Here is a 144,179-nt window from a genome sequence, read left to right on the forward strand (position 1 = left end):
CGTGGGGTAAAGCGGCGCTTACCTGGCGGCGACGGCAGCGGGGCCGGTACTGGGGGGCGGGGCTGGAGCTCGGGGGGCGGAGCTGGGGCTGGGGGGGGGGGGGGGGGGGGGGGAGGCGGGGCTGGGCCGGAGCTCGGGGGGCGGAGCTTGAGCTGGGGGGGGGGGGGGGGGGGGGGGAGGCGGGGCTGGGCCGGAGCTCGGGGGGCGGAGCTTGAGCTGGGGGGGGGGGGGGGGGGGGAGGCGGGGCTGGGCCGGAGCTCGGGGGGCGGAGCTGGGGCTAACGGGGCGGGGCTGGGTTGGTGGAGCGGGAGCGGGTGCCGGGGGAGCGGCGGCAGATGCCGGGAGCGGGGGGGGCGGGGCTGGAGCTGGGGGGCGGGGCTGGGGAGCGGCGGCAGATGCCGGGAGCGGGGGGGGCGGGGCTGGAGCTGGGGGGCGGGGCTGGGGAGCGGCGGCAGATGCCGGGAGCGGGGGGGGCGGGGCTGGAGCTGGGGGGCGGGGCTGGGGAGCGGCGGCAGATGCCGGGAGCGGGGGGGCGGGGCCAGGGCGGAGACGCGGAGCCGGGCGGGCGGGAGTGGACATATGTGTGTGTGTGCATGTATATAAATATGTGGGTGTATATACATATGTGTATATTTCTATGTGTGTGTGGGGTGTGTGTGGGGTGGGGGGTGTGTGTGGGGTGTGGGTGGGTGGGGGGTGTGGGGTGTGTGTGGGGTGGGGGGTGTGGGGTGTGTGTGGGGTGTGGGTGGGTGGGGTGTGTGTGTGTGGGGTGTGGGTGGGTGGGGTGTGTGTGTGTGGGGTGTGGGTGGGTGGGGTGTGTGTGTGGGGTGTGTGTGTGTGGGGTGTGTGTGTGTGGGGTGTGGGGTGTGTGTGTGTGGGGTGTGTGTGTGTGGGGTGTGTGTGTGGTGGGGTGTGGGGTGGGTGTGTGTGGGGTGTGGGGTGGGTGTGTGTGGGGTGTGTGTGTGTGGGGTGTGTGTGTGTGGGGTGTGTGTGTGGTGGGGTGTGGGTGGGTGTGTGTGTGTGGGGTGTGTGTGTGTGGGGTGTGGGGTGTGTGTGTGTGGGGTGTGTGTGTGGTGGGGTGTGGGTGTAGGGTGTGTGTGTGTGTGTGTGGGGTGTGCGTGTGTGTGGGGTGTGTGTGTGTGTGGGGTGTGTGTGAGTATGTGGAGTGTGAGTATGGGGTGTGTGTGAATGGGGTGTGTGTGAATGGGGTGTGTGAATGTGGGGTGAGTGTGGGGTGTGGGTGTAGGGTGTGTGTGTGTGTGGGGTGTGCGTGTGTGTGGGGTGGGGTGTGTGTGGGTGGGTGTGGGGTGTGGGTGGGTGTAGGGTGTGTGTGTGTGTGGGGTGTGGGTGTGGGGTGGGTGGGTGTGGGGTGTGTGTGTGTGGGATGGGGGGTGTGTGGGGTGTGGGTGTAGGGTGTGTGTGTGTGTGGGGTGTGTGTGTGTGTGTGGGGTGTGGGTGGGTGTGTGTGGGGTGTGTGTGAGTATGTGGAGGGTGAGTATGGGGTGTGTGTGAATGGGGTGTGTGTGAATGGGGTGTGTGAATGTGGGGTGAGTGTGGGGTGTGTGTGAGAGTGAGCGTGTGTGTGAGTGTATGTGTGTGAGTGTGTGTGTGTTTTTAGGGACAGAATATTCTGGTCTGGAGAGCGATCTCTCTTCATGTCCAAAGATGACCGAGTGCTGAACTTTTAAATGAATAGAACCCATCAAATCCATGAGTAAACACTGAGCTAATGATGGACAATATTTCATTTGGAAATGATTAACTTTAGTCTGTGATGAACGTAATAATGAAATCTACGCTTTGAATTTCTCCAGCGGGAACACAACAATATTTTCAAGAGAGAGTTAGATTGTAATTTTTAATTTCACTACACAATTATGTGTATGTGACAAATAAACGACTATTGGTTTATTTTATTTATTATTTATTATTAAATAAAATAAACCAATAGTCGTTTATTTGTCACATAGCTCTTGGGCTCTTGAGGCGATCCAGGATGGACCAGATCCCACCCATGGCTCCATGCACCACACCACCCATGGTCCAGATTCAAGCCCTGGTCTCGACACCAACAGCAATGCAGATCAGGCCAGCCACCCGACACCATCGTGATGCAGGTTCACATCTGGGCTTGCTCCAAGCTCCCGATAGTGTAGCACGTAATGTGAGAGTGTGGGTGGGTGGTGCAGTGTTGCTGCTCACAGTGCCTGCACTTCACTTTATCTCCACTTTCTCTGGAACTGTAACAGGATATTGGTGTAACACTATCCCCTCTGGTATTTCTGTCCCCGCACTACCTGTTGCACTTGACCGGCCTGATTGTACTCGTGTACGGCACGATGTGAATGGATAACATGCAAACAAAGCTTTCAACTTTATCTCGATACACGTGACAATAATAAACCGATAGCAGTAATTTATCCAGCGAAGGGCGGCTATATGAGGATGCTGTTCATTGATTTTTGTTCAGCTTTCAATACAATAGTCACCACCAGACTGGCTGAGAAGCTGCTGAAACTGGGGCTTAACACTCCCCTGTGTGCCTGGGTCCTGGACTTTCTCATATCACCAGGGACTAATTTACTGTATTAATTTATTTTTTGTGTTGTGTCTTTTAAAAATATATATATTTCGTTTCTGTTTTGTAGTTTAGCACAATCCGCAGGCGTTGCCACTTTCATTTCACTGCATATCTTGTATATGTATGTGACAAATAAACTTGACTTGACTTGGTCATTCAGCATGAAAACATTTCAGCTATTTGTCCAACCACCTGCCTGTCTCCAAGATCAGATGTCTCTCTATTTCCTCATTGGCTGCGTCAGTAACTCTCTTTCTTCATCTATTTAAACTCTCCACAACTAACACATGGAATCCGCTCACTGGGGGTTAAACACGAAATGTGTAGGAAGGAACTGCAGACGTTGGTTTAACGTGAAGATAGACACAAAAAGCTGGAGTACCTCAGTGGGACAGGAAACATCTCTGGATAGAATGAAAGAGTCTCGACCCTAAAAGTCACCCATTCCTTCTCTCCACAGATGCTGCCTGACCCGCTGAGTTACTCCAGCACTCTATGAAACGTCACCTATCCATGTTCTCTACAGATTCTGCCTGACCCGCTGAGTTACTCCAGCACTCTGTGAAACGTCACCTATCCATGTTCTCCAGAGATGCTGCCTGACCCACTGAGTTAGTCCAGCACTCTGTGAAACGTCACCTATCCATGTTCTCCACAGATGCTGCCTGTCCCACTGAGTTACTCCAGCACTCTGTGAAACGTCACCTATCCATGTTCTCCACAGATGCTGCCTGTCCCACTGAGTTACTCCAGCACTCTGTGAAACGTCACCTATCCATGTTCTCCACAGATGCTGCCTGACCCACTGAGTTACTGTAACTTGGCATCATTTTCCACATTGGCCACAGTGGGCCAAGACTCCTGTTTCTGGGCAGTGCTGTTCTATGTTCTATGTTCCCCCAAATTAACTGTATAATCTCATATTAATAAGAACAGCTTCACCAGCTCCAAGAACACCTTCTTGCCAGCAATTATCAGACTCTTGAATACACCACAACACAAACCTCAGCAACTGTGATCTTGTGTCGACTGTGTCTATGGTTGCACTACGCACTATTCTGACGGCATACTAGCAGGGTTATTCATTGTTGTATTTTGATTTTATCTGAGTGCTGGTACATGTCAAGTTTCCATCGTTGGCACAAATATGACAACTAAACGCTCCTGACTCTTGAAAACAACACATGCTTTGAGGGCCATGATTTTGAACTTTAAGGACTTGATCCTTTTTGGCACAGTTCAGATATCTGCAGTGGAATGTACATAAAGGCTGGGAACTGTGATTGTTTTTCAGAAAAAATAATAGTTGAAATGCTATGAAGTTAAACCAGCTGTGCAAATATTTGTAGGGTACCTCGACATGGAGTTTCAAGCACAACTTGACAAGCAGTCATTCCAAGACTCACACGCCCAGTTTCTTTTTACATCCTGCCCTGTTTAAGGAGAAAGTCAGCAAATGTAGATGTACCTGGGAGCCTGCGGCCTGCAACTAAATGACAACTAAGTGCTGGAGTAACTCAGCGGGTCAGGCAGCATCTGTGGAGAACATGGATAGGTGACGTTTCACAGAATGCTGGAGTAACTCAGCGGGTCAGGCAGCATCTGTGGGGAACATGGATAGGTGACGTTTCACGGAGTGCTGGAGTAACTCAGCGGGTCAAGCAGCATCTGTGGGGAACGTGGATAGGTGGCGTTTTGAGTTGGGATCCCTCAAATTCCTTTGTTATGATAATAACAATCATATAAATCCAGAACAGAGGACTCTTTTGTACATTTCTATATCTGAACATTCAGTTTAATTTCTCAGCAGGAAGTATTTATCTTTAACTAGCTCAGATAAAACTCACAGAGATAAGTTCTAAGTGCTGATTCAGAGATTTATTTTCTTGCTGTGTGCTATTTACTAAGGATTCAATTCTGCTTTTAAACTATTTAATATCTTGAAACAAGCAATGGAATATTTACAAATGAACTAGAACATGCCTTTCTGTTCAGGCCCACACGTCTTTGGGATGTGGGAGGAAACCGGAGCATCCGGAGGAAACCCACGCGCTCACAGGGAGAATGTGCAAACTCCACACAGACAGTACCCGAGGTCAGGATGGAACCCGGGTCTCCGGCGCTGTGAGGCAGCAGCTCTACCCGCTGCACCACCGTGCCACCCAATGTTATGACAAATATTCCAAAATGAGATGGGAGGCTTCAGAAAGTAAACATAGAACAAAATTATTTAAACAAAGTAATTTATTCATAATTTTTTATCCCATTTAGAGACCTTTACAGAAGAGATGAAGCAACAGTCAATACAGATCCATGATATCACTGCACTGCCCAAACCAGACATGGTATGTACACAGAACTCCAATAGAAACACAGGGCCATGACTTGTATGTGATTCACACCAGCTCATACATAGACAATACAACGAGGTTCACAAATAGCAGCCGACAGTGTAAGCAGAAACGTCTCGGCACCATGACATGACAACTCTGTAACCCCTTTAGTGGAGGCATTAACATTAACTAATAATAAGTAGGTAAACACATGCAAAAACAGCAGGAGAGGGAACATCATATGAACTGATTATTGACAATAATATTTAACTGTATCCAGCAAAATCCCCCAGACTGAAGGGATGTTTCTACAGGTGAGGTGGGGAGTGAGTGCTGGCATTACACTACACTCTGACTACAACAACCCTGCCATCAAGGCTTTCTGAAAGTCAGTGGGGCCGTTAGGACAGCAAGTAAGTGCCCAGTCAGTATGAAATATACACAACTTAGGACAGGTGAGTGGTGGAGGTTGGAGAGTAAAACTCCACTTGTGTCAGTGTGGCAAGATCGTTTCACTGGATCCAAACAGTCAGAAAGTTTGCAATCTGAGTTTTATGTAAGACTTGTATAACTATTAAACATGTACAAAATGCATCACATTCTCTTCAGTTGTCACCTGTAACCACATTTCTCAATAATTTATTAAATAATTCAAAATAGTACTGAACTCATATACTATTTGAATGTTATTTACTGTACAGCAATACTTTGATAATTTTTATAAAAGAGATAAATAATCGTGTCATTGAATTACATTTAAAATGTCACAGTATAACTCACAAAAACTCACAATGGATTCCATGAATGGGAATATGATCTAATCCGTGACGTTGAAATAAATTGCTCAGAATCTGTAACTGCCCGTTCATTGTGAAGATACTAATACAATGTGTGTCATTCAACTTTCTTGCCATGCAAAAACAAAAATAACAACAGAGTTTTCTGCATTTCCCAGGCAGTTTTACTTTCTCTATAAGATTATGTAGAATTTGAATTCAAAGGGCTATCATCTGTGTTTTTGAACATAAGTATAGAATTATAAATCTTCAAAGCTGGGCCAAGTTTAATGCTCATAATCTTCACAATATCTACTTGCGTTAACAGAAGAAAGGCCTCCCCATCGATCGACTGTGAAGAGAAAGTGCAGCATTTTAAGACAGGCCGGGGCATGAGAATTAAAAAGTCAGGTTACAAGCCTCAACAAAACACAGAGCACTGGAGGAACTCTGCGGGTCAGGCAGCATCTGCGGAGGGAATGAACAGGCTTATTCCTTAAAGTGTCATGAAGAATAAGTTTGAACAATGATCCATGTTCAGGGTGATTAAGAAGACAAATATTTTGACGTAGGTCGTTAATAGAAAAATTGTTTACAAAAGGCCATTAAATAGCATGAAGAGGAACTTCAGCTAAATATGTGGGAAGGAACTGCAGACGCTGGTTTAAACCGAAGATGGACACAAAATGCTGGAGTAACTCAGCGGGACAGGCAGCATCTCTGGAGAGAAGGAATGGGTGAGGTTTCGGGTCGAGACCCTTCAGCTAAATATACAGTGTGTCCAGAGTGCGGTGCAGTGTCCGTTAGAACTTGAATGAATGGCACCAGAGTGCAGGCTGCCTGGAATGTGTGTGCAACGGGTGCAGCTAATGCCTCTGCTCACTCCCACCCCCAACGCTGCTGTCTATGTGGAGTTTGCAGGTTCTCCTTGTGGCAGCGTGGGGTGCTACGGTTTCCTCTCACATCCCAAAGTGGTACAGCTTGGTTGATTGTGTAGGAACAAAAGCTGCAGATGCTGGTTTAAAATCGAAGGTGGACACAAAATGCTAGAGTAAGTTAGCAGGTCAGGCTCTGGAATTCCTTCTCTCCAGATGCTGCCCGACCCGCTGAGTTACTCCAGCACTCTGAAACGTCACCTATCCATGTTCTCCACAGATGCTGCCTGACCCGCTGAGTTACTCCAGCACTCTGAAACGTCACCTATCCATGTTCTCCACAGATGCTGCCTGACCCGCTGAGTTACTCCAGCATTTCCTGTCTGGATTGGTTGATTGTTTTGCAATTGTAAAATACTAGTTGTGAGTGGGCGAACCTGAGGGGAGTTGATGGGAATGGGGGGGGGGACAGGTTTCACGGAAATAACTGGGGAAATTTAGATTGTCCTGCTCACCAGCAGGGACTCAATGGGCTGAAATTGCTTCCATCAATTGATTCATAGGTGCATACAGCACAAATAGACTATTCGGCCCATTGATCCATGCTAACCATCACAGTAAGGCTGACCCCACTTTTATCCCCCACACATTCCCGTCAACTCCCCAAGACTCTATCGCACGTCTTCATACAAAGGCCATAGAGGGTAGCCAATTAACTCACCAATCTACATGTCTTTGGGAAATGGGATCCCCCCCTCAGTCACAGGGAGAACGTGCAAACTCCACACAGAGAGCAGCTGAGGTCAGCATTGAAGCGGGTCACGAACGCTGGCCTTACCTCCTCTTTGAAGTGCTTTGCCTGCTGTTCACAACCAGTAAGTTTCTGAACAAAGTTTCCCACCTGGAACACACAAACAAAATCATACATCCATCCTGCAGATAATTTGTGCAGTGAATCACCAAAACAAATCTGTCTTTAAATAGCTACGAGTGAATAAACACACTGAGGTAAGTGCTTACAGTTACAGTTAAATATTTTAAATCACTCTGAACAAAGTTAATTAGAAGTGAACCATCAGGTCATAAGGAATAGGAGCAGAATTAGGCCATTTGGCCCATCAAGTCTACTCTGCCATTCAATCATGGCTGGTCTATCTCTCCCTCCTAACCCCATTCTCCTGCCTTCTCCCCATTACCCCTGACACCCGTACTAATCACGAAACAACAAACAGTGCCAACAAGAGAACTGTCGGAGGCACAAGGAACTGCAGATGCTGGAATCTGGAGCATACGCAAAGTGCTGGAGGAACTCAGCGGGTCAGGCAGTGTCTGTGAAGGAATGGACAGCAACGTTTTGGGTCGAGGCCCCTCCTCTGGACTCATGACCCTTCCAGACACATTTCAGAGAATTATGAATTTAAACAGAGACAACCTACAGAGGCCCAGGTGTGGAACTGTTAGCAATTGTCCAATCAGGCAGCTTTAGTTCAGAACATTGATCAGGTCAATTCCTGGAGTGTAACAAGGTCATACCTTTAGAATGGAGATGAGGGATACATTTCTTTAGTCAGAGGGTGGTGAATCTGTGGAATTCTTTGCCACAGTCGGCGGTGGAGGACAAGTCATTTTTAAAGCAGAAATAGACAGGTTTTTGATTAGAATGGGCGTCAAAGGTTGTGGGGAGAAAGCAGAAGAATGGGGTTGAGGGGGAGGGAGAGATAGATCAGCCGTGATTGAATGGCGGAGTTGACTCAATGGGCCGATTGGCCTAATTCTGCTCCTAGAACTTATGAGCTTTTAATTTAAACGGTGACATCCTCGCTGGTTTTCTTACCTCCTCGATAGTCCACTTGGCCACCTTGGTGGCGCTGATCCCAGCGACCCCTGGAAGCAGCTTGCAGTGTTGTTCCCAACACAAGGACAGCGAATGAGCTGGATGTGGGCAACAGGGCAGACACAAAGACTGATTAGAGTCAGAGAGTCACAGAGTGAGACAGTGTGGAAACAGGTCCTTCAGCCCAACTTGCCCACACCAGCTAACATGTCCCAGCTACACTAGTCCCACCTGCCCGCGTTTGGTCCATATCCCTCCAAACCTGTCCCATCCATGTACTTGTCTAACTGTTTCTTAAACGTTGGGATAGTCCCAGTCTCCACTACCTCCTCTGGAAACTTGTTCCATACACCCACCACCCTTTGTGTGAAAAAGTTACCCCCCAGATTCCTATTAAATCTTTTCCCCTTCACCGTGAACCATTGATGATTGATGTAAGATGTGTGGCATCCCACCTTATGGAATGTCCAATAACATCGCATCAGGAAACACCAAGATGGCCATGGTCATTCGGCTCATGCTAAACATCCTAAACATTTGGTCCCTTCTAATTATCGTAAACATTTATTTTATTTTCTGGACTTAGGTCGAAAGGCTTTTTTTTAGATAGGAAGAAGTTCCAACTGTATTTGAAACATATAGGAAAAATCTGCAGATACTGGTTTAAACCGTAGACACAAAAGAACTGGAACAACTCGGTGGGTCAGACAGCATCTCTGGAGAAAAGAAATAGGTGACGTTTCGGGTCTGAAGAAGGGTCCCTACCCAAAATGTCACCTACTCCTTTTCACCAGACATGCTGCCTGACCCGCTGAATTACTCCGTTTTTTTGTGTTTACCTTGTATTTGAAACATGATAAATTGTTGATAATTTAGTATAAACTAAATGAACAAGTTTAATTGTATCTGAAGGGAAGAGGAGAAATCAAATCCAAACAAAAGGAGCTCAAGGAATAAGGTTGGAATGTTTTGTCAGGTCTTGTGTACGTTTATTCACGGGACACTTCAATTAAGAAAACTGGACGACATCTACTTTTCATCCATGACTTCCACAAAAGGCACAAACTTCTGGAAGTACCTGTAAGGTGAAACTGGAAATGGCAAACTCTGTAAGTGTATGTTCACGCTCACTGGCCACACTTTCAATGGGTGAATATTCTCTGTATGAACTGACAGAAAACAGACTGACTGCTTGTGACGTTTGTTGACTGAAATTTATACCCTTATGAATAGATGTGGTGAAACCTGACACAAGCTAGTGCAGCTCAGTCAAATAATAAATAGATGAAATAACACATCCTGCACGGATCCTTGTGTTTCTACTCACTCTGAAAGCTGACTTTCAACTCATCCTGTTGAAGCTTGTGGTACTTGGGAGGCCGTCCAATTCTGTTCAAAAGACAAACAGCAGAAGGTTTAAGGAAGGCAGATTAAAATCGCCCAAAGCTGGAGTTTCTTTGTAAGCCAGTGGGCTGTGTCTCATTGACTTCTGCCATGACTTCCTCTCAGATCCCAGCATGATCAGCTTTTGATGTTGATTTGAATATTGGACTTCCAGGTAGCCAGGGTTCTGCACATGTGCTGTTGAGCGGATATTTGTTTACAAACCCGTGGTGCTGCTGCAAGTAATGTCTGAGGTAAGAACACCTCTGCTCAGTCCGCCTAGGCCTACCTGATCTCCCGGTTAACGCCCCCTCCCATTCCCACACTGATATTGTCCACGTGCACTTTGGCAAGGCTTTTGGCAAGGTCCTGCATGGTCGGACGGTTCTGAACTTGAGATCACATGGGAACTAAAGGACGTTCTTCAGAATTAAAGGACGTTCCTTTAGGAAGAAGATGAGGAGAAATTTCTTTAGTCAGAGGGTGGTGAATCTGTGGGATTCTTTGCCACAGAAGGTTGTGGAGGCCAAGTCAGCGGATATTTTGAAGGCAGCTTCAAAGCTGGGATGCGGATTTGCTAGTTCCTTTTGTCTCCTAAATTAATTTCCACCAATTTTGACAAATTTCAAAGGAACTGACCCGAAACATCGCCTGTCCATTATTCCCTCCACAGATGCTGCCTGACCCTGCTGAGTTCCTCCAACACTCAGTGCTTTGCTGAAGCAATCTGATTCAGTGCCTGTGTGTAAATATATTAAAAGCAGTGCATGTAATCCGTGTGGCGATAGGAACAAGTAGTGACCATCCTGTTGACCAGTGGAAGCCGGGCGAGCTGCATGGGTCACGATGATGCATGGGCGTGTGAAGACCAGAGACCCAGCTAACGATGACAGAGAGCGCTCTGTCCCCCCTGACCCCGAGCTTAGCTGTTCCTCTCGCCAGTGAAGACCTTCCGTTGCTGTGTTGATCACCAAATCGCAAATTTGTGCACTATTTTTTAGTTGGATGGTTTTTCATGTTAATTTTGTATCCGGCACTGTCTGCACAAGAAGCCGATGGGATATTGGTGAGTCAACTGGTTACTGTTTCTCTCAATCACTTTATTGTCCTGACATGTTTTAATGTTTATTTCATTTTCTTTTGGTGTGTTTGTCTAAAAGCTCATGCAGAACAAGTTTATTTTTCTTTTTATATAAATAAATGCATCAACGTATGATAATGCATGGGTGTACATAATGTGTGTGTTGGCGATACACAGAGGGCCAGCAAACAGTGGAACAGGAGAGGAACTTGAGCAGACGGAGGGAGGCAAGGGTCAAGTTAACATAACACTTGCAACGTTGTGGAAGATGTTGGTCAAAGCAAGGGTCGACTGGGCTTGTATTCACTGGAATTTACAAGGATGGGAGTGGATCCTCTAGAAACATATAACATTCTTAAGGGATTGGACAGGGTAGATGCAGGAAAAATTGTTCCCGATGTTGAGGGAGTCCAGAACCAAGGGCCACAGTTTAAGAATAAGGGGTAGGCCATTTAGGACTGAGATGAGGAAAAACTTTTTCACCCAGAGAGTTGTAAATCTGTGGAATTCTCTGCCACAGAAGGCAATGGAGGCCAATTCACTGGATGTTTTCAAGAAAGAGTTAGATATAGCTCTTAGGACTAATGGAATTAAGGGATATGGGGAGAAAGCAGGAACAGGGTACTGATTTTGGATGATCAGCCATGACCATATTGAATGGCGGTGCTGGCTCGAAGGGCCGAATGGACCAATCCTGCACCTATTTTCTATGTGTTCACTTTATGTTACTAGTCTAAAATACATCTGTACTCCCAAATATCAAGAAATTAAAGAACTAAGTGCATTTAGATAGAAACTTTAGATAGATTTTTTGTTGTTGTCACATGTACCATGAAGGTACAGTGAAATTATTTGGTATTTGCATACACAGTATACAAAAGAGTTGCCACACAGGTGCCGACTAAGTTGCAAGTGTGTGTGTACAAGTGTGTGTGTGTACAAGTGTGTGTGTGTACAAGTGTGTATGTGTGTACAAGTGTGTGTGTGTGTACAAGTGTGTGTGTGTGTGTGTGTACAAGTGTGTGTGTGTGCAAGTGTGTGTGTGTGTGTGTGTGTACAAGTGTGTGTGTGTGTGTGTGTACAAGTGTGTGTGTGTGTGTGTGTGTACAAGTACAAGTCTGCATTTATTGAGACTTTTAAAAGACATTTGGACAGATATAAGGATGGGGTTTAGATGGCTATGGGCCAAATGCAGGCAAATAGAACAAGCCTAGTATGGCTGGCATGGACAAGGTGGGCTGAAGGGCCAGTTTCCGTGTTGTACAGCTCTACCACTCTCTGGTACTAAGGTAAATACAGCTTTGTACTAATTGTTGCTTTTTGATGAATAAAATATCAATGACCTTGGGATTCACCTGTTAAAATGACAAATTACACTCCCCTTGTCTGTGGAGCTCATTGCAACAGAAGGCTGTGGAGGCCACAAGTCAGTGGATATTTTTAAGGCAGAGATAGATAGATTCTTGATTAGTGCGGGTGTCAGGGGTTATGGGGAGAAGGCAGGGGAATGGGGTTAGGAATGAGAGATAGATCAGCCATGATTGAATGGCGGCCTAGACTTGATGGGCTGAATGGCCTAATTCTGCTCCTATCACTTATGACCAAATGGGGCTGAAGGGAAACATCCATCAAACATGCATGAACTCCTGAGCTGTGCCTTGCAGGTAGTCCCCAATGTCCACTGGCATTCATCACTATTACCTCCCGTGATGTCTTGATTTCTTTCTTCGTCCAAATGACAAAAAACTTCTTTTTCGCGATGACCCCTCAGCGTTTGGCAGATCCAACTTCATCTTGGCTTGATTCTTCTCAGCCAGTGGGCAGCCTGACAACCGATGGTGGGCAATGAATTTCCCAGTGACGTGGCCTGAACCATCACAGCCTGGGGTGGGGCACTTCCTGCAGTGAGAGAGAGCAAGACAAGTCAGCCAAACCCATGCTGAACAGTGAACAGAGCCCCCCCTGCTGATCCTGCCCCACCCTGGGGAACTGTTACACACTGCCCCACCCCGGGGGACCCTTACACACTGCCCCAACCCTGAGGACCGTTACACTTTGACGCACACTGGGGGACTGTTACACACTGCCCCAACCCTGGGGGACCCTTACACCTTGCCACAACGTTGATGGAACGTTTGACGCTGCCACAATGCTGGGGCAGTGCGGGCGGTGGTGCAGCGGGTAGAGCTGCTGCCTCACAGCACCAGGGACCCGGGTTCGATCCTGACTACAGGTACTGTCTGTGTGGAGTTTGCATGTTCTCCCTGTGACCACGTAAGATTTCTCCGGGTGCTCTGGTTTCCTCCCACCCTCCAAAGACGTGCAGGTTAATTGGCTTTGCTAATGATTATAAATTGTCGCAAGTGTGTGTAGGACAGTCAGTGTAGGAGGTGATCGCTGGTGAGCGCGGACTTGACGGGCCGAAGGGCCGGTTTCCTCGCTGTATCGCTAAACAAAAAACTAAACACTGATGGAACGTTAGACCCTGCCATAACCTTGATGGAAAGGCAAATCCGAAACTCACAAGGAATCTTGGATTTGCCCAGCTGCCCAGCTGTTGGCAGTGTCATTAGGCTGGAACAGGTGCTGAGTGGAGATATGAGCATATTACTGGGAGTGGGGAGATATATACAACATAGAATATTAATGTTGTTACTTAAACCTCAACTACCTCCTCTGGGAGCTCAGTCCATATACTCACCACTCTGTGTGTCAAAGATTTGCCACTCTAGTTCCCGTTACTGTAAACCCATGCCCTCTAGATCTTGATTCCCCAACCCTGGGAAAGTTATTTGTTTCCTTCAACTACCCCTAACCCTGGCAACTACCCCTAACCCTGGCAACTACCCCTAACCCTGGCAACTACCCCTAACCCTGGCAACTACCCCTAACCCTGACAACTACCCCTAACCCTGACAACTACCCCTAACCCTGACAACTACCCCTAACCCTGGCAACTACCCCTAACCCTGGCAACTACCCCTAACCCTGGCAACTACCCCTAACCCTGACAACTACCCCTAACCCTGGCAACTACCCCTAACCCTGGCAACTACCCCTAACCCTGGCAACTACCCCTAACCCTGGCAACTACCCCTAACCCTGGCAACTACCCCTAACCCTGGCAACTACCCCTAACCCTGGCAACTACCCCTAACCCTGGCAACTTGAGCATTCAAACAACAGAAAGACAATTTGAAGTCTGACTCAAACCAAGACGTAATTTGTAAATAAAATAATTACTAAGCTCACACATGGTTCAGTGGTGTGCTTATACATAACAGAATCATCGAGTTACAGACCCGCTCCGGAACAAGTCTTTCACCACTGAGTTTGTGCCAACGTAATGTAAAAAAATCCAGTCTGCTCCAATCTACCATTCCTTGCCCATGTCTTCCAAAACCTTGTCTGTCAAATATTTACCCAGTTGCCAGTTTTAGGCTGTAGTTGAGTCTGCACATGGTACATCGTACAAAACCTTTCCTCATATCATTTGTCTGGTGGTAATCAGTTTATATTCTGTCTCTACTGGTTCTTGATCCCTCTGCAAATGGGACGGTTTCTCTCTACCTCTCCCCACGATATAATCCTTGGTGATTTCCTGCCTAGTGCGAGCCTGCTGGGACAAATCCCTCTCCTGCCTTTCACCAAACCTCACAAAGAAGCACAAATCTAGCCGGCTTGGAATAAAGTCCCGTCAGATGCAAATGTAACCATGTACTCTTTAGTTAAACTGCGACCCGTGAACAGACTCTCCAATCGGCTCCACAGTAACACTGACTGCACCTTCCTTTCACCGACTGGCGAGGGAGAGGGAAGCATCTCTCTGTTCACTGGTGGGCTGCTGTGACAGACCGCTCCCGGCAGGCCGTGCAGCCGGCGAGGCCGGAGCTCCCATGGGACGGACCCCGCGGCCGGGGTCAGTGGGGCCCACGTGGGTCGGAGCCGCGGCTGGGACCAGGGCCGGGGCCACCGAGGGCCCGGCAACGATGGTGGAGAGGTCGGTGCGGCGGTCGATGATGGCGCTGACCGACGGACGAGGATGGACACGTGGAAGTGAGGACGCCGCTGCCGGAAGAAGGAACAAAGGTGGAGCCGTGAAGGGGGGAGAACAATGGACATGGGGGACCCGCCGTGGGGGGGTGGGGGAGAGGACGGGAACAACAAAGGGGGACTGGGCACGGACACAGTGTATATTTTGTAACTTTGTTGGCGCCCTTTACGTGGCGACTATTTGCATACCTTGTGTATGGAAGGAAAGAATCTCATTGTGGCTTGTCACATGTGACAATAAAGTATTCACTCACTCATTCACTCACTCACTCACTCACTCACTCACTCACTCACTCACTCACTCACTCATTCACTCACTCACTCACTCACTCACTCCCTCACTCACTCACTCCCTCACTCCCTCACTCACTCACTCACTCACTCACTCACTCCCTCACTCACTCACTCCCTCACTCACTCCCTCACTCACTCACTCACTCCCTCACTCACTCACTCCCTCACTCACTCACTCACTCCCTCACTCACTCACTCCCTCACTCATTCACTCACTCACTCACTCACTCATTCATTCACTCCCTCACTCACTCACTCCCTCACTCACTCACTCACTCACTCACTCACTCATTCATTCACTCCCTCACTCACTCACTCACTCACTCACTCACTCACTCACTCCCTCACTCACTCACTCACTCATTCACTCACTCACTCACTCACTCACTCACTCACTCACTCACTCCCTCACTCACTCACTCCCTCACTCACTCACTCACTCCCTCACTCCCTCACTCATTCACTCACTCACTCACTCATTCATTCACTCCCTCACTCACTCACTCCCTCACTCACTCATTCACTCATTCACTCACTCACTCACTCACTCACTCCCTCACTCACTCATTCACTCACTCACTCACTCACTCACTCACTCACTCACTCACTCACTCACTCCCTCACTCCCTCACTCACTCACTCACTCACTCCCTCACTCACTCACTCACTCACTCCCTCACTCACTCACTCACTCACTCACTCACTCACTCACTCCCTCACTCACTCACTCCCTCACTCACTCATTCACTCATTCACTCACTCACTCACTCACTCACTCACTCACTCACTCATTCACTCACTCATTCACTCACTCACTCACTCACTCCCTCACTCACTCCCTCACTCACTCACTCATTCACTCCCTCACTCACTCACTCACTCACTCATTCATTCACTCACTCACTCACTCACTCACTCACTCATTCACTCACTCACTCACTCACTCACTCACTCATTCACTCATTCACTCACTCACTCACTCACTCACTCCCTCATTCACTCACTCACTCCCTCACTCACTCATTCACTCACTCACTCATTCACTCACTCACTCACTCCCTCACTCATTCACTCACTCACTCACTCACTCCCTCACTCACTCCCTCACTCACTCATTCACTCACTCACTCATTCACTCACTCACTCCCTCACTCACTCACTCACTCACTCACTCACTCACTCACTCACTCACTCACTCACTCACTCACTCACTCCCTCACTCACTCACTCCCTCACTCACTCCCTCACTCACTCACTCCCTCACTCACTCACTCACTCATTCACTCACTCACTCACTCCCTCATTCACTCACTCACTCCCTCACTCCCTCACTCACTCATTCACTCACTCACTCATTCACTCACTCACTCATTCATTCACTCACTCACCCACTCACTGAGCTACACTGTTGTGTAGGGTGTTGAGGACTGGGTACAGCTAGCCTGACCCACAGAGCTGTGGCCGAGTGCCCGGAACGTACCGGTGATGCGTGGTGTACTTTGACGCTTTGCCATGACCGATACTCTTCCACACCGGCGCTGGGCAGCGCTTCAGCCCGACATCGGCTACGGAATCTGCAGATTCTGCAACAGAAAGCTGCTGGTTAAACCCCTGTCACCGTTAATACCTTTCCCAGCACCACTGTTACTTTCAGCTGATCAATATCGCCCCCATTGAGTCAGTCTGGATTGGATTAGAGGTGAAACACTGACAAATATTCAACATTCTCACTCCGTGCTCTTTTGATTTTTAATGGAGACTCTGATTGTTCATCAAATGAGTCTGAAGAAGAGTCCCGACCCGAAACGTCACCTATCCATGTTCTCCACAGATGCTGCCTGACCCGCTGAGTTACTCCAGCACTCTGTGAAACGTCACCTATCCATGTTCTCCAGATGCTGCCTGACCCGCTGAGTTACTCCAGCACTCTGTGAAACGTCACCTATCCATGTTCTCCACAGATGCTGCCTGACCCGCTGAGTTACTCCAGCACTCTGTGAAACGTCACCTATCCATGTACTCCACAGATGCTGCCTGACCCGCTGAGTTACTCCAGCACTCTGTGAAACGTCACCTATCCATGTACTCCAGAGTTTGGCCCATATCCCTCTAAACCTTTTCTATTCATTAAATCAGAAGCACATATCCTCATGGGAATATTTTATTGGACGACCTAAAGGCCAAAATCGTTTGTATAAAAAGACACAAAGTGCTGGAGTAACTCAGTGGGTCAGGCAGCATCTGTGGAGAACATGGATAGGTGACGTTTCACAGAGTGCTGGAGTAACTCAGAGAGTCAGGCAGCATCTCTGGAAAGAAGGAATGGGTGACGTTTTGGTTTGAGATCCTTCTTCAGACTGAGGAAGGGTCTTGACCTGAAACATCACCCATTCCTTCTCTCCAGAGATGCTGCCAGTCCCGCTGAGTTACTCCAGCACTTTGTGTCTATCTTCGGGGTAAACCAGCATCTGCAGTTCCTTCCTACACATTATTAATTTACGCATCCCGAATTGAACATTGAGTAAGTTGATAAGGCGAGGGGAGGGGGAGTGGAGGAGAGAGGAGGGGAGTGGAGGAGATGGGAGGGGAGTGGAGGAGATGGGAGGGGAGTGGAGGAGATGGGAGGGGAGGGGGGAGGAGAGAGGAGGAGATGGGAGGGGAGTGGAGGAGATGGGAGGGGAGTGGAGGAGATGGGAGGGGAGGGGGAGTGGACGAGAAGGGGGAGGGGAGGGCACCAGACTCACTGGCTGGGTGGTGGAGTGTGTGTCCTGTGCGGTGACACCAGCCGGCTGGGTGTAGGTCTGCATCATCAGTGTCCACCCAGTAGCTGTACGCATGGTTGCATCCGTCAAAGCAGATCTGTGATGAGAGTCGAGAGTGTTAATTGTCATATCTGCTCACAACGGAACACTTCCATTCTTCCCTGCAGCAGCAGAACAGGTCACAAACACAGCACTCGTAGAAACACCAATGGACAAAAACAAGTTTTAAATTACCACCTCTGACCTGCCTGCACATAGTTTTGTACAATTGGCTGCTTCCATTATCTAATAAATACACTTTACCCCCAACGTTGCAGAAGTGACCATCGTCCAAAAAAATGTTATTTGCTGTGAAATGTTTTACATGAAATACAGCACAGAAACAGGCCCTTCGGCCCACCTTGTTCACACTGACCAACATGCCCCATCTACGCCAGTCAAAGAACCATTGACAATGACAACCCATAGCCACTGTACAGAGTTTAATACAGAGAAGTGTGAGGTGGTCCATCTTGGAAAGTAAAACCAGGGCCTTCACAGTGACAGGGCTCTGTGGAGTGTTGTAGAGCAGAGGGGTCTAGGAGCGCAGGTACACAGTTCCCAGGTAGACAGGGAGTGTTGTAGAGCAGAGGGGTCTAGGAGCGCAGGTACACAGTTCCCTGGAATGAGCGTCACAGGTAGACAGGGAGTGTTGTAGAGCAGAGGGATCTTAGAGCGCAGGTACACAGTTCCCTGAAGTGGGCGTCACAGGTAGACGGGGAGTGTTGTAGAGCAGAGGGATTTAGCAGGTACACAGTTCCCTGAAATTGTCGACTTAGGGTGGCCAAGATGGTTTTCGGCACATTGGCCATTATCAGTCAGAGTATCGAGTATAGAAGTTGGGAGGGGGGCAGTTGTACAAGACATTTGTGAGGCCACATTTACAGTATAGGAAAAATGTTGGTAAGCTGGAAAGGGTGCAGAAAAGATTTACGAGGATGCTGCCAGGACTCGAGAGCCTGAGCTACAGGGAGAGGTTGAGCAGGCTAGGACTATCCCTTGGAGTGCAGGAGGATGAGGGGTGAAGATTATTTCTTATGATGTTATGGTCATAGAGGTGTACAAGATAATGAGAGGAATAGATCGGGTCAATGCACAGTGTCTCTTGCCCAGAGAAGGGAAATCGAGGACCAGAGGATAGATAAAGGTAAGGAGGGAAAGATTTAATAGGAACCTGAGGGGCAACTTTTGTTTAACACAAAGTGTGGTGGGTGAATGGAACGAGCTGCCGGAGGAGGTAGTTGAGGCAGGGACTATCACAATGTTTAAGAAACATGTAGACAGGTGCATGGATAGGATATGTTTAGAGGGATATGAGCCAAACGCGGGCAGGTGGGACTAGTGTAGATGGAGCATTTTGGTCGGTGTGGGCAGGTGGGACTAGTGTAGATGGGGCATGTTGGTCGGTGTGGGCAGGTGGGACTAGTGTAGATGGGGCATGTTGGTCGGTGTGGGCAGGTGGGACTAGTGTAGATGGGGCATGTTGGTCAGTGTGGGCAGGTGGGACTAGTGTAGATGGGGCATGTTGGTCGGTGTGGGCAGGTGGGACTAGTGTAGATGGGGCATGTTGGTGGGTGTGGGCAGGTGGGACTAGTGTAGATGGGGCATGTTGGTCAGTGTGGGCAGGTGGGACTAGTGTAGATGGGGCATGTTGGTCAGTGTGGGCAGGTGGGACTAGTGTAGATGGGGCATGTTGGTCGGTGTGGGCAGGTGGGACTAGTGTAGATGGGGCATGTTGGTGGGTGTGGGCAGGTGGGACTAGTGTAGATGGGGCATGTTGGTCGGTGTGGGCAGGTGGGACTAGTGTAGATGGGGCATGTTGGTCGGTGTGGGCAGGTGGGACTAGTGTAGATGGGGCATGTTGGTCGGTGTGGGCAGGTGGGACTAGTGTAGATGGGGCATGTTGGCCGGTGTGGGTAGGTGGGACTAGTGTAGATGGGGCATGTTGGTCGGTGTGGGCAGGTGGGACTAGTGTAGATGGGGCATGTTGGTCGGTGTGGGCAGGTGGGACTAGTGTAGATGGGGCATGTTGGTCGGTGTGGGCAAGTTGGGACTAGTGTAGATGGGGCATGTTGGTCAGTGTGGGTAAGTTGGGACTAGTGTAGATGGGGCATGTTGGTCGGTGTGGGCAAGTTGGGCCGGTGGGGCTGTTTCCGTGCTGGGTGACACTGAGACTCAATATACTTTGCAACAGTTAAAGGTGCAGACTATTGCGGTGGAGAAATATCATGGTTCACCTTTAACCGGTGGTCGTCAACATCTATAACGGTAGCCACACGGACCAGCCGAGGATTACGCCGATCCACAGCCTCCAGCTTCATGTTGACCTGGAAGGTGTGCGGTGACCGCTGGAACAGAAGGAGACTTCATTTCACCAAAAGAAACCACAAATTAAATATTGCAAACATTGCGGAGAAACTACTTTAAATGTAAAAACCATGTTACTCACTGTTTTAAACGCACGAGCAGGGACAGCAGAGGACCCAGTCTCTTCCAGGTACCTGTCCCAGGAGAACTGCTCAGGCTGGACGTAACCTGGAGGGTCAGAGCCTCCGTTAGTCCCTGTAGGACTTTACCCGTACCCTACACCAGACTTTACCCGTACCCTACACCAGACTTTACCCGTACCCTACACCAGACTTTACTCAGATGGAAACATAGAAAATAGGTGCAGGAGTAGGCCATTCAATATGATCATGGCTGATCATCCAAAATCAATACCCCGTTCCTGCTTTCTCTCCATATCCCTCGATTCCTTTAGCAGTAAGAGCCGAGCTATCTCTCCCTCCTAACCCCATTCTCCTGCCTGCTTCCCCTAACACCCGTACTAATCAAGAATCTATCTATCTCTGCCTTAAATATATCCACTGACTTGGCCTCCACAGCCTTATGTGGCAAAGAATTCCACAGATTCACTACGCTCTGACTAAAGAAATTCCACCTCATCTCCTTCTTAAAAGAACGTCCTTTAATTCTAAGTCTATAACCTCTAGTCCTAGACTCTCCCACTAGTGGAAACATCCTCTCCACATCCACTCTATCCAAGCCTTTCACTATTTGGTACATTTCGAAGAGGTCCCCCTCATCTTTCTAAACTCCAGTGAGTACAGGCCCAGTGCTGACAAACGCTCATCATAGGTTAACGCTCATTCCTGGAATCATTCTTGTAAACCACCTCTGAACTCTCTCCAGAGCCAGCACATCCTTCCTCAGATATGGGGCCCAGAATTGCTCACAATATTCCACATGTGGCCTGACCAGCACCTTATAGAGGCTCAGCATCACACACACCCCTGTGCCCAGCGCCTTGTACAGCCCCAGCATCACACACACCCCTGTGCCTAGCGCCTTGTACAGCCCCAGCATCACACCCCTGTGCCCAGCGCCTTGTACAGCCCCAGCATCACACACACCCCTGTGCCCAGCGCCTTGTACAGCCCCAGCATCACACCCCTGTGCCCAGCGCCTTGTACAGCCCCAGCATCACACACACCCCTGTGCCCAGCGCCTTGTACAGCCCCAGCATCACACACACCCCTGTGCCCAGCGCCTTGTACAGCCCCAGCATCACACCCCTGTGACCAGCGCCTTGTACAGCCTCAGCATTACATCCCTGTGACCAGCGCCTTATACAGCCCCAGCATCACACCCCTGCTTGGGTACACAAGCCCTCTTGAAATAAATGCTGGCATTGAGGTTACTTTCTTTAGAGCCCTGTTCTCCTCTTACCTTGCGGAGGTGTCAAGGGTTTTCCATGTTGTTGGCACCAGCCCACAGGATGGATGTAGGGACTGCTGGCATCACACCTGGCACAGAAATACCGTGTTACAGGTGGCTGGCCCAACCATCCCCTCTCTCAGGATGGCACACAGCCCTGAGAAAAGCACCAAGATACCAACAACATTCTCAAAGGGAGAACGTGCAAACTCCACACAAACAGCACCCGAGGTCTCAGCTGAATCTGGATCTCTAGCGCTGTGGGGTAGCGGTTTTATTAGCTGAGCCACTGTGCAGTCCTTTCTAGGATGGGTTGACAGAAGAGTTGCTTTAGTTTAGTTTAGTTTAGAGACACAGCGCGAAAACAGGCCCTTCGGCCCACCGAGTCTGCACCGACCAGCGATCCCAGCACATTAACACTATCCGAACACAACCCCCCTACACATACACACACAAACCCCCTACACACGCACACACAACCCCCCTACACACACACACACACCCCTACACACACACACTACCCCCCTACACACACACACTACCCCCCTACACACACACCCCCCTACACACACACAACCCCGCTACACACAACCCCCTTACACACACACACAACCCCCCTACACACACACACACCCCTACATACCTGTACACTCCAAAGACGTACAGGTATGTAGGTTAATTGGCTTGGTGTATGTGGAAATTGTCCCTGGTGTGTGTAGGTTAGTGCTAATGTGTGGGGATCGCTGGTCGGCGCGGACTCGGTGGGCCGAAGGGCTTGTTACGGTGGTGCATCTCTAAACTAAACTAAACTAAACTATTGCTGCACTGTCATGAGATTTAGAGCCCATAATCTGGGGACATAGAATGAATGGGGTTGAGAGGGAATGATAGCTCAGCCATGATGGAATGGCGGACTGGACTCAATGGGCCGAATGGCCTAATTCTGCTCCTAGAACTTCGGAACTAAACTGTGACGGTTTGTGATGTGAGTTATCAAGCACCTGCATCTAACTTCATACTTCTGGCATGTTTGGAGATGAGAGCTGGGATAAGCTGGTTGTTAGATTCATGGAGAGGCCAGACAACAGCAAGTACATTCTCAAGGCTGCCCCAGCACTGCTGGCTTGTTTCAGCTACTCCCCCTCACATGCAGAGGCAGACCCCTATACACACAACCCTTCACACACACACACCCCCCTACACACACACACACCCCTACACACACACACACCCCCTACACACACACACACCCCTTCACACACACACCCCCCCTACACACACACCCCCCTACACACACACACCCCCCTACACACACACACACCCCTTCACACACACACCCCCCCCTACACACACACACCCCCACACACACACACAACCCCACACACACACACCCCCCTACACACACACCCCCCTTACACACACACAACCCCCCTACACACAACCCCCCTTACATACACACAACCCCTATACACACAACCCTTCACACACACACACCCTACACACACACCCTACACACACACCCCTACACACACACTCCTGCTACACAACCCCCTACACACACACACCCCCCTACACACCCAACCCCCTACACACCCCCCCTACACACACACAACCCCCCTACACACACCACCGCCCTACACACACAACCCCCGTACACACACACAACCCCCTACACACACAACCCCCTACACACACACAACCCCCCTACACACACCCCTCCTTACATACACACAACCCCTATACACACAACCCTTCACACACACCCCTACACATACAACCCCCTACACACACCCCCCCCTACACACACACACCCCCACACACACAACCCTGCTCTTTAGACAAAACATTCATCGTTCTAATCTCATAAAACACATTGATTTAGAAAACTAAAACCATATGATGCTGTGATAATAGAATTAATTAAAAAAGTCACAAGTTGATGGAATACGCCATTCATTAAGTCTGAAGAAGAGTCTCGACCTGAAACTTCACGCATTCCTTCTCTCCACAGATGCTGCCTGACCCGCTGAGTTACTCCAGCACTCTGTGAAACGTCACCTATCCATGTTCTCCACAGATGCTGCCTGTCCCGCTGAGTTACTCCAGCATTTTGAGTCTACACACGCCATTCATTAAGATCTTCTTAATTAGTACGGGTGTCAGGGGTTACGGGGAGAAGGCAGGAGAATGGGGTTAGGAGGGAGAGATAGATCAGCCATGATTGAATGGTGGAGTTGACTTGATGGGCTGAATGGTCTAATTTCACTCCTATCCCTTATGAATCAGGAGTGAACCACTCTGGGGGCATTCGCTTCCCTGAATCTTCAAATGCCTCAACACAGCTGCCAACAACCGCAGAACTGCCTGAGCACAGGAGGAAAGAAAAAACACACAGGCTCATTCTGCAGAAAAAAAATAATATTAATCCACGTCAGAATTGTTTAAATGCTTTGTCAGTCTTTTTGTTGCAGGAATTTTCCTCTTCAATCTAAGCTTAAATTAGTAGAAACAAGGAACTGCTCATGCTGGTTTACATAAAAGGACCCAAAGTGCTGGAGTAACTCAGCGGGTCAGGCAGCATCCGTGGAGAACATGGATAGGTGACGTTTCACAGGGTGCTGGAGTAACTCAGCGGGTCAGGCAGCATCTGTGGAGAACATGGATAGGTGACGTTTCACAGAGTGCTGGAGTAACTCAGCGGGTCAGGCAGCATCTGTGGAGAACATGGATAGGTGACGTTTCACAGAGTGCTGGAGTAACTCAGCGGATCAGGCAGCATCTGTGGAGAACATGGATAGGTGACGTTTCGGGTCAGGACCTTCTTCAGACCTAGTTAGTTAGTCTAAATGAGTTGTGTTTTCTCTTTGTATCTCATTATTTCATTTTATCCTCTGCTGCCTCTTTCCTCAAGGCTTTTCCTGCTCCCATTTATTTGTCCACCTTCCAGATTCGGCGACCAATCGAGAAGCCTACCAGTAATCATACGTGTCGTCCCAGTTGTCGAAGTGCACCAGGAACCTGCTGTCCACGATGTCGGTCACCGTGGCCACACAGATCAGCGATGGGTTCATGCGGTCCACGGCCTCCAGCTTCATCCCAACACGGAACTCCAAGGGGGTACCCACCTGACAAACAACATCATTACCACTGGCCCGCCAACCACGTCGCCAAGTGACACACCTGAACTCTGTGCAGAAAATGGCCGCCTCTCCAAGATCAGGAGACAATGTCATAAGACAAACGGAGAATGTCACCGTTTTAAATAAAGATTCACGTGACAGAAGAATTAGACCATTCGGCCCATCAAGTCTACTCCACCATTCAATCATGGCTGATCTATCTCTCCCTCCCAGCCCCATTCTCCTGCCTTCTCCCCATAACCCCTGACACCCGTACTAATCAAGAAGTCCCTGCATACTCGTGCAAAGGTCAGCAGGCTGGTTCATGCCGCTTTCCCCGTTGGGAGAAGGCCTGCTAGTTTGGAGAAGGCCTGCTAGTCTGGAGGAGGCCTGCTAGTTTAGAGCGGGCCTGCCAGTTTGGAGAGGGCCTGCTAGTCTGGAGAAGGCCTGCTTGTCTGGAGAAGGCCTGCTGGTTTGGAGAGGGCCTGCTAGTGTGGAGAAGGCCTGCTGGTTTGGAGAAGGGCTGCTGGTTTGCAGAAGGCCTGCTAGTCTGGAGAAGGCCTGCTGGTTTGGAGAAGGCCTGCTAGTTTGGAGAAGACCTGCTAGTTTGGAGAGAGCCTGCTAGTCTGGAGAAGGCCTGCTAGTTTGGGGAAGGCCTGCTCGTCTGGAGAAGGCCTGCTAGACAATAGACAATAGGTGCAGGAGTAGGCCATTCAGCCCTTCGAGCCAGCACCGCCATTCAATGCGATCATGGCTGATCACTCTCAATCAGTACCCCGTTCCTGCCTTCTCCCCATACCCCCTCACTCCGCTATCCTTAAGAGCTCTATCCAGCTCTCTCTTGAAAGCATCCAACGAACTGGCCTCCACTGCCTTCTGAGGCAGAGAATTCCACACCTTCACCACCCTCTGACTGAAAAAGTTCTTCCTCATCTCCGTTCTAAATGGCCTACCCCTTATTCTTAAACTGTGGCCCCTTGTTCTGGACTCCCCCAACATTGGGAACATGTTTCCTGCCTCTAATGTGTCCAATCCCCTAATTATCTTATATGTTTCAATAAGATCCCCCCTCATCCTTCTAAATTCCAGTGTATACAAGCCTAATTGCTCCAGCCTTTCAACATACGACAGTCCCGCCATTCCGGGAATCAACCTAGTGAACCTACGCTGCACGCCCTCAATAGCAAGAAGATCCTTCCTCAAATTTGGAGACCAAAACTGCACACAGTACTCCAGGTGCGGTCTCACCAGGACCTCTTTGCTCCTATACTCAACTCCTCTTGTTACGAAGGCCAACATTCCATTGGCTTTCTTCACTGCCTGCTGTACCTGCATGCTTCCTTTCAGTGGCTGGTGCACTAGGACACCCAGATCTCGTTGAACATCCCCTCTTCCTAACTTGACACCATTCAGATAATAATCTGCCTTTCTATTCTTACTTCCAAAGTGAATAACCTCACACTTATCTACATTAAACTGCATCTGCCATGTATCCGCCCACTCACACAACCTGTCTAGTTTGGAGAAGGCCTGCTAGTTTGGAGAAGGCCTGCTAGTTTGCAGAAGGCCTGCTAGTTTGGAGAGGGCCTGCTAGTTTGCAGAAGGTCTGCTAGTTTGGAGAGGACCTGCTAGTTTGCAGAAGCTCTGCTAGTTTGGAGAAGGCCTGCTAGTTTGGAGAAGGCCTGCTAGTTTAGAGTAGGCCTGTTAGTTTAGAGTAGGCCTGCTAGTTTAGAGTAGGCCTGCTAGTTTAGAGTAGGCCTGCTAGTTTAGAGTAGGCCTGCTAGTTTAGAGTAGGCCTGCTAGTTTAGAGTAGGCCTGCTAGTTTGCAGAAGGCCTGCTAGTTTGGGAGAGCCCAGTGTGAGAGAGAGCGTAAGGATGGAGGTACGCACTGCGCTTTGACTGATGAAGAGATGTTTGCCGGCAGCCTGGGACTTGGTGACCCGCAGGTAACTTGGCCAACTGAATTCCTCGTCCTTGTAGCCTGTAACGGGAACACAGTGGTGTTACTGTCTCAACCAAAACAATCCTCGGCTGCATAATGTCGCCCCACTTCACCCCTTGTGTTGATGTGATGCTGAAGTGCTGCTGCTTTGATGGTTATAGTGTTGGGCTGATGCTGAAGTGCAGCTCCTTTGATGGTTATAGTGTTGGACTGATGCTAATGCAGCTGCTTTGATGGTTATCGTGTTGGGCTGATGCTAATGCAGCTCCTTTGATGGTTATCGTGTTGGGCTGATGCTGAAGTGCTGCTGCTTTGATGGTTATAGTGTTGGGCTGATGCTGAAGTGCAGCTCCTTTGATGGTTATAGTGTTGGGCTGATGCTAATGCAGCTGCTTTGATGGTTATCGTGTTGGGCTGATGCTAATGCAGCTCCTTTGATGGTTATAGTGTTGCGCTGCTGCTAATGCAGCTCCTTTGATGGTTATAGTGTTGGGCTGATGCTAATGCAGCTTCTTTGATGGTTATCGTGTTGGGCTGATGCTAATGCAGCTCCTTTGATGGTTATCGTGTTGGGCTGATGCTAATGCAGCTGCTTTGATGGTTATCGTGTTGGGCTGATGCTAATGCAGCTCCTTTGATGGTTATCGTGTTGGGCTGATGCTAATGCAGCTGCTTTGATGGTTATCGTGGTGCGCTGCTGCCATCTGCTGGAAGCACCGATTCTTGTTTCATTAGTGTTGGCCCTCAATTGCTGCCAAACTGCAAGAAAATAATCCTGGACATTTTCTAAAGCTTTAGAATATTAATTATAAAACACAGCAAAATATTCATTATAGAGAACAGAACAGCAAACACAATTATCAGGGAAAATCTGATGAAATTATTGGTGCGATTATTTAATGCAGATGGGGCAGCACGGTGGCGCAGCGGTAGAGTTGCTACTTTACAACGCCAGAGACCCGGGTTCAACCATGACTACAGGTGCTTGTCTGTACAAAGTTCGTACGTTCTCCCCGTGACCCGCGTGTAGGATAGTGTTAGTGTGCGGGGATCGCTGGTCGGCGCGGACATGGTGGCCACAGGGCCTGTATCTCTAAACTAAACTAATGCAATCTTAAGCTGCATAAATCTTGTTAAAGATGGTATAAAGTTCTGCCACATGTGCAATTCTGAATGGCAGATTTGACAATACATCACATGTTGTGTGGAGGGCTGGCCTGTTTAATGTATCTCCACACTGGGCTAGTTGGACAATTGTACCTGTCTGAGAGCAGGAGGACCAAGGTGTTCCTCACCTCTGGGCAGATACAAGTGGTGACCTGTCCTCTCACACCAGCCTGCAGGATGGATGTCTGGACAATCAGCATTCACCCAGAAATCGTGACCTTCAGAGTAGCCATCGAAATGGAGCCGCACACGGTAACCACACACCTTCCGGGAAGAAGAAACAGTACACACGTTCAGAAGTGATAGGAGCAGAATTAGGCCTTTCAACACATCATGTCCACTCCACCATTCAATCAGGAATACCCTACTCTACACACCTTCCCTTGTCAATATCCCGCTCCACACTATCCCCATGTCAATACCCCACTCTACACTATCCCCATGTCCATACCCCACTCTACACTATCCCCATGTCAATACCCCACTCTACACTATCCCCATGTCAATACCCCACTCTACACTATCCCCATGTCAATACCCCACTCTACACTATCCCCGTGTCAATATCCCACTGCACTATCCCCATATCAATACCCCACTCTACACTATCCCCATGTCAATACCCCACTCTACACTATCCCCATGTCAATACCCCACTCTACACTATCCCCATGTCAATACCCCACTCTACACTATCCCCATATCAATACCCCACTCTACACTATCCCCATGTCAATACCCCACTCTACACTATCCCCATGTCAATACCCCACTCTACACTATCCCCATGTCAATACCCCACTCTACACTATCCCCATGTCAATACCCCACTCTACACTATCCCCATGTCAATACCCCACTCTACACTATCCCCATGTCAATACCCCACTCTACACTATCCCCGTGTCCATACCCAACCCTCTGTTTATTGGAAGATAGATACAAAATGCTGGTAACTCAGCGGGACAGGCAGCATCATCTCTGGAGAGAATGGGTGACAATAGACAATAGGTGCAGGAGGAGGCCATTCGGCCCTTCGAGCCAGTACCGCCATTCAATGTGATCATGGCTGATCGTTCTCAATCAGTACCCTGTTCTTGCCTTCTCCCCATACCCCCTGGCGTTTCGGGTCGAGACCCTTCTTCATGTCAGGGGAGTGGGCGGGACAGCGATAGAATGTAGTCGGATAGTAAGACTGGTGGGAGAACTGGGAAGGGGAGGGGATGTAGAGAGAGGGAAAGCAAGGGCTATTTGAAGTTAGATAGACCTCTGTTTATTGGTCTGTTCCTGTCACACAATAGCTCTCTGTAAGACATTTATTTGCATCTGTCGCAAAGAATGCAACGTTCAAATATCAATGAGGTAGATGTGATTGGCAATACAGGCCGGATGTACAGTATTATGTTTGTTGCAGACAAATACCCCAGTCTGTCATTGCTTACAATTCCAGCGGGTCACAGCGGCTCATTGGCAGGATGCTGACGTACTGAACAAATGCAAACACTTCAAAGCTCAAAACAATTTACATATTTAAATATATATTTGTCCTGCATGGAATCTTTTTAGGAGATGATTATTTTTTTCTGCATTTTTGTTTCTTCACTTATTATAAGTTGAACATTTTATCAATGTTCCAGCTGCTTATCTCTGCCGGGGCATTAAATATAATGTAAGCTTCGCGTACCTCAAACACGATGAGCTCAAAGTACATGGACATTAAATGTAACATAAGCTTCGCGTACCTCAAACACGGTGAGCACAAAGTACATGGATGGGTGAGTGGGATCGATGCCCTCCAGCTTCATGCCGACTTTGAACACATTCTTATTCCGCGGGCACGACTGGAACTGTCCAAGGGAAGAAAACTGCGATCACATTATAACATAATGCAACTCATCACCATGACTGCAATTAATTGAAATATCCATAACCATCTTCATTAACCTATTCTCTGCTCTCAGCCTTTGTATATTTAACGATTATTCAGGGACATCATGAGCTGAAGTGCCACCCTGTGTGCTATAAACTTCAGCAGTACAGAATTGATTTTACACAAAGAACAAAACCACAATGATTGCAACTCATATTTGTCAAAATAACACTGGGATGTCAGAGATTCAGGGGCAGTCTATTTTGTTTTTAAAGCCATTTTTGTTCATTTTAAAAAAAAGTTATTACCCTAAGAATTCCTCAAAATGGAACTGCTGACAACATTGACAGTTTTTGTTCATGACTGATAAGGTAATAATGAACCCAGAAACATATGGTGTCCATTATAAATTGTTATACGCCATGGCATCAGTGGATAACAGCCACTGTTATCTGACCACAGCCTCGGTCTCTGGCACTACTGCAGTGTAATCACAGATATGCACTAGCAGCCAAAGATTTATATTTACACCTGAAATTTAGTCGCCTTTACACACCTCAGAAAATAATGAAATACAAACTGTGTCTAAAAAGAACATTAGTTATATTTAACATAGAACAGCACAGCACAGGGACAGGCCCATTGGCCTGCAATGTCTGCCAAACATGATGCTAAGTTAAACTGATTTCATCTGCCTGTACATGATTCAAATCCCTCTTGTAAAAGGCTCTGATTCACCACTATCATATCTGCCTTCACCACCGCCCCTGGCAGCACGTTCCAGGCACCCAGCGCCCTCTGTGTAAAACACTTGCCCACACATCTCCATTAAACTTTCCCCCTTTCACCTTATGCCCTCTAGTGCTGGATATTTCCAACTTGTGATAAAGGTTTAAACCAGCATCTGCAGTTCCTTCCTACATAAGGTTCCAACTGCCTAGGCTCTCTATTTCTTGTTGTTATGTAGTCAGTTGCTTGGGTTGATAATTATTCTTATTGCTGAGGTAAAGTAATCTCTATATCTAACCCCAAAATGAAAACATCATTGGCATGACACCCTCAAACCACTTTCATGCCTCCATCATTGGCACCAATGCAGTCTGAAGAAGGGTCTCGACCCGACTCGTCACCTATTCCTTCTCTCCACAGATGCTGCCTGTCCCGCTGAGTTACACCAGCATTCTGTGCCAACCTTCAGTTACCCACCAGATGAGTATATAATCTTCCTTGAGTAAAACTGTGGTTTCTACACGTGGAAACAAGGAACTGCAGATGCAGTTGCCACATAACAGGACAAATGTTGTGTTGGTTTTCACCATTCCTTCGTACCTGAACCAATGTCATTGGAAGGATCGGGCCATGGAACAGGTATTACCTGGACCTCCAGTGAGCAGAGGAGTATAACTGAATGTCAACAAGTGCTCATGACAAGGGCAAGGAAAGACCCCATTAGTACAAAGGACATAACAAACAACAGAGGGAGAAATAAAAGACCAAATGGTACACAATTAGACCCTCATCAAGAACTGACCCAAAATTCCTGCCAGTAAGACCGGGTGAATCAGAGTAACAGGCACCCAACTTAGACAAGTTCTAACCATGATCACTTGTACCAAGCCCAGCCACTGGAGATGCAGTCTAGTAGGACGTTGCCCTCACTCACAAGGTGTGGACAAACACGGAAGGTGCACTCATCTAGTTTTTCCAAATAGCACGGAACGAAATAGCTGTATTCTCACCCGAAACGTCACCTATCCATGCTCTCCACAGATGCTGCCTGACCCGCTGAGTTACTCCAGCACTCTGTGAAACGTCACCTATCCATGCTCTCCACAGATGCTGCCTGACCCGCTGAGTTACTCCAGCACTCTGTGAAACGTCACCTATCCATGCTCTCAACAGATGCTGCCTGACCCGCTGAGTTACTCCAGCACTCTGTGAAACGTCACCTATCCATGTTCTCCAGAGATGCTGCCTGACCCACTGAGTTACTCCAGCACTCTGTGAAACATCACCTATCCATGTTCTCCAGAGATGCTGCCTGACCAGCTGAGTTACTCCAGCATTTGGAGACATTTCTCTCAGATTTAGTATTTCAGAAAAGATAATAAAAGAAAACTGATGATTATTACCTCTCGGAAAAGTTTGATGGGAGCAGCAAGAGATTGTTCCTCTTCGAGGTATAAAGCCCACGCCGAGAGTTTATTCTTTCCAACCACAGAAGCAGCTGCAATAAAATAGATTATAATTATAATATTTTTAAAGTATGTAAATACTGCATATTCTTGCAGAATACCGAACTCACAACTAATCAGGGTGCTGAATTACATAGAAAACAGGTGCAGGAGGATGCCATTTGGCCCTTCGAGCCAGCACCGCTGAATTGGACATCTTTTGTTTAGCACCCTTTCTGTGCGGAGATCGGTTTTAACGTTAACTTTGTTTCAGCTAAAGAGCAAACTCGCTTTCTGCCACCAGGAACTAAGATTCTCTGATCTACCCTCCAAAACAGCCTGGAAAATGCCATTTAATACTATCAAGCATTACTCAAACAATGCACCTATTGCACAGAATCATTCAACAGAATAGTTTAAAAAACTACCAGGAAGAATATGCTAGCATAATAGCATAAAATACCACAAGGAATCGAGATTCAACGCCACTTTTCACCACATCTTCATAAGTGATAGTAGAATTAGGCTATTCGGCCCATCAAGTTTACTCCGCCATTCAATCATGTCTGATCTATCTCTCCCTCCTAACCCCATTCTCCTGCCTTCTCCTCATAACCTCTGACACCCGCACTAATCAAGGATCTATCCACTGACTTGGCCTCCAGGCTTCTTATGAGAATAGCTGGGACAATGCAGCGGGATAATTATGCTGCCATTTGCTCCTCAGCAGAAATGCTACAAAACCGTATCATCAGCAGGTCATGTTGCATCAAATCCCTGCTACAACCGGCGGGGCATGTGAGTGATTTCTCTCAAGCTTCATTAAAGAGTGTGCCTTCATGGTATTGCTGCCCCATGTGCACCTGTCCTCATTTGCAACGCCAGTAATGTACATCCAGAATACTTCTGACTCAGACACAAGGTACAGCCAAAGAGGATTGGGTTAACAAGGAATAATAATAGATCTCTTCACAAGCATGCTACATTAGTTATGTTGCCAATTTTAAATCTCATCACATTGGGAACTTGAGTGTGAGGTTCTGTTTCCACAGCCACTGTGACTTAGCAACTTGGTGTATCAATACTGTAGCACCAGCCCATAAAAGCCCTGCCTCTCCTGTGATCGTTGCAAGTTTCAAATCCCCCTCTTCTCAAAGTTCCATGACTTCATTGACCATCATCCAAGTCTTGAGCAAAAAAGGTTTGTCAATTATTGAGTGGAAGCAACCTGGGTTCTTACAGAGAAGGTTTAGAAAGTTGTAATGAAGTAAAAAGCAATTACTGCACTTCAAAGTACATCCCTAGTTGTCAGAAACTCAGCTATGTGCTAGATACTTTAGAAGTACAAATTTCTATTTTTTCTCTATAGCTCAAAATAATTTAACAAATTTGTAAACTAGCATAAACATCTAATATGCATGGGTAGACATGTATATGATCATGTATAATCAACATGATCTGCTAATGATATGGTTTTGGTGGCATTTCTGCAGCTCAGCAAATGACAGGACAATTATCACGTTGCTGTATTGTTACAGTTATCCTCATAAGACGTAGTGTAAGAAAATAACTGCAGATGCTGGTACGAATCAAAGGTATTTATTCAGAAAATGCTGGAGTAACTCAGCAGGTCAGGCAGCATCTCAGAAGAGAAGGAATGGGTGGCTTTTCGGTTCGAGACCCTTCTTCAGACTCATAAGATGTAGTATACTGAATGTGCTTAAAGTAAGTACGTTATTTACCCCTTTGTGTATGAGGGTAAATAAAGCTGTATTTACCCCCCAGCTCATAATAGAGATTTGTCTTTGTTCCACCACGTGTCAATCTCTGACCTCTCAGCTTAGAGTGGAAATGTTGGTGAGAGGAACATCCATCAGACTGAGGACAATGCGAGAGACCGAAGCACTGTATTAAACGGAGACTTATATACCCTGCAAATGATCAGCTGAAATACTTCACAGGACTTCTGCAGGCACAAACATGTCCTCAACTCAAAATATGAACTTGGTTTCTCTCTCTACAACTTTTTACACCCATTGTGTGGTTAGAACCGTGAACGTACTGCCAGAAGGGAAGGGCTGGTGGAGACCCCACTCCCAGATCATCCACAAAGTAACCGGACAAGAACCTGACTTGCCACAGCACGGGATGCAACAGGGGGAGAGCTGGGAGATGGGAGATGTGTGCCAGGGCCCGATGGTCAGTGTGAGTCACAGGACCTCTGATCCATGCTCTACCACTCATTGGGACGGTTCCATAAGCGATAGGAGCAGAACCAGGCCATTCGGCCCATCAAGTCGAATCCGACATTCAACCATGGCTGATCTATCTCTCCCTCCTAACCCCATTCCCCTGCTTTCTCCCCATAACCCCTGGAACCCGCACCGATGTAAAAGCCACTGCAGTAACATCACTGGGTAATGACTAAACCCAGGGGATAAATATTCCTGGGCGCTGTCTGGAAAGAACAGACAAGCTGGAGAAGGGAGTGGAGTGCCACTTTCTCTGCTATAACATGTGTGTCCACACTGAGAATTGGATATAACGTGATTGATGAGGAACAGAACACTATTGGTATTAGGTGGTCACATTGGTTATTATGGAATTTTGAATGGGGAGCTAGAAAGCCATTCAAAAGTAACTTCAGAAATTGACAAGCACGAAAAAATCCTGCCACGCCAAAAAAAACATTCCAGGGACAATCAAACAGTTTCCATGTTACCTTCCCACAGTAATCAGACTTTGGGATCAGTAACATGATTCTATACGTTTCAAGGTTATTGTGAAATAAGACAGGGCAGACCATGTCTTAAATGGGGGCAATGCCAAGTTGATGTCATTAGATCGTAAATTGCAAAGGTTGTTTGGAAAGGGCAGTAGGCAGAGAGGGTTTAGAAAATAAGATCCCAATGGTTGAGGCCAGCGTGTCCGTGGGAAGGTTGAGAGGGATGTGTCAATCACCAGGGATGCAGTGATACAGGAGCGCCGCTCCGACACCTCTGTAAACATAAAAACAAAATAAACAGTGGGGAGTTTAACAGTGGCCGCTCCAACACCAGTGACAGCTCTGGCACCTAAAAAATGAGCACTGCAACACTGCCAAACACACACCAATAGGACTAAATACACACAAAATGCTGATGTAACTCAACGGGACAGGCAGCAACTTTGGAAAGAAGGAATGGGATTGAGTCTGAAGAAGGGTCTCGCCCCGAAACGCCACCCATTCCTTCTCTCCAGAGATGCTGCCTGTCCCGCTGAGTTACTCCAGCATTTTGTGTCTATCTGCGGTGTAAACCAGCGTCTGCAGTTCCTTCCTACACAAATGGGACTAGCTTGGATAGGCAACTTGGGCAAGATGGTAAGTTGGACCGGTTTCCCTGCTGTATAGCTCTATAAATCTCAGAAAATTTATGGTAGAAAGAATCGGGGAACAAACAATCTTTGATGTCCTGTGTAACGAGGCAGGATTAATAAGTAAGCTCATTGTGTGGAGAAACGTCATCAAAATATGTTAGAATCAGAATAGCAGAGCAGAGGAAGGGCTGTACTGCCCACAATGTATACTAGTTACTTACATATTTATTGTACAATGTATTTACTTGGCTAGAGCTGTATATTTAGTTTGACAGAGGCGCAATGCAGTTGGAAAATGAAGCCAAATAAACCCATTGTCAACTACTTAACAGCCAAGTCATCTGTGGCAGAATGGGAAAATAAACAGAAGCTGATGGTCAATGGACAATAGGTGCAGGAGTAGGCCATTCAGCCCTACGAGCCAGCACCGCCATTCAATGCGATCATGGCTGATCACTCTCAATCAGTACCCTGTTCCTGCCTTCTCCCCATACCCCCTCACTCCGCTATCCTTAAGAGCTCTATCCAGCTCTCTCTTGAAAGCATCCAACAAACTGGCCTCCACTGCCTTCTGAGGCAGAGAATTCCACACCTTCACCACTCTCTGACTGAAAAAGTTCTTCCTCATCTCCGTTCTAAATGGCCTACCCCTTATTCTTAAACTGTGGCCCCTTGTTCTGTACTCCCCCAACATTGGGAACATGTTTCCTGCCTCTAATGTGTCCAATCCCCTAATTATCTTATATGTTTCAATAAGATCCCCCCTCATCCTTCTAAATTCCAGTGTATACAAGCCCAATCGCTCCAGCCTTTCAACATACGACAGTCCCGCCATTCCGGGAATTAACCTAGTGAACCTACGCTGCACGCCCTCCATAGCAAGAATATCCTTCCTCAAATTTGGAGACCAAAACTGCACACAGTACTCCAGGTGCGGTATCACCAGGGCCCGGTACAACTGTAGAAGGACCTCTTTGCTCCTATACTCAACTCCTCTTGTTATGAAGGCCAACATTCCATTGGCTTTCTTCACTGCCTGCTGTACCTGCATGCTTCCTTTCATTGACTGATGCACTAGGACACCCAGATCTCGTTGAACTCCCCCTCCTCCTAACTTGACACCATTCAGATAATAATCTGCCTTTCTATTCTTACTTCCAAAGTGAATAACCTCACACTTATCTACATTAAACTGCATCTGCCATGTATCCGCCCACTCACACAACCTGTCCAAGTCACCCTGCAGCCTTATTGCATCTTCCTCACAATTCACACTACCCCCCAGCTTAGTATCATCTGCAAATTTGCTAATGGTACTTTTAATCCCTTCGTCTAAGTCCTCTGTCCTCTGTCCGCTGAGTGTAGTCATCCTTCCCCATCCGCACACCACTTCCCCAGACACTCTGTGACAAGACCAACTCAAGGTCAACTTTCCTTCATGGGCACAGAGTGCTGGAGTAACTCAGCGGGTCAGGCAGCATCTGTGGAGAACATGGATAGGTGACGTTTCACAGAGTGCTGGAGTAACTCAGCGGGTCAGGTAGCATCTGTGGAGAACATGGATAGGTGGCATTTCACAGAGTGCTGGAGTAACTCAGCGGGTCAGGCAGCATCTGTGGAGAACATGGATAGGTGACATTTCACAGAGTGCTGGAATAACTCAGCGGGTTAGGCAGCATCTCTGGAGAACATGGACAGGTGACGTTTTGGATTGAGACCCTTCTGAAGAAGAGTCCCAACCTGAAATGTCACCTATCCATGTTCTCCACAGATGCTGCCTGACCCGCTGAGTTACTCCAGCACTTTGTGTCCATTTGTGTAAATCAGCATATGCAGTTCCTTGTTTCTAAACTTTCTTTCATGTTTCTTTGATTATTTTCTGTTATAAAATCACAGATGGAGAGGCTGGGACGTACTCTGTCCAGGGAAAGTGAGGTTGTGTTCATCCGCGTGATTCTGCCTGAAGTCAGTGTAACTGTTGTCATCCATCAAATGTTCCCGCACACTTGCAGAGTCTTTGTTTCTCTCCTCCTACAAAAGATTGTGATGAACCAGGAACAGACAGCGTTAGCAGTGTATTTAAGGCAGGCATCAATTACCAATGCGCTATACAAAAAGGGCCAGAGCAGATTTTATCTGCTAAGGAGACTCAGGTCGTTTGGAGTGCAGGGGCCACTCCTAAGGACCTTCTACAACACGGTGGTTGCATCGGCCATTTTCTATGGAGTGGTCTGCTGGAGCAGCAGCATCTCAGCAGCGGAGGGGAAGAGACTCGACAAGCTGGTCAGGAAGGCCAGCTCTGTCCTGGGTTGCCCCCTCGACTCAGTGCAGGTGGTGGGAGAGAGGAGGATGATGGCAAAGCTAACATCGCTGCTGGACAACGACTCCCACCCCATGCAGGACACTGTCACTACACTGAGTAGCTCCTTCAGTGACAGACTCCTTCACCCCAAGTGCGTGAAGGAGAGATATAGGAGGTCCTTCCTTCCCACTGCTGTGAGACTGCACAACCAGCACAGCACCCAGGAGATGAGTCAACAATAACAGTTAAGGAATACACAGTAAACTGATGACAATTTATCCTTGTCTTTACTTTTATTTATAATGATCTCTTGCTATCCACTTTGCTGCTGTAACTGTAAATTTCCCTGGTGTGGAACGAATAAAGGAACACATATTATATATTATTAGTCAATATTTGGTATTATTTCCCATTTTATTTAAGAGTTCAGGAATAGGTTTGGGCTCATTCTCACGTGTACTGAGGTACAGTAAAAAGCTTTGTCCAAACAGATCAGTAGAACGCTGGACTGTTTCAGACCGTGCCGGTGAGGTTTTGCAAACTGTAAACGTACCGCCTGCTCCAGTTCGGTCGATTCGTAACCGTATTCCTCATTGGATTCTGAGCTGGGGCTCAGGCAGACTTTCCTCTTCCTTTTCTTCACCCGTTTCAGTATGGCCCCCGCACTCCACTTCACTGCTGCACTCCCCATCCGCAGGGACCTGTTTGTCAGCAGAAAGATCATTGCATTTCATTACATTTTAGAACTGAATATTTGATGCAAGTGTGCCTCAACCACAGATGGGTGTACAAATCAGGAAATTGGACGTGGAGGACAGATTGCCTTTCGAATTTTATATCCACCGAAATGAATGGACAAACAATGGATAAATACATTTCACCAGTAAAAAAAAGAGATACAGCACAAAGTGTAACAAAGAGTATAAAATGTCTTCATTTTCCTTAATAAAACTGATTGATTTCTGGAACACCGAACAGATTCATGCACATAAGTTCGAGTTTCACTCAGCACTGCACAGCATCAAGGTGGTGTTTCCTGGAAATCTAACCCCCACAAAATAATCCCACAAATATCAGTCAGACGGTCAATCATTAAATCAGCTTCCAGTTATAACGGCAGCAAGAGAATCCTCTGAGCCTCTGAATCTTCAGTCGGGGCATTGAGTATCAGAGTTAGGAAGTTACCTTGGAGCTTAATAAACCCTTTTTCATAAGGTCATAAGGAATAGGAGTAGAATTAGGCCATTCGGCCCATCAAGTCTACTCCGCCATTCAATCATGGCTGATCTACCTCTCCCTCCTAACCACATTCTCCTGCCTTCTCCCCATAACCTCTGACACCTGTACTAATCAAGAATCTATCCATCTCTGCCTTAAAAATGTCCACTTTTCGGGCTGCATTTGGAGTATTGTGTGCACTTCTGGTCACTCCATTACAGCAAGGTCGTGGAAGCTTTGTGCAGGGTGCAGTAGTTTACTAGAACGCTACCGGAATTCAAGGGTATCAGGGCGGCAAGGTGATGCAGCGGTAGAGCTACTGCCTTGCAGCACCAGTGACCAGGGTTCCATCCTGACTGCGGGTGCTGTCTGTACAGAGTTTGTACGTTCTTCCCGTGACCTGCGTGGGTTTTCTCCCACATTCCAAAGACAAAGACATAAGTTAATCGGCTTGGTGTAAATGTAAAAGTTGTCTCTAGTGTATGTAGGGTAGTGTTAATGTGCGGAGAGTGCTGGTTGGTGCGGACTCGGTGGGCCGAAGGGCCTGTTTCCGCACTGTGTCTCTAAACTAAACTATAAAGAAAGATTGGAGAGCATTGGATTGTTTCCACAGGAGCATCGGAGGTGGAAGAGAGACCTGACAAAGGTTTATAAAATTATGAGAGGCATCGAGAGAGTAGACTATCAGAATCTGTTTCTCAGGGTGGAAATGGCAAAGACTGGAGGGCATTGCTTTAAGGTGAGAGGGGCAAGCTTGCTACAGGTGGGTGTCTGCAGCACATTGCCAGAGATGTCGGTGAAGACAGATATGATGGTGACATTTAGGAGGTGTAGGAGGGATATGGATCATGGGAACCAGAGGAGATTAGTTGAACTTGACATCATATTGGGCACAGACACTGTGGGCTGAAGGGCCTGTTTCTGTGCTGTGCTGTACTGTTGTATGTTCTATCTTCCATGGATCAGTTCCTGTGGTCTGGAGGGTAGCCAATGTAAATCCAATTTTTATGAAAGGAGGGAGCGAGAAAACGGGGAATTATAGATCAGTTAGCCTGACATCAGTGGTGGAGAAGATGCTGGAGTCGATTATTAAAGATGTTACAGCAGCGCATTTGGAAAGCAGTGACAGGATCGGTCAAAGTCAGCATGGATTTATGAAGGGGAAATCATGCTTGACTAATCTTCTGGAATTTTTTGAGGATGTAACAAATAGAATGGATAAGGGAGAGCCAGTGGATGTGGTGTATCTGGACTTTCAAAAAGCATTTGACAAGGTCCCACACAAGAGATTAGTGTGCAAAATTAGAGCACATGGTATTGGGATTAGGGTATTGACACGGATAGCGAACTGGTTCACTATCCATGGAGGCCAATTCACTGGATGTTTTCCAGAGTTAGACTTAGCTCTTAGGGCAAAAGGAACCAAGGGATATGGGGAAAAAAACAGGAACAGGGTACAGATTTTAGATGATCAGCTGTGATCATATTGAATGGGAGTGCTGGCTCGAAGGGTCGAATGGCCTTCTCCTGCACCTATGTTTCTACGTTTCTATGATTAGTGCCGTGGAATTTTCTTTCCTCCAATGGGACTTTGGTTGCGAGTCCAAATGCTGATGTCGTCGGGGTTGCCATGGTTACTGCCGCATTCATTGATACAGCATCTGCACTGCAAGTGTACGAGCCGTTTGATTTATTTATCCGTTTCCAGCAGCTTGCTGCAAATCCTGAATGCCTGCGCTCTGATCCCAGTGCAAAACCCGCCGGGCTGCACACACCGTCTAGTAACACGTCCATTGCAGGAGCTGCTAAACATCTTCCCAATTAACCAGGTTTTACATTTGGATATTGTTATTGTGTGACCATGCCTCAAGATATGGCTTCTACATCATTATGTTTTGAGATTAACCATGAACCAAACCAGTGGTAGACAAATCTGCAGTTTAGGGAATATCTCGGAGCAACGGGAGAATAAATCAAGCAGGTGTTTTTGAAAAGTATTATGCTCTAATTGCACAGGATAGATGGTGTCAAGGACGCAGGGTCTTTTTGGCAACAATCTGCAATTTCAAGAGTACTTGGCTAATCTCAGAACCATAGAGTCATACAGAATGGAAACAGGCCATTCAGCCCAGATTACCCACACCGTCCCATGTCCCATCCACACTAGTCCCACCTGCCTGCCTGCTCTATTGAGTAGTAATTGAAGCAGGTACGATAACAACATTTAAAAGACATTTGGGAAGGTACATGGATGGGAACGGTTTAGAGGAGTTGGAGAAAACGGGAGCAGCTTAGGCAGGGCATCTGTCAGCATGGATGAGTCGGGCCGAAGGGCCTGTTTCTGTGTTGTATGACTACAACCTCCAATAAGCTCTGAACTACATAGACTTGGGGGCATTGGGTTTGTCTTTTTTGCACTATTATTGTTTGTTTTTTATGTGTGCGTCTGTGTGTATATATGTGTGTGTATATATATGTGTATATATGTGTATATATATGCGTGTATGTATGTGTATATGTGTGCGTCTGTGTGTATATACGTGTGTGTATATGTGTACGTCTGTGTGTATATATATGTGTATATATAACATAACATAACATAACATAACATAACAGAACTTTATTGTCATTCGGTATAAATACCGAACGAAATTTCAGCAGTCACAAGACACAGCAAAAAGGAAAAGAACACAGGACACACGACCCCAACACCAACATCCATCAGTGACTCCAAACACCCCCTCACTGTGATGGAAGGCAACAAAACTTCCACTCTCTTCCCCCCCGCGCCCACGGACAGGCAGCTCGACCCCTACCGAGGCAACCGACACGCACAGCCCCCGCAAGGGGATGTGTATATATATGTGTGCGCGCGTCTGTGTGTATATATGTGTGCGTCTGTGTGTATATATGTATGTATATATATGTGTATATGTGTGCGTCTGTGTGTATATATGTGTGTATATATGTGTACATATGTGTGTGTGTATATGTGTGCGTCTGTGTGTATATATGTGTGCGTCTGTGTGTATATATGTGTGTGTGTATATGTGTGTATATATGTGTGTGTATATGTGTGCGTCTGTGTGTATATATGTGTGTGTGTATATATGTGTGCATCTGTGTGCATCTGTGTGTATATATGTGTGTGTATATATGTGTGTGTACATGTGTGTATATATGCGTGTGTGTAGGAAGGAACTGCACGTGCTGGTTTAAACTGAAGATAGACACAAAAAACTGAAGTAACTCAGCGGGACAGGCAGCGTCTCTGGAGAGAAGGAATGGGTGATGTTTCGGTCTGAAGAAGGGTCTCGACCCAAAACGTCACCCACTCCTTCTCTCCAGTGATGCTGCCGGTCCCGCTGAGTTATTCCAATTTTTTGTGCCTATCTTATGTGTGTATATGTATATATACACTGAACTTTTGTTTCTCGTTTATTATATTGTTTAAGGTGCACTGTGTTTACATATCGTGTCGTGCCGCTGCAAGTAAGAATGTCATTGTTCTATCTGGGACACACAACAATAAAACACTCTTGACTCTATGACTCTCTCACCCCACAAGCACAGTCCCGTCATGATGGTGCACATGCATGCAGGAGTTTACGCGCGTGTATCACGGCTGTGTAACGTTGAATGTAAGCTCGTACTTGTCTTTGAACTGGTGCAGACAATGGTCACTGCAGAACCTGCCGCTGCCTCGGCCCTGGCTTGCCATGTAGGTGTGGCCACAGTTCACACAGTAGTAGCATCGCCCCAGAGCTGGCTGCTCCATCCTGTACAAAGCCGTCGGCTGCTTCACTGTAAGAATACCACACCATAAATAAATATCATATCCCCTCGAAAAACTACTCCGCCGTCAATCGGTTTGACTGCACACATGAACTTTGTTTAATTGTTAACCACTTAATTAATGCTATTAAAAGGAATGTTGTGTCATTGATACATAAGACTGTCAACAGACTTGTACCGAGATCCCCCACTGACAGCCGGCAATACATTTCCATTTAGATGCTTATTCAAACACACGTAATTTTGGCAACAAATAAAATTTTGTTTGCATTTTAAATTTTGTGCATTCAACTTGCGATGACACAAGGTGAAAAAATGTCCATGGTGAGTGGTATTGTTCCTATTGTGGATACAACCTGCTACATTCATTTGTCTGGTGGTATTATCTGTAATTATTTTCTTTTTTTTCCAACCCACTGTGCAAATATTGAAACATAAAATGAATCTGAAAATCTAATAAAAGTGATTTATGTGATTTAACGGAGCTCATTCAATTCATACAATATTTGATTATTTTTCTGAGAAACCTTTGTTAACTATTTAATAAGCACCCTATCTGGAAACATGGGAAGTGAGCTGGTACACTAGAGAGTGTACAACAATGTACAAAAAGATGTAGGAAGGAACTGCTGGTTTAAACCAAAGATTAAATCATAGACTACATTGCTTTCATCGGCCTGGGAGTTCATAGGTTCATGAGTGATTCGAAGATAGACACAAAATACTGGAGTAACTCAGCGGGACAGACAGCATCTCTGGAGAGAAGGAATGGGCGACGTTTCGGGTCGAGACCCTTTTTCAGACTCACAAATACAATCGTACAAAAATAACTCACCAACATGCCATTTTATGGGATATAATTCATACGGATGTTCCACTTCACTGAGCTCGTTATCTCAGATGAATTGTTTCTGGACACAAGGTGCTCCTCAACTTACGATGGGTTCTGTTCCGTGAAACCCATCGGAAACTGAAAATATCGCAAGTCGAAATGCATTTAATGTATGCGACCGCGTGGCCGGAAGCGAGTGGCGGCTCGCTACGGAACGCTGCCGTTTGCACCATCGCAAAGTCGAGCTATCGCAAGCTGGAACATCGTAAGCCGGGGAGCACCTGGTACCGCCTCGTGGAACATGGGAAGACAGGCGAGCTGCAAGTAACAAAGCATTTGTTCCGTACACCCACACCCCTTTGTGTGAATAACGTTGCCCCTTAGCTTCCGATTAAATCTTCCTCCCTCTCACCTTAAACAATGCCCTCCAGTTCTTGATTCCCTTACTCTGGGAAAAAGACTGGGCTCGGTAAACCATTCCCCACAAATAAGACTAACAACTGTCGTACATCAGTAGCCCTTCAAAAATAATTATAGAACTACAAATGGGAGTTTAATTATCATTTTCTAGAATCAGAATATAATATTCTTTTAATTAGCGCCAGTTGGTTAATTAACTTGAAATACATGAAGCTAATTTTACATTTATAAGTAATTAGCTAAGTTTTTCTAATTACTTAGAAATGTTGTGCTATCTCATTAAAACATGATTCCAATTAGTTGCAAGCAATTTCTGAATAATTAATGAACTGATACATACAAAACAAATCTCTGCAAAATCCTCTTCCATTTGTTTCAATTTCCCTGGAGAGAAGGAATGGGTTACTTCAGTCTGAAGAAGGGTCTCGACCTGAAACGTCACCCATTCCTTCTCTCCAGAGATGCTGCCTGTCCCGCTGAGTTACTCCAGCTTTTTGTGTCTATCTTCGGTTTAAACCATCTTTCACAGTTCCTTCCTGCACATGTTGTAGACAACCTTTCTCTGTCAGAAAGTGTTCAAACACATATTGGATGTCCATTCATATCACGAGGAAGACATCAGAACCTTATTCCAAGGGGTGGAAATGTGCAAGACTAAAGGGTTGGAGGAGTAAGGTTTACAGGAGAGGTGCGGGGCAAGTTTCTTTGACCCAGAGGGTGGTGGGTGCCTGGAATGCGCTGCCTTGGGTGGTGGTGGAGGCAATTACCATGGAGGGGTTTAAGAGGTTTTTAGATAGGTGGATGGATATGCAGGGAATGGAGGGATATGGTCATGTGTAGGCTGATTAACGGCGTCGTGTCTGGCCCAGACATTGTGGGCTGAAGGGCCTGTCCCTGCGTTGTACTGTTCTATGTTCTAGGTCTGACCCTGGGCACTGTTGCTCGAATCCTGGATTTACTCGCGTTCCATGGACATTGTCATCTTTGCATAGGGTTGCCAACTGTCCCGTATTAGCCGGGACATCCCGTATTTTGGGCTAAATTAGTTTGTCCCGTATGGGACCGCCCTTGTCCCGTATTAGTAGGGTTGCCAACTTCCTCGCTCCCAAATACAGGACAAGGTGACGTCACAGCCCCGCGCCCCCAAGTGACCTAACTCCGCCCAGGCTGCCACCATTGGTGGAGCGGGAGCACGTGGCCGCTGGCTGGGTGAGGTCACGTGGGGCGCGGGGCGGTGATGTCACCTTGTCCCGTATTTGGGAGTGGGGAAGTTGGCAACCCTATCTTTGCATGACATTTCACGATCATCATCTGAACATTTATGGGTGTGTGGGATGACATGGATAGTTATCCTCTTTCTGACATTCTTCCATTTCACCGGTTTTTGTTGTAGCTGGAACAGCATGGAACGACAAGATAAAACTTTCCACTTAGATTCAAGACACAGAAATTGTGCCAGACATCAGAACCAATCATCATTCCATGTCGCAGAGGTACAAGGTTGCCTCTCCTCTTTACAATGCCGTTCCTCACCTTCAACCACAACCTATGCCCAAGATCACAAACTGACCTGTGAGCAGTTGAGACAAATACAATGGTCGGGACAAGTTTAGAGGGGTGCGGACCAAATGCTGCCAAATGGGACTAGCTTAGATGGGGCAATTTGGTCAGCATGGATGAGTTGGGCCGAAGGGCCAGTTTCCATGCTGTAAGACTCTATGACTTCAAGAAAAATGGTTAAAAGGTAATTTTTTAAAAATGTTAAAACACTTATTAATTGACCTGAAAAATAATGTTTTGATCATTGACAGATCACGTGAAAACATAAGATCATAAGGAATAATAGTAGAATTAGGCCATTCAGTCCATCAAGTCTACTCCGCCATTCAATCATGGCTGATCCATCTCTGCCTCCCAACCCCATTCTCCTGCCTTCTCCCCATAACCTCTGACACCCATAAAAGTATAGGCTTTGGCCTGGTGTACTGTGGATCTTTGTGGAAATGCCTTACATTCATGAGCAGTGGTGGTATTCCAGCCGGCCTCACTGCCAGTGTCACTCACAGCCTCCACCGTGGTCACCCGGGAGATTCTGGTCCCTGATTTCGTCACGATGCCTTCTGTGCTGACAACTTCCAGAACTCCAAACTCATTCAGTCGGAACTTTAAAGAATAACAAAGCAACTGTGAAAATATAATAAAGCACTGAAGAGGAAACAATCACCTGCACAGGGGGGACTAATTAAGTAAGTTAATGGTGGAATAATATTCTTATATTAAATTCTTTGCTCAATCATAGACGACATTGCTTTCATCGGCCTGGGAGTTCATAGGTTCATGAGTGATTCGAAGATAGACACGAAAATGCTGGAGTAACTCAGCGGGACTGCATCTAGAGAGAAGGAATGGGTGACGTTTCGGGTCGAGACCCTTCTTCAGACTGAGTGATTCTGCTGCCAGGGGTGGCAGAGGAGGCAAATATGATAGTGGTGTCTAAGAGGCTTTTAGATAGGTTTGTGGAAGTGCAGGAAATGGAGGGATATGGATCACCTGCAGGAAAATGAGATCATTTTAACTTGGCATCATGTTTGGCATGGGCATTGTGGGCTGAAGGGCCTGTTCCTGTGCTGTACTGATCCTCGTTCTATGCAGCATGTTTGGGAAAAGGACAGAGGTTGTGGACATACAGAAGGAACTACTGACCTTCAGGTTGCTGCCCGGTAAGGTGGCAATGCCATCTTTCCACTCCAGGACACTGACCACGTCACAGTTGTGCGCACCGCTGATCTGAGGGCTGATGGTTGCAGTCACTGGGACCGTGCTGTCCGACGACTCTGCTTTGATTGGCAGGGAAATGCTCTGGGTTTCTCTGGAGAAACTTTGAGGTTTTCGAAGATTCGCTGCTGCATTAAATAAGTTCATATTTGAAGAAAAGTAAAATCTCTCAACATGCTGATTAATGTATCCTGCTGACTACAACTTTACATTGTTTCCAATTTATAAAATTAAACTGCAACAATCATGATGATTGATTAGTTATAAAGATATTGTAAACGTCAATTCATAACATCACTTGTCAACTTTCCATTACAGTTACAACCATGGTTAGGTGTAGAGTATACATTGTTATTTTGCAAACAAAACAAGTTAAAATAGTTCCATTACCCAATGCCTAGATATTTTTTGTCTTGACTCTTGGATTCCAACATTGATGTGACTGGTAGAGTCAAGATATGGAGTGTCAGGACTGAACTGTTAAAAGTCACCATTATCTCAACAACAGAAATCCTCTCCATGAGATGGACTTTACATTTCTTGTTTTACCTATATTTGTAACAGTCCAATGTCAGTTGTCCAACAAATTTGGGCAGATACAAGGATAAGAAAGGTTTAGAGGGATATGTGCCAAGCGTAGACAACTGGGACTAGCTTAGATGGGGCATCTTAGTTGGCGTGGATGAGTTGGGTCGAAGGGTCTGTTTTGCTGCTGAATGACTCGATGACTTGGGTCTCACAAACAGTAAGGATTTGGTCGCAAATTGGTCAAGTTACTGGTGGAAGAACCAAACTGTTGAAAGAACTCAGCGGGTCCCACAGAATCTGTGGAGGCAGGATGGTTGATGTTTCAGGTCGAGACGCTTTACTGGACGAGCCTGTGCCCTACACTGATGCCCCAGACACATACAGGAGCCCACTTGACGTACCTGGAATAATGAAGGCTTTGGTGGTCTGAGTGAGACTGTTGTTGGTTACCTCGTGTGGACCACCTTCACTGGGTGGTCTCGCATCGCTGGGCATCAGGTCTTCCAATCCCACTCTGCTGTTCATTCTAAAAACGATTCACCTCTGATTGCGATTGAACCTGAATGTGACGTTTGTGATATTCAATAATTAATCCCACTCATTGAGTCACAAAGTAAGAATTCATACGTTCCTAAGTTCTTGGAGCAGAATTCGGCCATTCGGCCCATCAAGTCTACCCCACCATTCAATCATGGCTGATCTATCTTTCCCTTTCAACCCCAATTTCCTGCCTTCTCCCCATAACCCGATACCCGTACTAATCAAGAATCTGTCAATCTCTGCCTTATAAATATCCATTCACTAGGTCTCCACAGCCATCTGTGTGACTTAATTTAAAGTTTACTAAAATGTGAGTTTCAAGGTTTTAAAGGTATTGCATCAATAGATTTCAAACGTTCCAAAGTGCAAGTGTGGCAAGTGTCATGTCTCTCTGTATATATTCTGCCTTCATGTAAAATTTAGGGGGAACTGACTAAGTTTTGATTGCTGACTGTTCAACACTAATGAGGAGTAAACTTAAAAAAACGTGAGAATATATTCAGAATTTCTTACCTTTCCTTTTGGAAGAAAATGTTACGTAAAAGTGAGTTGAAGAGTTTCCAAGAATGTCTCGTACCACATTAGTACTTCTGTAACATGCTCCTTCTCTTTGGCAGGTGGTCTCCTGCATGGTCGTTCATGGGACCATATCTATCTTTATTACCAAACATCAGCCCTTCCCACCAAGATCAATTATTCCATCTCCTTACCCTCCAACCCACTGTCCTCCGCAGTCAAATTATATTATATAATTCCACCAAAGTGAACAACCCCTTCTTATTTCTAAGTTCCATCCACATAGCTTGACAGGACAATTCCTCAAGAATATCCTCTTTTAGCAGTGCCCAAATGTTCTCCCGAATCAGAAACACAACTCCCCCTCCTCTCCGACCTCCACATCTATCATGCCTGCTGTACCTGGACCCCAGAACACTGAGCTGCCAGTGCTGCCCCTCCCTTCACCACGTACCAATCTATGCCGAGTTCATCTGCTGGACCCGTCAGACATTTTGCACTACAATAATGTAATTTATTCCATCATTCCTTCCTAACTCCCTGCCTTGCCTCTTTCTGGTGGGCTGGTTCACCATAGTTGCTCCATCTTTCTCATCTATACAATGCTCTTCCAGCATTTCAAAGTGAATCAGTGAATTTGTCGGTTACCAGCAATTTTCTCATACATCTTCCAGCCTAGGATCCTGCACATATTAATACAAATCTAAATGCCCTAGATGCAAGCATCTGAAGTGAACCTCTGGTGAAAGGTCACCAGAAACATTAGCCCGGGTTCCCACGTCACTGTGTTGGGTTCTGCCAGCATTCTCTACGTTTACATTGTGTTTGTAACCCTCTGTGCAGCGCCATCTTTGCCCACTCACCACGTACACATTGGAGAAACTAGGTGCCATCTTTGCCCACTCACCACGTACACATTGGAGAAACTAGGTGCAGGATTGCGTTTTTTGTTGTTGAAATTTCCATTTAATCTACAACTATGACCTTTGGCTACCACTCAACAATTTAAAACTTTAAACAACTTTAAACTGTGAGTCCTGTTCATAATTCCTTTGAGCAGTGGCTGCAGGTAATAAATAGGTGAGTGACTACCCCAGAGACAATGGTCCATTGCCTGGTGTTCTGGGACTCAGTGGGTCTAAGCCAACCATTGCTGACATTTCATTGCCATCCTTCCACCATATTTCATCCACTTGAACCTTTCTATTGGACAGATTTTCCCTGTTTCTCCGCTGCTTTGCTCTGAGAGTCCTAGCCATGTAGCATGGAAACAGGCCCTTCGGCCCAACCATGATGCTCCATCTATACTAGTCCCATTTGCCCATGTTACCCCATACCCCTTTAAACCTTTCCTATCCATGTACTTATCCAAATGTATTTTATATGTTGTTATTGTACCTGCCTCAACTGCTTCCTCTGGCACCTTGTTCCATACACCCACCACCATCTGTGTGGAAAAGTTACCCCCGAGCTTTCTATTAAATCTTTTCCCTCACCTTAAATCTGTGCCCTCTAATTCTTGACTCCCCTATCTTGGGAAAAGACCCATTTACCCTATTTATCCCGTCATGATTTAATACACCTCCATACGATAACATCTCAGCCTCCTGCACTCCTGCGGCACGGTAGCGCAGCGGTAGAGTTGCTGCTTTACAGCGAATGCAGCGCCGGAGACTCAGGTTCGATCCTGACTACGGGTGCTGCACTGTAAGGAGTTTGTACGTTCTCCCCGTGACCTGCGTGGGTTTTCTCCGAGATCTTCGGTTTCCTCCCACACTCCAAAGACGTACAGGTATGTAGGTTAATTGGCTGGGTAAATGTAAAAAAAATTGTCCCTAGTGGGTGTAGGATAGTGTTAATGTACGGGGATCACTGGGCGGCACGGACTTGGAGGGCCGAAAAGGCCTGTTTCCGGCTGTATATATATGATATGATATGATAGATGGGCTGAAGGGCCTGCTTCTGTGCTGTATCACTCTATGACAGTCTAATCTTCTGTACAACATACTTCAAAGTAAACTACCCTTTCTTGATTGGTTTACTTAAGCTTTTTATTTACCTAAGAGACATTCCCTCCCCCTATCTCAATTACTTAATAATCAATTACTGCCACATTCAATCACTCTGGGGAAATTTCAGACTTCAATTTGAACTTCATAGGCTAATAAATATATTCAATTATAAAATTGCGACTTTCAATGATATTATAACATTCTAACATTTCATTGCCTACTCATTTGGTGAATCTTATCCATTTTATGTTTTAATCCATATTTTTGACTTCACGGTGTAGAGACATGCACTAAATGTACTATATAGGCTTTCGTGTACATTAAAATATACCTTGTAAATATAAAACGTTCAATAAATAATGCTGCCAAAAATATTTCTCAGAACGATTGATAATGATACGATTGATAAGAGTATTATTATCTACCCCTGCGTTATTAATAATTCAACACAAAATTATATTAACTAACTGTGGCTTAAATCTTGCATTCCTGAGATCCAAAATATAACAGGCGAGATGTCCACATGCACCGTGCGGTGAATTTCTGTCTCATTCATTCGGGATTGTCACTTCTCCTTTATTGACTGATAAAACCATACGAGAGATTTAATTTCTTACCAAAATGGCGGTGCTGTCGGGCAGACAGGGGCTGGAGCTACAGTGATATTAACTCGGAAACATGTCTTGCACTTGGCTCCATGTGCATGAAGGATGCGCCGCCAGCCAAGCCCTGATCGGTGCGTCCAATTCACAGCAGGAGATGCATCAAGCGAAAAGTTACAAGCAACGAAGAAGGTATCCAATTGACGGATCGGCACTGCATCCTCCTCGGGCAGCGCTGAATGAGATGCCTGCGGTGCAAGCACTCGTTTCTGGAGCAGATGCAGATAGATTTCTATGCTTATTTATGGTTAAAATAATGACGTCGCGGTAGAGATGCATTGATTTAGACTTTAGAGAAAGAGACAGGCGTGGCAGACTTGGGTGGATAGATGCTGGTGTTTCTGCCCGATTAAATCCTACTTTATAAAATAACCGAGTATGTTTTCTTGCTGAAAATGATGATGTTTCTTGCCGACTGCCGTCCAACCTGCGGGACCAGGCGCTGGCGGTGCGCATGTGTACCGCTCTCAGTGGCGCGATCACTGCTCCTCCCTACACACACACTGTATTTTGGGCAACTTTATTGCTTACACCACTATCGTGTTTGCTTTTTAAAGCTTGATTTGGCCTGGCGTGAGGATACTTTTGCATCTTTTGCCGTGGATGCATTATACTTTGATTATCTAATACTCGATTTGGTATGCGTAGGAAAGGACTGCAGGTGCTGGTTTAAATCGAAAAAAAGACATAAAGTTCTAGAGTAACTCAGCGGGACAGGCAGCATCTCTGCAGAGACGGAATGAGTGACGTTTAGTGTCTGCAATTTTGTGACATATTAAGGTTACAGAGCTAGGCTTGGAACCCCTCACTTGTATCCACCCATTGCTGGGTGATATCTGAAAGGGTCGCCCATTCCCTCTCCAGAGATGCTGCCTGCCCCGCTGAGTTACTCCAGCATATTGCATCTACCTTCCACCCTTCAAGCTTTGTCCTGCACCTCCACTCTTCCAGCTTCTCAATCAATGTGAAGGGTCCCAATCCATAACATCACCTGTCCTGTCCAGTCCTCTGGAGATGCTGACTGACTTGTTACTTCAGCACTTTATGTTATTCTTAGAACTATCACCTTCCAGTGTCAATATTCACCCTCCTCTGCCCCTGCCATATGAACAAAGCTCACACTACACGCTTTCAACTTTGGGTCCTAAATGATTAATGTGCAGAGAAAATGTTGCATATGAATGAATTTGACAACATAGCCTACTTGCACACCAGTGACAATTTATCCTACTCGGTGGATTGGGTTCAATCCCTGATATACACATCCAACAAGTCATCTGCATTTAGCACTGCGCCCAGCTGAGCAGATATCTGCTTGCTAACAGATTACATACAAATTTAACACATTGCAATTTAATATTCCCAAGTATTATCTTAATCTTAAAACCCATCAGAATTGTGCAGAACCATGCCAACTTGGAATACCGGGCAACCTTACCTAATTTTACTGCAAAACAAAATGCAAGAGTTAATTTTTGTTACCAACCTAACATTCACAATTTAAAATAATCGTTGAGTGGTGGTTTTGTTTGTTTAGTTTGCCAGTAAAAAGTTACTGCATACTAAATGCATTTCTCCAGCTAATTGAGAAAATAAAAATAATAATCCCGAGCAGAAATGTTTACATTTTCTTTATTTGAATTATATTTGCTGCAATCTGTAGCTTCTCAGTGAGTGTTCAGTGGAAATGCCAGGACCAATCTGGCAAAACTCACAGCAATCTCTGCTTCATCATGAGGTGCTTATCCAAGGAATGGGGCTTTGACTGATTCACTTCACAATATCAAATGCAACCAATCGCAGAGTGCCCTGGAACCGGCCAAAGAGCTGGAAGAACTGGGCATGTCAGGCAGCATCTACGAACGCTGAACCTCCACAGATGCTGCACAACCTGCTCAGTTCCTCTTGCACTGAATTTTTGCTGAAGATTCCAACATCTGCAGTTTGTCTACATTACTGCACTTGATTCATTGGCGATTAACTGGTCACATGGAAGTTTGACAAATTCAATCCAGCAAAGTACTACCCCTTCCACCTATCCAAAGTATTTTGCAGATCCACAGAAAAGTGGACATCTCAGCAAATTAAGTAACAAATAACATTTTCCCACCATTTGAAATTAAATCTGCACAAAAGTGTTATACATTTACTGCTGCTTTTACAATAACAAAGTCAAACATGTACGGAACTCATCACAAGATTAGCAGACTTTCTACATTTTTTGTTCAAATGTCACTTACGTACTCAGAATTTTATTGTACAAAATCTTAAAGCAGAATTAACCTTTGTAGTGTTTGCACATTGTGATCTTACTTTCAAAAAGTTTGTAATGCATTTATTATAGACAAAGAGTGCAGTCCAGAAGAAATAGAATTACAAAAGTTGCAATAAAATATTTTATTGAAACCATGCATATTTCAAATATGTACCAGGTGTAAAAAAATCCATGCATCTGTAAATGCTGGGCTGCACGAAGATCAACAACCTAGATTACGACAGATTACTTGCTCATGTGGAAGGTCATGCATATTTGATTGCGTATCATACAAAATGTGCAGTATTTTAAGTCACTGGCCTACAAAGCTCTATTCAGCTGCATGTAAGCTTGACAAGGAAGCATCATTAGTATGTACGGCAAAACAATATATACACCAACCGCCACAACATGGGAGTATATTTTGACATTGGGCATTTCAGGGAGAATTACACAATTACAACCCCTCCCCATACAAGTATTCCTTTGCTTATTTCATAAAGGTAATACCAAGGAGTTTAACTAGGCCAATTGAGTTTGTGTGGGAGTTCAAAAACATTAGTTGTAATTTTAAAAGATTTTTGGCACTAAAATAAAGTGTGACTATCACAGTGTTCTGTGGCAGCTCTTCATGCACAAGACTTGTGCAGCACTCAAGCAATAAAATGGGGGAAATTTAAAAAAATCATAGCTACCCTCAAATAGCATTGTTTTCTTTAGCTTTAGTATTTGGGGGGGCAGGGGAGGAAACAACTGCTATACTTGCACTTATTGCTTAACAATTTAGTGACCAGATGGTTTATATACAATCATCCTATACTGCAATCTACACTAGAAAGAAAAACACCAGTTTGGAAAAGTCTGGAGTCTCAAAGTTACATTTACATGTACAGCTACAGTAAGGAAGAACTTCCAACAGACTTCAGTCATGTGAAGTAGGTTGCTACTCCTTGGAACCAGACCTAGATCTAGACATTGACCTCGACCTAGACCGACGGGAGTTGGATGGAGACAAGTTCTCAGATTTTGGTTTGGATTTCACAGGTGACACAGGAACAGATGCTTCCCGTGACCTCGAGCGGGACTTTGAATGGGAACGAGATATCGATTTATTTTCTCCATTACCATTAACTTGAGGGGACCTAGATCTGCTCTTTGACTTATTATTTAAGTCAGACTTTGATTTACTTGGAGATGGGGAAGGAGAGCCGTGATCAGACTTGATTTTGGAATTACTTCTTGACCTGGATTTCCGCTCAGGAGTCTTTGATTTGGATCTGGAATGCCCCTTTCCCCGAGATCTAGATTTAGAAAAGCAAAAAAGACGTTAAAAAAGTGCTCCATTTCATAGTTCTCACTTTTTACAGAATTAATTTAGCAAGACAAATTACCAAATTAGTCTGTCATTCTATCTGAAAGTTTCTTGCAACTTACAGATTTAAGATATAAAATGTAGTTTACCGTGTAATAATCAATTGCCTACATTTCAGCTGGTTCAGTTAGGAAAAACTACCTCTGCTCGTGATCTGAAATGACTCCAGGTCTCGCTTGCTGCATCTTTCAAAACTCATTCACAAGCACACCAGTTGACTGCTGTCTGGCAGCTCATTGCAGACATACATACACTTATTTAATAAATAACAAAATTGTCAAAAAGCTTTGTCAAATAAAAATCCAACATAAAATCCAGACAAATAAAAGACACTCAGGAAGTTGATATAACCAAAATCAATACCTGTAGATAAGAGAGAAAGTTTGTCATTTAAGTTTCAAATAATTAAACCACATGAACGGTTAACATTCTAATGTATACATTGGGAAGGAGACCTGATCACATCCAAAACAATCACCTTGATGAGCCCTTGCTAATCAGGGCAAAATCAAATCTATTTCCACATTCAACTCCCCAGGAGTATCTCTGGCAGATGACCCAAAATAAGCTGCTACAATTTAAATTAAATTAATACACAAATGAGTAGCTCCACCCACTATTAAAAGAAAGTGAAGATGTTAAAGAATGGTGCTTAAAAACATGGCTAATTTTCAAGAATCAATGGAGACCAGTGTCAGCACCAAAGCAGATTGATGACCATAACATGAAATCAAGTAATATTTTTCCAGAATGAAACAACCATCACAAGTTATGGTTAGATTTCTCAATTCTAGTGTACAAGTGGTTATATTAATCAAGGACACAAAGATGTATGGACATTGATCCTTGCACCACCATTAATGTTTAACTTTGCTGACAATTAAAAACAACTTTAGCCCATTAAAAATAGAAAAAAATCTTCCTCATCACCATGTAGTTAGAACAAGCAAAATAATTAATGTCATAGTGCGGATATTGCTTTGAACCTATAACAAAATGTTAAAAAGTTGCTCGTTTCTAAAATATAAACAGAATGAAAGAAATACTCCGCTACGCTTTTGTGGAAGGCAAAATAGAACAATGTCAACATTTTAGGAAGAGGACCTTTCATCTGAAATGGGTTGTTAGAAAAAAGAGAAAGGGTAAAACTGATAGGATGAAGACCAACAGAAAATAGATGATAGAAATGTGGAAAAAGAGGAAATTAAGACTGTTAACAAAATCTTTCTATCTGGAGGTGGTGTAAATGGAGGGACAATTGACCAGAGCTCTCTGGCACTACCACATATCTCCTATGTCACCATTTCAATTCCTTGGAAGTTCTCTACTCCAGCTTCAAAGTCATCCAAACCTACACGACAATCTGTATCTACCACCTCCAAGATCCATGATAAACTCACTGGCTCAACCTGTTCCCATTTCACAAAACCCATTTCTTCATAATTATTCTTGTTTTGTCTTCCATCCATGAAATTTCAAGATGCCTGCTGCCACTTTGATAGTATCCATTTCCCCGACCCCACCTCATTAACAACATAGATGTCCAATCCCCCCTAGCCCTCAGCAGGATGGCTTACGTTCCCTCTGCTTCTTCCCTGAACAGAAGTCCACCCTTTCTCAAGCACAGGATTCCATGCAAGTACAAGCTATGCCCTTTCTCTGTGGAACAATCTTTGTACCAGTCATGCGTAGGGTAGGGCACCTCCTTCACTTCTGTTCTGCTGATATTAGATCGATTCTGCTTTTTGCTCCTATACACAACTCAAACATTTTACCACTTTTGCTGCCAATTTTCACCCCGCTTTGTTATCACCGGGATATATATGATTCCTACCATCTCGATTTCTTTCCACATATTAGGGGATACATTAGCAAACAATATTATAAACAAGCATTTTCAGCTTCCCTAACTGCACTCTCACAATCCTCTTTGCTATATTGGATTCCTCAAATTTCTCCAACACCATTTTGATGACACTCCACACCTACCCCCATGAGATATCTTCCTTTTAGCGTACTGATTGAGAGTGATCAGCCATGATCGCATTGAATGGCGGTGCTGGCTCGAAGGGCTGAATGGCCTACTCCTGCACCTATTGTCTATTGTCTATTGTCTATTGTTTTCTCTTAATCACTGGTCCCCTCACCATAGCCGACGGGGCTCTTGATAGCATTTAGTTTTCTGCATTTTTCCCAATTCAGGAGATCAATCATTTGACTTACACTCCCTTAACAAGATAGACCCAGAGACATCTACCATTCCTCTTTCAACATCGAGGGCCACTTCCCTCCATTGTTCCATTGTTCATTCTTCCAACTCCACCAACACCTTTTATTCTCATGCAGCTGCAGGAAATTATGCTGAGCCACTAGATATTCAACGATGCTTAATGTTAAAACAAATACCAGAAGTTACACGTATATAGAGTTCTACTTTGTAATGGTGGATTTTTATTAAAATCTGTGGTACAGATCTATCTGTAAACCAAGATAATCTGCGACTGAGATGAATAAACCCATACCATTGCCATTTAATCTTCCCACCATGACAGTGTGGCTGGCAGTGACTCCCAGTGTAATGTGAGAGTGCTGCTGATGACCAACTGAATCTATTGTTTGTGAGCTGCATCAAGCAAGGTGTAAACTCAGCAGAACACTAGCTAGCCCCAACCACAATTCAAACCATTTTAAAATGACAGGAGCTGCCCTGAATTTAAAAGTCATTTCAAGTTTAATATTGAGGTGAGCTAAGTTTTCAGCATTAAAATGCATTGAAGTTATATCATGCAAACCAAAAAGGTCCAATGTTTGATTCCTCATCTTGGTGTTTAAATAGCAATCAAGAGGAATTTCTAGAACATTAAATCACACTGTTAAAAGCCAACAATTCCCACATGTGCTACACAATGTGCCTTCTAAGAACACAATCTACCAAACAAAGCAACTCAATGTACTTACTGGGAACGGGACCGGCTCTTTGAGGCAGTGCCAGATCTGCTGCGGCTACTCCTACGACTTCTACTACGAGAATGACGACGACTTCGAGACCTGGATCTGTGAAATAAGACACACATTGTAAGAATGTTCATCAAAATAATTGGAAAACGATTTTTTGGATAGTTACTTTCCTTTGAAATTTGCACATTGGGATGACCATTTCACAGTAACAACATCTAGTTGAGATGGTTACGCTAACATTTCCCTGACGACTTCTAGCTATTTCCTAATACAGATGCTCTGATATGTGGACCACAATGACTCGTGTGCTCTCACAGGCTATGGAATTAGTTGTAAATGACCTCATGCTCCATTCAAGGGATTACATTTGTGAGTAGATGGCACAGTGAATTCCCCATGCATTGCGTGTGGATGTCAAGCAGCAACAAGAGTGTGTCTACAAGATTGTAAGAGATCAATCACCAGCCTGTGCATAGGAAAGAACTGCAGATGCTGGTATAAATCAAAGGTAGACACAAGCTGGAGTAACTCAGCGGGTCAGGCAGCATCTCTGTAGAGAAGAAATGGTGATGTTTCAGGTCTGAAGAAGGGTCTCAACCCGAAACATCGCCCATTCCTTCTCTCCAGAGATGCTGCCTGACCCGCTGAGTTAGTCCAGCAGTTTGTGTCTACCAGCCCATGCAACTACGTCCATGTGATAGGCGCATAAGAAAACTGCCTAAAACGCAGCGGAAAAATATGCATGAATGCAACTTTATTGGCTTAATAACATTATGTATGTGCAAGCACTATTGCCATACAAGAAAACCTGCATCTAATTTGGCTCAGGCACAATGGGCCAAATGATCTATGTCTACATTCTAGAGCTCACTGAAACACCATAAATGATAGGAAAATTTGATGTAGGCAATGTTAGTTTGAGGAGCAATTTGCAATGGACTACCCTGCTTGTCATCTGCCTTGGATTCAATGAAAGGGGAAAACAAAGTCTTGGTCTAAACAAATTCACACAGACAAGTGCAATCCCACCCCACCATCAATGAAGCATCGCAGTCTGATAAACTGCAAAATCTCCGCAATAAGGATTGGAAGACTTTATTTTGATTAGAACCAAGAGTCCCACCAAAAAAAAACACACCTTCTGAACCATTTCTTCCATTTTCAATGTTCCAAAACAAATCCATTACCCCCCTCTACCTTCCATTTGCCAACACAATAATTAATATTTTGGTGCAATACTGCACAACCTGAATAAAGCACATTTATGTCAAACTGATCCTAATTTACCTTGGATGTACTTAATGGTCTTAATCAAAGTGAAAGCCCCTTAGCATCCTGGTGAAGAAAAGTTACTTTAACACCAGAGTACTCAAAAGAAACTTACTGTTGTTTCTACATTTCTGAATAGAACAGCAACGGGCCAGAGAGCATCTCTGGAGAACATGGTTCTGTCACATTTCAGGGCGAGACCATTCCAAAGCTTCCGACTCAAAATATCATTGCATAATATCATAACATCACCTATCCTTGTTCTCCAGACACACCACCCAACTGTTGAGTTACTCTAGCACCTAGTATCTGCTGTTCCTGGTTTCTAACTAACTGGAACCTGGTTGCCGAGTTTCCCAATATTGCAAGATCTGAAGCTAGTGAATATTATACAAATAAGTTTCATTTTTCTTCCAATGAGCACATCTCTTCAATCTATGTTCCATCCCATCGCACACTGACGTGGAGGATCTGACGTGGGCAACGCACATTGTCGCACTGGTGGGTAAGGCTAAGCAGCGCCTTTACCACCTTAGACAACTGAGGAAATTCAGAGTGTCGCTGAGGATCCTTCATTGCTTCTACTCTGGGGCAGTAGAGAGCATCCTGTACGGCAACATTACAGTCTGGTTTGGGAACAGCTCTGCCCAGGACAGGATGGCCCTGCAGAGAGTAGTGCGTTCGGCAGAACGCACCATGGGAACCTCACTCGTCCCCCTGCAGGACCTATACATCAGGAGGTGCAGATCCAGAGCAAGCAAGATCATGATGGGCCCCTGCCAGCCCAGTAACAGACTGTTCCAGATGCTACGATCAGGCAAACGTCTCCGCTGTCACGCTGTGAAAACGGAGAGGATGAGACGGAGCTTCTTCCCACAGGCCATCAGGACTGTCAACTTTTATAACCCCAGAGACTAAATTTTTGTCGACACTTTTTGTGCTATGTTTAGTAACTTATTAACTTTATTTATATGCTGTAACTGTAATTCTTTGTGCACAACCCGCAGGCATTGCCACTTTCATTTCACTGCACATCGAGTATGTGTATGTGACAAATAAATTTGACTTGACTTGAATTTGACTTGACTTGACTTGAATTGTTAGATCCTTGTGCTACGCATTGTACAAACATCAAATCCCAACAGGGATATTCTGCCCATTCACCCATCTCCTTTGCTCAGAACCTACTACAGCAGCTAACTCCAATAATGTATTGTAATTCATTCCCCTCTCCATCTACTGGACCCCCATCAAGTGAAAGCCCAAAATCTGAAGTTAGCACAAAAGATGCCAGAAAGTCAAATGTCAGACAGCATCTGTACAGAAAGAAAAATAATTAGATGTTTCAAATCAACAACTTTTCATCAAAACAAGGAAACATATTTAAAGCCAGAGATGGAAAACAGGTGGAACGTGTGATAATATGGAGACCAAGCAAAACTAAATTGCAAGTGTTAACTGTGGCAGCTGAGAAGGGGACGATTGAAGCTTATTAATCACAAAATTATCAGTTTTCAGCCACTACATCTGATTAAACCCGCCTGCACATTTAGTTACACATTCCAGAATCCCTCACAATCCATTTTTTTCACCAATTTTTCTTAACCAGGAAAACTACAAATGTTAGAAACAAAAACAGTCATGGTTAAAACATTGTTTTAGACAAAATGATACTTCAAACCGAAGTTCAATGTTAGTATCTATTCTCTCTATAAGCTGCAACTGTCAATTTCCCACTTTTTCTTCGCAACTCAGTGTGCGATCAAGCTGTAAAATTAGATCTGAAACTACACGCTCACCGGGATCGACTGCCAGAGGAAGAGCGCCTATTACGGGGCCGGTCTTCAACCAATCGTATCTTTCTCGCATTGATTTCACTGCCATCCAGCTTGTCCAGAGCCCTCTTCATATCGGAGTAGGATCTGAATTCAATGACACCTTCATTCATACGTTGCTTATGAGCATCGGCATATGTCACTTCTCCCGCTTGTCTCATGAAATCCTTCAAAGAAAAAATACAAGTTAGTCAGAACAATGAACTTTAATGCCAATTTATTTTTAAGTTGTTTAAACAAAAACTCAAAGCCTACTTTTAGATCCTGCCAGCTGCAACGACTTGAAAGATTTTCAACGATGAGCCTGAACTCAGTTCGGACAGGTGGCCCATATTTTTCTCTTCCATTTCGTCGATATCCATAACCACTGCTGCCTTGAGGTTCAGAAAGAAAATCAGTAACTACTCAATTAAAAATCTATCAAATTTTAAATGAGACAAAGAAAATAGATCTGAATATTAAATAATCTTGTTAATAATTACATTTTCTTTTTGTTTTTACACAATATGCTACAATTATGTACCATGCATGTCTGCATATGTTTTGGCAAATATTAAAAACTAAATATTCCATTTATGTACTTACATTCTAGCAGATTTTAGAAGTTTGGTATAACACACATATGGTAACAGGCACTTAGTTCAGATTAACCAGATATGTCTAACCCTTGGCATCCTCATCACCCAGGGTCTAATGGCAAAGGCAGCTGTCGTCATGGCTTCCATTAGGTCAGCCAAACGCCAAAGGCTACATAATGTAAGGTAAAGCCAAGGTCAATCGGAACGGGCAGACATCTTAGCCGCAATGGATTCTTTCAATTAAAAAATCAAGGTCTTATTAACAAGGTTTGGATGAACACTTTCATTGTAACAATTTAAATAATAAAAACACCACTGGAATTTTTTAAGCAAATTAAAAAGTAAACAAAGTCATGTTGAATAAATCACTCACTGCGACCGCCGCCGCCGCCGCCGCCACCACCACCACCACCACCATAACCACCACCATAGCTGCCGTCACGCCGTGGTCCTCTTGCATGCTCAACTATTATACGCTCGCCACAGAGCTCCTTGCCGTTCAGCTCGTAAACTGCATCATCTGCATCACGCGAGTCTTCAAACTCAACAAATCCGTACCTGTGGTAATTCAATAAAAATATCCATAAGTCATAGCAGCAGGAGTCGGGCATTCGGCCATCAAGTCTACTCAGCCGTTCAATCATGGTTCATCTATTTTACTAATCGCACTAATATTACTAATCTGTGCATGTCCCACGCGACCAGAAAAATACGCCAACTTAAAAAGGACCATACTTGGCAATTGCTTCCAATAAAGGGTAAGGCAGTAAGATTAGGAAAGTTAAAACGGTGTAATGTAAGATTAAACAGAACATAGAACATAAAGCGAGGGAAAGTGCAGAATTGAGGGGCAAAATGCATGTGTCACTGTATTCCCATGGACAAAGTTGACAGCGGAAAATGTACTAGTCTTTTTTTAAATTGGATGGTTGTTAACATTAGGGCGGCACGGTAGCGCAGCGGTAGAGTTGCTGCTTTACAGCGAATGCAGATCCGGAGACTCAGGTTCGATCCTGACTATGGGTGCTGCACTGCAAGGAGTTTGTGCGTTCTCCCCATGACTTGCGTGGGTTTTCTCCGAGATCTTCGGTTTCCTCCCACACTCCAAAGACGTACAGGTATGTAGGTTAATTGGCTGGGTAAATGTAAAAATTGTCCCTAGTGGGTGTAGGATAGTGTTAATGTGCGGGGATCGCTGGGCGGCACGGACTTGATGGGCCGAAAAGGCCTGTTTCCGGCTGTATATATATGATATGATATGATAATGACGATGCATTTGAGTATTGTGGATTAAGACAAATAAATAAAAACCGTAAAATCCAAGTAAATAATGCAAACTTAAAAATCATTAAAATAACAGAGACTGCAGATGGTGGAGTCTTGTGCAGAAAACACTGCTGTAGGAACTCACTGGGCCAGGCAGCATCTGGGGAGGGAATGGACAGAAAGTCTGAAGATGGGTCCCAATCCAGAACATCGCCTGTCCATTCCCCTCCACAAATGGTGCTTGACCCGCTAATATCCTCCAGCACTTTTGATCATTAAAATAATGATTATTCCAAAACACATGAATGAAAATCACCAGATCTAATTTTCTGCTCATTCCCCAACCCAATTCTTTTCCAAATAATTGTTACCCCTTCGAGAAAATACAGATTTGGGATCTTTGGTGCATTTCACACCTAAAACAACTGGTATTTTCCATTGTATTTAATATTGGTCACCAAAAGATCAAACTAAGAACAATCTCTCAATTTATTCTCCTTCATGATTCTTATATTTCAGTTCATTGTCTGGAGGTATATTTAAAGCAGCTTAATTCCAAAATACAGATTGGAGGTTGCTTTTGACCGAGAGCCCCATGTTTTACATGAACCATCCGAATACTGCTGCTTTGCCACAACCAGACGAACACAAATGAGCAAAAAGTTAAAACACACATTCCACACATAACCCACAACAGACTCGAAACCCTCTGCCGGCGTCCACGTGCAGATCCCCAAACTCTGAGCCGGGATCTCCAGCCGAAGGGGGCAATTGTTGGGGAGACAACAGGACGGAACAAGGACAGGTGGGGCTGACTGCGTTCGCCCCGGCCCCCCGCACACCGCCCCGGGCCCCCGCACACCACTCCGGCCCCGGACCCCCCGCACACTGCCCCGGGCCCCCGCACACTGCCCCGGGCCCCCGCACACTGCCCCGGGCCCCCGCACACCGCCCCGGGCCCCCGCACACCGCCCCGGGCCCCCGCACACCACTCCGGCCCCGGCCCCCCGCACACTGCCCCGGGCCCCCGCACACCACTCCGGCCCCGGCCCCCCGCACACTGCCCCGGGCCCCCGCACACCACTCCGGCCCCGGCCCCCCCGCACACAACCCCGGGCCCCCGCACACTGCCCCGGGCCCCCTCACACCACTCCGGCCCCGGACCCCCCGCACACAACCCCGGGCCCCCGCACACTGCCCCGGGCCCCCTCACACCACTCCGGCCCCGGCCCCCCGCACACAACCCCGGGCCCCCGCACACTGCCCCGGGCCCCCTCACACCACTCCGGCCCCGGCCCCCCGCACACTGCCCCGGGCCCCCGCACACCACTCCGGCCCCGGCCCCCCCGCACACAACCCCGGGCCCCCGCACACTGCCCCGGGCCCCCTCACACCACTCCGGCCCCGGACCCCCCGCACACAACCCCGGGCCCCCGCACACCGCCCCGGGCCCCCGCACACCACTCCGGCCCCGGCCCCGGCCCCCCGCACACCACTCCGGGGACGGGGGGGAAGAAAGAGAGAGGAGACTCACCGCCCAGCCCCACCTCACCTTGTGGCCCCGACCCTTTCCTCCTCGCTCTTCCCGCCCCGAGCCACCTTTCCCCCTCCTCCCTCCGCCACCGTTCCCTCGCTCGCCCACCCCGGGCCCACTCGCCTCCTCCCCAAACCTCCATCTTCCTCTCCCCGCCTGCCCCGTTGCCGCCATTTTCCCCGTTCCACGCGGCATCCTCTCCCTCGCCCCTCTCCCTCCCCCCCGGGCCCACGGACGCGTGGAGCGGGCTGGTGACAGGAATTAAGCGCCAGGCCCCGCCGCCGTTACTAGGCCCGGCCTGGGCCCCCCGCCGTCGGGCCTCCCCGCCTAAGCCAGGCCCGGCCACGCCGCCGCCCCACCCGCCAGGGCCTCACCCGTTCTTCAGGTCCACCTCCAACAGCTTCCCGTAACCCTTGAAGAACCGCTCCAGGTCCTTCTCGCGTACTTGGTAGCTGAGCCTCCCGACGTAGACGCGCGGCATGGCGGCGGCGGCTGCTGCTGATGCTCGGCGCCGACGGACGCCCTCCTCCCGCCACAGCGCGCCAGCCGCCGCGTCACCGCAATCTGCCCTCTGCGTAGACGTCACCGTTTGCTGCGTCCCAGTCGTCGCTGTGTGTGTGTGTTCTACGTCAGCGTGGCCCGCAAAGCACGATGGTAGTTGTAGTCCTATTTTGATTTGGCCCTCAGCTGTCTTTATATCGTCTGTCGTCACTCAGATGGCGTGGTAGGATGACCTTATTAAGATGTACAAGATGAGGATGGGCACGGATAAAGGTTTAGGTTTATTATTGTCACCTGTACCGAGATGCAGTGAAAAGCTTTGTTCTGCATGCTATCCAAACAGATCAGATATACCACACATAAATACAATCAAGTCAAAGTCAAGTACAATAGGTGGAGCAAAGGGGGCAGAGACAGAGACAGAGTGCAGAACATAGTCCTCAGCACAGTAGCACATCAGGTCCAGCGACAAAGTCCAATGTCCGCAATGGGGTTGAGGTGGATCAGAGAGTACCCTAGCTTATGGAAGGACCATTCAAAAGCCGGATAATGAGGGGGGAATTGGCTGTTCCTGAGATAACAGAGAAAGAAGCTCTTCCTAAGTAAATGCTCAAAAATCTTTTCCTCAGGCTAGAGGATTCTAAAACTAGAGGGCACAGGCTTAAGGCGAGAAGGAGAGATTTAAGAGGGACCTCAGCAGCAACATTTTAACTCAGAGGATTATCAGTGTCTAGAATGAGCTGCCAGAGAAAGCTTTAGAAGTGAATATAATTTGGAGATTTAAAAGACATTTGGACAGATATGTGGATGGGAAAGGTTTAGCAGGCTACGGGCCAAATGGGTATACCAACTTGGTCTACATGGACAAGGTTGGCCAAAACGACTGCTGCCATGCTGTACTGTGCTATTAATAAATAATTCGCCTATAATTGTGCATGAAAGTAATTGTCTTTAAATCAAAACAGAATTTTAAATCGAAACAGAATTTGATTGATTAAAGCAATACAGCGTTCTCTGGAAATCTGGACAACAGAAATATTGAAAAATGCCCAAGAATGTACATACATCCCTGGAAAAAGAAAACTGCATTTCAGAAAAATCAATTTTTTGACATAATTTTACTTTTCAGTTCAAGGCAAGCTGGAAGTAGAAGGGGACAAGTGTGGCAGACGCAGTGAGGGACACACACAAGGAGGAGGTACTTAACTCATCTGCATTTTGGAAATCAAGAGACTATCAATTCTAACAAAGTAAAGTTCATGAAGGAGAGAAGTTTTTCATATAAACCTATTATCTGGTGAGATTAGGAAAGGAGGGCTAGATGGGGTACAAGTATTGGTCCGAGGAGTGATTTAATCGATGTGTACAACATTGTAAGGGTAGACACAAAAAGCTGGAGTAACTCAGCGGGACAGGCAACATCTCTGGAGAGAAGAAATGGGTGACGTTCCCATTCCTCCTCTCCAAAGATGCTGTCTGTCCCGCTGAGTTACTCCAGCTTTTTGCATCTTTCTTTGGTTTAAACCAGCATCTGAAGTTCCTTCCTACACATTGTAAGGGAATAGATAGGAGGCATCTAGTGTTCTCAGCAGAAAATTCCATAACTGAGAAACATATTTTAGGTAATTGATTGAAGAGTGACCAGAGGCTGAAGAATTGCCTAAAAGAGCAATGGAAGCAGAAGAATCGCCACATTTATCAGGTAATGATATGTTAGTTAGTTAGTTTATTTGTCATTCCACTCCTTACAGATCATGCAACGAATGGGACGAAACAGAGTGCCTCCGGGGGCCATAGTGCAATACAAGTGCAAAACATATAGACAGGGGATGTATGTACACTTATTTTATGTACACTTGATCATAATCTACAACTCAATGGACTGAGAGCTCGGTCTGAACGGTATTGCTCTGACTGGCACTTACACCCGTGTGGATACAGAAGGCCAAATGACCTTCTATGCTGTAAACTTTTTTGATGCTATGATTTAGAAAGATTATACCCAATTAAATACTTTAATTCCACAGAGACAAGAATGAAATAATTCCTCTTTTTAATAGGAGGATGGTGAATCTATGAAATTCATTGCCACAGACGGCTGTGGAGGCCAAGTCATTGGGTATTTTTAAAGCAGAGATTGACAGATTCTTGATTAGTATGGGTGTCAAAGGTTACGGGCAGAAGGCTGGGGAAAGGGGTTGAGAGGGAAAGATAGATCAGCCATGATTGAATGGTGGAGTAGATTCAATGGGTCGAATGGCCTAATTCTGTTCCTATTTCTTATAAACTTATGACATCTGATAAATAGGAGGTTTTGACTAGGTGAATGGCAATTAGATAACCTAAATTTAATAGCATCACAGAAAAATAAAAGGAAAAATTCATGCAATTATTTCTGCAAAAGGTTTCTCTGGATTGGAATACCCTTCCAGAGACAGCGGGAGAGGTGGATTCAATAATAACAGTAAGATGGAAAATGGGGACAGATGGAAAATAACCATAAAATGAAGCACCTGGTGAGAAGCATTGTAAACAAATTGCTTCAATCTGTCCCATAAAATGCACACAATACAATTCTTTGATTCTACATCTTCATTCTGCTCAGGAATGAGCTGCAAAATGACTGGCTTTTCCCTAGCTGCAGGTTGTACATAAAAAACTTGTCTCACACCAAGTCTGTGCCAACATTTTAGTTATTCTACCCCATTTATTTTAATAGTTCACAAACTTTCTTTCATCTTCTTGACACTATTTGTACTGAACATGTGCTTCAGGAATTCAGGCTACATTTTGGAAGACATGTTAACAATTTGGAATGAGTATGTGCTCCAAACAGTCTGTCCTTGTTTATTATGACTTAATTTTCAGGGAATTCCAGACTCTGCTCATGGGGATGTGTTTTCCTGCTGGTGAGATCTTATTACCACCACCGTTGCCATTTCCTTTGGCATTTTCAATACTTCCCATTTCCAATTCCACATAGCTAATTGAAATTTATTATAATATAAATTGGGATGTCTTTGAACCTCATGCTTGCCTGTGCCTAAATCAATGCTTTAATGCAAAGTGTGGAGGGAATATCAAACGATGACACATACACACACACACACAGATGGAAAATTCTTCATGCATAAACATGCCACACATCACAGATGTCGGCCGACAAATGAACAGCATTAAGCCAGAAGATTTCATGGTTAGTTTTATTCACATGTTCAGAATTTAACAAAGTGAGGTTTATCGATATAAGTAAAGATGAAGGAGATAAGATAGACACAAAATGCTGGAGTAACTCAGCGGGACAGGCAGCATCTCTGGAGAGAAGGAATGGGTGACGTTTTGGGTTGAGACCCTTCTTCAGATGAAGGAGAGAAGTTCTTTCATAGAGATCTATATCCCTTAGCATCCGGTCCCAAAGCTCAGGTGACCTGCCTTTTGAATGATTATAACACTTGGTGTTCATTACTCTACCTTATTATCAATGTTATTAAAACTTTGTATAAATAGACAATAGACTATAGGTGCAGGAGTAGGCCATCCGGCCCTTCTAGCCAGCACCGCAGGATGCAATAGCAATGGAGAGAGTACAGAAGAGATTCACTAAGAGGTTGTCTGGAATGGAGGATTGTAATTGCAAACAGAGAATGGACAGGATGGGTTAATGCTAATAGCAGCACTGTGGTGCAGCCAGTAGAACTGATACCTCACAGCGCCAGAAAACCTGGTTCAATCCTGACCTGGGCTGCTATCTTTGTGGAGTGTGCACGTTCTCCCCTGTGACAGCATGCATTCCATCCTGGTGCTCCGGTTTTCTCCCACATTCCCAAACACGTGTGGGTTGGTAGGCTAATTGGTCTCTGTAAGTTAACTCTGGCATGTAGGTAAATGTAGAATCTGGTGGAGGGAGGGGGAGTGGGTGATGAGAATAGGGGGAGATTAAAAATTGGGATGAAAGCAGGCGAGGGTTTGCATTAACGGATGCCAGCTAACAATAAATGAACATAGGCAGTGAGCAAGGACTGGATCAGCCCAGCAGTGGTGGCCAATGATCAAGGAGCATGTTGACAGCCAAGGAATGAATAATGGTCATTTGGCTGAAGCACCAGAGGTAACTGAAGTTATCAGGACATCAACCCCAGGACATAATAAGCAATCGCATCAGGTCTCAAAAAGCCATGTTTAGTCAGCTAACGACTGAATACATTGGAATCTTGCCTTTCGATATATGGCACAGAGGAAGCCAGTTGTCCAAGCAGTGCAGGCCAATGTTCATGCACTGCCTAGCCGCCTCCTTCACACAAATCCATCAGCATAACTAGTTAACATCTTACAGTCACAGAGGAGCTTGCTCAATGGACCAGAAAACTGGTGCTGATCATATGTGAAGGAACATAGGAAGGAACGGCAGATGCTGGTTGATAACGAAGATAGACACAGAGTGCTGAAGTAACTCAGCAGGTCAGGCAGCATCTCTGGAGAAAAAGGATGGGCGACATTTCGGGTCGAGACCCTTCTTACTGATCATATTTTCATAGTGGACCGTAGGATGCTGAGGGGAGACTTGATAAAAGTTTACAAAATTATAAGAGGCATGGATAGAGTAGACAGTCAGAACCTTCGTCCCAGAGTGGAAATGTCAAAGACCAGAGGGTATAGATTTAAGGTCAGAAGGGTAAGGTTTAAAGGAGATGTGCAGGCAAGTTTTATTTGTTTCAGACAGACAAAGGATGATGGGTGCCTGGATCGTGCTGCTGGGGGTGGTGGTGGAGGCAGATACAACAGTGGGGGTGTTTAAAAGGCTTTTAGATAGGCACATGGATCCACAGGGTCAGTCTGAAGAAAGGTCTCGACCCGAAACGTCACCCATGGCTTCTCTCCAGAGATGCTGCCTGTCCTGCTCAGTTACTCCAGCATTTTGTGTCTATCTTGGATCTACAGGGAATGGAGCGATATGGATCACATGCAGGCAGAGGAGATTCATTTACCTTGGCATCATGTTCAGCACGGACATTGTGGGCCGAAGGGACTGTTCCTGCTCAATACTGTTTTATGTACATTTTATCAGTCCATGCTAGCAATCAGCAAGTTTCAAATAATTATGTAATAAATATGTTTGTTGATGTAAAGTGAAAACTGTGGTCCCACAAACTGCAGATACGTTAGACAAATGCAATATCAGTGTGTTGCCTGCAAAGTTTTATGTTCAAGTCTCACGTTGGATTTTGCTGTGATTGCTTCCACACCTTGGCAATGAGAGAATGCTTTCAGTTGGGCAGACTGACTCACTTCCCACCCTCTGCAGACCACGACCTCTCATTTGTAAACCAGACCAGAATAAATCAGCCCGCACAAATATCATGAATGAGTAAAATGCCAGCACTGTTGGGGTGTGCGGGGCTGTGATTCGAGTGTAAATTGCTCACCTGTGCGGAGCTAGGAAATGGCAGGAGTGCAGCCCCTAACTTCCCAGCTGTTGATGAAGAGAGGGCCCAGGTGCTGGTAACTCTCACAGTCAAACCTTAGCCTGCCTGGGGTGAGAGACTTGCCTGCTCATAACTTAGCCAAGGAGTTCCTCTACTTGCTCTACTGACGGTTCATTGAATGTGCAGGAGTTTTCTTTGTAAGAAAACAACCAGGCAGATATTTTCTGGTGATTATGTGTGTTTGGGGCACCTTGTTTCCCTTTCTTACATTGACCAATTCTGTAATAGGTTGAGTAGACCTGTTGGCCCCATTGCACAGAGCCAGAGGCATTTCCTGATTAAACTGAACTGTTGCACATTTGCTAGTTTATGCCAAGCTAAATGAGGTAGATCAATATGCTCTGTCACCTAATCAAGAGGCACCGATGGGATTTTAAAGTTTTTTTTAAGAAAAACAGAATTCTGAAATTTGAAGTTTTGTTTTTGTCAAAACTTTCCATTCTTCCAGGGTTGGCAAAGATGAAGCAAGGGCTGATTGTGTTGCTTTGTCGGCCCCGGCGAGACTGTTCAATGTTTTCCACAGTAGATTTGAGAAATGGAGATTTGGGGCACACTGGGAATCTCACCCATGACGAGTGGAGTTGCAGAAGATGTGGAGTTGTTGGAGTGGTATGACTTGTGGATTTGCTGCCTCACTGCGCCTACGGTCCCACTTTGATCCTGGCCTCCGCTTCTGACTGCGGGAAGTCTCTGTATTCTCCCTGCGATTCAGGGTTTCTCCCGAGGGCTCCGATTTCCTCCCACGACCCAGAGACACATGAGGACAGAGTGCTGGAGTAACTCAGCGGGACAGGCAGCATCTGTGGAGAACATGGATAGGTGACGTTTCACAGAGTGCTGGAGTAACTCAGCGGGTCAGGCAGCATCTGTGGAGAACATGGATAGGTGACGTTTCACAGAGTGCTGGAGTAACTCAGCGGGTCAAGCAGCATCTGTGGAGAACATGGATAGGTGACGTTTCACAGAGTGCTGGAGTAACTCAGCGAGTCAGGCAGCATCTCTGGAGAACATGGATAGGTGACGTTTCACAGAGTGCTGGGGTAACTCAGCGGTTCAGGCAACATCTCTGGAGAACATGGATAGGTGACGTTTCAGGCTGGGACACCTTCTTCATACTCAATCATCGATCCATGTTCTCCAGAGACGCTGCCTGACCCACTGAGTTAGTCCAGCACTCTGTGTCCTCTTTTGTAAACCAGCATGTACAGTTCCTGGTGTCTATCAAAAACATATGGGTTGGCGGATTAATTGACCACTGTAGATTTTCCCTTATGTGGGAGGAGGGGGAGAGATAGTGTTAATGTGGGGATAAATGGATTGCACCCAAAGCCAGCAGGGACAATGGGACAAATGGCCTTATTTCTTGTGATAAGGTTTATGTGATGGGATGAACAGTAGTTCAGTCAAGCCTCAGCCCGCACAGCGACACTACTTGGACGTGCAGTGCGTGTTGCAATTGGCTTGCATTCCTTTGAATGTAGATGAGTGTGTGTGGTCATAGTTGTCCACACACGTCCTCATTTCAAAATTCCTTCAACCCTAACGTTGTAAAAAGCATTTTGTGATCTATTTTATCAATTTATATGACTAACTACCTAACTTTACCCGACACATGCCCTGATGAAATGCATAAGATGTTTTACAACATTACAAAGGTGCAATTTGAATTATTTGTTGCAGCAGAGTTGTTAAAGTCAAGGCCAGGAATGTAGTAATATTGTAGGTAGAAACAATGAACTGCAGATGCTGGTTTACAGAGTGCTGGAGTAACTCAGCAGGTCAGGCAGCATCTGTGGAGAACATGGATAGGTGATGTTTCACAGAGTGCTGGAGTAACTCAGCGGGTCAGGCAGCATCTGCGGATGACTTGGATGGGTGATGCTTAAGGTCAGGACCCTTCTGTTGATGCGGGAACTGCAGATGCTGGAATTGTGCGTATTACACAAAGGGCTGGAATATCTTGGGGGGGGGTGTGCGGGGAACATTTTTGGGAACAAGTGTTATGGGTTACGTGGAAGTGCTGTACCCATCCCCCGTATATAGCGTGGGTTGTAGATGGTGGAGCAGAGGCGGGCATGTCTTTCTAAATGCTGCACCCACATCTTTCAGTCATTCTGCACCCTGCCTCTACCTGCAGTTGTTCACGTCGTCTTACATACGGGCTCTGACCCTCACAACATCTGTCTGAAGGAAACAACCGAGGTTAAAAAATAAATCACACTGAGGAAATCCAACCTTCGGGGTCAAACATATGTAGAAACCATGAGCTGCAGATTCTGGTATATACCAAAGATAGACACAAAGTGCTGGCATAACTCAGTGGGTCAGGCAGCATCTCTGGGTCCCTACCCGAAATGTAACCCATCCATTATCTCCGACCGCAGATGCTACCTGACCCGGTGAGTAACCCCAGCATTGTGTGTCTCTCTGCTGGGCACCAGACAGGAGGAACAAGCAGATACCCAGCGGAGATGTGTAGGAAGGAACGGCAGATCTTGGTTTACACCGAAGATAGAAACAAAGTGTTGGAGTACTTTGTCTGACTGTCCCCCTGATTAAATTTTCTCTCTGCATGCTTCGTTGTCAACTTCTTCTAGCTAACAATGATTTTTTCTACATTTTTATTGAACCACATCCCCTTTGATGTCTTGTTTTCACAGCTTATACTTCCTTATCTCTATGACTCCCTCTCCCTTGACTTTCAATCTGAAGAAGGGTCTCGACCCACAACGTCACCCATTCCTTCTCTCCACGGATGCTGCCTGACCCGCTGTGTTACACCAGCTTTTTGTGTGTATCAACTGTTCTCTTTCACTTCCGCCTGACCCGCTGAGTTACTCCAGAACTCTGTGAAACGTCACCTATCCATGTTCTCCACAGATGCTGCCTGACCCACTGAGTTACTCCAGCACTCTGTGAAACGTCACCTATCCATGTTCTCCAGAGATGCTGCCTGACCCGCTGAGTTACTCCAGCACTCTGTGAAACATCACCTATCCATGTTCTCCAGAGATGCTGCCTGACCCGCTGAGTTACTCCAGCACTCTGTGAAACGTCACCTATCCATGTTCTCCAGAGATGCTGCCTGTCCCGCTGAGTTACTCCAGCACTCTGTGTCTATCTTCAGTGGATCCACTGAGATACACTGAGATTGCCTGGGCAGTTTGCAGCCCAGTGGTATGAACATCGACTTCTCCAACTTTAGATAGTTCCTCTGTCCCTCTCTTCCCCTCCCCCTTCCCAGATCTCCCTCTATCTTCCTGTCTCCACCTATATCCTTCCTTTGTCCCGCCCCCCTGACATCAGTCTGAAGAAGGGTCTTGACCCGAAACGTCAGCCATTCCTTCTGCGATCAGATGCGGATTGGGATGCCGCGGTGACGGGGATCCTCCGCCAGAGGGCGCCGCGACCTGCACAAGAGAAAGGGAACCGCGGGTCAGGCAATTGTTGGCTGTTCGTTGGGTGAAAACAAGAAGCTGGTGCAACTTGTGTGGGGGAGGGATAGAGGGAGAGGGAATGCCGGGGCTTAAAGTTACAAGAGAGCAGTTGCACTGACTCTAAACCTCCCTCTGTGGCGAGTCCAGAAGCGGGTGAGTGTTGAAGACGGAGTTTATTTGCAAGGGCAAAAACTCCGTAACAAACGCAATCCTCACAACTATAGACAACCAACGAATACGTCCTTACTGGACGGAGTTCAACACTAGACTAGCTCTTTCTCCCGCGCTGGCACACCTCGTGACATCGTTAGCCAATCCGAGGGTTCGAACCCCCAGCCAATCCCTATGTCCCTACATGACCCCCCCCCCCCCCCAGAACCCTCGGTACGGTACCTAATGGGGAGCCGGACCGCCCGACCTGAATGGGTACGGGGAGGGGAGGCCAGCATCCCCGGCGATGAGGGAGGCGGGGAGTGCCCTGCAGGTGGAGGTGATGGGAGCGACGCCGGAGGGGAAAGTAGGGAGGGCCCTTCCGGTGGAGGCGTACTCTGAGGCAACGTCTTCCAGGCGCTGAGCCTCCGCTAGCTCCCGAAAATCTACCTCAGCCCCCACCGCCACAACAGAGGAAATGGCCGTGCAGGACAGGGCGCCAGCAATGGCGTTAAGCCTACCCTCGATGTGGCGCACATCCGTGGTGAACTCAGAAAAGAGGGTGAGGTGCTGTTGCTGGCGGGCCGACCACGGATCCGAGACCTTAGAAAAAGCAAACGTGAGGGGCTTGTGATCCGTATAGGCAACAAAAACTCGGCCCCCCAAAAAATAGCGAAAATGACGGACAGCTAAATAGAGGGCCAGGAGCTCCCTGTCGAAAGCACTGTAGTTCAGCTCAGACCGAGTAAGCTGCCGGCTGAAAAATGCCAGAGGCTGCCAGTGACCATCGACCTGCTGCTCTAAGACCCCTCCCACCGCTACGGCTGAGGCGCCCACCGTGAGGGCCGTGGGGGCCGAGGGGCGGGGGTGCACGAGCATAGTGGCATTGGCGAGGGCCAGCTTGACCGCATCGAAGGCCGCCTCGGCAGCTGTGGTCCAGACCAACTCAGTGGGATTACCCGCGAGGCATTGAAAAAGGGGGCGCATGATCCGAGCTGCCGCAGGCACGAACCGGTGATAAAAATTCACCATGCCTACGAATTCCTGCAAGCCCTTGATGGTGGTAGGGCGGGGAAAGGCGTGGACGGCGTCCACCTTGGCGGGCAATGGAGTGGCACCGGCCGGTGTGACCCGGTGGCCCAGGAAATCTACCGAGGACAGGCCGAACTGGCATTTGGACGGGTGGAGGATCAGGCCGTGGTCTTGCAGCCTCTGGAACACAGTACGAAGGTGGACCAGGTGCTCTGGGACCGAACGACTAGCGACCAGGATGTCATCGAGATAAATAAACACAAAAGACAATCTGTGACCCACATGATCCATGAGACGTTGGAATGCCTGAGCCGCGTTTTTGAGACCGAACGGCATCCGCAACCACTCAAATAAACCAAACGGAGTAATCGTAGCCGTCTTGGGAATGTCCGGTGGGTGGACGGGGATCTGATGATATCCCCGCACCAAATCGATCTTTGAAAACACCGTAGCGCCCTCGAGGCTGGCTGAGAAATCCTGTATGTGAGGGATCGGATAGCGGTCAGGCCGGGTGGCAGCGTTAAGACGCCGGTAATCCCCACATGGTCTCCACCCCCCAGATGCTTTGGAGACCATATGTAAGGGGGAGGCCCACGGACTGTCTGAAGGCCGAACAATCCCCAGCCGTTCCAAATTCAGGAACTCCTCCCGAGCAATGGCCAGCTTGTCAGGGGGCAAACGCCGAGCCCGGGCGAATACAGGCGGCCCCTCGGTAGGGATGAAATGGACGACCGTGCTTGGCGAAAGGGGCATCGAACCGCTGTACGAGGAGGTCCGGGAATTCGGCGAGGACCGCAGCGAACTGATCGGGGGCCGCGGTGACGGCCTGGATCGACGAGCAGGGTAGGGTGGCAGGTGGAGGAGTAGCAGGCTCCACGCTGTTAGCCGAGGGTTGCAGGCCCTTCCCGCGGACGTCTGCGACCAACGAAAAAGCCCAGAGGAAATCCGCGCCCAGGATGGCCTGGCCCACGTCGGCAACGATGAACTCCCAATGGTAGGTCGCCGGCCTGAATGACAGGGGCATGGCCCTCTTGCCGTAGGTGCGGATGGGACTGCCGTTGACCGCGATGAGGGGCGGACCCTTCCTACCTGCTCGAACTTCGCAGCCGTAGGGAGGCACGATGCTAACGACCGCTCCCGTATCGACCAGGAACACGGTGCCGGTACCTTGATCCTTGATGTAGAGGCGGCGATTGCGGCCGATCTAGACTGCCTCTATGTTCAATCGGCCGAGGCATTTCCCGAAAAGGTGCACGGGGCCCTGCAATTTCGGGCTTCCCCGCCCCACCGTTGGTGGAAGAAACACCAGCCGTGCCTGTGCGGCTCTGTTGCGTAGGCCCGCTGCAAAATGACGGGCGCTGCAGCTCCGTCTTGGCGGGCTTTCTGTAAAATGGCGGCTGATGTGCCGCCATCTTGGCCGCGCGGTCGGTCGCTCCTAGGCCTGGAAACCCGATTTATCGACTCGTCGCCCGTCGGGGCCTCCGTCATGAGAGCGTCCGCCTTCTCCGCGAACGCCACCGGGTCTTCGAAGGAGACGTCCGCCAAAACTAACCTGACGTCTCGGGGCAATTTCTCCCGGAATGCCGCTTCGAACATGATGCACGGCTGGTGGTCGCCGATTAAAGTAAGCATCTCGGTCATTAGGGCGGATGGTAGCCGATCCCCCAGCTCCGGTAGATGTAGGAGCTTCAGAGCCCGCTGGTTCTGGCTAAAGCCACAAACCCTCAGGAGGAGCCTCTTAAGCCCCTCGTACTTCTCGGTTTGGGGGGGGGTTGGTCAGGTACCGTCCCACCCGTGCGGCCACCTCGGGCTGTAGGCAGCTTACCAGGTGGTGGAACGTTTCTTGGTCCTCCACGACTTTTTTGATGTGGAGCTCGCGTTGGGCTGCCCACTGTTCGCTCCCTCCATCTTCTTGTGATCGTCGATCACGTCGGGGTCACCAATGTGGCGAGTCCAGAAGCGGGTGAATGTTGAAGACGGAGTTTATTTCCATGGGCAAAAACCCCGTAACAAACGCAATACTCACACCTATAGACAACCAACGAATACGTCCTTACTGGACGGAGTTCAACACTAGACTAGCTCTTTCTCCCGCGCTGGCACACCTCGTGACATCGTTAGCCAATCCGAGGGTTCGAACTCCCAGCCAATCCCTATGTCCCTACACCTCATCCTTATGAAAGATGCAATCCCTCCCTTGCCACCATCCCCAAAATAAAGTGAGCTCAACATAATCTTTTCTTGGATTCTATCCAAGCGTTATTGTTGACAGGGGTTTCTGTGCTGCCTCGAGCAGCCCTTGGTCAGCCCGTCACCTCTCTCCCTCGGGTAGAGTCAGTCGGAACACAAAGTAATTCACCTTCTGTTTCTTTTAAAGTTTGGGTAAAACAATACAATGTACTGTAAGTCGAAGCAGGAAGGCGTACAGCCATCAATTTATATTGTGCTTAATTGCACAAAAATGGGTGGGATGATTTTTCAAAATTGCTGCAATTGTCCAGTCAAAGTGTTTTGTCAGTGAAGTTTAAGGTAATTGGTCTGTTAGACTTACGAGCCACCATCCATCTCTTGAAAAATAGACCTTATTTCAACTTAACCTGCAACACCTCCCATTAACATTCAATGTACCTTTAATACCCAAAACAGAGCATGGGATGGGAGCTCAGCGGGACCGGCAGCATCTCCGGATAAAAGGAATGGGTAACGTTCAGTCTGAAGAAGGGTCTCGCCCCAAAACGTCACCCATTCCTTCTCTCCAGAGATGCTGCCTGTCCCGCTGAGTTACTCCAGCATTTTGTGTCTATCTTCAGTTTAAACCAGCGTCTGCAGTTACTTCCTACAACATTGTTACCTGCTGCAGGCTAGCAAGCCCACAAACACAATAACACAAACAATGTATAATAATAAAAAAAATACAATAAACTAATAATCATAAATCTAGGTAACCACAACAGTTCAAAAGCCGAAGTCCATAGAGCAATGTTCCAATGTTCTCTCGACTCTGGATCAGTTCCTGTGGACTGGAGGGTAGCCAATGTAACCCCACTTTTTAAGAAAGGAGGGAGAGAGAAAATGGGGAATTATAGACCAGTTAGCCTTGCATCCGTAGTGGGGAAGATGCTTGAGTCGATTGTTGAAGATGTAAAGCAGCGCATTTGGAAAGCAGTAACAGAATCGGTCAAAGTCAGCATGGATTTATCAGGGGAAATCATGTTTGACTAATCTTCTGGAATTTTTTGAGGATGTAACAAGTAGAATGGATAAGGGAGAGCCAGTAGATGTGATATATCTGGACTTTCAAAATGCCTTTGACAAGGTCCCACACAAGAGATTAGTGTGCAAAATTAGAGCACATGGTATTGGGGGTAGGGTATTGACATGGATAGTGAACTGGTTGGCAGACAGGAAGCAAAGAGTAGGAATTAACGGGTCCATTTCAGAATGGCAGGCAGTGACTAGTGGGGTTCGGCAAGCACTGGGACCCCAGTTATTGACAATGTATATTAACGATTTAGACGAGGGAATTAAATGTGACATCTCCAAGTTTGCGGATGATACAAAGCTGGGTGGCAGTGTGAGCTACAATGAGAATGCTATGAGGCTGCAGGGTGACTTGGACAGGTTGGGTGAGTGGGCAGATGCATGGTAGATGCAGTGTAATGTGGATAAATGTGAGGTTATCCACTTTGGTGGCAAGATCATGAAGGCAAATTATTATCTGAATGGTGTCAGATTAGAAAAAGTGGAGGTGCAACGAGACCATTGTGTGCTTGTACATCAGTCACTGAAAGTAAACATGCAGGTACAGCAGGCAGTGAAGAAAGCTAATGGCATGTTGGCCTTCATTGCGAGAGGATTTGAGATTAGGAGCAAGGAGGTCCTACTACATTTGTACAGGGCCCTGGTGAGACCGCACCTGGAGTATTGTGTGCAATTTTGGTCTCCTAATTGGAGGAAGGACATTCTTGCTATTGAGGGCGTGCAGCATAGGTTCTTCAGGTTAATTCCCGGGATGGCGGGACTGACATATGATGAACGAATGGGACGACTAGGCTTGAATTCACTGGAATTTAGAAGGATGAGAGGGGATTTTTTAGAAACAGATGCAATTCTTAAAGGATTAGACAGGTTAGATGCAGGGAAAATGTTCCCGATGTTGGGGGAATCCAGAACCAGGGGTCACAGTTTAAGAATAAGGGGTCGGCCATATCGGACTGAGATGAGGAAAAACTTCTTCACCCAGAAGATTGTGAATCTGTGGAATTCTCTGCCACAGAAGGCAGAGGAGGCCAATTCACTGGATGTTTTCAAGAGAGAGTTAGATATAGCTCTCAGGGCTAAAGGAATCAACAGATATGGGGAGAAAACAGGAAAGGGGTACTGATTTTAAATGATCAGCCAAGATCATATTGAATGGCGGTGCTGGCTCGAAGGGCTGAATGGCCTACTCCTGCACCTATTTTTCTATGTTTTTGATCAAAGACAGTGGAGAGAAGATCACAGTTGCTGAGGTTAGTGTTGTGCAGTGTTCAAGAGCCTGATGGTTGTTGGGCAGAAGCCATTTACCTGACATTGTTACAAACATTGAGATAAGGTCATAAGTAATAGAAGCAGAATTAGGCCATTCAGCCCATCAAGTCTACTCCGCCATTCAATCATGGCTAATCTATCTCTCCCTCCTAACCCCATTCTCCTGCCTTCTCCCCATAACCTCTGACACCTGTACTAATTAAGAATCTATCTATCTCTGCCTTAAAAATATCCACTGACTTGTGGCCTCCACAGCCTTCTGTGGCAAAGAATTCCACAGATTCACCACCCTCTCACTAAAGAAATTCCTCATCTCCTTCTTTAACAAACGTTCTTTAATTCTGAGGCTATGACCTCCAGCCCTAGACTCTCCCACTAGTGGAAACACCCTCCCCACATCAATACTGTGCCGAGTCCCACAACTCAAAAACAATGTTATTTACCACTTATTCCTCCATGGTTTCAGTTCTTTATTTTGATATGGTTCAATGGCCATTTAAGTGACCTCCCACACTCACTCCAGTCATGATTAAAGACGGGTTTGGTGGGAAATCACTGGGGTTCATGCAGCAGTCACGTCGGGTTTTCCACTGAGCAAGAACAGAAATGCCACCCTTCAGTTTACCAACACATTCATTCTATCCAAGTGTCATCTAACTCCAATTTCTTATTCATCTATCCTTGCCTCCAGTTCACCCCCTACAATCAGTCTGAAGAAGGGTCTCAACCCAAAACATCACCTATATATGTTCTTCAGAGACGCTGCCTGTCCCACTGAGTTTCTCTGGCATTTTATGCCTATCTTTTATGCCTATCGTAAAACGAACATCTGCAGTTCCTTCTTGTTCCAATTGCTTTGACATTTTCATGGCAATGACTGTCTCGATTTTTCATAAGACTGACGCAAGTTTCAAAGTGAGTCTGAAGTGTTACCTGGCCAGGTAATCCTATTATCATTCAGAACTGAATAATTATCTGTAAGTTTGAATTGAATCTTAGTGTAACACATGGTATGATGGTACTGAATATTATGCAGCAGGGAATGACAGGGGAGGGGTTGCTCATGGAGGCAGGCTAGACTGCAGATGGTGGAAGTTGATGAGAATGGTGGGGATGCATGGAACTGAATAAGGAGAGTAGGGTGGGCAGACGGGAAGCAAAGGGGGAGGGGGAACCCTGGGGAAGGAGTGTGTAGGAACCGAAGATAGACACAGAGTGCTGGAGTAACTCAGCGGGTCAGGCAGCATCTCTGGAGAACATGGATAGGTGACGTTCCACAGAGTGCTGGAGTAACTCAGCGGGTCAGGCAGCATCTCTGGAGAGAAGGAATGGATGACATTTCGGGTCGAGACCCTTCTTCAGTGTGTGACTGATGGACAGATGGACTGGGTGGGGGAGTGGAAATAAACTTGGTGATTAGGTGGTGGGCTCGTGTGTGAGAGAGAGAGGACGTGGGTAAATCAAGGGAAAGGAGTTCAGAGTGGGTGTGGAGTAGCTAAAGTTGGGGAGTTGAATGTTGATGCTGTTGGGCTGTAGACTACCCAGGTGGTGTATGAGGTACTGATCCTCTGGTTTGTGTGAGGTTACTAATGGCACCTTCAAACACATGTACGGACCATGCAGATATCTCCACACAACTGGTTTACCAGCTGCTTCATTAAACCTTCTGGCATTGACAGAGCATCTTAAAGTTAAGCTGTCAGATATCAAGAACCATTTTGAACAGAGCTGCAGTTAGTAACTTGTTCCACTCTGCTACTCTTCAATAGGTCTGTGAAATCTACCTCATTCAGATTGAGAATATTGCAGCATTTTCAATCTACAAAGTAGCACTCAAACAAAAGACTTCAATGAAGTTACTAAAAATACTTTGACTGTGCACCAATAGTCCATTTTACTTTCTCCTTTCGATGTGAAATCCAGCTCACAGCTTGGAGGGTTCCAACTTGAAGTAATGTAATGTTATAGCAGGTGGAACATGTAGCTGAATTAATGCAAGGCCTTTGTAATTACAGCAACATTAAAACTACTGACCAAAATAAAAGAATTGAAATCAGGCTGGGAGTGAACTGGTCCAGTCTTGCTTTGGAGAAAACTGACTTACAAATGACAGGGTGTGAAAGGACATAAAATCCAGAAGTGTGAAGGTGCATAATTGAGTCCAGTATCTAACCACGTAGCCAAATGTTCATGTTATAGGAGCAGAATGAGGCCATTCGGCCCATCAGGTCCACTCCGCCATTCAATCATGGCTGATCTATCTTTCCCTCTCAAAACCATTTTCCTCCCTTCTCCCCATAACCCTTAACACCCTTACTAATTAAGAATCTGTCAATTTTCGCCTTAAAATTAGCCATTGGCCCCCACAGCCTTCTGTGGCAATGAATTCCACAGATTCACCACCCTCTGAATAAAGAAATTCCTCCACATCTCCTTTCTGAAGGTATGTCCTTTTATTCTGAGGTTATGGCCTCTGGTCCTAGACTCTCCCACTAGTGGAAACATCCTCTCCACATCCACTCTATCCAGGCCGCTCACTATTCAGTACATTTCAATAGGTTCCCCTCCTCATCCTTCTAAACCTCATCCAATGTTGTTGGATAAGTTGGAATAGAGATCTGCCAGTTAAACACGCAATTGAAGAGGCTGAGATTTATTTATCAGAGTAACAGAAGCTAAATCATCCTACAATCTACATATACCCTGCAGTCAAGTTCAGGTTTATTATTGTCACGTGTACCGAGCGAGGTACAGTGAATAGCTTTATTTTGCATGCTATCCAATCAGATTAGATAGTACCATCCATAAATACAATCAAACCAAACTCAAGTCCAATAGGTGGAGCAAAGGGGAAGATACAGAGTGCAGAATATAGTTCTCAGCATTGTCGAGCATCGGTTCCATTTGATTCATTGTCTACTTTTGTTAATTTTGTGTAATTTAGTGTTGCCGATGCTTGGAGCCCTTCCAGGCCTTGCACAATTCCTCAGTGAAGTTTTAAAAACTTTATTCAGATGTGTTACTGTATACTTAAGCAAAGGGAAATAGCTTCTTCACTGAAGCAACTGTATACCCTGTGCAACCACCCTGAGAATGCAAAACCTTTTCAAGCCACAAAGTACTTGCATCCAGTGAGAACGAGCAAAACAAACCTCTGAGACGACCGCATTGTTAAAAAAGAGTGCCATTCCTGCCAACAATATTTGCTTTTATTTTCAACCTGTTCTCAGGTTCAGCTGGCAATTGTCACGGTTATTGTGCATTGTTTTGTGAAACCTCATCTGGCCGTGACCTCGGTGCAGATATCGAGAGGAGAATTCCAGGATTTCGAGCCCACGGAGAGAGGAAGGATGGTTTGTCATTTGATGAAAAGAAATGCAGATGGTCCCACAATAATCCCGCTGCTGTTTTTGGTGCACGGCGGAGGTGTTGAAGATGAGGAGTGTTATCAGAGAAAGTTTGCAAAGTTCCTGCAGAAGACCTGCAGCAACGTTACTGAGCGTCACAGTGACCCTTTCCAAGTGATTGATTATAGCAAGGAGTGAACGTTGTGGACTACGATGTCCCTCTGTATACCTGGTCATTGTCGGCACTGAGGGGAGCCAAGGTGAGCAATTCAGTGCCTGCACTGACCAACCGACCAGGAGCACAAGGTGGTGAGCTGGCCCCGTGAGCAGCATCTCTGTGTTTCTGTGCCAAAGTTGGTGCTACCTGTCATAGAAACAGAAACATAGAAACATAGAAAGTAGGTGCAGGAGGAGGCCATTCAGCCCTTCGAGCCTGCACCGCCATTCAATATGATCATGGCTGATCATCCAAAATCAGTACCCTGTACCTGCTTTCTCCCCATATCCCTTGATTCCCTTAGCCCAAAGAGCTAAATCTAACTCTCTCTTGAATACAATGCCTCCCCAGTGCCTCTGAAGATGTAACCACTGGTTGTTGTTGATGTTGTTGATGTTGTTGTTGTTGTTGTTGTTGTTGATGTTGTTGATGTTGCATGCAACATGCCTGTAAACTTGCAGCAGATAACATTTACATGGCTCCAGTTTATTTCGGTACATACAATAAATAAACACTTTGTGTAGGAAGGAACTGCAGATGCTGGTTTAAACCGATGTTAGACCCAAAATGCGGGTCAGGCAGCATCTCTGGAGGAAAGGAATAGGTGAGGTTTTGGGTCGGAACCCTTCTTCAAACCCTCAAACACTCTAGCTGGAAATGTGACGGGGAACAGTCAGTTTGTATTTGTGAAGCTTTGTTTTCTCGATCAGAATTGGTGAACGGTGCATCTCAACATTTGTCTTCACAGCCACTGGCAAGCCTCTGCCTGTTTGCAGCTTCCAGTGGTTTTTTATTATGATTTTTTTTTTTAAATCCTTAGATATCTATAAAAAAAGACATTTTAAAAAATTGGTTCAAAATTAGAATATTGTAATTGGATTATGGTTCATCAGTTTGCACAATTCCTTTCATGAGCACACAGCAATTGCTTTTATCTGAATTTTCAGGGTACAGTACTGGTTTTGGATGATCAGCCATGATTACAACACTCCAGCAAGGATTGTAAAACCTCCAAACAATACTTTTATAAAAAATGGAATATAATCCTTCGGCTTTTGTTTCCCAAAACAGTGAGGTAAAGTGTCTGTGGGCTGGGATTTGCAGAGCAGAGGCGTACTGACGGGGGTTGTACTTTACTCGTTAGTCTGGAGAAAGCCACAGGCAACACTTTGCTTTGATTATGTCATGAAGTGGTACAGAAGTAATGTCTGGCCCTGGGTAGACATGTGGAATGCATTCACAATCATTGGAAGCCATGTCACAAGAAACGCATCTGCGTTCAGCAAGTAAAACATTTTCATTTATGTTATTTCTGTTAAAAAAACCCGGCATTGTTAAATTTCAGGATTAAGTCCAAAATAAATCACATTTAGCCAAATTGTGATTACATGGGGCTCTTCGGTACTGGCCTCTTTAACTAAATGAAAGCATTTGTTAGAAAAGGTCAAACGGCAGCCATCCAAAAGTGGGGCAGTGAGTATGAATGGCCGGTTTGTTTCATGTGTTTTTCATGTTGCTCATTGCATTACAATTTTGGATACTTAGAGATGATTATGAAGTATGAGGCTGCAACATGGGATCGGAAATGTTTGTAGTGACAGCCCAACAAGTGGTCATTCATCTTGGTGCACCTCGAGCAATAAATGAACAGTGGATGACTGGACAAACAGCTTTCCATTAGACAACAGGACATAAACTGCTGATCAAAGATCACATGCCCAGTTCTTTCATCTTGGTACTACATAGAAACATAGCAAATAGGTGCAGGCGTAGGCCATTCGGCCCTTCGAATCAGCACCGCCATTCAATACGATCATGGCTGATCATCCAAAATCAGTACCCCGTTCCTGTTTTTTCCCCATATCCCTTGATTCTGTTAGCCCTAAGAGCAATATCCAACTCTCTCTTGAACACATCCAGTGGATTGGCCTCCACTGCCTTCTGTACTAGAGAATTCCACAGATTCACAACTCTCTGGCTGAAAAAGTTTTTCCTCATCTCAGTCCTAAATGGGCTATCCCTTATTCGTAAACTGTGACCCCTGGTTCTGGACTCCCCCAACATGGGGAACATACTTGCAATGACTCACTCCCCAAAAACAAAACTATTGGAGGTATAAAAATACAAGGTGCTGGAAGAGCTCGGCATGTCAGGCAGCATCTGTGGAAGAAAATGAACAGATGCCGTTTTAGGTTGGGATCCTTCTTCAAACTGATGCCTGAACAGATGCTGCCTGGCCCGCTGAGTTATAGAGTCATAGAGTCATAGAGCGTGGAAATAGGGCCCTCAGCGGCCAACATGTCCCAGCTACCCTACTTGCGTTTGGCCCATATCCCTCTAATCCTGTCCTATCCATAAGTTCCTCCAACAATGCTCTTTGCTCAAGATTCTAGCAGGTGCAGTTGCTTGAGTCTCTATTGTAGATACCACACAATTCCCAGGATCAGTTGTAAGTTCCTCCAACAAATTTAAGTGACCAGACTTTCAGCGGACTAGCCAACCTGTTCTTCAAGTAAAAACTATCAGAGACTCTCTATATATGTGACACAAGATTTATTTGTCTGTGAAGTTGACTTGCTGGGTAATTCAATAACCACAACAAGATAAGAGTAATGTGTAGAAAGGAACTGCAGATGCTGGTTTATACTGAAGATAAACACAAAAGTGTCTGAGTAACTCACTGGGTCAAGCAGCATTGGGACCCTTCTTCAGACTCCAGAGTAATATTCTGTTTCCATCATGACATCCTTCAGGCCAAGGTCTATATAAACCCACATGGAATACTTAATTTCCCCCAAAAGTGAATGGATTATGCTGTGACCAAAAGCGTATCCATGTCAGTTTGTGATCATTGATTTTTGTAAATAGTTGTAACAATTTTGGCCATCGCTGTAATGGACTATAACAGCAACGATTCCTGTGTGTAAACAAGGATCCCCTGATACACCAATGCCTTTCATATTGTTGATGCTGTGTAAGAGCTGGCTGCATCAACTGCAGAGTTTCTCAGGAGCAGAATGCTAGTCCTGGCTATACTGGATATTTTCAAGGCAGAGATAGATGGATTCTTGATTAGTACGGGTGTCAGAGGTTATGGAGAGAAGGCTGGAGAATGGGGTTCGGAGGGAGAGATAGATCAGCCATGATTAAATGGCTGAGTAGACTTGATGGACTGAATGGCCTAATTCTGTTTCTATCATGTACAACAGGAGGAAGGAGGTCCTACTGCAGTTGCACAGGGCTCTGGTGAGACCGCAGCTCGAGTATTGCGTGCAATTCTGGTCTCCTAATTTGAGGAAGGGCATTCTTGTTATTGAGGGAGTGCAACGTAGGTTCACCAGGTTAATTCCCGGGATGGCGGGACTGACATATGATGAAAGAATGGGTCGACTGGGCTTGTATTCACTGGAATTTAGAAGGATGAGAGAGGATCTTATCGAAATGTATAAAATTCTTAAAGGATTGGACAGGCTAGATGAAGGAAAAATGTTCCCGATGTTGGTGGAGTCCAGAACCAGGGGTCACAGTTTAGAATAAGGGGTAGGCCATTTAGGACTGAGATGAGAAAAAACATTTTCACCCAGTGAGTTGTGAATGTGTGGAATTCTCTGCCACAGAGGGCAGTGGAGGCCAATTCACTGGATGTTTTCAAGTGAGAGTTAGATTTAGCTCTTAGGACTAACAGAATCAAGGGATATGGGGAAAAAGCCGGAAAGGGGTACTGATTTTGAACGATCAACCATGATCATATTGAATAGTGGTGCTGGCTCGAAGGACTGAATGGCCTACCCCTGCACCTATTTTCTATGTTTCTATCACTTATGACCTTATGACAAGACTCCTGCCTCCTGCTGGCCGTGCCCTGCAATGACTGACAACCTGCAAGGTGGTAACTTCCAACTCAGTCCCACAGAAGAGACCCTGGGGTGGGAGCTGCTTTACGTCCTCTCCTCCACCCTGGGGAGTTCTACGGAACTGGCAACATTGGCAGCAAAGCGTCAACTACCGGACTCTGAAGCACCAATTGCCACTTTTGGTTGTTGTAGTTGACATACGAAAGAAAGAAAGAAGTGACCCTCATATCTCAACCACCTCGACTGGTTCAGTGTGTACAGTTGCTCAAGGTGACCTTATGTTATCATCTCCGGTATCAGATGTACTGCACCATTGCAACACCTGCTTCATACCTGCACCACATGGCAAAGTGTAATTACTGAACGTAACAGGTAGTATCAGTTTAGTTTAGTTTTGTTTAGAGATACAACGCCGGAAAGAGGCCCTTCGGCCCACCGAGTCCTTGTTGACCAGTGATCCCCACACACTAGCACTATTCTGCACACTAGGGACAATTTACAATTATACTAAACCAATTAGCCTACAAACCAGTAGGTTTTATGAAGTGTGGGAGGACACCGGAGCACCCAGAGAAAACCCATGGTCATCGGGAAAACGAACAAACTTCGTACAGACAACACCCGCAATCAGGATCGATCCCGGGTCTCGGGCACTGTGAGGCAGCTGTTCTACCTGCTGCGCCACCGTGCTGCCCTTATTGATGTGTGCAAGAAACTTCTCCAATAATTTCCCTACAACTGACAGAAGGGCTCTCTGGTGTGAAGTTATCCAGCTTCCACCAATCATTTTGTTACAAAAAGGAACATTAGCCATCGTTGAATGTTCAGGTCCTTGGTGCTGCATGTTCCACAACTCTACCGCTGCACCACCGTGAAATCAATTTCTTTACAAATATTCATTACTAAAATGTTGCTTTAAAATAGAAATTGCTTTTTCAGTCTTTCAATCAAGGCAGTGGTTGGTTAACTTTGATGTTGTGCGTGTAATTTGTACGCAAAGATCTACTTGCTACCTTGCCACGTAGGAGCAGGGCTTGTGCAGGGAAATATATACAGCATGTACTGGTGAGGTGTCCGCCCAATATCATGCCTCTCCTGCAAGTGTCTTGAAATCACCACGGCAACAGCTCTTTATTAATTACTCTCATCTTCTCTGCCATTCACTTGTTTTTGCTTTCATGATAACTTCCAATTTGGGGTAATAAATATCATCTATCCTTTATATTTCATTCTAATTATGGTGGTGCAGCGGTAGAGTTGCTGCCTTACTGCACCAGAGTCCTGGGTTCAATTCTGACTACGGGTGCTGTCTGTACGGAGTTTGTACGTTCTCCCCGTGACCTGCGTGGGTTTTCTCCGAGATCTCCGGTTTCCTCCCACACTCCAAAGATGTACAGGTTTGTAGATTAATTGGCTTGGTATGATTGTAAATTGTCCCAAGTGTGTGTAGGACAGTGTTATTGTGCGGGGATCTCTGGTCAGCGTGGACTCGGTGGGCCGAAGGGCCTGTTTCCTCGCTGTTTCTCTAAACTAAACTAAACTACTCTGCCCATGATTCCAAATGTCATGCACAAGAACCACTGTATTCTGTTTATAAGTTCTAGGAGCATCAAGTCTACTCCACCATTCAAACATGACTGATCTATCTTTCCCTCTCAACCCCAATCTGCTGCCTTCTCCCCATATTCCCTGACACCCTTGTTATTCACAAGGAACAAGGTACCGAAGAGATTATGTTAGTTAATATTGACAAGAATTCTGAACAGAAAATTTAGATTGGTTTCAGATATACAGCATGGAAACAGGCCCTTCTGCCCACTGAGTCCACACCGACCATCAATCTCCCGTTCACACTAGTTCTGTTATCCCACTCTCTCACCCACTCCCTGCACACGATGGGCAATTTACAGTGGGTCAATTAACCTACAAACCCGCACGTCTTTGGGACATGGAAGGAAATCAGAACACTCGGATTAAACCCACATGGTCACAGGGACTCCACACAGGCAGAAAGCCCCTGAAGTCAGGATCGATCCCGGGTCACCAGTAATAGCTCCACCAGCTGCCGCCCTGTTGTAATACTCTGCCTGAGATTCCAAACATCTTGCATGAGAACCTCTCCATGCTGTGGTCCCAGGGGAGCAGATTATGTTTAGTTGATATTGGCATTGAGGAAATTAGTCGGATAATCTGCACAAAAGTCCAGTAAAACTAGTGGTTGCCAAGTTATGTGGAAAGCTGGTGTGATGAACCATGGGTAGGAGAGTTGTAAACCTTTCTGCTCCCTCAACAAACAAAAAGCACTTGTTTGATGGTCTCACAGTTGGCCTGTAGCGTGTTCAATCATGTAGGAAGGAACTGCAGATGCTGGTTTCTATGGACACAAAATGCTGGAGTAATTCAGCGGGACAGGCAGCATCTCTGCAGAGATGGAATGGGTGATGTTTTGGGCCTGAAGTAGGGTCTCGACCCGAAATGTCACCCATTCCTTCTCTCCAGAGATGCAGGCTGTCCCGCTGAGTTACTCCAGCATTTCGTGTCTATGCTCATGTTCAATCGTATGAGCTCATCACTCATTATAGACAATGGACAATAGACAATAGGTGCAGGAGGAGGCCATTCGGCCCTTCGAGCCTGCACCGCCATTCAATGTGATCATGGCTGATCATTCTCAATCAGTACCCCGTTCCTGCCTTCTCCCCATACCACCTGACTCCGCTATCCTTAAGAGCTCCATCTAGCTCTCTCTTGAATGCATTCAGAGAATTGGCCTCCACTGCCTTCTGAGGCAGAGAATTCCACAGATTCACAACTCTGACTGAAAAGGTTTTTCCTCATCTCCGTTCTAAATGGCCTAGCCCTTATTCTTAAACTGTGGCCCCTTGTTCTGGACTCCCCCAACATTGGGAACATGTTTCCTGCCTCTAACTTGTCTAAAAGCAAAGAGTGGGGATAAATGGGTCCCTTTCAGAATGGCAGGCAGTAACTAGTGGGGTACCGCAAGGCTCGGTGCTGGGACCGCAGCTATTTACAATATACATTAATTAATTACTTGGATGAAGGGATTGAAAGTACCATTAGCAAATTTGCAGATAATACAAAGCTGGGTGGTAGTGTGAACTGTGAGGAAGATGCTATGAGGTTGCAGGGTGACTTGGACAGGTTGTGTGAATGGGCGGATGCATGGCAGATGCAGTTTAATGTGGATAAGTGTGAGGTTATCCACTTTGGTGATAAGAATAGGAAGGCAGAGTATTATCTAAATGGTGTCAATTTAGGAACAGGGGACGTACAACGAGATCTGGGTGTCCTAGTGCATCAGTCACTGAAAGGAAGCATGCAGGTACAGCAGGCAGTGAAGAAAGCCAATGGAATGTTGGCCTTCATAACAAGAGGAGTTGAGTATAGGAGCAAAGAGGTCCTTCTGCAGTTGTACAGGGCCCTAGTGAGACCGCACCTGGAGTACTGTGTGCAGTTTTGGTCTCCAAATTTGAGGAAGGATATTCTTGCTATTGAGGGCATGCAGCGTAGGTTTACTAGTTTAATTCCCGGAATGGCGGGACTATCATATGTTGAAAGACTGGAGCGACTAGGCTTGTATACACTGGAATTTAGAAGGATGAGAGGAGATCTTATCGAAACGTATAAGATTATTAAGGGGTTGGACACGTTAGAGGCAGGAAACTTGTTCCCAATGTTGCGGGAGTCCAGAACCAGGGGCCACAGTTTAAGAATAAGGGGTAGGCCATTTAGAACTGAGATGAGGAAGAACTTTTTCAGTCAGAGAGTTGTGAATCTGTGGAATTCTCTGCCTCAGAAGGCAGTGGAGGCCAATTCTCTGAATGCATTCAAGAGAGAGCTAGATAGAGCTCTGAAGGATAGCGGAGTCAGGGGGTATGGGGAGAAGGCAGGAACGGGGTACTGATTGAGAATGATCAGCCATGATCACATTCAATGGCGGTGCTGGCTCGAAGGGCCGAATGGCCTCCTCCTGCACCTATTGTCTATTTCTAACCCCTTAATAATCTTATACGTTTCAATAAGATCTTACTCTATCTGCATAGTAAAAAAACAAACACATTCAAATGTGGTTACTTAGGAATAGTAATTAACAGTATATTGTAAGTATGAGTTTTATGATGTGATAATGAATTGCTGACTTTCATCTAAAACTAATACCTTGCTCAAACTGAGATTATTACACATTTTGCTCAAAGACTTAATCAGACGAGAAAAGGGCAACTCTTAGCTAATATGTTAAATATTTGACAGATTCTGGTATAAAGATTAAATTATAATGCAGGTAGAAATATCATAAATCTATTTATTGAGGAAGAAAGAGTGATCTTCTCCAATTTAAACCCCAGCTTCACTGTGAAATATTCATCTGGGTGAATCACTGAGCGTAATGTTTTAGGGTCAGTGAGTTTTCAAGCAGTAATTAAGGCTGATGAACCCATTTAAAATTCACTTAGAGCTCACACGGGACACAGTGTGACATTCTCAACATGTTTTCAAACATGACTGGAAAAAGAGCAGAGAAGATTTTCGAGGATATTGTCAGGATGCGATGGGCCTCAGCTACAGGGAGAGGTTGGGATAGGCTCGGACTTTATTCCTTGAATGCAGGAGGTTGAGGGGTGATCTTTTAGAGATGTATAAAATCATGAGGCAAATAGATCGGGTGAATGCAGTCTTTTTTCCCCAGGGTAGGGGAATCAACAACTAGAGGACATAACTTTAAGGTGAGTGGGGAAAGATTTAATAGGAATCTGAGGGGGCAACCTTTTCTCTCAGTGGGTGGTGGGTTCAAGGAACAAGCTGCCAGAGGAGGTTGTTGAAGAAGTCCAATAATTGCATTTAAAAGACATTTGGGCAGGCATGTGGATAGGAGAGGTTAGGGCCAAACATGGGCAAATTAGACTAGCTTAGAAGTGGGTATCTTGGTCAGCATGGATGAATTGGGCCGAAGGGCCTGTTGCCATGCTGGATGACCCTGTGACCGCCACCATTTGTGATACTTGAAGATTTCATCAATTCATCTATGTTCTCCTGGTATCAACAATGCGAGCAGAAAAGCTGCTGTCTTTGATGGAGGGAGGCTGTGTTGCTGATTACACCAGACCTGCCCAGAAATCCTGGGGCTACTTGAAGACACAAGAAACTGCAGATCTAGAATCCCGACCAAAACAATAAAGTGCTGGAGGAACTCGGCAGCTCAGGCAGCATCTGTGGAGGGAATGGAGAGATGATGTTTCTGGTTGGGACCCTTCTTCAGACTGATTGTAGGAGTGAGAAGAAAGCTGGATAAAAGAGATGCCTTATCTGACACCCTGTGGTTACCTTTTCACCTCGAGACTTTACCACTTCCTCCACCCATCTGCCAATTGATCCCCCCTCATCTGTATCCACCTATCACTTTGCCAAGCTTTGTCCTGCCCCCAGTTTCATTTCCAGCTTCCTCCCCCCAATTCCAATCAGTCTGAAGAAGGATCCTGACCCAAAACATCATTCCTTCCCCAGATGCTGCCTGACCCGCTGAGTTCCTCCAGCACTTTGTGTTTTTCCCTGGAGTTACTTTCACTTTCATGTTGTAGTGTAGGTTAACATTGATTCTTCTGCCATGATTACAACCTTAAAATCTGGGCCATTATCTCTTTGATTCCTTGCTGGTTTTTATTTATTTTTTCTATTAATCCCCTCTCTCTCTTTCTGCCTCTTTTTGTTTCTTTCTGGTTCGCTCTGTGTTTGGTTCTTACTGTGGGGATTTCTCAACCCTTGGGTTTATTTGAGTCAACTCTGCATGTTGTCGGTAGTTCTGTTCATTCTGAGTCCAGGTTTCTGCTGCATCACCAGCTCGAAGCAAGTCAGCAGCTGTGGTGTGCTAGGGATATCTGGCAGAACACAAGGCTGTGATTAAAACACATCTGCCCCTTGGATCCACCTTCTTATCCCGTGAATATATATCTTAAAAAGGTCACCGAGTATAAGATTCATTCACCCAATCAAACATTCAAGAATTCACATCAGATTTTCATGCCAAGTTTTTGCGAGTAAGAATTTGACTGTGAAATAAAGTGCAGGAAATGCCAGGAATTCTCCAACCTTGCAGTTTGAAGCTGGCTGGAGCATTCTCTGGAATTTGTAAACTCAAGACTATCATTCCCTGTCCTAACCAAGGAATAGGATTGCCATCTAGTTGGTGAACATGTCAATAGAGATATTTTGTTGTTTGTTATGAATTCCAAGAGATACCACCGCCCACATAACACAAAGTGTTGACTCAGTGATGATGTTTGAATGAAAGACTAAGACTAGTTTGTGAAAGTACAGGAGGAATTCACAGATAATCAATTAAAATGCAACAGCCACTTGAGGGAGACGCTTGTAGAAATCATCTGTGCAATATCTGACCGCACCTGTAGACATACATCCAGTCATCAATAGTAGGCCCTGTTAAAATATTTGTGTTTTTCTATCATCCACAACATGACAGTGAACAGAGGTCTTTCACAATCAGTGCTCTTTTCTCTTGAGAATTGAAGGATTGTACGGAGATCCAATCATGAGAAATTTAGTCAGAGCAGACACGAAGATGCTGGTTTAAACCAAAAATAGACACAAAAAGCTGCAGTAACTCAGCGGGTCAGGCAGCATTTCTGGAGAGAAGGAAGGGGTGATGTTTCGGGTCGAGACCCTTCTTCAGACTGAAATCAGACTTCTTCAGACTCAGACAGAAGATAGAATGTTCCAGGAGCCTTGCATTTTTAAATTAATTTTAAAAATGTGATTATTAAACTAAATAGGAATTGGTCACAATTAAAAATGGTGCATTGTGGAGCTGCTGTTGAGCACAATTTTATTCATGTCTTTGAAAGGATGACATTCAATGTGAAATAAATGAAGCCTTCAGTTTGACTGACGGAAGTGAAAAGGAGGAGGACGGGTTTAAACAACTCGTTGGAACCCATTGACTTGTAGAATGAAGAGACAGGTGGTAAGTGAGATTTAAAGAGGGCAATTTGTGAAGTGATATCTTTTTGAGGCGTAAAACACAAGGCATGAGAGTAAACACACTGAGAAGCAAGGCAGGGTTTGCATGAGATCCAGGAGGGAAACTGACACACGATACCAACACCATTGCCAATCACAACCCCCCCCCCCCCAGCAGATCCAGGGCCACGTTCTTCCCAGCTGTTATCAGGCAACTGAACCGTCCTCTCACCAACTAGTGAACGGTCCCGACCTACCATCCACCTCATTGGAGACCTTCTACCTTTAACTGGACTTTCCTGGACTTTAGCTTGCACTAAACGTTATACCCTTCATCCTGTATCTGTACACTGGATGGCTTGATTGTAATCATGTACAGCCTTCACTGTACCTCACGACAATATTAAACTAAAATAAACTTTAGAATGGACTTGTGGTGGACTTGCTGCTCGGAGCTGGTGACCATACATGACTGAGACTGAGTTCATGTACATGATGTCAGGGTAATTATTCTCCATCCACTGTAGCTTTCTGCACATTGTGGTCATTGAAGTTTCTTTTGTAAGTTCTGTTCCCTCGGGCCTTTAATAATTTTTCTGACCAAATTGTTTTTTGTGTGTTGTACAATTGCCAGCTGTGAATCGAGATATATGGCGTGTATCCCAGACAACCCCACCCCCCAAACCATCCTCACAGTTTCCCACACAATGGCAGCATGATGTTGACAATCACTCGCTTATCTTGTGTAGGAAGGGACTGCAGATACTGGTTTGCACTGAAGGAAGACACAAAATGCTGCAGCAACTCAACGGCTCGGGCAGCATCTCTGGAGAAAAGGAACAGGTGACATTTCGGGTCAGAACCCTTCTTCTTATAGTCTGAAGAAAGGTTCCCACCCAAAATGTCACCTGCTCTTTTTCTCCAGAGATGCTGCTTGACCCACTGAGTTACTGCAGCATGTTGTGTCTATACACACTTTACTATAATGCATAATCCCTTAGAAACTTCAAACAGATCCAACTATTAAAATATTGGCTGTTTTTTGTTGATATTCTGAGTAGAACAGAGAAGACCAGGGTAATGGAGTCATGGGGTGCAGGAGTGTGTGTGTGTGTGTGTTCGTGTGCTCGTGTGCGTGTGCGTGTGCGTGTGCGTGTGCGCACGTGTGCGTGGTGCAGGAAGCAACTGTACATGTTGGTTTAAACCGAAAATAGACACAAAATGCTGGAGTAAGGCAGCATCTCTGGAGAGAAGGAATGGGTGACATTTCAGGTCGAAACCCTTCTTCAGACGATGTTGGTTGGCACAGTGTGAGAAAAATAGAAACATAGAAAGTAGGAGGCCATTTGGCCCTTCGAGCCAGCACCACCATTCAGTATGATCGTGGCTGATCATGCAGAATCAGTGCCCCGTTCCTGCTGTCTCCCCACATCCCATTAAATGTCGTGAAGGGCATTCATCCAGGGCAGATGGCAGTGATTGACCAGCCTTGTGCCAGGGGTGGGTGACAGAGATGGGTAACAGAAGTATGTCCACCGGAAATGAGAAGGTTGGGAGCACAGGAAATCCAAAGTATAGTTCTTGTTTAAACGTGTGGAATGTTTTGATGGGATGGAAAGGGAAAGCTGGGGTCTGTGGTCAGTCAGTGTGTGATGTTGCACAAACCTCTCTTGGCTGCAGTCTCCTTCTTTTGTGTCCATCATCCATGTTTCAAATGTTACATCACTGCCTTCGTCCGTCCTGTAAAGGGCACAACGTTCCAGCGACAATCAGTGGGAGCCATCACTTGTGCAGTAGATGGTGGTGGTAGCAGAATTAGCTCAGGACACTTCCAGTGTCCAGCCCCACCATGTGGACACCTCTGCTATGGGGCCTTGGTTGCAGTGTGAGAGACTTGACCCTCTGGAGGATGAGAGATGACCACTGCGTTAATGAGAATGGGTGTCGAGGGTTATGGGGAGAAGGCAGGAAAATGGGATTAGGAGGCAGAGATCAGCCATGATTGAATGGTGGAGCAGACTCGATGGGCCGAATGGCCTAATTCTACTCCAGTAACTTGTGTGAACTTGTGTGACATCTCATCCAGTTCTCCTGCAGCTCGGGCCACAGCCACTGGTGCTAAACCAGGCGGTAATCAGCACCCTGAAACCCCTGGATCACGAGCCCAGTGAGTGACATGATCCTCTCTCATGCAGGGGAATGTAAAGGACTCTCGAATGCTGAATGCCCCACATACCTTGTGCAGAGAGACTGGTTTCATCAACCTGCTGCTAATGTCGTATTTTCTGTAAATCTATGATTTTGAACAGGGGAGTGTCAGGGCTGTGACGATGGTGTGCGATGACTGGTCTCCAGAATCCTGTGAATGAGGAATAGCCATGGTGTTTGTCTTCCTCTCTCTTTGATAGATTCCCTCTCCTGTTTACCGCAAATGCCTTTTCACTCTTGGCTTGCGACAGCCTTGGCAGCGTGCCTGTGAGCAAGTTAACTCACTGCAAGTAGCTGTGGGCATGTGGTGATCAGGGCGGCAGTGAGGAGCACACCGACCAGAGGCTCAGTTGAGGAATGTGGACAGTCTGTGGTTGCCCTTGGTACTCTGGGCTTTTGTGCATGAGTGTGACGGTTATTATGGGGTGGCACAATGGTAGAGTTGCTGCCTTACAGCGCTTTCAGCACCGGAGATCCGGGTTCGATCCCGACTACGGGTGCCGTCTGTACAGAGTTTGTACGTTCTCCCCGTGACCGCGTGGGTTTTCTCTCAGATCTTCGGTTTCCTCCCACACTCCAAAGACGTGCAGGTTTGTAGTTAATTGACTCAGTATAAATGTAAAATTGTCCCTAGTGTGTGTAGAATATTGTTAATGTGCGGGGATCGCTGGGCGGTGTGGACTCGGTGGCTGAAGGGCCTGTTTCTGCGCTGTATCTCTAAACTATTAGTTTCTGGATTTATTTTTGTTTATTATATGTTATCCATTATAGTGTTCACAGGCCTGTTCTGCTGCCACAGGTAAGGATGTAATTGTTCTGTGGTCGGTAAATGTGACAATGAGCACTCCTGACCTTCGACGGTGTCAGGGGTTATGGGGGGAAGGCAGGAGAATGGGGTTAGGAGGGAGAGATAGATCAGCCATGATTGAATGGCGGAGTAGACTTGATGGGCCGAATGGCCTAATTCTGCTCCTATCACTTATGGGCATGACTTGAAATATGACCTTGTCTCAGTGACATTACACCATGTACTTATTTCAGTAAGTTATGCATTGTTGTTCCCCTGTCTCTCACCTACCTACTGACACTAAACCAGACTACTCATTATTTTCCTGTTGTAGCTGATCTTGGCTTTGGGATCCTGCTATCTCTGGGACAGCCTCTATCTACCTCCACAACATCAGTGGTGACTGTCCACTCTCTGGCTGCTGGATATTTGGTCAATGCCTTTATTCTCTTCAATCTTGAATACTCCAATAGTATTGGGCACTGCATTATATGTAGACTAAAAGGTGCCAGATGCGTATAAATTATAAATTAACCTACGTTGACCAGTATGTTTTTGTTTTCAACATACCCAATGGTGGGGACTCTCAAACGTGAAATTTAATAACTGGTCTCTCAGTCTAAAGAAATAAATGCTCTAATCTATATTCACTGATGTTATCCATGAGCTAAGCATGATTAATGAACATGCGTGTCACATTAAAGGTGCCATAACAGCATGTACCGTCAGTGAAAGTGCTCTGTTCCTGGGCCAAGCCCCACTCATTCCACCCTCTAAACATGATTCATCTACAAGCCTCAAGGACAAAGCTTGTTAAGGAGAACTATGCTTGAAATATGTGATGATGTGTTGAAGTCATATCATAGAGTCATACAACACGGTTACAGACCCTTCAGCCCAACTCGGCCATGCCAACTAAGATGCCCCATCCAAGCTAGTCCTATTAAACATTTCCTATCCATGCACCTGTCCAGGTGCCTTTTAAATGTTGTTATTGTACCTGCCTCAGCTGCCTCCTCTGGCAGCTCGTTCCATACACACACCACCCTCTGGCAGCTCGTTCCATACACACACCACCCTCTGTGAGGAAAAACTAGCTCCTCGGGCTCCAATTAAATCTCTCCCCTCTCACCTTAAACCTATGCCTTCTGTTTCTAGATTCCCCAATTCTGAGTATAAGACTCAGAGTAACAGAATTCACCCTATCTATCCCCCTCATGCTCTTTACATAAGTATTCAACACCAGAAGTGTGTTACAAGAATTGAAATGAGATTCAAACCCCTGAGGTATCTGCGAAACAACTGGATGTGAAAGAGCAGGGAATACTGTATTAATGTGTGAAATGAGACATTCCAGTCTCTCTTCTATTTCTAGTGCTGCTTTGGAACATTAACAAAAGCCCGATGGCCATGGCACAAGAGGTTACGAACAGCATTCTTGCTCAGCAAATATAAACACGGTAAATCCAAAGAAAATCATAACATTCAAGTTAATGAAACCGGAATGGACTGCGAAGCGGCATCTTCTAGCCATCAGCTATATCGCGTCCAAAGTGGTGCTCCAGTTTTGTGATAATGCGAGTGCAATACTCGTCTACCTCTTGCTCACAGGTGTGGCAGCAAGGTCAGGGTGATCTGGACGCTCACACATAACCTTCGTAATTCTTGTCTAACCCTCTGACCGATTGGAAAATAGAATCCCAGCTTTCTCACCAAAGCCCGTGGCTCCAGTGTGTGTTCTGGGCAGGAGAATGGTGAATGATGTGAAACAGCGGATATTTTAAGCCTTACATCTTCCAGCTGCATATTTATGTAGTTCAGTTCAGTTTCAGTTCAGTTTATTGTCACGTGTACACTGAAAAGCTTTTGTTACGTGTCAGCAGAAACACAATACATGATTACAATTGAGCCATTTACAGTGTACAGATACATGATAAGGGAATAACGTTTAGTGCAAGGTAAAGGCAGGAAAGTCCGATCAAGGGTAGTCCAAGGGTCACCAATGAGGTAGCTAGTAGTTCAGCACTGCTCTCTGGTTGTGGTAGGATGATTCAGTTGCCTGATAACAGCCGGGAAAAAACTGTTCCTGAATCTGGAGGTGTGCATTTTCACACTTCAATACATTTTGCCTGATGGGAGAGGGGAGAAGAGAGAGTGGACGGGGTGAGACTGGTCCTTGATTATGCTGCTGGCCTTGCCGAGGCAGCGTGAGGTGTAGATGGAGTCAATGGAAGGGAGGTTGGTTTGTGCGATGGTCTGGGCTGCGTCCACAATGTGCTGCAATTTCTTGCGGCCTTGGATGGAGCTGTTCCCAAACCAAGCTGTGATGCATCCCGATAAAATGTTTATTGACCATCTCGACTTGAGATGTTGGTGGTCAACCCAAGGATCTGCTGGAGCTGCTTCCTGCCCTGGTGAAGGCCGACCAATGTTCTGAGTACTCAACGTCCAGGAGATGATTGGTGGTATTGAGAGGTCTGAGGACATCTTCCTCTTCAGGGATCATTTCCACCCTCCAGTGAGCAGCCGTGTGTTTTATGTCTCGGCTTCTGATTTTTTTCTTTCTTGTTGTGCTGATGTTACATGGATGACACGGATCCCACACAGCTAACAGTAAACACACCATCATGGGACTAGAAGCAAGCACGTGGAGACAGGAAGGCCTGAGCATGGCCTCTCACTAACGCTGGGAGGTAAGGCATGCTTGGAAATGAAGGACGGAGGATGTAGCAGCTCCTCCTGTATATTGTGTGTTTGGTGGGAAACACCTTTAATTCAGCCACGGAAAGTGAATGTCAATGTAATCCATGGTGTATGCACTTCACTAAATATGTACTGTACAGTGTGTGTACTGCACTACGATATGTACTGTACAGTGTGTGTACTGTACAATATGTGTATTGTACAGTGTGTACTGCACTACGATATGTACTGTACAGTGTGTGTACTGTACAATATGTGTATTGTACAGTGTGTACTGCACTACGATATGTACTGTACAGTGTGTGTACTGTACAATATGTACTGTACAGTGTGTGTACTGCACTACGGTATGTACTAAGAAAATAACTGCAGATGCTGGTACAAATCGAAGGTATTTATTCACAAAAATGCTGGAGTAACTCAGCGGGTCAGGCAGCATCTCAGGAGAGAAGGAATGGGTGACGTTTCGGGTCGAGACCCTTCTTCAGACTGATGTCAGGGGGGCAGGACAAAGGAAGGATATAGGTGGAGACAGTGGGAGATCTGGGAAGGGGGAGGGGAAGAGAGGGACAGAGGAACCCTCCAATGCTTCCAAACTTATCGTTCCCCAGCCCCGCATGGCCCGATTTTACCTCCTACCTAAAAAATCCATAAACAGAACTGTCCCGGCAGACCCATTGTCTCTGCCTGCTCATGCCCCACCGAACTTATCTCTACCTACCTCGACTCCATCCTATCCCCCCTGGTTAAATCCCTCCCCACCTACGTCCAAGACACCTCACACGCTCTCCATCTCCTCGATAACTTCCGGTTCCCAGGCCCCCTCATCTTCACCATGGATGTCCAGTCACTCCACACTTCCATCCCCCACAAGGATGGTCTCGAAGCCCTCCATTTCTTCCTCGACCGTAGAACCAGCCAATCCCCATCGACCAACACTCTCCTCCGCCTAGCAGAGCTGGTTCTTACCCTCAACAACTTCTCCTTTGACTCCTCCCACTTCCTCCAAACCAGAGGCGTAGCTATGGGCACTCACATGGGCCCTAGCTACGCCTGCCTCTTTGTCGGGTACGTCGAACAATCCCTGTTCCAGACGTACACTGGCCCCATCCCCGAACTCTACCTCCGCTACATCGACGACTGCAGAACTCACTGACTTCATACACTTCACCTCCAATTTCCATCCTGCCCTTAAATGTACCTGGACTATCTCCGACATCTCCCTCCCGTTTCTGGACCTCACCATCTCCATCACAGGAGACAGACTAGTGACTGATATCTACTATAAACCCACTGACTCGCACAGCTATCTGGACTACACTTCTTCCCACCCTGTCTCCTGCAAAAAGTCTATCCCCTACTCCCAATTCCTCCGTCTACGCTGCATCTGCGCCCGGGATGAGGTGTTTCACACTAGGGCTTCAGAGATGTCCTTGTTCTTCAGGAAACGGGGCTTCCCCTCCTCCATCATAGATGAGGCTCTCACTAGGGTCTCTTCTACATCCCGCAGCTCCGCTCTTGCTCCCCCTCCCCCCACTCGCAACAAGGACAGGATCCCCCTCGTTCTCACCTTCCACCCCACCAGCCAGCATATCCAACAAATCATCCTCCAACATTTCCGTCACCTCCAACGGGACCCCACCACTGGCCACATCTTCCCATCCCCTCCCCTCTCTGCGTTCCGCAGAGACCGTTCCCTCCGAAACTCCCTGGTCCACTCGTCCCTTCCTACCCAAACCACCCCAACCCCGGGCACTTTCCCCTGCAACCGCACGAGATGCTACACCTGTCCCTTTACCTCCCCCCTCAACTCCATCCAAGGACCCAAACAGTCTTTCCAGGTGAGACAGAGGTTCACCTGCACCTCCTCCAACCACATCTATTGCATCCGCTGCTCTAGATGTCAACTTCTTTACATCGGCGAAACCAAATACAGGCTCGGTGATCGTTTCGCTCAACACCTTCGCTCAGTCCGCCTTAACCAACCTGATCTCCCGGTGGCTGAGCACTTCAACTCCCCCTCCCACTCCCAGTCTGACCTTTCTGCCTCCTCCAGTGCCATAGTGAGGCCCACCGGAAATTGGAGGAACAGCACCTCATATTTCGCCTGGGCAGCTTGCAGCCCAGTGGTATGAACATCGACTTCTCCAACTTTAGATAGTTCCTCTGTCCCTCTCTTCCCCTCCCCCTTCCCAGATCTCCCTCTAACTTCCTGAAGTCTCGTGCCTTTGCCAAAGGCTGACTTGGTTTAATATTGCAGCAACCTCAGTCCTACCCACGGCAGGCCCACATCACCACCCTGAACATCAACACTTCTGCTGTTTACTGTATAAGAACAGCCAGTGTTAGATGGCACAATATGCAAACCTCCAGCATCTGGATGGGCCAACCATGCTTGGTAACCAGACCACTATAGTGCCACTTCATGCCCAGCTTTTGCCCTCCTTGTTGCTTTCTTAAGCCACCTTTTATATCCCCCCTCCATAAACCGCAAAATACTGGCTTGCTAACAATTTCCACTACCAGACATATACTTCCTTTTTCCTGATCAAACCCCCAGCTTCCTTTGACAACCAAGATTCCCTAATCTCACCATCTTTGCTTCCTCCTCTCACAAGGACGTGCTGCCTCTCAACTCTCGCTGTTCCACTTTGCAAGGCCTGCATGTTTATTGTTCCTCTGGCAGCTGTTCCCAATCTCCGTGCGCCAGGACCTGTCTTATTCAAGGCAGCCCTCCCCCACTTTCTGACCTTATCCGTTCCATGACCACCCTTAAAGTTTATGGAAATGTTGGCTCTGTTTACAAGGGTTCCTGTACAGAAACTTCCTTCACTAGCCTCATTCCCCACACCATCTCACACACCTTCACACTCAACCTGCACTAGCCTCATACTTGCCTCATTCCCCACAGCATCTCACTCACCTTCACCCTAAACCTGCACTAGCCTCATTCCCCACACCATCTCACTCACCTTCACCCTAAACCTGCACTAGCCTCATTCCCCACACCATCTCACTCACCTTCACCCTAAACCTGCACTAGCCTCATACTAGCCTCATTCCCCACAGCATCTCACTCACCTTCACCCTAAACCTGCACTAGCCTCATTCCCCACAGCATCTCACATACCTTCACACTAAACCTGCACTAGCCTCATACTAGCCTCATTCCCCACAGCATCTCACTCACCTTCACACTAAACCTGCACTAGCCTCATACTAGCCTCATTCCCCACACCATCTCACACACCTTCAGCCTAAACCTGCACTAGCCTCATTCCCCACACCATCTCACATACCTTCAGCCTAAAGGACCCTCTATCTGCAGCTTTAAAACACCCACTCACATACATGTTATGGATCTTACCAACGACAGGACAGCAATCCCAGTCAACGCTGGGAAGGTTAAAGTCACCCATAACTTTAACCCTAGAATTTTAACATCCTAATGCTATTTGTTTAGACTTTAGAATTGACTTTAGACTTTGGAGATACAGCGCAGAAACAGGCCCATCGGCCCACCCAGTCCGCGCCGCCCAGCGATCCCCGCACACCTGTACTATCCTACACACCAAGGACACTTTTATAACTTACCAAAGCCAGTTAACCTACAAACCCGTACGTCTTTGGAGTGTTGGAGGAAGCCAGAGCACCCGGAGAAAACCCACGCAGTCACAGGGAGAACGTGCAGACTCCGTACAGACAGCATCCACAGTCAGGATCGAACCCATGTCTCTGGTGCTATGAGGTAGCACCTCGACTGCTACACCACTGTGCCGCACATTTACATACATGTTCTTCCAAATGCCGCGGACAGTTTGGAGACCCGTTATATAAGCCCGTCAAAGTGATCACCCATTTCATAATCCATATCCCTACCTACGTATCATCAATGGCTGAACCCTCACGACCTTCTTCCTGAGTACTGCTGTGGTGAACTCCCTGAGAGACAGTGCAATGCCTCCTACACTTCTGCAACCCCAGGGTCACACCGGAACACACTCCACCCAGGAACAGAGTTATTCACAGAGTGCTGGAGTAACTCAGCGGGTCAGGCAGCATCTGTGGAGAACATGGATAGGTGACGTTTCAGGTCAGGAGCCTTTAGACTGATTGTAGTAGGGGGGAGAAAGCTGTAAGAGAGGTGGGGTGGGAGTCTGAGGAAGGGTCTCGACCTGAAACGTCACCTATTCCTTTTCTCCAGAGATGCTGCCTGACCCGTTGAGTTACTCCAGCATTTTGTGTCTGTCTGGGGGTGGGATATAGTCTGGCAAGTGATAGGTGGGTACAGGTGGGGAGGGTGGGGGGGGGGGGGGGTGGGGGGTGGGGGGGTGGGGGGGGGGTTAATTGGCAGATGGATGGATAGAGGCCAGAGATGAAAGGCAGTCCTCGTATCCTTGTACTTTGCTTATTATTTTTTGGAAGGAGATTAACATCTCAGAGTGTACTCTTTTTAATCTGGACTTGCCATTGTATACAAATCAATTAATGGCAAACCAGGGTTGGTCTAAAGCTGTCCATTCAGTGACTCAAAGGCAAGACTGTTTTATGGAGACGCAAGGAACTGCAGGCGCTGGAACCTTGTGCAGAGCACAGAGTGCTGGAGGAACTCAGCGGGTCAGGCAGCATCTGTGGAGAACATGGATAGGTGACGTTTCACAGAGTGCTGGAGGAACTCAGCAGGTCAGGCAGCATCTGTGGAGAACATGGATAGGTGACGTTTCACAGAGTGCTGGAGGAACTCAGCGGGTCAGGCAGCATCTGTGGAGAACATGGATAGAAAATGTTTAAGGTTGGGAACCCTGCTTCTGACTTATTTTATGTTTGTCCAATTTTATGTTTGGCTCCAGTTGGAAACAGATCCCTTTTATCCATAAAGTATAAGTTGCAATGCATATTGTATCTAAGTACTATGCACAAGGATTGCTTTTCAACTCAAATTATGGATTAAATTCTAAACAAATTAACATGTGTCCAGCCCTCTGAACTTTATCAATGCATATATTCATGTGTCTTTCAACACATTGGTTCGATAAACAGATACTTTCTGAACAGCAGGAAGATAAAAATTGTTTAATGGATTGGCATTTTGCAAAACAAAAATAAAAGGAACTTGTTGCATGGAAGGAGGCTATTCAGCCCATCCTGCCAATGCTAGCTCTTTAAAAATGTTACCGAATTGGGTCTATCTTCTCTGTCTGAAAGCGTTCCTTTCTCAATTATACATCCTACTCCATTATACATCCTACTCCATTCTACATCCTACTCCATTCTACATCCTACTCCATTATACATCCTACTCCATTCTACATCCTACTCCATTATACATCCTACTCCATTATACATCCTACTCCATTATACATCCTACTCCATTCTACATCCTACTCCATTCTACATCCTACTCCATTATACATCCTACTCCATTCTACATCCTACTCCATTATACATCCTACTCCATTCTACATCCTACTCCATTCTAAGTGATTACAATTGTGACTGTTATTGAAAGCCACTAAACAGAATTCTAGATCTCCAATAGATGTGGTTAAAAGAAAAACAATTTTCATCTCCCCTCTGGTACTTCTAGTAAATTATGATCTTGCAATGTGGTTATTAAAGCCGCTGTCTGTGGAATTGACTGTTCCTTATTAGCTCGGCTAACGGCCCTTTGAACACATGAAAGAATAATGGAAATTATAAATGAGAATGAATACAGAAAGCAACGTAGGATGTGGGAACGACAGTAACTGAGACTTTCACAGAACAAATAACAAACTAGAAAATAGCCAATAGCAGGAAACAAAATCTAACACTAAGAGGATATATTTGGTCCAAAACCGGTTTATAAATAAAGTAGAGAGGCCTGCAGCTTGAAAACGAGTGCAGATCCAAAAACCAGCCAGACCGTGTAATGAATGTGTCTGCAGTCTGTGTGGGGCAGTGGGTCTGAGAGGGGGGTCTGAGAGGGGCAGAGGGTCTGAGAGGGGCTACCGCACTTGTGGCTGTCTGCAGTCTGCATGGGGCAGTGGGTCTGAGAGGGGGGTCTGAGAGGGGCAGTGGGTCTGAGAGGGGGGTCTGCATGGGGCAGTGGGTCTGAGAGGGGGGTCTGAGAGGGGCAGTGGGTCTGAGAGGGGGGTCTGCATGGGGCAGTGGGTCTGAGAGGGGGGTCTGAGAGGGGCAGTGGGTCTGAGCAGGGGGGTCTGCATGGGGCAGTGGGTCTGAGAGGGGGGTCTGAGAGGGGCAGTGGGTCTGAGAGGGGGGTCTGAGAGGGGCAGTGGGTCTGAGAGGGGGGTCTGAGAGGGGCAGTGGGTCTGAGAGAGGGGGGTCTGCATGGGGCAGTGGGTCTGAGAGGGGCTATCGCTCTTGTGGCTGTCCGCAGTCTGCATGGGGCAGTGGGTCTGAGAGGGGGGTCTGGATGGGGCAGTGGGTCTGAGAGGGGGGTCTGCATGGGGCAGTGGGTCTGAGCAGGGGGGGTCTGCAGTTTGCGTGGGGCAGCGGGTCTGAGCAGGGGGGGTCTGAGAGGGGCAGTGGGTCTGAGAGGGGCTATCGCTCTAGTCACTGCAGAGCTGACATGTGTTTTGAATCTTTCGTCAGATCCCACAAAGGCCGTTCGCAGCAATACAGATGGTTTTCATTTGTTCTTTTTATTATCAACCAAAGGCTAAAGCGTTTAAACATGCCCTGAACGGTTATTAGCAACACAAGCCTTGTGCACAGAGCAGAACTTTTAATAAACTTCAGAAATAAGCAAACGTTCTGGAGTGGATCTGTAATACATGCACATTAAATATGTATATGATCATGGGAGAGGAATTGTTGGATAGCTTTAGAAATTGCTGGCAAAGGCATGTGGCCCTGAATAGCTGCAGTCAGTGCTGTGTTTCCCAAATGGGTTTGCCAGATACCCGCACTTCTAATACAGCAAGGCTTCAGGTACTTCACTGAATGGTAGTCGGTAGAATAACTGTACACATTGATGAAGCCCAATTAGTGTGTGTTACCTTGTGATGATCATCACTACATCTCACTGGCTCACTGTGACAGTGAGTTTAAGAGCGTTTCTGACAGAATTGAGAATCAAATGGCAGTTCCCAGGATGACTTCATGCACTCCCTACACACAAGGCACAATGTGGACGGGCCGATTAATCTGCAAACCTGTGTGTCTTTGGGATGTGGGAGGAAAGCAGTGATTCTCTCGTGGTTAAAGGGAGAACGTACAAACTCCACACAGACAGCAGCCAAGGTCAGGATGGAACCCGTGTCTCTGGCGCTTTGAGGCAGTGGGTCTATGCCACCGTGCCACCTTAAAAACTATTATAAAAGATCTCGATGATTTTAAAAGATCAATTCAATTTTTTTTATAAAGATTAATCAAAACCGTAATGAAATTCTAATAGGCCTGCATTGCTTCCTGACGTTGGCACTGTTTGCAGTCCTGAGCTCGAGTGCTCACTGTGTGGAGTTTACATGCTCTCTCCGTAACTTGAGAGGTTTCCTCTCCGTGCTCCGGGTTCCCCCAACATCCCTATATTGTGCCAACAGACGAACGATGGGTATTCCCTGAGTCAGCTTCATGGTCAAGGAATCAAAGGGTAACGAGTGGGCCCTATCTGAACATAATTCACAAGGCACCAAGGACTGAGGGGAACGTCAACTCTCCCTGGAAGCTGGTGTTCACCCCGAAGGCCAGGGCTCACCTCTGGCTTGTTATCAGTGTAAGAGAAGAAAAAAAAAACCATCAAAATAAAGCATCTACTTACACATGTTTAAGGTGAAAGGGAAAGATTTAATAGGAATCAAAGAGGCAATCTTTCCACAGATGTATGGAATTAGCTGCCAGAGGAGGTAGTTGAAGCAGGTACAAGCAGGTACAAGCAGGTACAAGCAGGTACAAGCAGGTACAAGCAGGTACAAGGTACAAGGTACAAGCAGGTACAAGCAGGTACAAGCAGGTACAAGGTACAAGGTACAAGCAGGTACAAGCAGGTACAAGCAGGTACAAGCAGGTACAAGCAGGTACAAGCAGGTACAAGCAGGTACAAGCAGGTACAAGCAGGTACAAGCAGGTACAAGCAGGTACAAGGTACAAGCAGGTACAAGCAGGTACAAGCAGGTACAAGCAGGTACACGCAGGTACAAGCAGGTACACGCAGGTACAAGCAGGTACAAGCAGGTACAAGCAGGTACAAGCAGGTACAAGCAGGTACAAGCAGGTACAAGCAGGTACAAGCAGGTACAAGGTACAAGCAGGTACAAGCAGGTACAAGCAGGTACAAGCAGGTACACGCAGGTACACGCAGGTACACGCAGGTACAAGCAGGTACAAGCAGGTACAAGCAGGTACACGCAGGTACACGCAGGTACAAGCAGGTACACGCAGGTACAAGCAGGTACACGCAGGTACACGCAGGTACAAGCAGGTACAAGCAGGTACACGCAGGTACAAGCAGGTACAAGCAGGTACAAGCAGGTACAAGCAGGTACAAGCAGGTACAAGGTACAAGCACAGTATTTAAAAGCCATTGGGCAGGTACATGGATAGGATAGGTTTAGAGGGATATGGGACAAACGTGCGCAGGTGGGACTCGTGTAGATGGGGCATGTTGGTCGGCATGGACGCGTTGGGCCGAAGGGCCTGTTTTCATGCTGTAGACCTTTATGACTGAGTCTATCGTTTTCAGCAGAGTTGGCAATCCCAGCTCAGCTGGACGGGATTGGTCAGCCAGCACTCGGTGGTGAACAGCAGGCATGAAGGGGCATGGTCACCTTCGTCGGTTAGTCACTGCTCTGCTGCAGAGCTCAGCCGTGAAGCCGACTAGTGAGCAGATGGCACGTTGAAGAAGGAACTGCAGATGCTGGTTTATACTGAAGATCGACACAAAATGCTGGAGGAACTCAGCAGGAAAGGCAGTCTTTGGAGAGAATGGGTGACGTTTCGATTGAGACCCTTCTTCAGACTCAAGGGTCTTGACCTGAAACGTCACCCATTCTTTCTCTCCAGAGATGCTGTCTGTGCCGCTGAGTTCCTCCAGTGTTTTGTGTCTATCTCGGTGAGCAGATGGTTGATGGCCAGCGTGGTCCGAGCCCGGCCAGCAGTGGCTCTGGTCAGGACGGTCAGCTGCAGCTGATGGGCAGTGGCTCTGGTCAGGACGGTCAGCTGCAGCTGATGGGCAGTGGCTCTGGTCAGGACGGTCAGCTGCAGCTGATGGGCAGTGGCTCTGGTCAGGACGGTCAGCTGCAGCTGATGGGCAGTGGCTCTGGTCAGGACGGTCAGCTGTCTGTGGGTTCGCTGCTGTTCCACCATGGTCAGTAGATGCTGGCCAACAGCTGCAATGTTACTGGGACTTTGCATGAAAAGCATTGAGTAAGTGGACAGAACGGCAGAATGTATACAGCAAAAGCAACTCGGATGATGATGGGATCTTAGGTGATTAAGCATCCTGCCCCTTCTGCTCCTAGAACCTATGAACCTATGACATTATATAGCAATGAAGTTGTAATTGCCAGCTGCTTTTTCAGAGAGAATAACGAGACAGAGCGCAGGTAAAATCTAATCTTTATACCATGAAATCAGAAAAATGTTTCCTTGGTACTTTATAATCCAGCGAGTGTCATCACCCCAGGTGGCCAGGTGTGTACTGGGTGTTGTGCAGGTATGGCCAAATGCAGTCATTTATTTTAAATGTGGGGCCACTTCAATCAATTGTGAAATATAACCGGATGTTTATGCTGTTTTGAGAGTGTGACCAACTTTTAACATCTACTGACCCCACTGATGGACCCCACCCCATCTCAGGCATGCAGACCCCACTGCACGACTCTCCTTGATATTGCAACATAACTGGACATAACTGGAAAAGCTCCAGTAACTCAGCGGGTCAGGCAGCGTCTCTGGAGAGAAGGACTGGTTGACGTTTCGGGTCGAGACCCTTCTTCAGACCCACTGAGTTATTCCAGCAATTTGTGTCTATCTTCGGTGTAAACCAGGTTCTGCAGTCCCTTCCTACACATTCTTATTCAGATGAAGGCCATGGGCAGCGATGGACAATGAGGGATGTCGGGCATTGTGTTCAGGTGTTTTACACACTCGCATTGCACGCTGATGGTCCTGGTGTGAAGTTCCTTCCTATACACAGCGGAGTGGACTTGATGGGCCGAATGCCCTAATTCTGTTCCTGTAACTTATGAACTGATAAAAGTATAAGTCGCTTTACGAAGGGTCTCAGTGACGGCTGGTAACTCTGTGCTGCACGATGCCTGTGTGGATTTAATAATGAACAATCTACCAGAACTAACGGATGAGTAACTTCCAAATGAGGGAATAAGTAGGTTTATTAATCACTCTCGATTGGCTTGATATACAACTAAAATAAGATTGCAGGTACGCAAGTAGTCCAGGTGCACCACGCTTCATGTAGTCCAGGTGCACCACGCTTCAAGTAGTCCAGGTGCACCACGCTTCAAGTAGTCCAGGTGCACCACGCTTCAAGTAGTCCAGGTGCACCACGCTTCAAGTAGTCCAGGTGCACCACGCTTCAAGTAGTCCAGGTGCACCACGCTTCAAGTAGTCCAGGTGCACCACGCTTCAAGTAGTCCAGGTGCACCACGCTTCAAGTAGTCCAGGTGCACCACGCTTCAAGTAGTCCAAGTGCACCACGCTTCAAGTAGTCCACGTGCACCACACTTCAAGTAGTCCACGTGCACTGTGCTTTAAGGATTCCACTGTCACCCCAAACTGTGAAATGTCTGAGAATGGAATATTGCAGCATCTTCGGATTATTTATTTGTAAAGTAACTTTGTAGATGAGTGAGGGCTTCCACCACTGCAATGCTGGTGTCATCAGCAAACCTCCACAACAACAGCGGCTGGGAACTATGCTAACATGATGCAGCATTTTTAGGTACACTGCAGCTGCATCTTGTTGGCAGTCTTCCACAGACTGGGACAATCAACTAAACTGAAACTTTGTGGGAACTTATGTAAAGCCAGCCCTGTCATCTTCACGTCAAAAAACATAAATTAAAAAATAAGATGTGTTTTTATTCTTTCCAACATATCCTGTTCCTCCAGCATCCTCCTCTCATTCAGAACGTCCCAGCATCCCTTCTGCCACCTTGCTCTCCACCCACCTCCTCATCCACAATGTTCTCCCACTGTTATGGCAGCTAATGTTAGTACCCAGGCCTCGGTGTGTGCAGACGGAAGGTCTTTTACATGGTTTTCACATCTTCGAGGGCCTACGCTAAACTAGCCTACACACCCCACGAGTTCATGAGTTACCAGGCCAATGTTCCAAATGTGCGTCAGGCAGCATCTGTGGAAGGAATAGGCAGATAAGATTTCAGGTCAGGACCGTCTGAAGAAGGGTCTCGACCTGAAACATTACCCATTCCTTCTCTCCAGAGACGCTGCCTGTCCCACTGAGTTACTCCAGCACTTTGTGTCTGTCTCCCTTCGCCAAAACATCATCTGCCCACTCCCTCCACAGATGCTGCTTGACCTGCTGAGTTCCTCCAGCACTTTGTGCTTTACTCAAAATTCCAGCTTCTGCAGTTTCTAGTGTCTCTGTGATTCTCGACGTGGCATCATTTATTATCCATATAAATCCATTTCAGTAACAACCTCCTGTTCCACCATTAACCTGATTTGCCACATTGGTCACAGTATCACTCTGACCAGGTGACTTTGGATGACAAAACTGATGGAAGTGAACCTTTGAGAATGAAATGAGAAATGCAAATGTCACTGATCTGAAATCTACGTTGAAGGCTGTGGAGAGAAATCGTGAACTCACTTTCAACTGGCAAAGACAGACAGAGGAAGATATCAGCACCCAACCTGATAACACCCACAAAACAAGTCAAATAATAAGCATGGAAAGTTTGGTTTTAGTCTCCATGAAGTGATTGTGAAAAGAGAAAAAGGACAATTACATCACGGTGGCACAGCGGTAGAGTTGCTGCCTCACAGCACCAGAGAACAGGGTTCCATCCTGACTACGGTACCTTCTCTCAGAGACCACGTGCGTTTTCTTTTGTTACTCCGGTTTCCTCCCACATCCCAAAATCGTGCGGGTTTGTAGGTTAATTGGCCCCCTGTAAATTATCCCTTGTGTATAGGGGAGAGCTAGTGCAAACGAGTGATTGTTGGTCAACACGGACTCGGTGGGACGAAGGGCCTGTTTCCACCGTGCATCTCGAAACTAAACTAAACTAATTAAAATAAAAGAGCTTGCAAGAGCAGTACTGGTCCATTGGAAGATTCGCCAGTTGCTTGAGAAAAGTGCACTAGTGTCTGTGCACTAGTGTCTGTGCACAGGTGTCTGTGCACTAGTGTCTGTGCACTAGTGTCTGTGCACTAGTGTCTGTGAACTAGTGTCTGTGCACAGGTGCCTGTGCACTAGTGTCTGTGCATGACTGTCTGTGCACTAGTGTCTGTGCACAGGTGTCTGTGCACTAGTGTCTGTGCACTAGTGTCTGTGCACTAGTGTCTGTGCACGAGTGCATGTGCACTGGTGTCTGTGCACGACTGCCTGTGCACTAGTATCTGTGCACGGGTGTCTGTGCACCAGTGTCTGTGCAGTAGTGTCTGTGCACCAGTGTCTGTGCACTAGTGTCTGTGCACCAGTGTCTGTGCACTAGTGTATGTGCACTAGTGTCTGTGCACGACTGTCTGTGCACTAGTGTCTGTGCACCAGTGTCTGCACTAATGTCTGTGCACCAGTGTCTGTGCACTAGTGACTGTGCACGGGGGTCTGTTCACGACTGTCTGTGCACTAGTGTCTGTGCACGGGTGTCTGTGCACTAGTGTCTGTGCGCGGGTGTCTGTGCACCAGTGTCTGTGCACTAGTGTCTGCATGGGTGTCTGTGCACCAGTGTCTGTGCACGACTGTCTGTACACTAGTGTCTGTGCACCAGTGTCTGTGCACTAGTGTCTGTGCACCAGTGTCTGTGCACTAGTGTCTGTGCACGAGTGTCTGTGCACGGGTGCGGGAGATGGAAGCACCTTCCCGAGGCAGCAGTCTCTGCCATGTCAGTACCTCTCCACTGTGGCCCAGGAATCTACAACAGACGTCAGGTTCAGTGAAGCATATGCTCTTTCATCGGCTGAAAGAATTCAATGTGCAGAGGGCACCTGCAGCAGATGGAGCAGCAGGCAGGGGTTTCAACTCTATTGCACTACTTTGAACAGGCAAGTCCCACACGTTAACGAGCCTATAGACGGCATCCGATTGAATTCTCAAAAGGTCTTTGGTACTGTTCCATCGAAAAGCCTTTGAACTACTATTTAGATCCAAGGAATTAAAAGCTAACTAGGTAGCTGTCTGCACACTGGGTCCACAATGGGAAAGACTTGGTGACAATAAACACACTTCAAGTTCTGTTCATGGTTTGGTGACGACTGAAGACTTTCCAAAATTGATTGCTGGTTCTTGGTTGTTGACAAAACGTGAAACAAGGTAATGCCTGGATCGGCGATCACGCCCGGAGATTGGATGCATTCATCGGGTCCGGATCAATTAGATTGACATCCAAATTAAAACAATATTGATTTTAATGCAGAAGAATGTAAAATTAGAATATGGAACAGTAAATTTCAATGCATGAATCCGAGATATCCATCATTACTGGTGGTGAATCCATGGAATTCATTGCCACAGACAGCAATAGACAATAGACAATAGGTGCAGGACGAGACCCGAAGAAGGGTCTCGACCTGAAAAGTCACCCATTCCTTCTATGCAGAGATGCTGCCTGTCCCGCTGAGTTACTCCATCATCTTGTGCCCATCTGAATAAAGATGTTGGTCTGGCAATTTGCAATGTAAGTGATTAATCTGGTTTCACGTTGTGAACTTAAACTGACACAAAGTCTACCCCTGGCCTGTGCACTTTTGCAAAAAGTGCAGTCGTCACTGGCTCATTGAGAATTTGCAGTTGGCAGTGCCCACATGGACCAGTGCATGCGTCATGGTTATTGCGATGGTTATTATCTCTCTCTCTCTCTCTCTCTCTCTCTCTCTCTCTCTCTCTCTCTCTCTCTCTCTCTCTCTCTCTCCCTCCCTCCCTTTCTCTCTCTCTCTCTCTCTCTCTCTGGTTGTGAATCTGGGATGTGAACTGCAGATGCTGGTTTACACCAAAGACAGACACTTCTGACTGAAGAAGGGTCTCGACCCTTGAAGAGATTCAAGAGAGAGTTAGATTTAGCTCTTAGGGCTAACGGAATCAAGGGATATGGGGAGAAAGCAGGAATGGGGTACTGATTCTGGATGATCAGCCATGATCATATTGAATGGCAGTGCTGGCAAGTAGGGCCGAATGGCTTCCTCCTCCACCTATTTTCTATGTTTCTATGACCCGATACGTCACCCATTCCTTCTCTCCAGAGATGCTGCCTGTCCCGTTGAGTTACTCCAGCACTTTGTGTTTATCTCATATTTATACACACTGGTGAGGTGAACATTTGTATGTGAATGGGCTGTGACTCTGGGATGGCAGATCCATGGGACGGCTCAGATGCTGCATTGTACTTTTTAAAGGCTCTCAGAGTAAATGATTGAGTAATTTCAGGAAGTATTTTGAATCTTTCCTTGCCCGCCTGTACTGGCCACCCTCATTGCCACAGCCTGTGGATCCATCATGAATCTCATTTAAATTCAAAGCCTCTGGGAGTTTATTTTCTTAAAGTTTAAAGAATGATGCATTTTGATTACAAAATATAAAGTATTTACTTTTGAAAAGTGCTTGTTGAAGCAGCCAAGTTATCTGAAACCAGAAGATGAAAAGTCTCGTGTGCCACATTAATCGGCCCCTGCCTTTTTGAAGATTGAATTCCCACAGATTGGAAGCAGAAATAAATGGAAATAGAAAGTAATATTGTTTACAGCCGATCGTAAATTTATTCTGGTGCCCTCAACCACAGTTTAAATTCTTTTTCATCAATGCCTTTCATACATTTGATGAATACTCTGTAGATGATACAGACTGAGGGGGGGTTAAATGTGGGGCTGGCCCACAATATACTGACCAGCACAACCTCTCTCTACCTGCACCATTTGACCACCAATCAGTGTCATGCGATCGGAACAGAATTAGGCCATTCGGCCCATCAAGTCTACTCCGCCATTCAATCGTGGCTGATCTATATCTCCCTCATGACACCCGCACTAATCAAGAATCTATCTATCTCTGCTTTAAAAATATCCATTGACTTGGCCTCCACAGCCTTCTGTGACAAAGAATCCCACAGATCCACCACCCTCTGGCTCAAGAAATTAATTCTCATCTCCTTCCTAAAGGAACGTCTTTTAATTCTGATGCTGTGCCCTCTGGTCCTAGACTCTCCCACTAGTGGAAACATCCTGTCCACATCCACTCTATCCAGGCCGCTCACTATTCTGTACGTTTCAATGAGGTCCCCCCTCATTCTTCTAAACCCCAGCGAGTCCAGGCCCAGTTCCGACAAACGCTCATGAGTGTTGGGCATGACCAACAGCCATCCTGGACCTGCTTAGCCCAGAATACAGAGATGAACTGCTGACTGAAACCAGAGCCTTGAATAAAGTCACGCTGTGATCTGGGCCGCGGGCAAAATCAATCTATGCAGCACTTGGAGTCATTGACAACTGGAAAAGACATCGTCGTCAGTTTTGCTCTCAGCCTCTGGAGGCACGGGAAACTGCAGATGCTGGAATCTTGAGTAAAACACAAAGTTCTGGAGTAACTCAGCGGGTCAGGCAGCATCTGTGGAGAACATTGATAGGTGACGTTTCACAGAGTGCTGGAGTAACTCAGCGGGTCAGGCAGCGTTCCTGGAGAATATGGATAGGCTCTCCCCTGACATCAGTCTGAAGAAGGGTCTCGACCCGAAACGTCACCCATTCCTCCTCTACAGAGAAGCTGCCTGTCCCGCTGAGCTACTCCAGCATTTTGTGTCTATCTTCGGTGTAAACCAGCATCTGCAGTTCCTCCTCTCACACTCACGAGGTACTAACCATCTGCACAGCAATCACCTGCGACTGGCCACCACAACTGAGCAGATGAGCAGTCCCTGCTGTCTGCACTGTACCAAGTGCACAGGGTTAGTCACACATCGCAATCCTCACTCTGTCTCATTTATTTCCCATTGCAGATAAAGTGTTCTGACAATTAAAACTTACAGTACAGTCTCTTTCATTGTGCTAAATCTGTACTGATAATACACAGCATATTCTAGCCAATCAATAATTAAATTTGGTTTTTCAAGTAAAAAATGGTTTCCTTTTGGATGGGAAATGGCTCCTTCATCAAGTAGATTTGTTGATTTTTTTTATTGCCTTACTGCTGAAGTTCAGTTTAGTTTATTGTCACGTGTATAGGAGCAGGGAGGTTCTGCTGCAGTTGTACAGGGCCTTGGTGAGACCGCACCTGGAGTATTGTGTACAGTTTTGGTCTCCTAATCTGAGGAAAGACATTCTAGCCTTGGAGGGAGTACAGAGAAGGTTCACCAGATTGATCCCTGGGATGGTAGGACTTTCATATGAAGAAAGACTGGATAGACTAGGCTTATACTTGCTGGAATTTAGAAGACTGAGGGGGGATCTTATAGAAACATATAAAATTCTTAAGGGGTTGGAGAGGCTAGATGTGGGAAGATTGTTCCCGATGTTGGGGAAGTCCAGAACCAGGGGTCACAGCTTAAGGATAAGGGGGAAGTCTTTTAGGACCGAGATGAGAAAACATTTTTTCACACAGAGTGGTGAGTCTGTGGAATTCTCTGCCACAGAAGGTAGTTGAGGCCAGTTCATTGGCTATATTTAAGAGGGAGTTAGATGTGGCCCTTGTGGCTAAAGGGATCAGCAGGTATGGAGAGAAGGCAGGTACAGGTTACTGAGCTGGATGATCAGCCATGATCACATTGAATGGCAGTGCTGGTAAGTAGGGCCGAATGGCCTACTCCTGCACCTATTTTCTATGTTTCTATGTACCGAGGTACAGTGAAATGCTTTTGTTACGTGTTGACCAGTCAGCGGAAAGACAATACATGATTACGACCGAGCCATTTACAGCGTACAGATACAGGATGAAGGGACTAACGTGAATAATGTTTAGTGCAAGATAAAGCCAGTAACATGGAAACGCAGCTAACCGAGGGATGCTAACAGGGAAGCAGACGGTGCAACAGAATCGTGGTTAAACCACAACAACAGAATTGTCAGCCAAGGATATATTAATAGTTCATAAGTTCTAGGAGCAGAATTAGGCCATTTGGCCCATCAAGTCTAACCTGCCGTTCAATCATGGCTGATCTATCTTTCCCTCTTAACCCCACTCTCCTGCCTTCTCCCCATAACCCCTGACACCCGCACTAATCAAGAATCTGTTCATCTCCACCTTAAAAATATCCATTGACTTGGCCTCCACAGCCGTCTGTGGCAATAAATTCCACAGATTCACCACCCTCTGACTAAAGAAATCCCTCCTCATCTCCTTTCTAAAGAAACGTCCTTTAATTCTGAGGCTGTGACCTCTAGTCCTAGACTCTCCCACTAGTGGACACATTGCCTCCACATTCACACTTTCACTATTCTGTGAACTAATTAACTTATGATATATTAATTAATTATAGTTAACTGGGGGTTCCTCTAAAAAGATCCCTCTTTAGTCAGAGGGCAGTGAATCTGTGGAATTCTTTGCCACGGAAGGCTGTGGAGGCCACAAGTCAGTGGATAATTTTAAGGCATAGATAGATTCTTGATCAGTGCGGGTGTCAGGGGTTATGGGGAGAAGGCAGGAAAATGGGGTTTGGAGGGAGAGATAGATCAGCCATGATTGAATGGCGGAGTAGACTTGAAGGGCCGAATGGCCTAATTCTGCTCCTATCACTTATGACCTGCAATGGAGATTGTTGTGGTTGTATTGTGGACTTGATTTTGCACGATTATGATCTAGTTATTACACTAACCTCAGCAACTATGATCTTTTATGAACTGTGTCTGCATTATAGATTTACACAATTATAGTCACCTAGCATTATGGTTATTAATGTATTGTATTATTGATTATTATATATTTGTCTGTGTGGTATTGTGTTTATGGGCCTGTAAAGCTGCACTCAGTAAGAATGTGCGGGAAGGAACTGCAGATGCTGGTTTATGCTGAAGATAGACACAAGATGCTGGAGTAACTCAGCGGGTCGGGCAGCATCTGTGGAGAGAAGGAATGGGTGACGTTTCGGGTCGAGACCCTTCTTCAGACTGAAGAAGGGTCTCGGGTCGAGACCCGAAACATCACCCATGCCATCTAAGCTAGTCTCATTTGCCCACAAGAAGATAGACACTAAAAGCTGGAGTAACTCAGCGGGTCAGGCAGCATCTGTGGAGAGAAGGAATGGCTGATGTTTCGGGTCAAGACCCTTGTTCAGACGGCAACTGCAGTTTCTTCCGACTCATTTGCCCACGTGTGGCCCACATCGCTTTGACCCTTTCCAGTCCATGGACCTGTCCAAGTGTCTTTTACATATTGTTTTAGTACCTGGCTTAACTAGCTGCGTAGGATCTGTGTAGATGCTGGTTTATACTGAAGATAGGCGCAGCGGTAGAGTTGCTGCTTTACAGCGAATGCAGCGCCGGAGACTCAGGTTCGATCCTGACTACAGGCGCTGTCTGTACGGAGTTTGTACTGAGTTTGTACGTTCTCCCCGTGACCTGCGTGGGTTTTCTCCGAGATCTTCGGTTTCCTCCCACACTCCAAAGACGTACAGGTATGTTGGTTAATTGACTGGGTAAATGTAAAAATTGTCCCTAGTGTGTGTAGGATAGTGTTAATGTGCGGGGATCGCTGGGCGGCACGGACCCAATGGGCCGAAGGGCCTGTTTCCGCGCTGTATCTCTAAATCTAAAGAAGGAATGGGTGACGTTTCGGGTCGAGACCCTCCTTCAGCCTCAACGACCTCCTCTGGCGGCCGCTCCTCGCCCCCGTCAGTGACTCTGAGCTGCACTTTATTCCCACAACTGTCACTGGCTCCACTGTATTCCGCCACTTGTCTGCCCACTGCTCACCTGTCCGAGTCAGTCTGCCTTACCTGCACTACCTGCCCCCCCCTCCCTCTCCCCCTCCCTCTCCCCCCCTCCCTCTCCCTCTCCCCCTCCCTCTCCCCCCTTTCCCTCTCCCCCCTCTCCCCTTCCCCCCTCCCTCTCCCCCTCCCTCTCCCCTCTCCCCCCCTCCCTCTCCCCCCCTTTCCCTCTCCCCTTCCCCCCTCCCTCTCCCCTCCTCTCCCCTTTCCCCTCCCCTTTTCCCCCCTCTCCCCCCCTCCCTCTCCCCTTTCCCCCCCTCTCCCCCCTCCCTCTCCCCTCCCCTCCCCCCCTCCCCTCCCCTTCCCCCCCTCCCCTCCCCTTCCCCCCCTCCCTCTCCCCTTTCTCCCCTCCCTCCCTCTCCCCTCCCCCCTCCCTCCCCCCCCCTTCCCCCTCCCTCCCCCCACTCCCTCTCCCCTCCCCTTCCCCCCCTCCCCTCCCCTTCCCCCCTCTCCCCGTTGCGGGGCGGGGCTGCATCGTTGCACATTTTGTGGGATTCGGGCAGCGCTGGTGGGACGTGAGCGGCGGATCCGCACCGCGTCTGGTCGCAGCCCCGTCACCGTCACCGTCACCGTCACCCCCCCCCTCCCTCCCTCCCGCACCGCCCCCACCACCCGCTCCCCGCCCCCCCCCCCCCCCCGCCTCCATCTCCATCTCCACCGGCACCAACAACAACAGCGGCGGCGGAGCGGGGCGGTCACGGTCGGGGCGCTGCCGGATCAGGAGCCGCGCGTGGGGTAAAGCTGCAGGTACCCGGGGGGGGGGGGGGGGAGAAGGGGAGAGGGGGGGGGAAAGGAGGGGGGGGGAAAGGAGGGGGGGGGGGAAAGGAGGGGGGGGGGAGAAGGGGAGAGGGGGGGGGGAAAGGAGGGGGGGGGAGAAGGGGAGAGGGGGGGGAGAAGGGGAGAGGGAGAAGGGGAGAGGGGGGGGGGAGAAGGGGAGGGGGGGGGGGGGAGCGGTGATGCCGCCCGCGGGGGGAGGGGGGGGGGGGGGGTCTCCGTGAGCCCCGTCCCTGACGCTCCCGGCTGCGGGAACCGGAGCAAAGCCGCCGCCCCGCCCTGAGCTGCCGGGACCCGACACCGACCCCCCCCCCCCCCCTGCACCCCCCCGCTCCGGCCATTGGATCCCCGGACCCCCCCGCCCGCCCCTGCACCCCCCCCGCTCCGGCCATTGGATCCCCGGACTCCCCCCCCCCCACGATCCTCTCTCCCCGGTGCCGGCGGCCGTTCACGCGGCGGGGAGACGCGCCCGGGTCGGTGCCCGAGGTCCGGGTGAAGCCGCTGCACCGCAGGGCGGGGACACCGGGATATCACGGGGGGGGGGGGGGGGGGGTCTGTGTCACTCTCTGTGTGTGGGGGGGGGGGGGGAGGTGTGTGGGGGGGGGGGTGAGGTATGTGTCTGTGTCACTCTCTGTGGTGGTGGGGTGGGGGGGCGTCAGGAACGGCAGGAATCGGTTTGTGATGCATCTGCGAAAAGGGAATACGAAATAATGTCGAGTTCCCGGTGGCAGCCGCCCAGTGATTGTGTGTGTGTGGGGACGTGCACGCTGGGGTGGGGTGGGGTGTGGGGTGTGTGTGTGGGGACGTGCACGCTGGGGTGGGTGTGGGGTGTGTGTGTGGGGACGTGCACGCTGGGGTGGGTGTGGGGTGTGTGTGTGGGGACGTGCACGCTGGGGTGGGTGTGGGGTGTGTGTGTGGGGACGTGCACGCTGGGGTGGGGTGTGTTTGGGTTGGGGGTGGGTGTGGGGTGTGTGTGTGTGGGCTGGGGTGGGGGTGCAGTGCGGACTGGGAGGGTGCGGTGTTTATCAGCTGCTGTCACTGGACACTGCAGTCCTGCGGAAGGTCTTGCCCCCCCCTCCCCGCTACAGTCAGTATCGGGTGTGACCCCCATTTCCCCCCCCCTATTCCCCTTCCCCCCCCCCATCCCCTCCCCCCCTGCTGTTGTGGGACCCCGTGCTGTCGTGGGACCCTGTTGTTGTGAGACCCCCCTGCTGTGCTCGGACCCTGTTGTCGTGGGACCCTGCTGTCGTGGGACCCCCCTGCTGTGCTTGGACCCCGTGCTGTTGTGGGACCCTGTGTTGTGGGACTCTGCTGTCGTGGGACCCCGTGTTGTCGTGGGACCCTGCTGTTGTGGGACCCCGTGCTGTTGTGGGACCCCGTGCTGTTGTGGGACCCCGTGCTGTTGTGGGACCCCGTGCTGTTGTGGGACCCCGTGCTGTTGTGGGACCCCATGCTGTTGTGGGACCCCGTGCTGTTGTGGGACCCCGTGCTGTTGTGGGACCCCGTGCTGTTGTGGGACCCTGTTGTTGTGGGACCCTGTTGTTGTGGGACCCTGTGCTGTTGTGGGACCCCGTGCTGTTGTGGGACCCCGTTGTCGTGGGACCCCGCTGTCGTGGGACCCCGCTGTCGTGGGACCCCGTGCTGTCGTGGGACCCCGTGCTGTCGTGGGACCCCGTGCTGTCGTGGGACCCTGCTGTCGTGGGACCCTGTTGTCGTGGGACCCTGCTGTCGTGGGACCCCGTGCTGTCGTGGGACCCTGCTGTCGTGGGACCCTGCTGTCGTGGGACCCCGTGCTGTCGTGGGACTGTGCTGTTGTGGGACCCTGTTGTTGTGGGACCCTGCTGCTGTGCTCGGACACTGCGGTCCTGTTGTCTGGCTGTGAAAGCCGCTCCATTGCCGGCTGAGAAGCAGTGATGATCAATATTCCAGATCTGATTATCTACCCGTGTCTCTTTGTGAAAACTTGTGCCAATGATTTGATTTGATGAAGTTGCGTTTCTTGCCCGGGTTTTACAGCAGATTATGTTCAGCAACAGTGAAGAATATTTTTTACCGCAAAACTGTGCCCATGATTGTGTTGAGTCATGCCTTGTATAAAATCACTGTACGTCAGGATCATTCTCTCCAGCATCTCGGTCATAGTCACACAGCACAGAAACAGGCCCTTTGGCCCAACTCGCCTGTGCTGACCAAGTTGCTCCATCTACACTAGTCCCACCCGCCTACGTGTTCACCCACATTACTCTAAACCTGTCCTATCCATGTACTTGTCCAAGTGTCTGAAGAAGGGTCTCGACCCGAAACGTCACCCATTCCTTCTCTCCAGAGATGCTGCCTGTCCCGCTGAGTTTCTTCTGAAGAAACCTGTGGCAGATTTCACAGATGCCCAGCGTTTGTGCCGTTGTGCTTCTCTGCAGAGACGCGATGCGTTGGAGCTAACGGTGATCCATTAATGTGGGGGAAAGAACTGCAGATGCTGATTTAAATCGAAGGTAGACACAAAGTGCTGGAGTAACTCAGCGGGTCAGGCAGCATCTGTGGAGAAAAGGAATGGGTGACGTTTCGGTCGAGACCCTTCGTCAGACTGATGTCAGGGGAGGGGGCAGGACAAAGATAGAATGTAGTCGGAGACAGGAAGACTAATGGTACAACTGGGAAGGGGAGGGGATGGAGAGGAAAAGCAGGGGTTACTTGATGTTAGAGAAGTCAATGTTCATACCGCTGGGGTGTAAACTATCCAAGCGAAATATGAGGTGCTGTTCCTCCAATTTGCGCTGGGCCTCACTCTGACAATAGAGGAGGCCCAGGACAGAAAGGTCAGACTGGGAATGGGAGGGGGAGTTGAAGTGCTGAGCCACCGGGAGATCAGGTTGGTTAAGGCGGACTGAGCGGAGGTGTTCAGCGAAACGATCGCCGAGCCTGCGTTTGGTCTCGCCGATGAAGAGAAGTTGACACCTGGAACAGCGGATGCAATAGATGAGGTTGGAGGAGGTGCAGGTGAACCTCTGCCTCACCTGGAAAGACTGTTTGGGTCCTTGGATGGAGTCGAGGGGGGAGGTAAAGGGACAGGTGTTGCATCTCCTGCGGTTGCAGGGAAAGTACCTGGGATGGGGTGGTTTGGGTAGGAAGGGACGAGTGGACCAGGGAGTTGTGGAGGGAACGGTCTCTGCGGAACGCAGAGAGGGGAGTGGATGGGAAGATGTGGCCAGTAGTGGGGTCCCGTTGGAGGTGATGGAAATGTTGGCGGATTATATGCTGTATGCGACGGCTGATGGGGTGGAAGGTGAGGACAAGGGGGACCCGAACCCAAACCCACCTCCATTAATGCTCAGTGCAGTCTGCATGCAGAACCATACAAACCTGTGGAGCAGTAGTCGTGCCCTTAGTGTAGGGTGAGGCAGACAAGCAATTGGTGAACTGTGTGTTGACACGACCTGGTCCTTGCACTGACGTCCATGAAGTTCATGTCTGTCCCGCTGAGTTACTCCAGCATTTCGTGTCTACCTTCGATTTAAACCAGCATCTGCAGTTCCTTCCTACATGGTTTATGTATGCGGAGAATGGGGAAGGAGGTCTCCGACCATCTGGCAGAGACCCTGTGGGCTGAAGGGCCTGTTCCCGTGCTGTCCTGGGTATGTTGTATCAGCAGGCTACAGACTCAGCTGTGTTTGATCCATCTGAAGTTGTATCAGGATTTGGTAAATGCTCCAAGTTCTAGATCAGTCTGACTTGAATCATTTGTGCTTCCAGTTGTGACAGTGTCACGATTAGTGACAGTGTCACGATTAGTGACAGTGTCACGATTAGTGACAGGGGTGCTGGAATCTTGAGCAAAACACGGTGTGGAGGAAGTCACCGTGTCACGGTGACGCAGCGGGTAGAGCTGCTGCCTCACAGCACCAGTGACCCGGGTTCCATCCCGACTACGGGTGCTGTCTGTACGGAGTTTGTGACCGCATGGGTTTTGTCCGAGATCTTCTGTTTCGTTCCACACTCCAAAGACGTACAGCTTTGTACGTTAATCGGCTTGGTATGAATGTAAATTGTCTCTAGTGTGTGTAGGATAGTGTTTATGTGTGGGGATCGCTGGTCGGCGTGGACTTGGTGGGCCAAAGGGCCTGTTTCCGTGCTGTATCTCAAAACTAAACTAAACACAGTGGGTCAGGCAGCATCTGTGGAGGAAGTGGATCAATCTGAAGAAGGGACCCAACCCGAAACAACATCTGCCCATTCCCTCCACAGATGCTGCCTGACCTGCTGAGTTCCTCCAGCACTTTGTGTTTTCCAATTAATGAGAGCATAATTAAAGAAATGATACATGAACTGATGACATTCCACGGTATATCAGTAGGTACAAGCAGTACATAAGGTGATTGATGACTTGGTTCTGAAACTGGAGATCAGATGTTGGTCTGGTCTCTGTGATTGCCAATATCTGGAGTAATTTGTTGGTTGCTGCAGGAGATTCCTTCAATACTGTGGCATTTATGGAGAATATTAGCAGAAAAAAATCAGATGGACATTGTAGAGGGGGATTAAATGAATGAGGGAATGCACATTCGCTGGATAGAAACAAAATGCTGGACAGGCAACATCGCTGGAGAAAAGGAAAAGGTGGCGTTTCCAGTTGAGACCCTTGTTCAAACTCGGTGTGAAGAAAGGTTCCAACCTGAACCGTCACCACAGAGTCATGGTGTCATGCAGTGTGGAAACAGGCCCTTTGGTCCAACTCCTCTCCAGAGATGCTGCCTGACCTGCTGAGTTACTCCAGCACTTTGGGTTTATCCTCGGTGTAAGCCAGCATCTGCAGTTCCTTCCTCCACGTTCTGTGGAATTGTTTCCTCAGTTTGTTTTCACGAATGCTTGGATAGGTTCCTGATCGCCATGTGCACGAGATTGCTGGTTTGCTCAGCGTGGTCAGAGGTTTGCATCAGTGATGGACTTGCTTTGACTTTGAACCCTAATGGACAAGTCATTTAAAACCTGGGATTATGGCCGGGGTGTCGTGGAGACTGAAGATCTTAACACCGAGCGTTAAATTATCTGGAGACCAGTCTGTGGGTTACTGGTGTTTTGGAAACGGATCGTGTTTAAAGTTAGCCTTGTAGTCAATCAGGGAACCCATTGACCCGACAGATATCTCCAGGTATTTCTTCATTTGTGTTTGTACTTGTCGTGATTGTCAGCTGTCTGGCTGATAGGGTCTCGACCCGAACCAGAGTAAAAGCACAGTGACTGGAATCCCAATCCACCACACCGCACCGATGCATGGATGCCCTCTGTTAGTTTAGTTTAGAGATACAGCGCGGAAACAGGTCCTTCGGCCCACCAGGTCCGCGCCGACCAGCGATCCCCGCACATTAACACTATCTTACACCCACTAGGGACAATTTTTACACTGTACATTTACAAATTTTACATTTACCAAGCCAATTAACTTACATAACAAGAGGATTTGAGTATAGGAGTAAAGAGGTTCTTCTACAGTTGTATCGGGTCCTGGTAAGACCACATCTGGAGTATTGTGTACAGTTTTGGTCTCCTAATTTGAGGAAGGACATCCTTGTAATCGAGGCAGTGCAGCGTAGGTTCATGAGATTGATCCCTGGGATGGCGGGACTGTCATATGAGGAAAGATTGAAAAGACTAGGCTTGTATTCACTGGAGTTTAGAAGGATGAGAGGGGATCTTATAGAGACATATAAAATTATAAAAGGACTGGACAAGCTAGATGCAGGAAAAAAGGTTCCCAATGTTGGGGGAGTCCAGAACCAGGGGCCACAGTCTTTGAATAAAGGGGTGGCCATTTAAAACTGAGGCGAGAAAAAACTTTTTCACCCAGAGAGTTGTGAATGTGTGGAATTCTCTGCCACAGAGGGCAGTGGAAGCCAAATCACTGGATGGATTTAAGAGAGAGTTGGATAGAGCTCTAGGGGCTAGTGGAATCGAGGGATATGGGGAGAAGGCAGGCACGGGTTACTGATTGTGGATGATCAGCCATGATCACAATGAATGGCAGTACTGGCTCGAAGGGCCAAATGGCCTCCTCCTGCACCTATTTTCTATCTTTCTATGAAACAAATCTGTACGTCTTTGGAATGTAGGAGGGAACCGAAGATCTCGGAGAAAACCCACGCGGGTCATGGGGAGAACGTACAAACTCCGTACAGCTAGTGCCCGTAGTCGGGATCGAACCCAGGTCTCCAGCGCTGTAAGGCATCAACTCTACCGCTGCGCCACCGTGCCGCCCTGTCTCCCGTTTAGTGGACAACCTTTGATACTCTGCTGTTCATTTGTTGTCATTGAGATCTACTTGTCATTACTCAAAATATCTGACTGTATATGAAATAACTCGCTGTTAAACACTCAGCAGTAATGGCAACCTACGATTCACCTGATCGGCAACCCTTTACAAATTGTCTGTCGTGTGTAAACTCCATCTCAGGGTCTGTTTCTTGTAGTTTTCTTCCTGTAAACACACAAATCAGCATCTTGTATTCCAACACCCCACCCCTAACAATCCGGATAGACCATCTACTCTTCCAGCTTCCTCGAAAGCAGCCGGCATAATCCAGGTCCATTTTCACCCTGGTCACTCCCTCTTTTCCTCTCTCCCCTCACACAGAAGATACAAAAGTTTGGAAGCACATGCCACTGGATTGAGGATCAGCCTCTTCCCCACTGTTATCTGATGACAGCCATGATCACATTGAATGGCGGTGTTGGCTTGAAGGGCCGAATAGCCTCCTCCTGCACCTATTGTCTATTGACTGGACTGGACGGTCCTCTTGGAAGCCTTGGATGTATTCCTAATCTGACACTTTACTCTGTGATGGGCCTTGCACTTATTCTATCTGCACCTTCTCTGCAGTTGTAACACTGTATTTTGCACACATCTGTGTCTCATTTTGCACTATCTGTGGTATTCATGTACAGTATGATTTTACTGAACAGCCCAACAAACAGTTTTCACTCTATCGCAGTACACGTGACAATAACAAGCCGATACTGATATAATAATTGGATCTTTCGTGGAAACATGAGCTTGTGTTGTGTGCCCACTGTTTCCCCGGTTGAGAGCAGGTTGTGTAGCACGGACTGTTTTCAGTTTCAGTTCAATTTAGTTTATTGTCACGTGTAACTGGGGTACAGTGGAAAGCCTTTGTTTCTCTGTCCACAGTGTATGTTTAATGGTCAGCCACTTGCCTGCCATACAGGACTGGGTGAAGAGAAACGTCACCCCATGAAATGTTACAACTGATACCGTTACCAAACTGACAGTCCCATCTCCCACCGTTTACAGTTTATCACAACGAACTTGTCCGTGGCCCTGAGGGGTTTCAGATTATAGATGCCATCACTAAGGCCACCTTCATTACCTTCCACAAGATCACCTGGTGCATTGAACCAAATGCCAAAAACCCACCTCTGTACCTGTGCCTCCCAGACCTGACTCCTCCAATGCCGTTCTGACTGGCCTCCGAGACCCTGTGCCACGTCTAAACGTTGCCTTTATCCTAACTCATACACTGTGTCCTTCATCTTGCCCAACAGATCTGCATCCAATTGTGACTAAGATGCCTTGAGATGACTTAGTGCCTTCAGTTCAAGCTCCTCACCATTTCTCTCATGCCTTCCCATCTCTGTTACCCTTTCCAATGTAACAGCCTTGTGGAATATCCACACTCTAGCTCCTGCCTCTCGTGGTCAGGTTTACAACTGTGCAAGTCCTCAGATCTGGAATTACACCCATAAACCTCTAGTATTTGACCTTTGGAACATTTTAAACCCCCTGAGGTTGTCCTAACTTTCCCCAGTCTGACATTCCAGCAATATTGTTGTTAGCATTCCTGTAAGTATTTTACATGAAAGATAGCATTGAAATGGAGGTTGCTGTTGTAGGTTTGAAGACTGCTGTCACAGTGTTCAGCCTCCACCACTAACATGTGTCTGAAGAAGGGTCTCAACCCGAAACATCACCCATTCCTTCTCTCCAGAGATGCTGCCTGTCCCGCTGAGTTACTCCAGCATTTTGCTCCTTCGATTTAAACCAGCATCTGCAGTTCTTTCCAACGTTAACATGTTGTGGGAGCTGGTTATGTGTTTATGGGGATTGTCAGTGTGTGTGTTTAAGCTGGCCAGCTGTATTGTTCAAACATGCTAAAGAGCACTGCAGGAAGAAGCAAAGTCTTTAATGATCCTGATTACGTTTAAATGATCTGAGGCAGTTGCGATCACACTCAAATTTAGATTTTAGTTCTCAGACAGGAGAGCCAAATGCTAAAGACAGCTCCACTCAAAATAGAGGTGGCAGTCATTGTGGTGTGTCTGTTACTGCTCGCTTCTGGACAGCAAAAACAAACAGGGTTGTGGGTTATTGCTGGAATTACGGCTTGTTTGGCCTCTGTGCAAACATTGCGACTGGTTCACCTTTCAAGAAGGGTCTCGACCCGAAACGCTACCTATCCTTGTTCTCCTCAGATGCTGCCTGACCCGCTGAGTTACTCCAGCACTCTGTGAAACGTCACCTATCCATGTTCTCCACAGATGCTGCCTGACGGGTGGAGAACATGGATAGACAATAGGTGCAGGCGGAGGCCATTCAGCCCTTCGAGCCAGCACCGCCATTCAATGTGATCATGGCTGATCATTCTCAATCAGTACCCCGTTCCTGCCTTCTCCCCATAACCCCTGACTCCGCTATCCTTAAGAGCTCTATCTAGCTCTCTCTTGAATGCATTCAGAGAATTGGCCTCCACTGCCTTCTGAAGCAGAGAATTACACAGATTCACAACTCTCTGACTGAAAAAGGTTTTTCCTCATCTCAGTTCTAAATGGCCTACCCCTTATTCTTAAACTTTGGCCCCTTGTTCTGGACTCCCCCAACATTGGGAACATGTTTCCTGCCTCTAACGTGTCCAACCCCTTAATAATCTTATACGTTTCAACAAGATCTCCTCTCATCCTTCTAAATTCCAGTGTATACAAGCCTAGTCGCTCCAGTCTTTCAACATATGACAGTCCCGCCATTCCGGGAATTAACCTAGTAAACCTACGCTGCACGCCCTCAATAGCAAGAATATCCTTCCTCAAATTTGGAGACCAAAACTGCACACAGTACTCCAGGTGCAGTCTCACTAGGGCCCTGTACAACTGCAGAAGGACTTCTTTGCTCCTATACTCAACTCCTCTTGTTATGATAGGTGACGTTACACAGAGTGCTGGAGTAACTCAGTGGGTCAGGCAGCATTTGTGGAGGAAGCCTGCTCTTGTCCCCCATAGACACAGGACTGCTGATCGCCCAGCCTCAGCTGTCAGCCCCCACTTACCCTCCTCTACTACTGTGGCTGCCCCTCCCCACCCTCCTGTGTCCTCCACCCCCCAGCTTTCCCCCGTCCAAGCGCCTGCCCCGTTCCCCCCGCCCTCCCCATTGCCCCCTCCCCCTCCTCCCCAGTGTGTCCCTGTTCCCCCTCCCCATTGCCCCCTCCCCCAGTGTATGTCCATGCTCGCTCCCCAGCCCCTTGCCGCCCCCCCCCGTGTGATCCTGTCGGCTGCCCCCATGTGAACCCCCTGCTCGAACCCTCTGCTGATGATGTTGCACCAGATGGTGGATGTGATCACGTTGTAGTCATGGCCAAGGTCTTGGTGTAACAAACACCTTTGTTTAACAAACACCTTGTGCATGCAGCTGGTTTAAAAACGTCTGCATTCAGAAGACTCTCTCTCTCCATGAGCCCCCTTCAGTGGGGCAACACAGTGTGAGTGAGTGTGTAACAGGACAGTGTGAGTGTGTAACAGGACAGTGTGAGTGAGTGTGTAACAGGGCAGTGTGAGTGTAACAGGACAGTGTGAGTGTGTAACAGGACAGTGTGAGTGTGTAACAGGACAGTGTGAGTGAGTGTGTAACAGGACAGTGTGAGTGAGTGTGTAACAGGACAGTGTGAGTGAGTGTGTAACAGGACAGTGTGAGTGAGTGTGTAACAGGGCTATGTGCCTGTGTGGGGCTGAGCAGGTGACTGCAGGACGGTGTGCTGTGGGGCAGGGGGCAGGGTCTCTGTGGTGGGGCAGGGGGCAGGGTCTCTGTGGTGGGGCAGGGGGCAGGGTCTCTGTGGTGGGGCAGGGGCCAGGCTTGCTGCTGTGGACTAGGCTTGCTGCTGCCTCGTGCCCAGCGAAAAGCTTTTGTTTTCACAAGTAGGGCTGGTGTTCTCTAAACAAAGACCAGCGCTGTTTGGAACGTGCTTGGATTGCCCAGTGACCATAAACCAGGCACAGGCCCGTCTGTAAATGTCAGCGTTGTGTTGGGGGTGTACGTTTTGCAGCGAGATAGTTTAGTGCGTGGAGTTGTGATGGAACAGTGGTGCAGTAATTAGCACCGACATTAGTCAAGCCTGACGTGTTTGTGGAAAGTGTGACGTGTGGTTCAAGGTGAAGATCCTCCATCACAGACCCAGATTGAAGCAGATGGTGACTGAGGAACTCAGCACGATGACCCATCAGTCTGAGGAAGGGTCTCGACCTGAAACCTCACCCATTCCTTCTCCGCAGATACTACCTGTGATTCCAGCCTGAGTCACTCCGGCATTTTATGTCTATACCCAGTGGCATGAATATTGATTTCTCCAACTTCAAGTCACCCCGGCACTCCATCTCTCTCCCTCCCCCCCATCAAGTCACTCCATCTCTCTCCCTCCCCCCCATCAAGTCACTCCATCTCTCTCCCTCCCCCCCATCAAGTCACTCCATCTCTCTCCCCCCCCCCACCACACCCAAGTTGCACCAGGTTCCCATTCGCACCTAGCAAACAGCTAACAATGGCCTGTTACCTTTATCATTGTTACTTTCATTCATTTGTTCGATACATCTCTACTTCAATGTCTATATCTCTCGTTTCCCTTTCCCCTGACTAAGGGTGATAGGGAGAAGGCAGGAGAATGGGGTTAGGCGGGAGAGATAGACCAGCCACGATTGAATGGTGGAGTAGACTTGATGGGCCAAATGGCCTAATCCTGCTCCTATCTCTTACGATCTTATGATCAAGTCTGAAGAAGGGTCTCCACCCAAAACATCACCCATTCTTTCTCTCCAGAGATGCTGCCTGACCCACTGAGTAACTCCAGCACTCTGTGAAACGTCACCTATCCATGTTCTCCAGAGATGCTGCCTGACCCGCTGAGTTACTCCAGCACACTGAAACGTCACCTATCCATGTTCTCCACAGATGCTGCCTGACCCGCTGAGTTACTCCAGCACTCTGAAACGTCACCTATCCATGTTCTCCAGAGATGCTGCCTGACCCGCTGAGTTACTCCAGCACTCTGTGTCTATCTGCTGAGGTCGTGGGTTGGGTTGGTGAATGGGAAACACCCCAACTCTGGGCTCTACAGGACGACATTCCGTAAAACCAAAGCATTCCAAGTATTTTGGCAATAGCAGGAGGTCCTTGCAGATTTCTGTGAAAGGCGGGCATCACGCATCTTACTGGTTGAAGGACATTTGTAAGTTAGTCAAAGACATTAGTCCCTGATTTACATATTCGCAGTGCATGACCCTGTTTAAGGAATGTTGCTGAAAATAAATTAAGCACCTCTAATTTGGAATTTGAACTCGACAGAGTGATGCTGATAATTCTAATGATAGTTTTGTCTGCATTGGATGTAATATTGGTTAAAAAAAATCAGTCTCTATGATAAACTAACAATCGGCAATCAATGGTATCCATGTTGATTTTATGATCGTTACTTCATCTGCTTGCAAAGTATTGTTTTTTTAACTCAGACTTCAAAAGTTTTGTGCTTCCCACTGAGAACCATTTGTACTCCTGTTTCTAACAAACAAGTGTATTTCGGGTTATGGAAAATAGATTTTTTTCCAGGCCGTCTCTTAATGTCCCTGTCACGTCCATTTGGTTCTGAAAATGGTTAAATATTTTGAAAGATGGTTCAAATTTTATAGCCAAAGCTGAGTGGGAAATAATATTGAGCTTTCTTTTTTAAAACAAAACATGAATAATGTCGGTGTGTTGTCAGCTTGTGGGAATCTGATTATGTGATTATGTGGAAACCATCCTGTGGGGAATGTGACCGAACAAAATGGGATTAATGTAGGACCCGAGTAAATGGTGGGTGATGTGGACTCAATGTGCAGAAGGGCCTGGCTCTGAGCTGGATCTTTATCTGCCTTACTTTATTTGTCATGTACCATGTACAAGTATCACCATACATAAGCATCTAGATAAAGAATCTCAGATACAGTACGTGTCCAGCTGTACCACACTGAGACAGTGTACAGAGTCGCCAGTTCGGCCCCATTTCCAAGTCCCAGTTGTTGTAAGTGCAGGGATCTTCACCTGACCATGAAGGCCTGTTGCCCTGGCTGTGTGGCAGGGCCAAGCGAAGCCGAGGTGTCCACGTACTCGGCCTCTCGGAGTAGCGCCCGATCTAATGGAGCCCCAGGCTGCAGTGGGGCCTCCAGCACTGCCCGGTCCAGCCGAGCCCCAGGCTGCAGTAGGGCCTCCAGCACTGCCCGGTCCAACCGAGCCCCAGGCTGCAGTGGGGCCTCCAGCACTGCCCGGTCCAACCGAGCCCCAGGCTGCAGTGGGGTCTCCAGCACTGCCCGGTCTAATGGAGCCCCAGGCTGTAGTGGGGTCTCCAGCACTGCCCGGTCCAGCCGAGCGCCAGGCTGCAGTGGGGCCTCCAGCACTGCCTGGTCTAATGGAGCCCAAGGCTGCTGCAGGGCCTCCAGCACTGCTTGGTCTAATGGAGCCCCAGGCTGCAGTTGGGCCTCCAGCACTGCCCGGTCTAATGGAGCCCCAGGCTGCAGTGGGGCCTCCAGCACTGCCTGGTCTAATGGAGCCCCAGGCTGCAGTGGGGCCTCCAGCACTGCCTGGTCTAATGGAGCCCCAGGCTGCAGTGGGGCCTCCAGCACTGCCTGGTCTAATGGAGCCCCAGGCTGCAGTGGGGCCTCCAGCACTGCCTGGTCTAATGGAGCCCAAGGCTGCTGCAGGGCCTCCAGTACTGCCCGGTCTAATGGAGCCCCAGGCTGCAGTGGGGCCTCCAGCACTGCCTGGTCTAATGGAGCCCCAGGCTGCAGTGGGGCCTCCAGCACTGCCTGGTCTAATGGAGCCCCAGGCTGCAGTGGGGCCTCCAGCACTGCCTGGTCTAATGGAGCCCCAGGCTGTAGTGGGGCCTCCAGCACTGCCTGGTCTAATGGAGCCCCAGGCTGTAGTGGGGCCTCCAGCACTGCCTGGTCTAATGGAGCCCCAGGCTGTAGTGGGGCCTCCAGTGGCCCACTCCCCATCGAGGCCGCGCACTCCCTCCCACAGCCAGCTTTGTCTCTGTGACTATGTGGCCACAGTTTGTTATTCGTATCTTTGGTATATTGGGTTAGAAGTATAGAACCAAAGTTTATCTCATGTTTATTTCAGCAAAGTGAGTGAAGTAGTTGCCAAGAATGACAACAGCTCAGAGTAGGATTGCTTCAGGAAAGTCTGTGTGCTTTCTGTCAACGCTTTTGATCCTTTGGGGGTTTCCTTTAGACTCTTTGGAAAGTTGTTCGCAACCTCTGGAAGAACTTTGATCTCAAAGATGTTGTGTTCTTTCAAGTGTTGAATCAAAATGAACATTAGTCGCGACCTGTTATGACAGTGGATATGCCTGCCTTATAAATCTGTGAATGTCCAGAAGGTAATAACGACAGGAAATGAGCATTAATGTGGCCAGTTAGCATCAAACACACCATTTAGAAACATAGAAAATAGGTGCAGGAGTAGGGCCATTCGAGCCAGCACCGCCATTCAATATGATCATGGCTGATCATCCCATTCCTGCTTTCTCCCCATATCCCTTGATTCCGTTAGCCCTAAGAGCTATATCTAACTCTCTCTTGAAAACATCCAGTGAATCGGCCTCCGCTGCCTTCTGTGGCAGAGAATTCCACAGATTCACAACTCTGGGTGATGAAGTACTTTTGGGCAATGTGAATTAACCGAGCAATAGACAATAGGCGCAGGAGTAAGCCATTCGGCCCTTCGAGCCAGCACCGCCATTCAATATGATCATGGCTGATCGTTCTCAATCAGTACCCCGTCCCCCGTGACTGTTAATTCATCAACAAAATCCAGAATTAGTGCTTGTGTTGCAGGTGGAGCAGTAAAATGTTTTTATTGAATGCCGTTTTGAAGATGCAGATCCTTGTTCTACCCCACGCACAGAACTATTCTCAACACCAGCACCTTGCAGGAGGAAGTCAAAGAGTGGGAATGGAGAATATTGGCAAATAGCGTCCGAGAAAACATTTTATAAATACACAAAGAGCAAAAGGCTAAAGGAGGAAGTATTCGGGTCTAAATGTGACCTGTGGATGTGGGTGGTGGTGTTATTTGTGGAGCTAATTGCACAAATGAGGGAATAATGCTGATGTGATGTAGGGAAGCCCTTGTTTCCCATGTGCAAAGTTGTAAAACGGTGATGATTCTTTCAAAGACCAGCGTCTGCAGTTCCAGCGATTTGTGTCTATCTTCGGTGTCGACTAGAATCCACAGTTTCCTCCTACACAGGTTGAGAGATTTGCAAGACCTGTACCAAGTGTGAGCAAGCAGGCAGCCTTGGGGACAGGTTGCATTGGTCTAGAAACTGCCTATGAGCTGTTTAAAAATCAAGTTGCTACTTCAAATATCAAGATTTTAGTTTTGTTGTTTGTCACAGTGTTTAACTGATGCTTGAGTCAAGTAGTGGACAGGCCTTAGAGAATCAGCCGAGAGAGATGGCTGTGTCCATCACTGCTCCTGCTCGTGTTGGCAGCTTAGACGGCAGGTGTACGGGGTGGAATACCTGCAAATATTCTTCCAAAATGTGTTCTGGATGGTTCTGTTCACCAGAGCACACACATCCACCTGAAGTCGTGCATTGGCCCTGGAATCGTGGTGTTGAGTTTCTGAAGGGTGAATAATTGCATATTCCAGCTGTGACTGCAGTGATCCTTGTTGTTAAAGAAGGATTGGCAATCTGCCCCTGTCTACAATGAAGGGCCCATCGTGGTGGAGTTTTGCTTTAAATTGCTGCCACGCCTGTCCTCGGCTTTGCATTCTGCTGCTGTTGCTGCTTTCCAGGGGTGTGTTTGTGACGTAAAATGAATGACAAACCGCAAGAAATATTAATAAAGGCTTGGCCCCTGGGCTTTGCTGATCAGAGAGACGTAGGCACAGAAACATTGAAATGAATTGTTAATATTTGACAGCGTCTTTGTGTGATATTTGCACAATGGCTGGACTGTTGTCGGCTGCCCGATTTGACTTGCAAAGCCGGTCATGGTTTGTAGTTGATAAAAGTTACAGATCATCGACTTGCGAAATAGATTTTACATTTGGAAAAGGTCTGTGCAGAGAAACAAACGCCCTTCAGCTGTTGGGCAACGTTTAACGTCGGCCCTTCAAAGCCTTGCAGTGAGAACCATGTGATAGGAGCAGAATAAGGCCATTCGGCCCATCGAGTCTACTCCTCCACTCAATCATGGCTGATCTATCTCTCCCTCCTAACCCCATCCTCCTGCCTTCTCCCCATAACCCCTGACATCCATACTAATCAAGAATCTATCTATCTCTGCTCTAAAAATATCCACTGACTTGGTCTCCACACCCTTCTGTGGCAACGAATTCCACATATTCACCACCCTCTGACTAAACAAATTCCTCCTCATCTTCCAAAAGGAACGTCCTTTAATTCTGAGGTTATGACCTCAGGTCCTAGACTCTTGTGGCCACATCCACTGTATCTATGCGGAGTCGTTCTGCAGAGTCCCTGCTTTCTCTACACCTATTTTCGTATCGTGCCAGGGAGAGAAAGCTCAATGACTCCTTGTTGTAGGATCAACATCAGAGAGAACATCTCTCCCTACCCCAGCAAGGTAAACTACCCAGGTAGGACAGGCACTAAAGTTGCTGCCAAACAAGGCTCAAGGCACCTGCTGTTTGTGTACTGATAATTCAGAGTGCATCACAGGTGTTGAACTTCTGATTCTGTTTCATATTTGAAAGAGAACATGGTGCAAAGTGGAACGCTAGCCTGGTGATCTGATGAAGGTTCGTTCACCTGTTGTGTTGTAGGTACGAGGAACGCTAGCCTGGTGATCTGGTGAAGGTTCACCTGTTGTGTTGTAGGTACGAGGAACGCTAGCCTGGTGATCTGGTGAAGGTTCACCTGTTGTGTTGTAGGTACGCAGAATTTAGCAAATCCTCGTTCCCCTCAGCGTACATAACTATCACAGGCTGACACTCCCCTTCACCCCACTCAAATTCATCAACCGCGCCTTCAATCTCGAGCCAAACCATCACCTACCCATGTGGCTGCCTGACCCACTGTTAGAATGGACCCGATTTTGTGATCCCACTTTCTCAACGACTCTCTTTATCTGCTCCCATTGACCATATGAAGCTTTTCTTAAAAGTTGGAAGAAAGCAGGGAGTGGAAAATATATTTGAATTTCCTTTGCCATGTCCCTCTGCTGCCCAACTCCAGAGGCAAATGATATTTTAACGATCTGCGTTTATCCAGAAGCAGTTTGTTCTCTCTTGGAGTCATTAGAGTAGTCGGCAAATTTGCAAAACAAGCCGTCGAAACCCGACTGGTTTGTGAACAGCTTTAGTTTAGCAGGAGCCCAGTTGACAGGCAGCCAGAGTAGTTGTGACCTAAAACCGTGGCAAACTGCCAGCCGCCCCACTCGCACAGAAGGTTCTGACCCAGGGGAAAGCCAAGGGCTGGTGGGCAGCTTGGTCCTCTGGGCCTTTTATATTCCCACGGTCACTTGCTGCTTGTCAGCCTTTCATTGCTCCAGTTTGGCATGCCAAAGCTAATAATCCTTTAAACCGTCATAACATTTGTTGGACAACTATGTCGTTCCAAATGATCCAGCAGCACAATGTCCCATTCACAGCACCGAGCCGATTGGGAACGTGGGCTTCTGAGAGTTGGGAGTGTGGGCTGACAGTTGGGAACGTGGGCTTCTGAGACTTGCCGTAACTTTGTGTGGAGGAAAGGGAGGGTGTGCAGGTGATAGGTTGGCCAGTCGAGTTGCTGCCCACTTGCCAAGTAGGGAGATATCTTGACTGAAGAAGGGCCCTGACCCTTTCCGTCCATTCCTCCACAGATGCTGCCTGACCCATCGAATTCCTCCAGCACTTTGTGTTTTGCTCAGGATTCCACCGTCTGCAGTTTCTCGTGTCTCCAAGATGTATTGTACATGTATTGACAAAAAAGGAGACCATTCAGCCTGTTGAGTCCATGTTGGTAGCACAGGGAACCCGTACCCTGGCCTATTTGCCTGTCCCCAGCAACCTGTTCTGTCCCACACATGGCTGTCAAAGCCACTTGGACCGTTAGGCTGCTGGCCTACACTGAAGGGTAATTTATGGCCAATTAACTTTCCAGATGTGACCGATAACAGGAACATCTGCAGGTGGCAATGGGGAGATCGTGTACACTCATGAGTTGGATACAGGGCAAACAAAAATCTAGGGATATGGGGAGAAAGCAGGAATGGGGTACTGAATTCGGTTGATCAGCCATGATCATATTGAATGGCGGTGCTGGCTCGAAGGGCTGAATGGCCTCCTGCACCTATTGTCTATGTTTCTGTGTACACTACAGAGATAGCACACGTGGCCCTCTCGTGTAGAACAGTTCCACCCTGGGGGAAAAAAGGTTCTGGCTGTCTCCCCTATCTAGGCCTGTCATAATTCAGCATGAAGATCATGGATGGACGGAGGCTGTGGGGGGTTGGACGGGAGGTTTCACGTTGAGCACTTCACTCCAACCACTACTTCACCGCCCACTGTGTGAGGCTGCAAACATTCTGGTACAGTCGCCGTTACTGTATTGCACAAGACTTTGGTGGCAAGAACAGGAAAGCAGACTATTACCTGAATGATGGCCGATTAGGAGAAGGGGAGATGCAACGAGACCTGGGTGTCGTGGTACACCAGTCATTCAAAGTAGGCATGCAGGTGCAGCAGGCAGTGAAGAAAGTGAATGGTATGTTGGCATTCATAGCGAGGGGATTTGAGTATAGGAGCAGGGAGGTTCTGCTGCAGTTGTACAGGGCATTGGTGAGACCGCACCTGGAGTATTGCGTACAGTTTTGGTCTCCTAATCTGAGGAAAGACATTCTTGCCATAGAGGGAGTACAGAGAAGGTTCACCAGATTGATTCCTGGGATGGCAGGACTTTCATACGAAGAAAGACTGGATAGACTCGGCTTGTACTTGCTGGAATTTAGAAGATTGTGGGGGGATCTTATAGAAACTTACAAAATTCTTAAGGGGCTGGACAGGCTAGATGCAGGAAGATTGTTCCCGATGTTGGGGAAGTCCAGAACAAGGGGTCACAGTTTAAGGATAAGGGGGAAGTATTTTAGGACCAAGATGAGAAAGTTTTATTTCACACAGAGAGTGGTGAATCTGTGGAATTCTCTGCCACAGAAGGTAGTTGAGGCCAGTTCATTGACTATATTTAAGAGGGAGTTAGATGTGGCCCTTGTGGCTAAAGGGATCAGGGGGTATGGAGAGAAGGCAGGTACGGGATACTGAGTTGGATGATCAGCCATGATCATATTGAATGGCGGTGCAGGCTCGAAGGGCCGAATGGCCTACTCCTGCACCTATGTTTCTATGTTTCTAAGACATGCATACACTCAGATCAGGCATGGATTCCCATTACATTTAAAAATAACTCTCTTACATCTGGGTCCAATCATTGATGGTTTGTAGACTGCCTTTTCCTTTACATCTGGCTGTTGACGGAAATATTTTGTGGGTTGAAAGTTGGAACTTGCATTTATTGATTTATCAATTCCTTTTTGGGCTTAATTCAGGGCAGTGGACAATGCATTTCTGGGATAAGATATTGGAAAGAGGTCATAAGTGTTAGGAGCAGAATTAGGCCATTCGGCCCATCACGTCTACTCCGCCATTCATTCATGGCTGATCTATCTCTCCCTCCTAACCCCATTCTCCTGCCTTCTCCCCATAACCTCTGACACCCGCACTGATCAAAAATCTGTCTATCTCCGCCTTAAAAATATCCATTGACTTGGCCTCCACAGCCTTCAGTGGCAAAGAATTCCACCGATTCACCACCCTCTGACTAAAGAAATTTCTCCTCATCTCAATAGACAATAGAAAATAGGTGGTGCAGGAGAAGGCCATTCGGCCCTTCGATCCAACACCGCCATTCAATGTGATCATGGCTGATCATTCTCAATCAGTACCCCGTTCCTGCCTTCTCCCCATACCCCCTGACTCCGCTATCCTTAAGAGCTCTATCCAGCTCTCTCTTGAATGTATTCAGAGAATTGGCCTCCACTGCCCTCTGAGGCAGAGAATTCCACAGATTCACAACTCTCTGACTAAAAAAGTTTTTCCTCATCTCTGTTCTAAATGGCCTACCCCTTATTCTTAAACTGTGGCCCCTGGTTCTGGACTCCCCCAACATTGGGAACATGTTTCCTGCCTCTAACGTGTCCAACCCCTTAATAATTTTATACGTTTCGATAAGATCCCCTCTCATCCTTCTAAATTCCAGTGTATACAAGCCTAGTCGCTCCAGTCTTTCAACATATGACAATCCCGCCATTCCGGGAATTAATCTAGTAAACCTACGCTGCACGCCCTCAATAGCAAGAACGTCCTTTAATTCTGACGCTGTGACCTCTGGTCCTAGACTCTCCCACTAGTGGAAACATCCTCTCCACATCCACTCTATCCAGACCTTTCACTAATCGGTACGTTTCAATGAGGTCCCCCCTCATCCTTCTAAACTCCAGCGAGTACAGGCCCAGTGCCGACAGAGGCTACATACAGTACATGAGATCTCAGCAGTGTTCATACATTATATTCGTTAATTGTCCACAAGCATTGCACTGTTAAAGGCTACTACAATTATTCACTGAATTATGTAAAAGATTTGGCACATCATTAGGTCGCAGAGAATATAACGTCAGATAACTATCAACGTTTTATAAAATGCTAAAAATGTTAAATTTCAACTCCAAGTTTCAGTCTTCATGAAAATGTGTCACAGTTCATTTCCCTGTGCCAGAGGGATGTGTTTCACAATCCTTGCTGTTCTTCCATTTGTGTGTTGCTGGAAATAACATTTTTTGTTTCAGAATGGAATTCCCTAAGGATACTTTGTGAGGTATTTGTGCAGATCTATCTCTGGAGATTTTGTCAGTACGCTCAGAGTGTGGATTGTGAGAATGACAGGTTTCTGCATCCAAACAGCATGGGAAGATGTCATTGCCCAGTCAGCTCTCCAATGGGGATGATGGAGAGCTTTGGACCAGTCTGCTCTCAGTATTCCGAGCTGCCATGGGCTGATCAGCACAGCGCTGGACTTGGAACTGATCAGTGTAGTCCTGTCCTTGTAACCCTCTGTATCTCCTCTGTAACCCTCTGTATCTCCTCTGTAACCCTCTGTATCTCCTCTGTCCCAGCAGTGCAGTGACTCACACAACCTACTATCGGACCTCCAGGCCCCATCGATGAACTTCATCACCATTGTCTAGCTCTACATCAATCTCACCATCTCTCCCTCCCAGTCCCGGCCTCTGCCTGGCTGTACACCGGCTCCCGATAATCTACCTCTTGGCCACCACCTCCTTCCACTCCTGACTTCTCCAAAGAGCTTTTCACTGTACCTCAGTATACGTGACTAATGCCAGAGCACAGATCCCAGATCCAGTGTGACCTTCGTTAACCAGCCTCAGGGTTGTCCTCCAAGCAGTGGCAGTGTGGGCATTGGAGAAGGCCAGGTCTGAACCAGCTGGTGTTGAGCTGTGCAGTGTTCCCTTCATGTGTGTACGTGAAGCTCGGGGCCGCAGGGTACAAAGAGCCTTGTCTTGACAAGAACACTTTTGCTAATTGAGGAACAGCCTTGATCAACTTCAGATGACGGTGTAGAATTGGTTGATCTTAACGATTGCTTTGCTGAGATTAATTTGTGTCACAGTTTACAGCTGATCATCTGTGCACTGAGTGTTTGGAGAGCAGAGATTGATTGAAAACCCAGCACTTTACTCTTTAATACAATGGATTAGCAGTGCAGTCGTACTCCACCTTGTCTTAGTGTGAACACAGAACTGCTTCACGTTGCTAAACCTGGATCGAAATCAGAAGCTGCTGCTGCTTCTGCAACAGTGAGGTCTGTCTCTCACTGTAGACTCTCCATTATTGAGGTCCAGAGGCAGTTTGAGCCTCACCACCAGTACAGTCAACACAGCCCAGGGATCTCATCGCCAGCATTTCACAACACAATTGGGTGCTGGACCTTTAGATTGTTTGGAAGTCCATCTTTAATAAAGAAAGATGGGAGGTAAAATGCTTGCCTTGTCTGTGCCAATGAATGAAATAATTGTGTGTGTCAGATATGTTTGTGGATTGGACGGGAGTGGTTCCCCACTTCACCCTCTGGCCAGGTGGTTGTAATTTTACACTAAGTATCTGATCAATTGTTTGGAAAAGAATGATGAACTCTTTAGGGAAAATGTGTAATATTACTTGGTGGAAATGGTAGGCAGCCCTGGTATATTGTTCAGGCATTGTGCAGGACTGCTCATTGGCCTCTTGCTACTGGAGTGGTCAGTTGTCCCTTGGTGCTGGCCACCAGGAACGTTGGCTAATCGTCCATGTGCTGCTGGTCTTCAGGAGCTTGGCAATCCCTTGGATGAAGATCGGCACAAATCGCTGGAGTAACTCAGCGGGACAGGCAACATCTCAGGTGAGAAGGAATGGGTGGCCTACCAGGTGTAAAGGAGGGTCTCAACCCAAAACGTCACCCATTCCTTCTCTCCAGAGATGCTGCCTGACCCGCTGAGTTACTCCAGCACTCTGTGAAACGTTACCTATCCATGTTCTCCCCAGATGCTGCCTGACCCGCTGAGTTACTCCAGCACTCTGTGAAATGTCACCTATCCGTGTTCTCCAGAGATGCTGCCTGACCCGCTGAGTTACTCTAGCACTCTGTGTCTTATCTTCGTGGTAACCGGCATCTGCAGTTCCTTCCCACACAATCTCTTGGATGATCCTGAGATTCTAAACAAATACACAATCGTTCCCAACTTGACCTCGGTGCAGTTTGTAATGAAGTGGCTGTCATGTTAAACCTCTCGGAGCTCCAGTGCTCCCAGAGCAACATTCTGTGGCATTGTTTGGTAGAGGAGCAATCTCACATCTTTGTCATCCACGTCTGTCTGCTCTACTTTGAATGGCGATGTGTGATGATGCAGAGGAATGTGCTCAGTGCTAATGTGAAACAGGGAAAGTGCTGAGCTGGTTACAGCCGTTGAGAGAATTGTCCCTTTATATATCGGCACCTCTTACATAGAAACATAGACAATAGGTGCAGGAGTAGGCCATTCGGCCCTTCGAGCCAGCACCGCCATTCAATATGATCATGGCTGATCATCCAAAATCAGTGCCCCATTCCTGCTTTCTCCCCATACCCCTTGATTCCCTTTGCCCTTAGAGGTAAATCTAACTCTCTCTTGAAAACGTTCAGTGAATTCACTGCCTTCTGTGGCAGAGAATTCCACAGATTTACGGTTCTGGGCGAAAATGTTTTTCCTCATCTCTTGTTTCTCTGGACTGCTGCCATGGGCTGTGTTTAGAGGAGGGAAGACGAGGGACTGAGAGGCTTCACTGGGGTCAGTTTGTAAAAAGGGCTTCTGATTTTGGGCAATTCACAGACAAACGGGTCTTTATCTGCTGCAATCATTTGAGGCCTTTACCTAATCTAAAACATCTTTTGGAATAACCGTAAGCATTGGCATTTTGTGTTGGTTTAAGGATCTAAATGATACCATATGTGCATTACTGGGAACAGGAGATGTTTTTCATATCTTTGTACTGGGACTAACTTTGTTTGCAGAAGCAGAGACTGGTGGGAAAGACTAGTCTGCGTTTCTCATTGATTGATTATTTTTTTTAGGCGAGTGGAAAACTTAAAGTACAGATCCCAGCTGACACACGAGTGCCCAGTGGGAGGGTGGACATTTACAAACATGCATTTGGACCTGACTTTGCACATTTCCCAGCGACCGTATAAAGCTGGCAATACTTTCAATTCCTTGCAGAAGCTTGGTGAAGTAAGCAGCTTCACAATCCTGGCCCGAGCAGTGAGTCCGATGGAAGGGGGAGGGGGACTGATTACATTGCCTGGCCAGCGTAGGGCTGACATTCAAAACTGAACAAGGAAGGACCAGGAGGGAGGGGCAGCGGGTAGCACTGATTCCTGTGGCAGCTGGGTCCTTTATTAAACCCTCCTGATTCTGACCAGGAAATCTGATGCTATTGAAATGGCACGGGGCCACAATGTGGCTTTTGTTTTTTTGTCTCTCTCTCTCTCTCTCTCTTTTTTTTCTCTCTCTTATTTCTCTCTCTCTTATTTCTCTCTCTCTCTCTCTCTCTCTCTCTCTCTCTCTCTCTCTCTCTCTTCCTCTCTCTCTCTCTCCTCTCTCTCTCTCTCTCTTCTCTCCTCCTCTCTCTCTCTCTCTCTCTCTCTCTCTCTCTCTCTCTCCTCTCTCCTCCTCTCTCCTCCTCTCTCTCTCTCTCTCTCTCTCTCTCCTCTCTCTCCCCCCCCCCCTCTCTCTCTCTCCCTCCCCCCCTCCTCTCCCCTCCCCCCTCTCTCTCTCCCCCTCTCTCTCTCCCCCCCCTCCCCCCTCTCTCTCTCCCCCTCTCTTCTCTCTCTCTCTCCCCCCTCTCTTCTCTCTCTCTCTCTCTTATCTCCAGGCTTTGCAAGTGCTACATTCTACAAGGCAGCTTCCGTGAGAGCAGGAACGTGTACTGACTGAGGGGAGATATGTGAATATGGAGACCAGCACATGTGCGCACCAGACAGACAGGAGCTGCTGTCTGCGCCATGTTCACCATCCTGGCTCTGGGTTAACGTTGTGTTTTGTGAGGGATTTCCCTTGAGTCGAAAAGTGCGATGTTTTGATTCCGCGATTAACCGGCGATTTACATAGAATCTCCCGAGTTCTTCAAATCCAAACAGATTCTTCAACCGCAGCGCTTATCCCAGTGATGGGATGTGAACGTGCTCAGATTAATGCCACTGTGCCCACCCCTATCCTGGGGTGGCACGGTGGTACAGCGGTTAGAGTTGCTGCCTCACAGCGCCGGAGACCCGGTTCGATCCCGACCACGGGTGCTGTCTGTACGGAGTTTGTACGTTCTCCCCGTGACCTGCGTGGGTTTTCTCCGAGATTTTCAGTTTCCTCCCACACTCCAAAGACGTGCAGGTTTGTAGGTTAATTGGCTTGGTATAAATGTAAAAAATTGTCCCTAGTGAGTGTAGGATAGTGTTAGTGTGCGGGGATTGCTGGTCGGTCAGGACTCGGTGGGCCGAAGGGCCTGTTTCTGCGCTGTATCTCTGAGTTGAACTGAACTATATGTGTAGGAAAGAACTGCAGATGCTGGTTTAAACCGAACATAGACACAAAATGCTGGAGTAACTCAGCGGGACAAGCAGCATCTCTGGCAAAATGGAATAGGTGATATTTTGGGCCAAGACCCTTCTATCCTCTCATTTTTCGGGATTTCTGTCTGAGACGTGAGGGTTGGAGGAATGGATTGGTTAAAGAAACGGCATTTTCCCTCGATAGTGATTCCTGGTTTATGGGATTGTATCATCGGCTCGACATTGTTTGACAAAAGGTACACGAGTCCAGTCCTTGTCACAGAGGCTTCCACAACCTGATGTCCAATCCCTGTCAATGACTGCATGTGTGGAACAGACAGAGGGTAGCAGAGACCATACCAAGCTGATGTCCATGTCCCTGTCAATGACTGCGTGTGTGGAACAGACAGAGGGTAGCAGAGACCATACCAAGCTGATGTCCCTGTCAATGACTGCATGTGTGGAACAGACAGAGGGTAGCAGAGACCATACCAAGCTGATGTCCATGTCCCTGTCAATGACTGCGTGTGTGGAACAGACAGAGGGTAGCAGAGACCATACCAAGCTGATGTCCATGTCAATGACTGCATGTGTGGAACAGACAGAGGGTAGCAGAGACCATACCAAGCTGATGTCCCT

The 144,179-nt window shown here is 47.3% G+C and overlaps 3 protein-coding genes across 9 annotated transcripts in view; 1 reads left to right on the top strand and 2 right to left on the bottom strand.

Annotated features, from left to right (window-relative positions):
- Positions 1-4,832: 4,832 nt before the first annotated feature.
- Positions 4,833-51,402, bottom strand: l3mbtl1 (L3MBTL histone methyl-lysine binding protein 1). 2 transcript variants are annotated; one of them, XM_078419182.1, is made up of 22 exons: positions 50,913-51,402; positions 47,629-47,786; positions 46,628-46,824; positions 45,937-46,087; positions 42,531-42,681; positions 38,213-38,360; positions 37,274-37,388; positions 31,959-32,053; positions 29,699-29,821; positions 28,085-28,220; positions 26,737-26,828; positions 24,702-24,853; positions 21,741-21,817; positions 20,461-20,546; positions 20,249-20,359; positions 17,955-18,069; positions 16,691-16,793; positions 12,565-12,762; positions 9,727-9,788; positions 8,400-8,497; positions 7,404-7,466; positions 4,833-6,042 (listed from the first exon to the last, which is right to left on the bottom strand). In XM_078419182.1, the coding sequence occupies exons 2-22, from the start codon at positions 47,750-47,752 to the stop codon at positions 5,893-5,895; spliced, it is 2,547 nt and encodes an 848-aa protein (XP_078275308.1). In that variant the 5' UTR covers positions 47,753-47,786; positions 50,913-51,402; the 3' UTR covers positions 4,833-5,892. The 2 variants fall into 2 exon arrangements, with proteins under 2 accessions (XP_078275308.1, XP_078275307.1); XM_078419181.1 differs by having other exon boundaries at positions 46,628-46,827.
- A 1,207-nt stretch (positions 51,403-52,609) lies between these two features.
- Positions 52,610-64,593, bottom strand: LOC144604580 (serine/arginine-rich splicing factor 4-like). The gene is made up of 6 exons (XM_078419183.1): positions 64,398-64,593; positions 61,597-61,781; positions 60,901-61,019; positions 60,610-60,812; positions 57,542-57,637; positions 52,610-54,512 (listed from the first exon to the last, which is right to left on the bottom strand). The coding sequence occupies exons 1-6, from the start codon at positions 64,502-64,504 to the stop codon at positions 54,155-54,157; spliced, it is 1,068 nt and encodes a 355-aa protein (XP_078275309.1). The 5' UTR covers positions 64,505-64,593; the 3' UTR covers positions 52,610-54,154.
- A 54,314-nt stretch (positions 64,594-118,907) lies between these two features.
- LOC144604582 (uncharacterized) overlaps positions 118,908-144,179 on the top strand; it is a 151,425-nt gene continuing 126,153 nt past the window's right edge. For 5 of the 6 annotated variants that reach the window (XM_078419186.1, XM_078419191.1, XM_078419192.1 and 2 more), the window contains exon 1: positions 118,908-119,067. The gene's annotated coding sequence lies outside the window, so the exon portion shown is untranslated. The remainder of the gene's footprint in view (positions 119,068-144,179) is intronic. The other variant, XM_078419187.1, reaches the window with a different exon arrangement.

This window comes from Rhinoraja longicauda, chromosome 22 (assembly GCF_053455715.1).
Source record: "Rhinoraja longicauda isolate Sanriku21f chromosome 22, sRhiLon1.1, whole genome shotgun sequence".
NCBI classification, from domain to species: Eukaryota; Metazoa; Chordata; class Chondrichthyes; order Rajiformes; family Arhynchobatidae; genus Rhinoraja; species Rhinoraja longicauda.

Bases quoted from the DNA above. Each gene is read 5' to 3' on its own strand.
- l3mbtl1 (XM_078419181.1), bottom strand. From the start codon at position 47,752: ATGAACAGCAGAGTGGGATTGGAAGACCTGATGCCCAGCGATGCGAGA. The intron at 16,794-17,954 runs GTGAGTCTGGTG...TTTCTGTTGCAG, and splicing joins CACACTCCACCACCCAGCCA to AATCTGCAGATTCCGTAGCC. The intron at 9,789-12,564 runs GTAATAGTGATG...TCTTTTGAACAG, and splicing joins AAATCAAGACATCACGGGAG to AATTGGACGGCCTCCCAAGT.
- LOC144604580 (XM_078419183.1), bottom strand. From the start codon at position 64,504: ATGCCGCGCGTCTACGTCGGGAGGCTCAGCTACCAAGTACGCGAGAAG. The intron at 57,638-60,609 runs GTGAGCGTGTAG...CTTATTTCACAG, and splicing joins TCCTCTGGCAGTCGATCCCG to ATCCAGGTCTCGAAGTCGTC. The intron at 54,513-57,541 runs GTAAGTACATTG...TTCTAAATCTAG, and splicing joins AAGAGCCGGTCCCGTTCCCA to ATCTCGGGGAAAGGGGCATT.